This window comes from Xyrauchen texanus, chromosome 2, assembly GCF_025860055.1.
Source record: "Xyrauchen texanus isolate HMW12.3.18 chromosome 2, RBS_HiC_50CHRs, whole genome shotgun sequence".
In the NCBI taxonomy this organism is placed as follows: Eukaryota; Metazoa; Chordata; class Actinopteri; order Cypriniformes; family Catostomidae; genus Xyrauchen; species Xyrauchen texanus.
The window spans coordinates 48233469-48377647 of record NC_068277.1 but is presented as its reverse complement, the minus strand read 5'-3'; the positions used below and the strand labels follow the sequence as shown (position 1 = coordinate 48377647).

At 40.1% G+C, this 144179-nt stretch overlaps 2 protein-coding genes and 1 long non-coding RNA gene across 3 annotated transcripts; 2 read left to right on the top strand and 1 right to left on the bottom strand.

Annotated features, from left to right (window-relative positions):
- Positions 1 to 20639: 20639 nt before the first annotated feature.
- Positions 20640 to 21431, top strand: LOC127652530 (uncharacterized). The gene is made up of 3 exons (XR_007971737.1): positions 20640 to 20721; positions 21019 to 21096; positions 21246 to 21431. It is a non-coding gene; the product is annotated as an uncharacterized LOC127652530 (long non-coding RNA).
- Positions 21432 to 31639: 10208 nt separating this feature from the next.
- On the bottom strand, positions 31640 to 98447 carry LOC127653835 (leucine-rich repeat-containing protein 4C-like). Its single transcript, XM_052140618.1, has 2 exons — positions 97544 to 98447; positions 31640 to 36803 (listed from the first exon to the last, which is right to left on the bottom strand). Exon 2 carries the CDS (start codon positions 36751 to 36753, stop codon positions 34858 to 34860), a length of 1896 nt encoding a protein of 631 aa, XP_051996578.1. The 5' UTR covers positions 36754 to 36803; positions 97544 to 98447; the 3' UTR covers positions 31640 to 34857.
- Positions 50643 to 53594, top strand: LOC127655428 (uncharacterized protein K02A2.6-like). Its single transcript, XM_052143259.1, has one exon. The coding sequence runs from the start codon at positions 50643 to 50645 to the stop codon at positions 53592 to 53594; it is 2952 nt and encodes a 983-aa protein (XP_051999219.1).
- Positions 98448 to 144179: the final 45732 nt, after the last annotated feature.

The window sequence follows — 144179 nt, the reverse complement described above, 5'->3', positions numbered from 1 at the left end:
TGAAACAGATGTTTGAACAGATGTTTAAAGCATTTATATATATATATAAATGCTCTGGCTGCAAACCTATATTACTCATCCCAGTATCACATGTCCATCTCATCCAGGCTGAGAAATCAGACACCTCTATTTTAATTGAGTCCTAGTGCCGAGGTGGACCTGGCCCACTCCTCTCTTGTTCAAATTGGATTTGTTCCCCCACTTTGTTCCTATTTAAGGTACAGGAGTTGTTGTCAGATCTCAGGCCTACTGTTGAAATAAATTCCTTGTCAGAGGTGCATTAACATTCTGCCATTTACAAGGATTTACAGCTAACTGTTTTGTTGCATGATGCATACATCTCTGTTTTGTATGAGGGCACTCAGTGCTTAAGGAGATCTGTAATTCTGGCTTCTTGCATATTTTATGTTACGCATGTGTTTAGCTACTCATTTGCAAATGTCACATGGAGAGTGTTTTTTTTTTCACAGAACAGCAGCATAAATAAATGCACAGATAAAGAATTGCACGTCTAACAGAACTTCATGACATTATTTTTCTTCAAATAAATTAAAAACGTTAACGTTTGCCAGCAATATAACCACACTCAGGGTATTACTGGGATTTGATTATTACACAGTGTACAATCATATATCTGCCATGTCCTACTCAGCAGTGAGAAATATAATTTTACTAATGAGTTAGGATATATCTTATTTGGGATGCAGATATAAACAAAAAACAAACAAAAATAATCTCTATGTTAAGAAAAACTTCACAAGAAAATGTTTTTTACATTCCTGCCCTTCAAAGCCGAAATGCAGTAACTTTGCCAACATTGAAACTGAGAAAAATGGCAAGAGATTTTTGATATTTGACAGACATATTTGGATTATAAAATAGTATTATATATTATAAAATCAGTCAATCTGAATCTGAGCCTACTTGAACCAAACATATCTGTAACAAGACCATGATCATACAGGAAGTCGACATGTTGCTACTGAATGTTCCTGTACCCTGACATTAGTCACATTCTGCTGAGTTAACGACAATCGCCTTCTCCCATCAGACAGCTGTGCACCAGTTCAAGTGTCTTAAAGGGGCCATGTCATGAAGTATAAAATTTTCCTTGATCTTTTGACTATAGGAGTTTATTGTACTATTAAATACATACAGTAGGTTTCAGAACTCAAAACTTCCTTCCTAGTCCAAAAAGATAATTTATTGACAGCAAGCAGCAAACATGTCTTGTTCTCTACTTCCATGACTTCTTTATGTTACTTTACTAATGCATGACCACCTCCACAGCAAGAGATCAACGCCTCCTTTTATATCATTGCCACTTTTGTCTGCCGACTGGTGTGCAGTCAGAGTGAATGATGAGAGCCGGACAGGTACAGCCATTCTTACACACCTATAGGGACCATTGCTGTAGTTGTTATTTAACTAGTAAATGCATAGCGATGTTGGGCAAGATTCAGAAACATTGATGCTATTCCAGGCTGTGGAAAATCAGTGCCTCTGCTTAGCCTTCCGAAGCATGACAACATTAGGAAAAAGTGGCTGAAGTTGATTTTTTCCTGTTCCTGATCACGTCAATGTGGGATTATATGCTTTGTTTTGCACATTTCTCTAAGAGAACTATTATGATTCAGACTTTGCAAAAAAACTTAGAATGAAAGACAAAGCAGTGCCAACTATACTGGACATGACAGTATACTGGTGAGTAAGCAATTTAATACTACTTTTTCTGTCTGTTTTTGTTATGTAATGAAATGTATAGTCAGCTGTTTTTATCGCAGAACAAACCATGATCAGGACTCGCGGAGCATGCGGGCCCACTTTATATTAGGTGTCTTTTACTACTATGTACTTAAGCATTTAATACAATGTGATTATTATGTACATATGTCTTGTTGCATTGTACTAAAATGTAAAATACTTGCATTTAATTTAGGGGTGTCAGAATTAATGTGTTAACGCATGTAAATTAAAGTTTAACACGTACATTTTTCTTAATCCTATGAGAGCCGTGGAGGTTGTTATCTCAGTAAATACACTGCCTGACCAAAAAAAAAGTCTGAGTTTGGATTTAAATAAGCTGATACTTAAGAGCCTATGACTGGAACATTATTGCAGGGATGAATATGTTTACATTTTTTTAACTCTAACTGATGCAGTGTGTAGCTTCTCACTTCTCATTCTCATGTCGGAAGACTTATCCCGTGGTCATGGAAAGGATGTTACTGTGTTTCAGAAGACGCAAATTATTGTCCTGCATCAAGCAAAGAAAACAACTTAGGAGATTGCTGATATCACTGGAATTGGTTTAAGAACTGTCTAACACATTATTAAAACCTGGAAGAATACTGATGAACCATCAGCTTCGCAGAAGAAATGTGGTCGGAAATAAATCTTGAATGATCATGATCGGAGATCACTAAATGCTTGGTGAAGTCACATCATAAAAATCGGCAGTAGAACTCAAGGATATGTTTAATAGTGAAAGAGCATTTCCACATGAACAATGTGATGTGAATTTAAAGGATTGGGACTAAACAGCTGTGTGGCCACAAGAAAGCTACTTGTTAGTGAGGCTAATCGGAAAAAAAATGACTTAAATTTGCAAGGGAGCATAGAGATTGGATTGTGGAGCAATGGAAAAAGGTAATGGGGTCTGTTGAGTCCACAGTTATCCTATTCCAAAGCGATGGGCACAATTCGGTAAGAAGATAAGCACATGAAGAGATGTACCCGTCATACATAGTGCCCACTGTACAAGCCTCTGGAGGCAGTGTTATGATCTGGGGTTGCTTCAATTGGCCAGGTCTAAACTCAGAAATGTTATGTGGCAATAAAAGTCAGCTGACAACCCGAATGGACTTTTTCTTCCCTGACGGCATAGGCATATTCCAGAATGACAATGCCAAGATTCATCGGGCTCAGATTGTGAAAGAGTGGTTCAGGGAGCATGAGGAATCATTTTCACACATGAATTGGCCACCACAGAGTGGTGACCTTATCCCCACCGAAAGTCTTTGGGATGTGCTGGAGAAGACTTTGCACTGTACTGTACTGTACTGCACTCAGTGTACTGTTGCACTGCATTGAGATTGACCATGCACTGTTGATGGATAAAATTTATGTGATTTGACACATAAAAGTACATAATGCACAGACTAGCATATATTAGTAGTCTAGTGTGTATTTATACTGTATGAATTAGAGCACATCTGACAAGTAAATTAAAAGAATTCCAGGAGATTTAACAACTACATTTTAATTGTAGATCTTAATCAGAAGTATGGTTCATAATTAAAAACTAGAGTACACTACAACTTATGAGCCTGAAAATATGGGTCTTTTATGTACTATTAAACATAGAACAGGTCTATAGATTCAGCAATTCCCAATCACAGCCGAGTTTGCTTTCACTTTTAAACACATGCACGAGACAGACTGTTATGTCAGTAAATTCAGAATCTTATTTGTGTTCAACAATGGATGATACAAGACTGATTGTGGAGGTGGAAAAGTTTTATTTTCCTTTTTGATGCAAATGTGGTCCTCCTTTTCATGTAAATAAAATTTCACGATGATAAAGTTTGTAATACTTATCAATGACCCACTCATGATAACCCTTTTATAAGTTATGGTCATTATTAAGATAAATACTCACTGCAGTAACATAGAAATCACAGTATTTTTCTGTATAGAGCCGCTGTGATGCTATAAAAACACTTCCAGTGTGAAAGCCCTGCCGAGTCTGCAGCTGCAGTTATGCTGTAGTTAAGCTTATGCTATGCTCACGTCTCGCTCAAGCTTGCGATGTGAAATGGGAATAAGGTTGTCAAAACAATGCCACGATGAATGCGTGCCGTAATTAAATCTAAAGGCGGTCCAACTAAGTATTAGAGTATGCAACCTTTTTTGGCCAGGCAGTGTAAAATATCTCTGACAGCACTTCCCTCTCAGTGATAAAATGATGGAGAAAGCAGCTCTTAGCGCAATTTGATGTACAAAACAAGCCCAGATGTGATTTGTGATAGAAATCAATTATTTTTCAGCCTATGTAAAGCAAATTTTCATTACCACAGAAGCTCACCAAATCTTAACAATCATCACTGCAGAATTAGATGAGTCATGGTGAGTTCAAAGTGGTGAATCACGAATGCAGCTTCACAATTGCGGTGACAAAGCGGATAGCCACAGTTTACCAGCAGATAAATATGTGATTTAATCCCCATGAATATACAACCTATGTGGGGATTAGTTCATTCAATTAGTCAACCTCCCACTTGGGAAACGTTTAATGTTACTTAAAATGGTGATATTTTAGTGCATTTCTATCTTTATATTGTGGAATGCTTTGTTTGGAAAATGTTAATAAAGCATTATATTGCAACATATTTTTTCTTTCCTTCCTAAAATGGAAATAAATTAATTTTGACAAGAAAAGGAGTATCAAATTTCAGTACTTGTAAAATCTGCAATTAATAGCGATTATCTATATAAAAAAGAAATGCAATTAATTGTGATTAAATATTTTAATAGACTGACAGCACTAATTTAATAACATCTGTAGTAAAACTGTTTACCTTGCCCCTAATCCTAAACCTAACCCATAACCCTAAACCTACCCGTACCTCAACCTCCGTAGTAGCAAATGTGACTCTTGTGAGAGCTTTGCAGAACAACATGTAGTTACACAATAAATACATTGTATTGTATGTATTTTATTGTTAGTACATAGTAGTTGAAGATGCCTAATATACAGTGCTTAAATGATTACTTACCAGAGAAATACGTACTTGCTCATGAAATATCGATGCGAGATTAAATTATTTTATAATGTCAGAAGAAAGTATAGTGCGGAGTGCAATGATAGACAATGGTGTCGAATACACTAGTGGCTGCCTTCTCATCTGTCTCGTATTTGCCAGGATGTCCCATATTTTGGATGGAGTGAACACATTGGTATTCCCATTGTCCTGTTTGTAAGCATCAAAATAGTCTAGCTGATCCCCTCCCCCGGTTGACCACCAAAATGTGACTCCCACCAGCGAACATCCAGTATTTCTCATTACATGGTATGCCTATTGAATCTGCCACACTGCTGAGGCTAACACTCAGAGGGACCATCCATTACAGCTTGTTACAGATTTATTAGCCCTTCACGTGTCACTGTCTGACATTATTACCAATAAAAAAGTAACAAGAAAATTATTTTAACCTAGTGCATAAGTTTTCACTTCACTGTCTCTCACACATAATCCCACTGTGTCTGTCTGCCCACTGCATCTCTTTTGACCAATTATGGGATTTCGAGGAGGGGGTCCCTGATTTCATGACATTGATCATTAGGTCAGTGTGTTAATGCATTATAACAAGGAGCAAAAAAGTATAATTACAAATATAGCTGCAAGCAGCAATTACAGGGCCTAGCAACAGCATGGCAACCACTGCACAACGATCTCACAGATCATAGATAACATTACCCCCAGATGGATCTGAACCAACAACTTTCTATTCCACATTTTAGTGTGCTATCCACTGGACCACAGCCATAACATTTCCAGTCAACAAATGGACATACCAAGCTTAGCGGAATCACAGCCAAGCACAGCTTTTACCATGATCAACTTAATATTCATGTAACTTTTCAACAAATTTGCAAATCAACATTTGATTTTGAAAATCTCATCCTCCATTCAGTAAGCACAATACAAAAATCTCCATAAATACACACATTTATAATGCATGACTTGCTGAGGTGGGTATTGAACCAGGAACCTTCTGTTTGACATTTCATGGCTCTTAACACAGCTCCTGTGCTAACAGCCACCAAAAGGAACATGCAACGGTAAGAAGTTTTTATAGTGAAGCACAAAATCACCATGATCAACTTTGCATTGATGTAACTTTTCAACAGAGATTCAATTCAAAATTTGTTTCTGGAAAAGCCAGCAACTATTCAGTAAGCACAAAAATGTACATAACAACAAAAATTTTTAAAGATTGAATTGCAGAGGTGTGGATTCAAATCCACAACCCTTGAAACAATAAACCAGTGCTTTAACACACTGAGCCACTCAGTTTACATGTCCAAAGTGTGGCAAAGAGACTTCCTGAGGTTAGAGTCAACACATAAGTGTAGGTTATCTTTTGAACTATAGGTGGCACTATCTCTAAACTGCTCATGTATCATCAGGACATGATGTCAATGATGCATACCAATTTACTTTGAAATCCGATAATGTATTTAAAAAGGCCCTATTATGCTTTTTGGGATTTTACCTTTCCTTTAGCGTGTAACATATCTCTTTTTGCATATATAAGGTCTGGAAAGTTACAAAACACAAAGTCCACACAAAAGGGAGTTATTCTCTCCCACAGACAACACTGCTCAAGAACTACAAGCTTGATTGTAGTTCAGCCATTTCTTCCGTAAAGTATCTACGCCACTATGTAACACATTTGCATTATGCCCACCTACAGGCTACTTTGGCCCGCCCTCAAACAAACTTAGTTATAGCCGAGGCCAGGATGAGTTGGCCTAGTGTTGTCACCATGTCGAGGAGATGCTGTTTTCTTCACTGCAAAAGTAAAACCTCTTTGTTTGAACTTCCAAAGGCAGATGAATTGCAAATAATACACAAAAATAGAACATATCACAGAACAAGTATCACTGTAGGCCTCTCCACTGTAGTCTAAATGGTATTATATTGGATGAATGAACGTACCTCTGAATGTAGCCCAAGCATAAAATGTAAACAATGTGCAAGTTATCTCACTAACTCACATGAACAGCAGTACTAAACTTATCAAAACAAAAGACTCAATGTTTTGCGGTTATTGTAATCTAATACAAATCAATGCATCAACAACACCCAAAGCAATGGCATACACTTCACTGAAATGATCAGTGGTGTGGTTTAACTAATCCAACCAGCAACACATTAGAATAAAATTAGCTTTTAAAACTCACCAATTAGTTCACTACGCAGGTCTGCACTCAAGAGCGGTAACTTCCGAGGACCATGTAGGCTTGACATGCATATGATCAAAGCTTTTGATTGGCTAAGGGTCAAAGGCAAACATGCCCCTGCAGGCTAAATGAATGCTCGTTGCACATGCACATAATTTTCTCCAACTCTCCCTTTACACTGAGGACAACAGGCTAGCCACAAGCAGAGCGAATATCTACTGTTGGCTTGTATAATGGACATAAAAGTTTAAGATGCAGAAAATATATTATTTCTTAAAGTAAATGTATAATTATGCCACACATTTTGCACAATAACGCCAGATCTGGAGGGGATCAGCCCTACCTGCGCCTAATGTTGAGACGCCACTGGCAGTGCATACTTTTATTGAATGAAGTTTTCCTGCCACAACCCATGTATTTGTAGCTTAGATAAGTTTGCATTGTGATTCTCCTAACAAAAAGGACGAGGCAATCAGAGGCAGAAATGAAAGTTTAAATTACATTACATTAATACCTGACATTTACAAATGAATGCAATGGAGAAGTTCCTCTGTAATCTGAAGAGCACAGCAGGTGTTTCTATCTACACAGATGGCAAACTCCCACCGTTTTCTCTGTAGTAAGCCTGGAACAAAAAAACACTCACAAAGAATGCCAATTTCCGGAGGCAACACATCATCAAGAATGCTGAAAGACACCTCAATATATGTCATATATTCAAAGGAGAGTTCCAGCAGTGCAGCCACTCTTTGCATATTCAGAATTGTAGAATATTCTCTTTTTTTTTCTTCTCAATTCACCATCTTAAAGTGTCAAGCTAAAGACGGCACAGAGATATGCTCATCAGTCCATCCCATGTGATTTCTCTTTCAACCGTGAAGCGAGTCGCATATTCAGACTGAACCTCGGCTGTATGCTGATGTTTGCCATCTGTGTTCAAAAGTGATCGCACTTAGGTGCAATTAGAGGAGTGAAATGATGACTTAAGCAATGACACAGGCTCATGTAGAATACAAATTAGGTAAATAATACAACAGCTAAATAAACAGAGAAAGAGAATCCTATCATCCTTTAATGAGGTGAAGTCAATACTGTCTTACTCTTGGTCTGGCTGGTACGAGAGTGCATCAGGCCATGCACAGTTACACAATACTGATATCATAAAATTTGTGAATGAGAATAAATGTAGGTAATTTTGTAAATATGAATGAAGATTTTTTGTCTCTGGTCCTACAAAAAATTTTTTTGAAGCAAAAATAACAATAATATTAAAAAAAATTCAGTAAAACGTATTAATGTTCCCTTCGTTAAGGGTTTATAAATGGGTTAATCTAAGACTAATAATTCATTTGCAAATGCATTAAAAGTCATTCAGATGCATTTATAACAACACGAATAAAAGGATGGCTTCCATGCGATACTTGTCAAATAGTATGCATTACTTATAATACATATAATAAATGCTCAAAGTAAGAACTTCTTCGTACTTATATTATTCACATAAATGGCCTGATTCGTGATTTATGTAATAATGCTGTAAAAATATAATATTATAGTGAGATTAAAGGAAGGATTTTGCCATTTTGCTACAGTTTACTTTGTGTTTATGTTAATTTATGTCTCACAGTTGACCTTCTTGTGTTGTCACTATCCTTGTCACATCGATGTAAAAAGAATAGTCCTACTCTGAGTGATGTCCCAATTTACCTAATCCTGGTCACTTTAAGTCCTCTGCAAAACAGGTATTCATTATTATTTACAGAATATATCATATAATAAAGACTGATGATGGGGGGCCTCGTTAACTCAGCAAGTAAAGACATTGATGACCACCCCTGGAATCGTGAGTTCGAATCCAGAGCGTGCTGAGTGACTCTAGTCAGGCTTCCTAAGCAACTAACTGGCCCGGTTGCTAGGGTGGGTAGTCACATTGGGTTAACCTCCTAGTGGTCGCTATAATGTGGTTCTTGCTCTAGGTGGGGCACATAGTGAGTGGATGCCACGGAGAATAGTGTGAAGCCTCCACATGCGCTAGGTCTCCACGGTAACGCATTCAGAAAGCCACTTGTTAAAATGTGCGTATCGACGGTTTCAGACACGGAGGCATCTGAGATTCGTCCTCTGCCACCCCAATAGAGGCAAGTCGCTACGCCACCATGATGACTTAGAGCACATTGGGAATTGGGCATGCCAAATTGGGGAGAAAAGGGGAGAAAATATAAATAAATAAATAATAAATAAAAATAAATAAAGACTGATGACCATTAAACCATACAGAATGTTATGTGCACAGGCTTCTAATGTTGGCTACTTAATAAATTCTTCCTATGTGTCCACTTTATGATAGTCACCCTTTGATGCATGTTGTTATAACAACATATCAATGATTTATAATGCATTTGTAAATTATTTAGTAGTCATTAATGAACCCTTAACAAAGGGACCATTAATGTAAAGTGTTACCCATATTTCCAATTGAAACAGAAAGTTCAGTTACAAAAATTCACAGCTAGTATAAATCAGTGCAGTTGAAAGTAATTACTAGATGACTTAGGTGGTTTTTATGCATTTCCCCAAATTTTTAACAATTATTTTATCTATTTCAAACTAAAGCGCATATCCCTTCAGGATTCTAGCCATTGCCAGTGGCTTCAAGAATACTGAGCTTTGAAAAACTCAATGACACTACATAAGAAAGTCTTTTAGCTCTTCTACCATATATTTTATGCATCCTCTCTGACTAAATGGGTCCTTAAAAGTAAAAAACTTACAGTATAATAGTCTAAAGATATGATGCAATATATCAATGAGAAGAGTATAATTATAATTAAGTGGCACTTAATTCAGTCTGGATCAAAGCTGGTAAACAGCAAGTAAATCCCCCCTAAAATTCTTGGTGTTGAAATATTTTGCGTAAATCTTGAGAATGTAACGCCATCAAATTGAATGAAATGCTCTCATCTTACTTTTCAGACCGCTGTATGAGAAATGCTAATTGCTTTGAAAGCCCCCTTGGAGTAATGGGACTTGTAATTACAGTTTAGCACCAGACAGACTCATCGTGCTAGCTGTTAATTACTCTCTGCTAAAGATGAAGAGACTAAAGATAAGCATTATAATCACAGCCTCTGTTTGAAGAAGGATGTTGTGACTTCAGAGAGCAGGGAACATCATTTGCCCAAAATGCCTGCCCCCTGGGTCGAGGAGCAATCTCTGTGGATGTTCCAGGGTGACCCTGGCCTCAAAGAGCCAAGCACTCAATAAGATGCTGCTCAGCAAGGGACCTAAACACATTATTCACATCAAATAATGTGCAAATTGCCATGTCAGTTCCATAATCAAAGAGGTGGAAAACAGTCCTTGGAATTTATACAGCTGTAGCATTGCGAGTTGGGTTGGGTCTGTGACACTGAGACAGCTTTTACTACACACTGAATGCGCTGTCACCTACACCAAACTTATCAACATGGAGTTTTAAAAAAAGAAGGAAATATCAGGAAATAAATAAGCACACTGGTTTATTAACCATTAACCATTATCAGTGTTGAGGAAGCTACTTGGTTTTACCATGCTTTTACTAGAGAAACCATAGTCACTACAGTAATCGTTACTTCAATATTACTATAGTAATACCATGGATAATGTCCTAAGGGTTACACAATTAAACATTACATTTAACATAAAAGTATACTTAAAATATACACAAAATAAATAAACCAAAAGTTCATTTAGTTTACTTGTTCATTTGCATGAACCATTCTGAAAGAACTTATTAAGATCACTAAATAAGAGGTTATTTTAACCGGTTTATTTACATTAACTTTCCTAAAGAACTGATTCAATTCATTATTTGAGTACTCCCTCACAATACAATGTGACCTTGCTGGAAAATGTTGCTTGTTACTTGAAAAGCTACACTGTATTGAAAATAGCTGAGCTACTGTCATGCTACTGAAAATGTTAAGTTAATAGTGTAACACTGACTATTTCAATTAATGAGAAAATAATAACAACAACAGCAAAAAAAAATATTTCTAATTTTCACCCTATAACAGCGAACAGGCAAATTTTGTTTGTTTGTTGGATTTACTTAAAATATATACAGTATGTTGTATTTTTGCATCACACTTTTTAAATACATTCATCTTCTATCAGGAAGACTTGTAGACTTGAGTGAGATTTAAGATGACATTTATTTGATGAATATAAAACAGTCTGGCAGTCTGAAGAAGTTGTACTCAGAACCGTCATATCCTGCCGGAGATAGGAGACAGGGGCGAGGAGCCTACCCCCGTGCAGGACGGGACTCAACATGTGGTGGTGGGGTGGTGGAGGTTGCCGTGTTAGCACACTGAAATAGCAATGTGATAGATTGTGAGTAGACTTATAAGGCAACGGCTTACATGTGATTGGCTGGGAATTACCCAGCTAATTATGCGATGATGTACAGATGCTAGTCTTCCCCGCTAGAACTATGCTGTGTTTATGGTCTACATTTATGGTCATTTTACTACAAATAATTAGGCATAACTAGAAAACCTTTGTTAGATATACACAAATGTATCAGTTCATTCAACTTTATTTACTTAAAACCATGTCACACGAATACGATCTAACAACTAACAGAGCGTTGTTCCAACTTAACTTTAATATAATTTTTTCTAACAAATTTACTTGGCTAAAAAGAAAATAATGATGGAGGTCAGTTATCAAACAACTGATTCACATTCGCTATGCACATTCACATGCACAAGGACAAATGACATGGTTTGAACAGGATCCAACTTCACCAAAGGAAACACTTATCATCCTAATGGCGAATTTACCCAAAACCACTAATTACAGTAAAACAACATCAATAATACTAAAAGAGCTCAAATCTCCATGAATTCTTAATAACAACTAATTAAATGTCCCAAATATATTCCTTTTGACCAAACAAACATTCTTACATTATTCAAGCACTTGGGCTAATGTGTATTCCCCCAAACCTCAGTTTGTACTCGATAGTTTGAGTTAGTAATACTTAAAATATTAATTTGATAGATTTTTAAGCCAACAAATTTCAAGGAACTCACAGTTATTCTTTTACTTTATGAATCAGTACACATTAACATGAATACACATTATGTTATTCATGTTTTTGAGATGTTACAGACATTACAGCTGATTTTCTGTAAAGCTGAATAAATAATTATAGTATTATAGTAATATTCATCCAATCACTGCCAACCATGTTAAAATAAAATTATACATTTTAAATTCTGAATGTATGTACTGATTAACATTGTCCCATGTCTGCCAAACATGTTGACCCCAAACATCATCTGCAGCCTGAAACTGAACTTTTGACCAGATTTTAGCATTTAATGTATATAGCTGCATAGAAAGCTATAGGATGCTCCCATGCTCTCTTGCTCCCTATTTAGTGTATGACTTAACCACCAGTGTGCTGTCGGTCTTTACTTTTCTCAGAACAGTTTGAAATACACCTTCTTTTCATTCTAACTCCATATAAAGCCTCTGAAAGCAAACTTTTTCAGCTTTTGGATGAGTCCATTTATTCTCAATGTGAAAATGCACAGTACATATATAGGAATGCATTTACTAATGATAATTAATAGAATCATATTGTACAATGATAACAAAATAAAAAAAAATTATATTAAAATTAAGCAAAATGACCCACAGATGTTTTTTTGAGTAGGAAGTTATTCAAAATAAACATATTTGTTTCTACTTTTGAGGAAATGCAGTGCCAGTGTCCACATATGTAGGCTCATATTATCAGCGTGAAAAATGAACAGATTTTTTAAAGCGGCTTATCAAACGAATCCAGAGACTCTCCTCTTTACAACCAATCAGGTTTCAATGAAAAAACTTCTTCCCAGATTTCTTCCCAGAGGCAGAATGGCTGCGCCGTAGGAGCGCTTCAAGGAAATTGACGGCATGTGTTGAGTCACGTGATTCGGTGCGGCACAAGTTTAACCCTTTAAATGACAGTATAGAGTCTTGTGAACAGTATTCAGTTGTTTTTTCAGCAAAGCCAAAATACAATGTACACGCATGTGGACGTGGGATCCAGCATCCTAAGAGGAGGGCGTGAAGATTAATTAATATGACAACTAAACACTTGAGCCTAGAGAAGAGAGAGTGGACTTCCTGTATTTCAGGAAGCTCTCCTCTGCCAATCCAACAGAATAGATCATAACTGCAGATAACTCAGCACTATTTGAAAGATAAAGATGCCAAAGTCTGCACTGGTTTTTTTGTTTTTTGTCAAGGAACCAGTCATCTCTTAAATGAAATGTTGATGTAAATGGTCCCCTCCATATCACAGTAATTGCAGTGATGGTAGATTCTGCTATACCTGTAAATGTGACGAGGGCTGCTGACAGCTTGTGTGAATCTCTGAAGAGATTAATTATTAAAGACGATTCTGTGGGCTGGGACAGGCAGACAGTCAGACTGCACCTATATTCGGTTCCTCCGCACCTCCGCCCACTTCCATGTGTGGCTAATGGCATTGTCCAAGCAAAATTAATTAACTGATGTACTTCTGTCTGTCAGGGTGCCCTGCACAATTAATCACCTGCAGAATGAGACAATGCAGGGCACCTATAAATTCAATTCACAAGTTTCTAGTGCTGCGAAGACCTCAGTCTAAGCCCTATGGATTAGATGTCAAGTGAATCATAACTCAACAGAAGGTGTTGTAAAATCAAGTCCATCTTAAACCAAAATGTGCCTCTGGATGTCTAGAGGTCATACGTCTCTCAGTTTGAAGTCAGTGAAATGAAGTGTTCAAAGTGAACCTGTGGCTTGTATGGGATTACATTTGTGCCAATTGTTTTGAACGTAACTTTTCAAGAAACTAATACAAATATAAACTGAGAATTAATAAAAGCAAACTGAATCTGAAAAAAAAAAATACATTTGAAAGCAAAATGTACACTTAGTCTTCAACAGTGGCGGAGCTAGGACCCCATTGTCCACCCCACTCGCAATTGCCGTTTTTGAGTACAAGACTTAACATGTACTGCCTGAAAATTTCTGTCACCACAGACTGATCGCGGGCCCCTGCCTGGCCACCCCTGAGAAAAACTCCTGGCTCCGCCCCTGGTTTTCAAATAAACTGCCCACTTAATGAAATTATCTGATTGTGTTCACTTATCAGGACTTATGAATGTGCAAATTTTAAGTCACTATTCCAAAGTTTTCATTTACACTCCCGGAGTTTTCATTTACCCTCCTGCAGTTTTCATTCGCAGTTCTGGCACAATACTCTCATATGGGCGGGACTAACAAAGAGGAGTTCTCATTGGCTTTCGAGATTTTGAGGGACAGTTTTTTGACCTGGAAGTAGAATTAACCTTGAAAGGGCTCTGGTCAAAGTCTTTGAATGCATTCCACTTCACTTTTAAAGCTAGGGTGTGTAATCCAGAGAGGCTAGCATTTAGCAAGCTAGCTTTGAAAGCATAGAGCCAATGTCTCCGAAGTACACCTCCTCTATCACACATGAACACACACACAGAGTGCCAGGAGGAGAGACATGTTGGTGGAATCGATCGCAACGTTTTCAGATTACATCATGTCCCATTCACAGGTTAGATATTACAATAATAACGATCATAATTCTCATGCTGGCTCTGCACAGCGTCAAGGAACCCGCGTGATTGTCTGCGTGAACAAGTTGTGTGGCAGTATGCATATAGATTGGCAGACAGGAAGGACATCCTATCATTACATTCGGACCGAATCAAATGATCGGTCGATCATTTTTTAGTCCTGTCCCTTCCACAGAAGATTGTGATTCTTTACCTCATATTACGCTAAAAATAAATTTTCCCACATAGTATAGTTAATACGCTTTCTAGCATTAATTGACAGATGTCTGTATCTAAAAGGTGACTGGCTCTTTTAACTGTAGGTGGGCGTTCAGAGCTTCATTTATTTTAATAGAAGTGGCCCGTCTCTGCTAAATAATCTCTGCTCTGGTACAGGATTTGCTTGTAAAAGTGCGAGAATCTGTTAGCGGCTGCATAATTATTCAGTGTTTAGTGATATATTTATTTATAATAGAAACATTGTACACAACATACAGACAACATAATACAATATACATAAAATAATACACATATTGCTTTTTAATGCGTTACACCATTAAAAATTTAATGTTCACGAGGACACCAGTACATTCGAGCCTTGTTTCTTTTCATTTATTCAGTGTTCCTGTACTTATATTTCACTGCCTAGTACAATTTAATTAATCGAGACTAATCATATATCATTTGAAAGGTATTAACCTCAATCATCAGTAATAGACCTTTCCAAGTATGCATTCTACAAACCCCAATCCTCAATGTAATTAATTGTATTGAGTAGTGGAAAATTTAATTATTCAAATTAATTCAAATAAATGAATCTTGATGAGTTTTTAGAACTTTCTCTTTCTTTTGAGTTCACGAAATTGACACTGAACTGTTTAATTGTTTCGAGTTTAAGGAACTGAATTTTTTTTGTTTGTTAAACTAAAATTGGGCAGGGGATTTCTTGATCTCAGCATGCTTTGCATGGGACTCAATAGGGAAAGTAAATGTTCATATTAAGTGTTATTTTATGTGTTTTTTAAAAGGGGGAAACTTGTTAGTTTTTAATGTTTTGTTATGTTGCCATTTAGAAAAGTTTCTGTTATGTTGGAATTTTGGGGGTTACTTACCATTATGGCGAAGAGTGGAGTAACTGATTACCTCAAATTTTCTGTCAAAATTTCTGCTAACTTATTTGGGTTTACAATGCATTGGTATTGAGTGCAATATCAGGCATTAACATTTATTTGACGAAATGTTAGTCAGAGACTAGCGTATGTAAAGAGTCTGATATAGACTAACACAATTTAACTGCTTGTGTACTTGTGAATTGTGTTTGTTTGAATCTAGATCTCAAAACAAATTTAGTAAAACACAGTCTGCATAATATCACAGTATAATATTGTCTGGAGCTCCAGGCCTTTCAACTGTGATTTCAAGGGATTCATTAATCCATGCAGAATAGCACGATTCTAGTCTGATAAGGGGCAATGGATCTCTTGTACCACCACTCCATCCTCTGGGTCATCAGAATTTTGTTTGTGAAAAACTGAAAAGGGAAAGAGATTATAGTAAAACTTTACAAACTGCTTTGAACAATTTACTAAATGTGGATGTGGTTATTCTCAAAAATGGTTAAAGAAATGGTTTATCCCCAAAAATTTGATTTATGTCATTTCTTTTATCCACATTTAATTTCAAGCCCATATTTTTGACTTACTTCCTTTCATGTAACACAAAAGGAAATGTTAGGCAGAATGTTTGAGACTGACAGCCTCAGTCCACATTCACTTTCATTGTATGAAAGAAATGTACTGGAACTGAATTCTAACATTCTGCCTTTTGTGATTCATGGAAGACAGAAAGTCGTATAAGTAAATGATGACAGAACTCTCATTTCATCATTACATGCTCAAGCCATACAAATAAAATAACCTGGTTAAAATGATGTCTTGACATCTAATGAACAAGTAAACACAATGTAATCAAAGAATGTAATAGTAAGGATAACCAGGTCAAGTACTTGGCTAAACCAAGATCAAACTGTCTTATCCAGTGCTGCTCACTAAGGAGCCCATTATAAGAAAAAATATATTTGTCTAAAAATAGTTTTGTGTTAACTTGCAAAAACGTAACTATGGTTTTATAACAGTAACCACAGTCGAACTTTGGTATTTCAGTGTTTCCTCTATATGCACTTTGCAGCGATGCTTTAATATTCTTGATGCAACATAACGCTTGCCAGAACCAGTCAGCTGTGCATTTTGTACAGTGCGAAAGATACCTCACCACACGCACACATACACATGCACGCGCACTTACAGTGACGTCACTGCATAACAACACATGTCAAACTCGCTTAATTTCAAGTGGACCGAGCTCATTTCAGAAAGGTAGGATGGCAAGGGATCGCAACTTTTCACTGAACAATCAGTTGGCGCTTTACTCGTGAATATTAATGAGCCTTCCCCTGTCATCTGTCTGATTTGGAGCACATTTTGCTCACTTAAAAAGTGAAATAAAACAGCACTACACAGGTCAATTATCAACAAGGTTTAATCATAGCAGCATGAGCGCAGAGCAGGTGCGGTTATTTGTGGACTGGTCTCAACCGAACAAGAGACTATTTTAAATGTGCTTGTGAGCCAGTGAGATATGCGGTGGGGATCATGAAACCTGTTTGAATGCGGTACAGAATTGTCTGTTGTAAATCTCTTATGTCTCGATGATGAAACTAGTTTAAAACAAATAGCTGGAATAAGTATACATTCTCAGGAAAGTGAAAAACAAGAAATAAATTGCTCCGATTACAGAATACATCCCGAATGGCATTAGATTTATTAATTATGTCAGGGGTTCTCAACCTTTTGCAAGCTGGGCCCCCCCAAAGCTGGTTCATTGCAGTTGGGGCCCCAGTGCCCCCTGCCCCGCCCCATGCTTTATAGTTGTTATTATTATTATTATTATTATAATTGGCAGTAGAACCAGACTTCTAATGTGAGCTTGCAGGCATTATTATTATTATTATGAGTAGTAGTAGGCCTATCGTCATTACTAGGCTATTGCTATATAATTATATGAGGTTACATGCTTAATTGTTGTTATTATTATTATTATTATCATCATCAGTAGGCCTATTATCATTACTAGGCTATTGCTATAATTGGGAATTGGCACCAGACCTCTGATATTAATTTATGCTTTATTATTGATTATTACTAGGCCTAATAGTAGGCATCATCTGCATTTTTTACAGAAGCTTGCTGGTAGGTGATGTTAATGTGAGACCTGAGCCTGCTTTGCCTTGCAAAGATCCTCAATTCTTGGCTCAATGTTTGAAAGACATAGCCTCAAATCATCCTCGATTTGTGCACGATTGCGGTATTTCGTTTTGAGTGCAGTCATTTTTGAGAATCCTGCCTCACACAAATATGTCGACGCGAAAGGAAGGAGAATCTTCAAGGCGACGTCACAGAGTTCAGGGTATTCCTGCATCAATGCTGCCCAGAATGACGAAAGAGCGCAGGAGCTAAAGAGTTCATTCAGTCTACTGTCACTCTTCAGCTCAATAAGCTGTTCCTGTATATCAATTGATAGCTCGTTTGCTGTGCACACAAACGGATCTCGAACCCACGCAAAAGAGCGATAATCCTCTTTAAAGTACGTCGCAAATTGTTTTCTCATTGCTGACAGGTGCTCAGACGCAGATTGAAATAGGGAGGAGAAATCGTGTGACGTGCCTGCATCAGTGATAAAGTCTGCAAGGCTGGGGAACATGGCGCAGTTCCCTCGACTGATGCGGCCATGCCAGAGGTCTAGTTTTTGTGTGAAGGCGTGCACTTTGTCTGCAAGGAGCAAAATATGAGTTTCGCGGCCTTGCAAAGACAGGTTGAAATCCAACAAATGAGCGCCGTTTTCTAAAGTCTATCCCAGATAGCAAAAAATGTCCGCACGGCTTCTTTTTGCCACTGTCCCCAAGCTGTCGGCTATAGGTGCGTCCCACTGGCGGGGATGAAGCGTTTGCCACCGAATTCGTCACTCCCATTTCTTGCGAGATGCCGCCGGCGGTCAGACGGCGGGCTTCCCACTTCATTTTCTCTGGCGGTTGCCTCGCGGCAATCGACCGCGGCCGGCCGGCGGCAAGCCACTTTGAAATAGCCTACAAGGACAGCTTAGACTCTCAAAATCGACCAGCCATGTTGGCTATTATTATTTTTTGCTCCAAAGCCATTAGGGTTTATAACAGATTCTTGACTCTTGATTCCATGATAAGGTAAGGTTTAGGAAATGACATTTAAATTACTTTGAAACTCTGAAGCGATTATACAGTAATATATGTAAAATATATTGAATTATTTATGCACAGGTGAAAATTGTTTACATTTCTTTGATTGATGCACATTGAGACATGCAATAAACCAAAAATAATTCCTTTTTGTAAAACTTACTTGGCAATAAATATCTTTCTGATTCTGATTAGGTTTTAAAATAGATATTTAATACAGGGTATGAACAATTTAGCAGAATAAATTGATGAAGTTAGACTTTTCACCAATGCCTGTATCAGTGAACAGTGAAAGACATCTGCAACATGGCCAAAATATCGGGTATACTTTAATTATTTTTTATTAATTTGCAACCATGGTGATATCTGTCATAAACATGAAAAGCCCTGTTTTGACGTGAAGGATAAACTCAATGAAAAATCGAAATTATCCTCTGGTTTCACAGTTGCGCAGAAATTTCGTTTATGTCTACATTTTTTCCAACCTCGATTTTTTTTGTTATTTTACCTTTTACAGGTTTTGCAATTATGACCTGTACAAATGTTTAAGAAAGTGTTAAAGTCCCTGTAAAGGCAATAAAAAAATCTAAACGCATTATAAATGTTAAAAATGTATTGCTAAAACACATTACAAAGACTGAACTGTGAAGTTCCGCTGTCGCCATATCTGTTTCCGGTTTACTTGCGCGTCGCCCAAAATGTCTGTTTTTACTCGATGTCTCCAGAATCTTCCGAAAATATGCGTCAGCGATGTTCATCGCATTGTTGATGCCTGGTCCCCTGCTCCGACAAGCAAGAGGGAAAAGGGCTTTAAACTCTACATATCGAGTTATCTGCACAACTACAAGGGTAAGTATTTTAATCTAATGTGGTGTGCCGGCAGATAGCGGCTAAGCTAGTTCGCCACGTGTTCATTTTTAATGTAACGTTAGTATAGAAGCTTGTTTTTTCTTAGTTTTAAAGCAGACTGTTTGTTCATTTTTGTGATAATTGTGATATCAATTATATTAACTTGGTCTCCTCTCAGTTTCTAATAAAGATCAGGACACCGGTGAAGTCACTGTCAGGGCATTGTGTTACAGGTCCATGAGAAAATCAGAATCAGAATCAGCTTTATTGCCAAGTATGCTTACACATACAAGGAATTTGTCTAGGTGACAGGAGCTACCAGTCAACAACAATACAAACAATACCAAAAAACAGCAGCAAGACATAGGTAATTAAAAACAAAAAAGAACACAAAATAAATAATTATACATATACGTACATACACTCACCTTCATACATACCCACATACACACACGTAGTGCAAATCTAATACAATCTGTATATAAAGAACAAAAAAGTATATTATGTACAGAGCAATGTAAGTAAAAGCAGATAAACCTCACAGTTTGAGTGTATGGTGAAGCTAGAATTAATAAGACCGCAGTTATAGGCTTGTTACTTTAATAGCCCGATGTTCCTGGGCACTCGGCTAAGGTTATTCATGTTTAATGTAACTCAAATCAAATGAAAACAGTTATTGTAGGCAGGTAAGTTTCCCTAGCTGGTCCCCTCTGTGTAAAATGCGTTCTTATTCAAGTTTTCAACTCAGTCATTCGTTTAAGATGCAATCTTGTGTTATAAGTATTAGGCTATCATGATTATACAGTGAGCAAGCTATATAAATAAGTATTTAATATAATAAAAGTGTAGAGCAACAACCGAGGGTGTAAGGTAAAGGCTGAATATTGTAGATTTATTACAATATGTTGCATGTTTGAATTAAAATACATGTGGATATGCAACTTCCCACTAATGAAAGTTTTATTCAAAAGGAGCACACACTCTACAAAGGCCTGACTGGAGATTTGCCTGATCTATCCGTCCTTCAGGTGAGTAGGGATATAACAATAGCACATTTCACTGTACAGTATGATATATCAACCAAAATCTGTATACCAATATTTCATTATTTTCTTTTTCCTCCCCTTTTACAAACAAATATTCTGCTTCAAAGACAAAAAATGAAATTGATGTTATCATAAGGGTTCTTCATTATGAACTTGTATGCCATGCATAACATACTGTGGATAGAAATTACAGGGAAAGTTACTGGTATGATAATTGTGGTTATATTATATTACTATTATATTTAGTGTATTGCTAATCAATATATTGTTACTTCCCAGATGACAGCGGCTCGCTTCAAGAGCAGGTGAAGCAAGTTGGGACAATGTTGAAGACATTTGCTCGCACTGGGCAATCAGGTACAACTTGCAAACAACACCTGTGGTTGTTGATTTAATTCCCACTGGAGCCACCTGTACATGTAGTAGACTAGATATAAATGTCATAGTTTAGTAGTTGAAGGTCCAGGACTGACTACTTGATTCTTTTATTCTGGGAACCCCTGTAGGTGCAGATCAAACCCTAATGCTGCGACGTCTTGGAATTTGGCGATGTTGTGCGTAGCATGGACGACAAAATGCTATGCTGCAACGTTTCAGTGCCAATGTGTCTGTTGGAGAGTTATCCCTGCCAGGGGATCTGTTACTCCCCCCTAGACACCCAGGAAGATTTGGCGTTGCTTGACAACAGTTTGAGGCAGGATAAAAAGCTCCAGCAACGATTTGTAAGTGTGCCGATTTCGTTTATAACGGTATAGGGTAATCTAAAAAGTAAAATTAAGATTGTACACTGCATATTCTACAGTCTGAATCCACAGCCTGTCACATTTTAAATTTATGAGAAGCTTCAGAGAAATGTAATTTGTAACATGTTTTTTTTTGTATTTTCAGTTTCGGTTTTTGGCAATCAAATGTGGGAGGGACCTAAAGACAACCGTGTGGCGAATGCTTCAGAGTATCTTCTCTAATCACCTTTCCATCAATACAACCTGGACCAGTGTAGGTGGATAAAGCATGTTTTAGAGACATGTTCCTGAAGACCATTGTTCAAAGTAAGTTGGATATTTTTTTTACATTTAAGTAGATGTGTATGACCTTATGCCATTCAAATGGAATGAGAGATCTTTATTTTCTACAGGAGCTATCCGGAAGAACCCGGCAACACAGGATGCCACTGATGAGGCGATCCAGGTTAACGTTACCTGAAAGGAGCATCTGAACATGAAGGTGGAAAAAGGCGCCGCACAGCTGAGAGGGACCCACAGCCGACCCCTTAAACCTAGGCTGACTACTGACACCCCAGCATCACTGACAACTGGAACCCTTTCTTTATCCTGCAGTCAGTAACATCAAGACCCCTAAAAAGCCTGCTAAAAGTGTCAGACTACACTCACCCAATCCACACTGTTCACTGTGGAAATTGCTCTTTTTTTTTTTTTTTCTCGTGACCCTGCTTTGAGGGCAGCTCCTTGGATGAATATGGGATGGTTTGTCCTTTTATACAGGCATACGAGGAATCACTGAAGATATGCTAATTTGCACTGCCTCATTCTGGAGGTCGGGAAAACCGGTGATTCTTAGCCCACTACGCCACACAGTCCCCAACCTCTCCAGACATTCTGATTGGCTGTGTTCTCTACAGCCAGATTTTCTGCTGTTAATTATATTTATTCCCACTTGTTGTCATGTGTAAGTTGAATGTCAAAATGTATATTATACCTGTTATCCTGCACATTCCTTGATACCAAAGATCTCAATTATTTCATATACAATTTGCTGCTTATTTCATTGTTACTGTGCTTAACTATTCTATTTTTAAATATAGCTTGTAAATCCTTGTGCCACAGGTCAGCATTGCAGTTATAATGGTATATTCTACTCCAGAGCTTTACTCTAAATTATTACCACTTAACCTATTGTTAGAAATGACTTGTAAATATGATGTTATACCTCAATTTATTTGGTATCCTGCACTTTCTTTGGTACCAAATACCCTCATTGCTTGTGTTTACTGGTAATTCTTTTCATCCCAGAGCTGACCTCTTTATATTATTAACAATTATTGTAAGTGTTACAATAGTGTTTTTTAAAAAAAAGAAATTGGAAACCTGCATGTTCTTTTGTGTGTGTGTGTATATATAATGTTTGTATTTTTCTGTTATTTATATTTCAGTGATCTGACATCTTGTTTCAATGACAGTTACTGTACTTTGAAATGTGGAATTAAAACGCCAAATGGAAATTTGTCTGGTTTGATCAATCATTATTCTTGATAAACTGCATGCTATATAAATAAATATATATATATATATATATATATATATATATATATATATATATATATATATATATATATATATATATATATATACAATAAGCGGCGGCATTGTATATATGCGTTTGCCTCCGACGGTCCGCCTTCGATATAACGGCGGCGGAGCGGCGGCTGGCCTACCGCCTTCGTCCGTGTATCGAAGGCGGTAGGAAGGCGGCTGCTTTTAAAAAGCGGCTGCCGCCGGCGGACCGCCGTCAAATGTGTTTGCGATATCGCCATTCTGCCGCTTCTACTGCCGCCGGCGCACCGCCAGCGGACCGCCGACTTATTGCTATCTGGGATATGAGCACCATCCATCCATCCATCGTCAACCGGATGGATGGATGGATGGATATGAGCACATCACACACAAATAAACTAAATTGACATACTGCAGTTAAATTTCAAAATGTGGTGTTTTTATATTTATAACATCTGAATACAGTTCAGCAACATACATCACACGACCTGACGACCAAGAGAGCTGACAATTGACCATCACTTAATTTACCATCACCTCACGATTGAAAATGTGACACTGATTTCATATGACAGTTCAACAAACAAGTTAATAATATTAAGTCACTTACATTTTAGACGGAATAATGACTGTTTTGGTCTATTTTAGCAGCGAAAATAGATCCGATGAATCCAAACAAAGATCACAGCATAGCCATAGCGCATCTCACGGCAATACTCAATCGTGTTTTGAATGATTCAGTGTTGTGAACGAATCGGTTGAGTCAAAGATTCAATGACCCATTCGCAAACATCTGTCTCATTCTTGATGAATCGGCCGTTTGAACGAATCGTTTGAATGAACGACTCAATGACTCGCTTAATGAAACATGCTTATCACCTGCATTTGCGCTCACTATCGACAAACCAATCAAATTTGTTCAAAACGTTTTTTTTTTAAATCAGTCCAAACACATTTTTATTTTTATTCAGGAGTTATGTATATACAAAACTATAACTTTTTATGACAGTAGTTTAGTGATAAAAAAAATGTGCCCAAAAAATTTTTTTTCCAGTTTTTTTTCCCCTTCCATCGTAGCCTATCACGCCCCCCCGGGAGAGTGTCCGGGGGGCGTGCCCCACCGGTTGAGAACCACTGAATTATGTTATGTTGGTCTCCAGATTAAAGCAGCTGCTTCACGAAACACCTGCTGACAGAGCTGACATTTTTTTTGTTTTACAGAGAGCATCTGTACCTTATCTTGCAGCAATTTACATGCAAATCTCATCAATGCTCTCATTGTCACACAGACACAAATATGTTCAAGACACGTTTATTGACATGAGTATTTTGCCCTATGAATGTATATGTGTTTATGCGAAACTTTTACAGAGTCTTGTAGTGCGGCTAGTGTTCGCAATGTCTCATTCCCTTCATCTCAAGGAACCGAGGTTATGTACATAACCGAGATGTTCCCTTGCGACTCAGTACACTTGACATTGCATAGCTATGCATATGGAGAACAGAATGCCATCATGCCGGACTACATGACATAACTTCCCAGAGGGGAAACATGGTGCCGCAGTCTTGTGGGATGGTGACCGACATGAATATGCCGCAGTGAGTGATCCTAGTGTTGGCCAGGAGGAGAGCACTCATAACGAATATATGAACTATAGTCATATAGTATGAATTAACTCCTTATGAACCCAGTCGGGAAGGGTGTTTATTTAAAATGAAAGTGCTTGTGACATAATGGTCTTTATGACTTTTGAGAGAACCATCCTGCTGTAAAACATATGTCTTGTAAGGACACACCATTTGTCCAAGACCATGAGGAGGCCATGCCTCTAGTTGAGTGTCCTTTAACAACCACTTGGGCAAGTCTTACCCTGCGACTCATAAGCCAGGGTAACTGCATCGACAATCCAGTGAGAAAGCCTTTGCTTGGAGATGGACATTCCTTTTGTGCGTCATCCATAGCATATAAAGAGCTGATCAGACGGTCAATGTATGCATGTAGTGCCATTACAAGGCATAACAAATGCAGTGATTGTTCCTCATCCGAATTAAATGGAGGAGGGAAGATGGCCTGAAGGTGAACTACCTGCGCTTTGAAGGGCGTGGTTAGGAACTTGGGTGCATAGCCTTTCCTGGTTTTGACAGTGGCTCTTGAAAGTCCGGGGCCAATCTCTAGACACGAATTGTTGACTGATAGTTCATGCAGGTCACCTACCCGTTTTACTGAGGCCAGAGCCAGCAGTAGTGCGGTCTTATTGGAGAGCATGTGCAATTCAACAAAGTCCAAAGGCTCGAAGGGGAGCCCTGTGAGAGCATTTAGGACTAAAGTTAAGTCTAAAGTTGGGACTGAAGCCGGCCGAGGTGGGTTTTATCTTCTTGCTCCTTCATCTTGCTTTCCTATAGAGGCACCGGCTACATGTGTGTGATACGGAGATATAATTGCCATATACACTTTGAGCGTTGAGGGGGTGAGTCCTGTGTCTAAACGCTCTTGAAGAAATATTAGAATTTCATGTAAGAATTTCATGTACCTTGCCATGTAAGAGACACAAATCAGTGAACACCTTCCATTTTAGTGCATAGAAGCATCTCGTGGATGGTGCTCTGATCTGTAAAATGGTGTTTATGACTGAACGCATCAGTCCTGGTGCATGTAGTGCACCCCGTTCAGTGGCCACACATGCAGGTTCCACAGCAGGGTCTGGGGATGCCAGATTGTGGCTTGCACCTTAGAGAGAAGATCCCTCCACAGTGGTATTTCCCATGGTGAGCTATACAGCATCTCCATCATTTCTGGAAACCGTGGCTGGTTGGGCCATTTCGGCACAACTAATAGAACCGTTTCCTTGTCCTCTTGGACTTTGCATATGTGAATAAGGCATACCTTGGGAAAACGCATTTGCGTTTCGCCGGCCATTTGTGTGCCATTGCATCTGTTCCCAGTGGAGCTTGGGACTTTGAATACAGGAGGGGACAATGGGCATTCTCCACTGAGGCAAATAGATTGATTTCTGCTTGCCCAATATTTCCCAAATACTTAGTACAGTTTGAGGATGAAGTCACCATTTGCCTGGTATCACCCCTTGGCATTACAGAAGGTCTGCGGTGTAATTCAGGCTTCCTGGGACATATGTCACTCTCAGGGTGAGGAGATGATGCTCGATGAGGCGACACATCAGTCTCCACAGTGGCAGTGAATGAATTCTGCCATGGCATTTTATATATGCCACAACTGTCATGTTGTCTGAGCGAACCAGGACATAACAGCTCACTATTTCTGACTGAAAAGCCTTTAATGCTAGAATTACAGCCAATAGCTCTTGGCGGTTGATGTGCCACACCCTCTTCGCACCTGTCGAGGTGTTAAAAGTCGGTGTCCATCGCACACTGCCCCCCAAACTGTGTTTGAAGCATCCACTTTCACCACTTTCCACCTGACAACTTGGGATTTAGAGTACCAGAGGGGACAGTGGGTTTTGGACACTAAGGCAAACAGACAGATTTTTGCATAACCAAATATTTCCCAAATCCTCAATACAGTTTGACGAGGAAGTCTCCTGAATTTCACTTTGATGTTTTATATGTGCCACAACTGTCAAGTTGTCAGAGTGAACAGTTTGACATGACAGTTTGTTTATTCTGACTGAAAAGCCTTTAAGGCTAGAAATACAGCCGTTAGCTTCTGGCGCCGTATCACAACTTGCCCCAGTGCGACACCTCGCTGGTAAAATGCAGGAGCAGCGGCGGGACATAGTGATGCGCATGCACCTTGGCGCCAAGCACTTCATGGCATGGGGCACTTCAGCACTGAAGAGGTCTCATGTGTAAGAGACCTAATGGAATGAAGGCTGCCTTCGCAACAGTTTCTCCAAATTTGAACTGAGACAGACACTGTAGAATGGCTGAAGCAGTAAGTCTCTGTGCTGGCATAACAAAGCCTCTGATTGTTCCAGTAACTGTCAATCATAAAGGTAGTTCAAGATGGATATGCCACTGAGGGGCGATAACCGCATAAATGCACTTTGTGAATGTGCGAGGAGCCAGAGACAGTCCGAATGGCAGGACTTAGAAATGATACAATGTTCCCTCGAACTTGATTCTCAAAAACATCCAGTGATGTCATCAAATTTGTATTTGAAAGGATGTAGCCTTCAGATCTATCGACGCAAACCAATCGTGTGTGCATACATGCGATAAGATATATTTCATTTTGAATAGGCGCTTTATGAGTGCCCTATTTAAATGTTTCAGATCCAGGATCAGCCGAAGTCTGCCATCTTAGTTTGGAACAAGAAAATAATGGCTGTAAAATCCTTTTTGTTCTTGAAAATTTGGCACAATCTCATTTGCATTTTTCATGATAAAATTGTGTATTTCGGCGCGTAACACTGGCACGTCTTCGGACAAACCGTTGAAGACAGAACAGCATTAAAACAGGGTGGCCGGCATGCAAACTGGATCATATAACCATTTTAGATTGTTTTTTAAACCTATTCTGAAATACCCGTTAGGGCTCGCCACACATCTTTGTAATGGGACAGAGGGCGTTTTGGTTTGCTGACTGTATGATATGATGTGACACTCACTACAGGGAAGCAGTTGCGCATAATGTGAGCTTTGAATAGGAAAAGTGCTCTTTATTGAGAATGTGTGAGCATCTTGTGAATTTGTAATGAATTCTGTATTCTTTTTTGCACTTATTGCATTTTTTATTGCATTTATTTGAATGCAAGACACAGAATCAACATTTTGAACAATATTGTGGACAACAATATTCCTTTCCCGACAAACAGTAGTGGGAAGATGGAAAACAGTGTTTCATGTCTCCAATCAAGCCTTTTTTGGAGCAGACCCAGAGGGAACCGTGGGCTCTCCTTTCCGCTTCAAAGGGTTGTGCCCATCAGGAGCGCTTTTGCCACACGTGCTGATACGTAGGTGCCGGTCAGGCAGCAGATATAGTGCTTTTGGTCGGGCGCTGGCTCAAGTGAGGGCGAACCGGCTGTAATGTACACCGTTTGGGCATAAAGTGTTTCATAGCCTGTGACTGCTGCTGAGTTGCGATGTAACGCACAGCAAACTTATTCAAAGAGCCGCTAAAGAGGCCGGCTGGAAACACTGGAGCATCCAACAGAGTTGCTTTTTCCTTATCACTCATTTCTGTGAGGGTCACCCATATATGTCAACCCAGGACTCCCAGGTTGCCCATGGAATTGCCGACGGCCTGTGCACTGATTTCGTGGCATGCAATGCTAAGTCTGTAGCGGTGCGTAGCTCTTTGAATGTCTCTGGATTGAAGCCGTGCTTGTCCATTTGCTTGAGAAGCTTGGATTGAAACACCTGGAGCATCACCATTGCGTGGTACTCCATTGAACCACTCCGTGGTTCCTTAAACATTGCATTGTTAATTGGACATAACCGTTTTCTTCCCCACAATCCACATTAAATTTGATGGCGTCACTGTGTGAGCATGCCGAGAAGGGCGTGCGCGAGGACTTAAAACAGTTTGTTATGAACTTTGGAGAAGAATGGGGCAGATTTGCGAGATGATGCCGTTTGACGATGTCTGGACTGCAGGAACCATTCATCGAGGCAAGAGTGTTCAGATTCATCTGGGGGAGACCACTCAAGATGAAGCTCTTTAACCACCTTTGTAAGGACACGGAGCATCTCCCTGTCAGTGGTGGGGGGAGGGGCGGCAGCATCATTCACTGACTACTCACCTGATGTAGCGAGAGACATGACATCAACATTATTAACCCCAGCGTCAGAACCGTTGCATGAGATGAGGCCGCCTGCTCTTTCAGAAGGTCGAAGCTTGTCTCAATCATAGCATATCGGAAAACATGTGCTTTGTAGAGATTGAGGGACTCCTGGGGTGTGTGCCACCACAAGTTCCACCTCAAAGTCATCCTGATTCACATCGCGTCCCCGTCGTGCCTCCTTGTGTGAATCCTCGGGTATCACAGAAGAGGTGGGTTGGAGGGTGCGTGAGGCTGAATGGTCCCTCAGAACAAGGGTGATCCATGAGAGTAGTGGCTTGAGACTCATGCCCTCAGTGAGGACAGTCAGACTCCATGAGAGCTGACTCTGCGTGGGTGTGGCCCAGACAGTAAACGCAGCACTCATGCACAAGGAACACTTACAGAATGACATCTTTAAAAACATGTAAGTGATACGAACACGTAAGTGATTAGATATATAAAAATACAAATTAATATATATTTATATCACACAATATACAATACAAATAGTGTATTGTAAACCGGGAACCATGGTTTCCGGGGGTGGGGGGACATGGTTACTAAAGTCTACAGAATTATTATAGTAAAAGAGCATGCAAAACTATTTCAGAAAAAACATTCTTCAATGTCGTCTAAGGGACTCAGAAAATATTTTTTTTGTTTATTTATTAGCTTGACTTACCTCAGGCTCCTTTGATTGTCATGCTGATGATGATTAAGACATTTATCTGTGTTGCTCCTCAAAACTTATCGTAACAAAATAGTTGTAGGAAAAAATACTGATAAAATACTAAACCAAAAGCCTTAATATATCACTAAACACTAATAAATTATAAAGCCGTTAACAGATTCTCACGCGTTCAGCAAAACCTGAATCCGGGTAGGGTGGCAACAGCTCACATAAGTTGGGACGTAAAGTTCACACTAAGGGCTTAGTAAGTACTAGTTCCCCTTTAGTCACTCACTTGAAGTTGTGTCAATGTAGTGACACTAGCAGTCGCTCTTGTGAGCCCCACAACACCTCAGATCTTTGAGAAAAGACCAATGAAAATTGGTGAGTGGATTTGCATGCAACTCACCCGGACATACGGGTATAAAAGGGAGCTGGAATGCATGATTCTTTCAGATTTGTTCTTCGGAGCCGAGCAGTTGTGTGTCAGCAAGCTGAATCCCACAGCTGTTCCAATTCACCCCAACAGAAACGTTTGCTGTTGGATATACGACGCATTCCAGAGGCTTTCTCTCCATCTGCACGTCTAGTGCAGAGTATGCCCTTGGGAGCTTCGACAGCACTAAAAGAGTGTATTTCTGATCTAAAGGCTATATTTCCTCTATTAGAGCAAACACATTGATGTGACCGTCTTTTTAAAGACGCATCTTTTTAAACATGCCTCTCCGCGTCTGCCAGCCATGATCGCTGCCTTACGTGTCTGGACCGTAATCACGTTGAGGAAGCTTTCGTGGATGGTTCATGTTCATGGATGGCCATGCTCCCCCTGGTCCCTTTTTTCCCAGAGGTGCATGACGAGCTGACGAGTTCGTGGGGGACACCTTTCACTACCGCTTGCATATAGAGCCTTTCCCCTCCAGGAGATGAAGTCGTGCGCTCTTTTCTCCCATGCAAGTTCACGAACCATGAGCCCTGGATGACCTTCCTCCCTATACTGATAAAATACTAAACCAAAAGCCTTAATATATCACTAAACACTAATAAATTATGAAGCCGCTAACATATTCTCACACGTTCAGCAAAACCTGAACCAGGGTAGGGTTGCAACAGCTCATATAATTTGGGATGTAAAGTTCACACTAAGGGCTTAGTAAGTACTAGTTCCCCTTCAGTCACTCACTTGAAGTTGTGTCGATGTAGTGACACTTTTCACTACCGCTTGCATATTAGAGCCTTTCCCCTCCAGGAGGGGAAGTCGTGCACTCTTTTCTCCCATGCAAGTTCACGAACCATGAGCCCTGGATGTCCTTCCTCCATTCTTTCCCCCTGAAAGAATAGGAAAAGAAAAGAACACCTTCCCCGGTGCATTTAATGAGCGTTAAAAGGCCCCAGCCGAATCTAATTCTCTGTTGAGAGAAAAACTTAGAGAGAAAAGGCAGCAGCTGGCATGGGATGTGGGGAACTACAGAAGGCTTTTTGGAGCGTTGGGGGAGGCTACCTGCAGTCCGAGTGCATCTGTACTTACGCATGCAGTAGCCTGCTTACACCTGCATCGGCAGTTGTGGTGTTCCGTATAGGGACCCCTAGTGCCACTACATCGACACAACGTTGAGTGACAGAAGGGGAACGTCTCAGTTACTGTCGTAGACATTGTGTCCCTCTTGCCACAATGCTCTACTACCCGCTGAAATGTCCGGGACCTTGTTTCGGCTCCACTGCACAAAACCTGATTGAATTATGCATTCCAGCTATGTCTGGGGGAGTGGCATTCAAATTCCACGAGCCAATTTTCATTGGTCTTTTCTCAAAGATCTGAGGTGTTTTGGGCCTCCCAAGAGCGACCCCTAGTGTCACATTTACATCTAACAGAACCAGTGAATGCTTATGACATAAGTCAGAAATATTCCCTTTTATGCAAAATATTACTCTGCCTCTGAAAGAGCCGATTATATAGGGTATAAAATGTAGTTCAAGGCTGAGACGAGGTTAACGTCTACCCCTGAGACCTAATGCATTCTATGGTTTGGCTGATCTGAGTTATTCAGCTGTAATTCATCTAAAATGACAAGTTCTTTTTTCATAACAGTGGGAGAGATTTAAATGAAAATGTACAGGAATTATACATTTTGTTTAAAGAAGCATTCACCCCAGAAAATAACTGAAAATTCAGACAGTATATAGTTTAAAAGTCCTCACACTTTAGAAATTTTTTTTATTTACATTTACAGCATGTACTGTATGAACTACAATCTCTGGTATTTTTTTTTCCATAGTTCACACTTTGTTAGCTGTATTCCCATATCAATATGAACTGATCAGCAAATGTGTAGTTTGACAGAAATATTTCTGGTTATTTTCAATAACGGTTCTTGTAGAAATGTTAATAAAGAGACATTCCCTTGCCAAAAAACAAACAAATTAAAAGTATTATAGTAAATCACCAGTTCAGCATAGAAATCTAAAATGAGTTACCAATAACAAACAAATCACAAGAAGTAAAGAGAAATAAAGAGAATCAGTTAAGTCCAACATCAAAGATTTTCTATGTAGGCCATGATCAACGATCAATGATCTAGTCATAGGAGCTTCTGTAACTGATGCAGTGCTCAGGAACACTGAAGCAGATAGGAATAAGCTAGCATTCATGTACAGACCGCCTGAAAACAGACATTTTCATCTTTTTGTATTTTTTATAAATGGCTCAATGCTGTTTCTCTATTGTCCCAATTTATCCCATCTATTACTGTATGTACAATAAAACTTTTAGGAGCATATTTTTCTTGGATACAAAAACTAATAAAAAAGAAACACAGAAATACTGGGAAGCAACAGTTTACCGCTTTGTAATACATAACATGTTATCACAATGAATCTTCCATATATGAATAGCAATGAGGGTGAACGTGAAAGGCGGGGGTCAACAAAGAAATTAGCATGTAGAATAAAGGGATATGGAATGCATGATTCATTCAGATTTGTTCTTCGGAGCCGAGCAGTTGTGTGTCAGCAAGAAAAAATAACATTTGTTTACGTGACTGCAGAGGATCTGATGAACACCAGCCACATTCAGTGGATGATTATTTTAAATCAATGCTTAAATTGAAGATTGATAGAAATCTTCACACAAAATGTTGTCTGATGAATTTCCTGCTGGCAAACAGATCTTTTTCAAATGAAAATAGTCAGCATGTGACAAATTAGAGGTATATTCTTCATGTACCTTTCTTAAGCTCTTGATAAATGAACCTGTTAGGTTTATTTAAGGATTTGACTGGTGAGACCAGTATCACATCTCCTTATCATGCTGTCCAAAATGATTACAAGGGAAGGGTTATACTAAACCAGTGAAAACAGTGTGGTTTTATGTAGAGGGTTCTCAGACAGCATATAACATACCCTCGACACCCAGGCACACACACATGGTAAAGTAATTTTAGTTAATAATAATGGCACATGGTAGACACAGCTCACACACATACTGTACAGAGCACACATTCACAATAAAATCCTGTAGTTTAACAAATCACTTGTATTGAAAACAACGAAGCTCTCTAATAAACAATAAACATTTTAAAAGTATATTCCAATTTCAATATGCAAGTTAAGCTCAGTCGATAGCGTTTGTGTCATAATTATGAATACCACAAAAATTTGCTTTTTTCCTACAAAAATGTTCCCTACTTTTCTTTAAAATAAGCAAAAATCTGGTTTCCAGTGAGGCACTGAAATGGAAGTGAATGGGGGCCAATCTGTAAACATTAAAATACTCACTGTTTCATAAGTATAGCCACAAGACATAAACAATATGCGTGTTAACATGATTTTAGATTGATAAAATCACTTTCTAACTTTTGTTGCCATGATGACGTAAATTTAAAATTATGATAATTTAAACAACTTTACAGCTCAAATAATACAGTACACAAGTTTAACAGAAGGATTAATGTAAGTGCCTTTATAAAATTATAAGCTTCACATTTCTGCCTTTAAACAAACCAAAAATTGGCCCCATTCACTTCCATTGTAAGTGCCTCACTGTAACCTCACATTTTGCTCTTTTCAAAAGGAGGGACGAGTCAAAATAATTTTTTGTTGTAATTAACTTTAAGCCACAAATGCTGTCGACTGAGCTCAACTTATAATGAACCCATAATATTCCTTTAAGTACTGGGCTATATTCTGATGACATATTTTGTCCAGACAGTGTATTTCTTACTAGGTCATTGGTTTCCATAGTGACATTAACAGGCTACTTTATATTTCATTATTTATTTCCTCATGGCATTTTTGTCTGAAGCCCCCCAGCACACAACCTTAGAAATCATATTCCCATGTCCTCAGCCACTTAGTTTTGCATGCGATAAAATATGATTTTATCTCAGTATTTTTGCTTAATGTGACACGTGTGGCATAAGCCAATGATTGTACTATTCTGAGGTTTATAGTCACAGATTTTCAGCACTGACAATCTTGCAAAAAGATTTAAAGATGTATTGAAAAACACAAAATGGTGAATTTCAAAAGCCAAAATATTGGACTTGTAATAACTTAAGGACTTAAGGACCTTCTATGCAAAATCAAAAAAGATGTTTACGAGATCGTTAACCTCAGTCACCTTTCACTTTCATTGCATCTTTTGTTCCATTCCTCTGTAAAAGTGAATGGTGTCAGTCTCCTTTTGCATTCCACAGATGAGTCATATGGGTTTGGACCTAAAATGAGGATGGGTAAATGGCAAATTAATTGTAATTTTTTGGTACACTAAACATTTACGTTAACTAATGTATATGCAAAGATGCGGCCTCTACGAGAACTGCAAATATTTATTTTCTCACTAGCTGAAACTGCAGCACAATTCAAGCTGTGACAATAAAGGTTTTTTTCCTTATTTATTCAGTAACAGGATTTTTCACGGGGAAATGTAACCATTTATAAACCATCTTGCTGCATTCATCAAGCCAGCCTTTCAAATCTAATGGCTCCATGCAATTTTAAGTCTGCTGTTGTCAGTGGCCAGTTTTCATATTTAGGATTCAGTGTCCAAAAAACAAAAACATATTGGAGCAAAGGGATGTGATATGCCAAAACAGAAAAAAACTGTTGTATCATTGCACTCAGAAGCATGGCAGTTGACCTTAATTCTATCATCACATTAAACAAAACCATTCATTCCCCAGTTTAGAAAATGTAGAAGCAAAAAAGAGAAAATGAAATATTAAACTTTTTGGGATTTCATGATTCAGTCACTTCACATATCTTTAAATAAATAAGATTTGTAAAGACACTTGATAAAATAATACATACACCCTGGCTCTCAATGCCTTATATGTCTTAATCCACACTGCAATTTTCATTATGACAGCATGTCCACAATTCCAACATAATTAGTACTTTTCAGATCATCCTCAAAGCATGGTCATATTTGTGTCTCCTGTACATTATCCTTTGAGCTGGCTTGGATTAGTAAAGGTTCATGCACTGAACTATGGTAAGAGCTGAGAGCGGACATGTGGTTATAAGCAGTTTTGTAAGAGTTATAGTGGTTGTAATGCTCATGCTCCAGAGGCGGAAGAGTCAGGTGACTCTCCATGGCTGGAACCCTTGTTAGCTCCTCGTCTACGTTGATGACCTCGATGCTGCGGGTCGGCCCATCGTGATCCTGCTGGTGGTGCTGCTTTCTCATCTTATAGAATATTATAAGCATGACAGCCGCCATGAGTGTGATAGCCACAAAGCAGCCAATGATGATCTTGGTGGTTTTCATCACTTCCTCCAAACCATTGAGGGCCCCATCCATGTCTATGTCAGTCACAGGAATGGTGTTTGCTCTCTCGGTGGCAATCGGTGTTCCCCTTGTGGTTGAGGAGGATGCCCAACCAAAAGAAGGCTGTACTGGCGTCCGAATCTCACCATCATTAGAGGTTTCAATTGTCTCTACGGTGACCGTAGTGAAGTAACTGAAGCCACTGTTGTCAATGGATGTAACGTTGAGGACAGCAGAGGCTGAAATATTGCCCAACATGTTGCTTACAATACAAGTATAGGTTCCTGTGTCCTGGATGGTGACATTGGTGAAGTTTAGTGTTCCATCATTTTGGACAGAGATGCGCATCTTGAGTGCCCCATGTGTTATGATGGAGCCATTTGGTGTTAGCCAACTGACTGAGGTCACTGAATTTGTTCGACACTTGAGCTCTGCTGCCATTCCTTCAGTCAAATTGAGGTCAGCAGGAGGCTCGACAATAACAGGGGCATAGCAATGAAAGTAGCTCTGGTCTAGCTCACCAATGTAGCGTCCTTTGAGGCTGGACGGGGAATTACAGCGGGCGCAACAGCTGGTGTTCGTTGGTACAGTCTCTCTCAGCCACCAACTCAGCCAAAGTATGTCACAGTTACAGGTCCAAGGATTGTGGTGCAAATGCACCCTCTGCAGGTGGCGCAAAGGTGTGAAGAGATCGTGGGGCAAAAAGGTAAGGTTGTTGTGAGCCAGGTTGAGTTCTCGTAAAGACTGCAGGTCATCAAAGGAGTTTCGCTCTATGGTTTGGACTTGGGCGTGCATCATCCATAGCTTCTGAAGATGAAAGAGACCCTTAAAAGAACTGGGTTGGATCACGGTGAGCTGATTCCCGGACATCTCCAGCTCATCCAGGCGAATCAAGGGCTGGATGTTGGGGACCTCTTTGAGGTTACACATGCCCAAATTCAGGTAGCGAAGGTTGCTTAAGCCCTGAAATGCTCCACTCGAGATGTAGGACAGACGCTTCAGCTCCCCCAAGTCCAGCCTCCGCAGGGAGGGCAAGCGACTGAAGGCATCAGACGGTATGCTCTCAATAGGGTTATTCCTAAGCCACAGCTCTTTCAGCTTTGAAAGATACTCAAAGGCGCCATTTGGGATGGTTGTTAGGCGATTGTCAAAAAGCTCCAGAGTGTTAAGGCTGGTCAGCCCATTAAAGGCGCCAATTTCGATGCTGCGAATGTGGTTTCTGCTAAGTTGAAGTATCTCTAGCTGTCGTAGATGCTTGAAACTGTCTACTTTGATGACTTGGATTTGATTGTCCTGAAGGTTTAGATACCGTGTATTGGTGGAGATGCCATCAGGGACATCCTTTAGCCCTCTGCGTGTGCAAATGACTTTACTAAATTGGTTACTGCAGGAACAAACGGAGGGACAGGTTTGGGCTCGCACCAATCCAGCCACAGCAAGCAACTGCAGGGCTAAAAGCAGGAGAAACAAGGGGTCAAACCAAGCCCCTTTCCATCTAGAACCTCTCAACATCTGGAGCTGATGGTAAGAGGTCATCTTGTTCAACATTCATACTTTAATGCCCACAGATGTTCTCTCCCCAAACATTTATAGGCAATCTGAAAGAGAGACAGAGGGAAAGAAATCTGTTAGCAAAATTTGCCATGTTGAAGTGTCAAACAGCATGATGACGGTAAAGCAAGAAGCATGATGGCAGTCAAACAGAACATCAAATTCAGATGATCTTTTGAATGTAGAAAACCTCTAGAGCAGTGGTTCTCTACTAGTTTTGCTTCGGGACCCAGATTTTACATTGGACATCAAGTGGCAACACAACATATTAAAAAATGTAACCTGTATTTAATGTAGCCTGTGTAGCATTTTCTTTTGTCTCGCATAGTTTTTTTCATGGTATAAGGGCATGTATCAAGTGACATTATACTTGTTGTTGATGTCATAAGTCTTGGAGGTCCAGAATTGAAAGCCCTTTATGTACTTGCCCTTATATTTACAGCGCACTGCCATATAAGCAAATGCAAGACCATGGATGGCTCCTCATCACCCTGGTTAGGTCAGTGTTGTCAGTCTTTATAATAATAATAATAATAATAAATTATTGTATTTGTTATATAAAAAATAGTAGCCTAAACTAATAAAGAATTTAAACTGCCACAGTTGTAATAAAAATGATGTCTAATAGATTATATCTAATAGATTCAATATAAAACTATTTGTTTGGTCAAAATATCACAGTTACTGTTACATTTACATTTATGCATTTGGCAGACGCTTTTATCCAAAGCGACTTACAGAGACCTTTTTACAGGGACAATCCCCCCAGCGCAACCTGAAGTTAAGTGCCTTGCTCAAGGACACAATGGTGGTGGCTGTGGGGATCGTACCAGCGACCTTCTGTACTGTTACTACTGTAAAATTGTGAACAATTTTTATTAAGGATGATTATGTGTAATTTGTAAAAACCTTTATTTTTGGCACAATGCACAATGCTGTATCTTTTCCTCCTTAGTGCTGTTTAGTATTTTGGGGGCTGTCTACTGCTTAAGAGGTTTGAATTCCTTCAGAGCTTAAAACTAGAAAATTCTCACTAGAATCCAAATGGTTCGCATCATTTTTGTGATCTGTGCTGCGGCATTGTTCCAGAGAAACAGCAAGTTTAGAGCAAAGTAGATCATTGCCTCGAGTGGTTCTGTACAGGCTCACGCTAAAATGAGACTTCAATCGCACCGCAAAAATGTTTCGTTGTTGATGAGAAGCACATTTAGCATGTATAACGCACCAATAACATTTCTAGTGGAGGGATTGGATAACCCTGGCATTGTTCTTTCCCTGCAACCCTATCAGAAAAGACCTGCAACACAATTTTGGGTTGCCACCCACTAGTTGAGAAACAGTGCTCTAAAGTATCAGAAAGTAAGGGAGAATTATCAAAAAAAAAATCTTACAGTATGTCCAATGGGGGCTGCATGTACATTTCTTGAAAAATTATTGCCCCTCAGAGACATTTTGATACTTTTATCAATGTCAATCAAAAATAATTATTGCAGCTTAGAAAATGTACATGGAAATTGTGCATGCAAAATATAGTTTTACAATGTGGCTGATAAATTGAGCAGCATTACTGTCACAGTTGTTTAATGAGTTTGAACAGAGAAACACACATAAAAAGGATGCACAGAATAAATGACTGAAATATTTAATTTTCTTCATTGCTTTTGCTTTTTACAGCACTGTATGTAGAAAAATCGATCAAACTAAAATATGTGTCCCCAATTTCTTGAACTAATCCAGAGTGATTCTTTGATGTCAGCAATTATGGAATGGCTTGCTCTCCTGTAATTTTCAAAAGGAAAAAATATATAATGTTTAAAGCTTTTAAAGAAAATAATTAAATGTAAATTTATTAAAGGAACATCAGATTACATAGAAAAAAAAAAACTGCACTCAGTACAGAAAATTCATACTTCTATCCAACTTATTGGATTTAAGCTTCAAATGTCAAGTGCCTTGACATATAGTGCAAGTCCCAAACCACTCCTGGACATTTTGTGCTATGCACTACAGTACAATGAGACATATGGAAATCTTGTTCGCAGCAAGATGTCAGGGACATTGATTAAGTTGCAGACAAGCCAATCACTGGGCATATCCAGCAGACAAGGATGAGTATATGGCTTGTATATTCTATATTATATGCTTGCACATTGCTGCATAGCAATAAAATTGTCAAAATCCACGAAAATGTGGCACTGCGACACCACACACTATATTTAAAATCCATCGCTTTACCCCTTAAGTCTCTCACTGCTCAAGTGTTCTTATGTAACATAACATGTGTTATTGCCTTCCCTGTTTTCAAATAGGTTACTAAACTGAAAAATTTGAAATAGAAATAAAAACAAGATTTATTAGTTACATTGACATTGTCTAATTTTGTTGGGTTTACTTAATTCAACTAGGAAGTGTTTGTTTTGAGGGTTTAAGTCAAGAAAAATAATTTCAAACACTGTCCATGATTGAATCAAGTTCAGCAAAAGAGCTATTTTTTGGGGTGTATAATCAGCGTTCTCCAACATTATTCAAGACTTCTGACTCAAGTCTCTTTTACAAACTCTCTTTGACAAGAAAAATGATATTTCATTGTATTACTGCCTTCTGATATTGAAAGTCATATGACCAAAACAATTGAGTAAATAAAAACAAATGGAAACTGCTTCATTTACACATTTACAAGATTAAGCAAGCTTGCTCATAATTGCATAAACTTATTTCTAAATCTGTGAACACAATATGAAAGTAAATAAAGGTGTGTTTTTTAAAACGATACAGAGCTTTCCAATCAATATGGCAGCATGCGTAGTGAGGTTGAAGTTATGCAGAGTTTGCAGTTACATACACCATTAATACCCCCTTAGCAACTTCAGTATGCATGAGTGGGTTGCATGTTGGTTGATATACTATATTATAAGTACAGATAATGAATGTTACAGGTGATTGTAAACTAGATTAGTTTTAGACTTCATATCAATGAGTATTAGATTGCTGTCTATTGTTTGCAACAGCATGGATGCAGACTGGAAATGTCACATGCCTTGTCAATCAACTCTAAATAATTTTATCTTTCACATATCACAGTTTTCATACTGTAGAATAAAATGAATGATTAAATTTGAATAATGTCTTTCTTGTTGGTGAAATCCTATTATACTTTAAAATGTCTCAGAAAAATGGTCTCAATGTAGATCTGTGCTGATGCTGATTATCTCCTAAACTGTTAGAAGTGTGGACTTTACTGTAATTGATTTAGTCACAGTGAGACGTTAATCTCGCTGTTCAGCAAAGATTGTTAGTTAGCAGCAGTGTAACTGACAGCTTCCTGTGAGATGCTGAGAAAATGTCCAATGGACACACATTTAATGAGATGCATGAGGTAATCAGGCCATGGACTGGCAGGAGACTCTTTATCATTACAAAAAATATTAACCAAGGAATTTTAAATTATACATAATGTTCATGTGAGTGCTACAGTCTAGGCACATTCTTGATCAAAAGCACAACTGTGCACCCATGGGAAGATATGGAGGGCAGGTTTACAGGTGGTATGGCTACAATGTGTTCTCAATCACACTCTGCATTGTCCATCACAATCAATGTCTGATTACTCTTTCAAATGCATTCTAAGACATCAAAGAGGTGTCATTATGAAGAGGTAATATTATGGACTGGCATATGATTAAGGTCCCTCAGGGTACTGAAATAGTCTATACCATTTGTAATCTATTTTTCCAATCATCCATCTTCCATGGCCAAAACACTGTCATAAGAAAACATCAATATAGGCACTTTCATCCCACACCACCAAAACATCACTTTTTTTTATTGTTTTCAAAAGACATTAAAACGTCACTCTGGAGCCATATTCAACTCGTTTAAAAAGATTACATTACTTCACCCAAAGCTAAACTTTTAAGGTTAACATGTCATTAACGTTCAAACCCCCTATGATTTTCTGACCTCCGTGCAACCAAAGTCCCTGTCAAGGCAAGTCAGTCCACTCTGCGACCATCTTTGGAATGCTCCCAGGCAGCAAAAGTGCAGCTCCTGACTACTTGAATGGGGAAAAACCGAAACCTCTATATTGTGAAATAATGCATGCTTAAAACATTAAAGTCCCTGGATCCAGAAGCCAGGTATATGTGTATGGCAGGGCGGAGGGCGGGGCCGGGTTGTGATCCTACACACCCGGTCCCGTATTAGGCTAATTATGCCTCAGTGAGGGATAAAAGTCGACTGCAGGGTATCGTGCGAGTGAGAGAGATCGTTAACGGAGGCATAATTAGCCTAATACGGGACCGGGGGTGTAGGATCACGACCCGGCCCCGCCCTCCACCCTTCCACATTGTGGCATCATTTGAAAGCTTAGAATCTTTCAAGAAAATGCCACCACTTGTGCATTTATGCTATGTAAAATAAAGCCTTAAATATGTTGCATTGCAAATGAGCACTGCCTATAGGAGATGACGTAGAAATATGCATGTGAATATAAACGTTTTTCACATAGCACTTATACTGTAGACAAGTCATATATTAAATGAAAGCTCTCATTCAGCTCTCATACATTTTACAGTTTTGTCACCCTTACACTACAGTTCGAATGATTATCAAAAGAATCACAAGGTTAAATATGATCTCTGTAAGTCAACAAAGATAAATGTCTAATTTCTGCTCAAATCACTGCTTCTGTAGGCTCCAAAGTAGTAGTAGTAGTAGTAGTAGTAGTAAAAAAAACTTGCCTGTGAGATTGCTTGGTAAAATAATCCAGTTTTATATCTCGGATGTCCAGAAAAAATTCCAGTCCAGCACCAAAGGCATTATAAACAAAACCTTGGCAAAATATGTTATCAAGTATTGACAATAAAATCATCACAAAACTGATGATTCAGAAGCTGAGATTTATTATGAAACAGAGGGAATGTGCATGTCTATAGTGTGAGTGCTCAGCTGTGTTCGAGCGCCACCTACATTTCAGATCTGTATATTGTGATGGAAGGTGATAGATGAAATTTAGATTTTGAAGATTTAGATCAATTTTATGCAATTAGTCTACTCTATGAGTGTATGTTAAGCTTTTAAATTTGGAGTAAAATGCACCAGAGTTGAAGAGTTTAATTTAGATGATGCCACATTTCTTGGGTTAACATTTTTTTAATTCAATGTATCCCAAGTCCTCTGATGCCATGTGATAGCTTTGTGTGAGAAACAAATTGAAATCAAATATAATTCCCTAAAATGTTCCCCTCTGCTCTAGCTCTTTAAACTCCTTCAATCTCATACAAACATTCAAAATCTGCTGCCTCAAGATGTTCTGACAGGTTTGACGTCAGAGATGCCAAATGTTAGTGGCTCTCGTGCGTCTTGTAACCAGTTGCAACATGAATGTTTTTTTTCTGTATGAGATTTGAGAGCTGCTAACCCCTAACCCTAAGTGTGGGGAAGATGCTAAGCAAATAACAGTGAAGAACTTGTTATATTTGATACCAATCTGTCCTTTGAAAATCAAATTTCCAATGTTTGTAGAACAGCATTCTTCTACTACAGAAATACAGTATTGCTAAGTTACGACATATGCTTTCTGTTGCTGATTAAAAAAGAATGAATGCGTTCATGACCTCAAGACTAGATTATTGTAATGCGTTACGGGGAGGATGTTTAGCAAGTTCAATTAATAAACTTCAATTGGTTCAAAATGCAGCAGACATAGTGCTGATTAGAACAAAGAGATATGATCATATTAGCCCCATTACATTGTAATTACATTGGCTACTTCTTAAATTTTGTATTCATTTAAAATTTTTGTTAACTACATACAAAGCTTTGAATGGTCTAGCTCTGCAGTACTTAAGTGACTTTCTGTCATGCTATATTCCATCACGTTCATTATGATCACAAAATTCTGGCCTGTTAATAGTTCCTAGAATATCAAAATCCACAAAAGGAGGTAGATCATTTTCCTGTTGGGCTCCTGAACAATGGAATAATCTCCCTAACAATATTCGGGTCGCAGACCTCACTCAGTTTAAGTCTAGACTAAAGACTTCTGCACCTAATTTATCCATCAACCCACAATAAGGCCGCTTTAGTTAGGTCTGCCGGAACCAGAAACATTTATCATGATCTATATCTCTGCATAAATCTGAATGGCATCTACGTTAATATTATTCTATTTGTTTTCCCCGTCTCAACCTAGGGATTCTTATCCAGCTCCGTTCCTGCTTGGTGTCGGACTCCACTGCTACATGTCTCTGAGTGATGATGACTACATGCAGCCGTTGCAAGCCAGACATCACTTCAGTCTATTATGATGGACTTCAGAGGATGAACTGATGCCAACTCCAACCATAAGACATGGGATACTGCATATGCCACTGCCTGAACCTTGGACTTAGGATAGACCTCACCGAAATGACGCTGGTTGAACTGCGATGCACCTCATTGATCTCTGCCTGCATCACTTTTATCTACTGATGGACTACACTCTTAAAATGGAATACATAGACTATCAATTAATTGCCAACAAAAGCCTTCATCAGCCAACTAACAAAGGACAATTCATCTTTGTGAACTTAATCTAGGATGAACTTCAAAGACATTAGTAATTAATTTTAATGTTTAAACTGGAGTGGTGGTGGTGTAGTGGTCTAAAGCACATAACTAGTAATCTAGTAATCAGAAGGTTGCTGGTTCGATCCCCACAGCCATCACCATTGTGTCCTTGAGCAAGACACTTAACTCCAGGTTGCTCCGGGGGGATTGTCCCTGTAATAAGGGCTCTTTAAGTCGCTTTGGATAAAACGTCGACCAAATGCATAAATGTAAACGTAAACTAGGGATGTGCTGAACGACTGATTTCACTGAGGTTTAAACTGAATTTTTTTAGTCGACTAGTCTATAAAGAAACCAACCTTCAAAAGACAGTAAAAGAATGTTATGCTATCCATTTAAAATGCTTAATCTATTCCAAATCCAAAGCTAAATTCCACTGAAAAGGGGCATTTATCTGTGACGTGCTCACCTTGTATTATGATCATTGTACATTAAATATAGAACATGACACGCATTCAGTGAATCAACGTTAGCGAATATTTAACAGGCATACACAGTGCATCCGGAAAGTATTCACAGCACTTCACTTTTTCCACATTTTGTTATGTTACAACCTTATTCCAAAATTGATTAAATTCATTATTTTCCTCAAAATTCTACCAACAATACCCCATAATGACAACGTGAAAGAAGTTTGTTTGAAATCTTTGCAAATCTATTAAAAATAAAAAATGAAAAATATCACATGTACATAAGTATTCACAGCCTTTGCTCAATACTTTGTTGAAGCACCTTTGGCACCAATTACAGCATCAAGTATTTTTGAGTATGATGCTACAAGCTTGGCACGCCTATTTTTGGGAAGTTTCTCCCATTCTTCTTTGCAGGACCTCTCAAGCTCCATCAGGTTGGATGGGGAGCATCGATGCACAGCCATTACCAGATCTCTCCAGAGATGTTAAATCGGGTTCAAGTCTGGCTCTGGCTGGGCCACTCAAGGACATTCACAGAGTTGTCCCGTAGTCACTCCTTTGTTATCTTGGCTGTGTGTTTAGGGTCGTTGTCCTGTTGGAAGATGATCATCAGATGATCCTTCACCCAGAGGTCCAGAGCACTCTGGAGCAGGTTTTCATCAAGGATGTCTCTTTACATTGCTGCATTCATCTTTCCCTCTATCCTGACTAGTCTCCCAGTTCCTGCCGCTGAAAAACATCCCCACAGCATGATGCTGCCACCACCATGCTTCAATGTAGGGATGGTATTCGGCAGGTGATGAGGGGTGCCTGGTTTCCTCCAGACATGACGCTTGCCATTCAGGCCAAATAGTTAAATCTTGGTTTCATCAGACCAGAGAATTTTATTTCTCATGGTGTGCCCGCCTGGCAAACACCAGGCGGGCTGTCATGTGCCTTTTACTGAGGAGTGGCACTGTTAACTGTGGGACATTATATAGACAGGAGTGTGCCTTTCCAAATCAACTGAACATGTCCAATCAACTGAATTTACCACAGGTGGACTCCAAACAAGTTGTAGAAACATCTCAAGGATGATCAGTGGAAACAGGATGCACCTGAGCTCAATTTTGAGTGTCATAGGCAAAGGCTGTGAATACTTATGTACATGTGATTTTTATATTTTTAATAAATTTGCTAAGATTTCAAACAAACTTCTTTCATGTTGTCATTATGGGGTATTGTTTGTAGAATTTTGAGGAAAATAATGAATTTAATCAATTTTGGAATAAGGCTGTAACATAACAAAATGTGGAAAAAGTGAAGCGCTGTGAATACTTTCCGGATGCACTGAATATTGAAAGCAATTATATACGGATGCACCGAAATGAAAATTCTGGGCGAAACCGAAACTGAAAATCCAGGATGCACTTGGCCGAAAACCGAAACCGAAATTTTTACCTATTTAAAAAAAAAAAATGTTGTGTATAATTGTATTAATTTGATACTTTTTCATTAATTTCATGAATTTAATTAATCTGAATTGAAAAACTACAAACCAATAAAATAAATCACACTTTTATTGAAAGTAACACACCAAAATTAGACAAAAAATATATTAAAACTATATTAAATATTATTCTTCTTTCAGTTCTGTAAAAATCTAATTTTACAGATTTTATTAACAATTATCCAAATAATGTAAAGTTTTAGAAAACTATTATATGCACAACAACAGTCAAGTAATGAACTTAGCTAGCATCTTTCAAAAAGTTTAAATATGCAACAGTAATTTTAATTAAAACAACAGGCAGAACACAGAATGGCAGAGGACCTCTATTCCACTGATCTATATATAACTATAATATATAATTATATATATAGATCAGTGCTCTATTCTGTGTATGTAAACGTATGTACACTTTAAGTGAAAATGATTGTGCAAAACAGCAGTAATTGAACTAAATCCAACCTCAACTGTAAACGACAGATGTATCCTCAAGTGAAGAACAAGTGTAATGTAATTGCTATACACATCATATTTGACCGCTTTCTATTTAACTACAAGTGACAGGTTTCTCTTCAAGAACAAAAGTTGCTAAACTTTCTTGTGCTGGTGCTTGGGCAGATCTGTGCGCAATCCGCGCAAGCAAAGGAAAGCGGTGTTTGTTTATGCGCCTGTAGTCAAGGGGATTGTCGCTTCTGGCGTAGTTCAGCTAGATACACCTCAAGTTGTGGTGTAGCTGCGCTAGTTGTGACATTTTCCTGTAGAATCTCTTGCTGTATTCTGTATATATATATCTTGAAAGTTCTGCTGAATAAACACTGCAGATCGCAAATTTGATGTCCTTATCAGAAACTTTGAAGAATTTCCACACCGCTGACATGATCGGCCTTTGTTTGGTAGCGCCGTTGTGGAATTATCTAACAGCTGTGATAAGGGCTACATCGATCCAGATTGAAATCTGAGCACTGAGGGGCGGGGCGAGGAGGTATATATTTTCGGCTCATATTTTCGGCCTTTTTTCTCTTTCGGCCGAAAACCGAAAGTGCCGAAAATTTTCGGCGGCCGAAATTTCGGTGCATCCCTACAATTATATGAATATTGCAGGACGATAGAGCAACCAGCCTGTTCCAAATGGAATTCACCACAGTCAGGACATTGTCCAAAATAATGAACCAAATAAGAGAGAAACAAATGCTCTAAAAAGCATACATTTTTTGATGAGCAAAATTAACACGTCGGAATGGTCCAGTGAAAAACGGACTTGACTCACCTGAGGCTGCTATCCTGAGCTTAAAAAAACTTGCATAGCGGAAAAAAAATGTACAAGCATGCACAGATGTAAAGAAGACTCAAATGTAAAACATCCATAAGGACTTTGATTACCGCACCACAACCGAATTGATTTCATAAGTTTGCTTGGCTAGCGAGAGGACATTTTCCTGCACGTGCAGCAAGTGAGAGAGGGAAGAAACATGCACAGTGTGTAAAAATATAAAGTCCAACATAAATGTGTAAAAATGTTGATTAATGAGGGGAAATATTAACCGACTAGTAATTCCAGTGTCGACTAGCACCATCAGAACCGTTTAGTCGACTAGTCTCGCACATTTCTAGTTAAACACTGGCCCTTAACACTTATGTAGTTTATTCATTTTTTAACCAAGAAACAGTACATAAATAACTAATATTGGCATTATATTCATGATGTTAGCCAGAGGGGAACTGGCCCCCACATTGAGCTTGGTTTCTCCCCAAGTTATTTTTCTCTATTAACCAACAGCTTATGGAGTTTTGTGTTCCTTGCCACAGTTGCCTTCAGCTTGCTCACTGGGGTTTTAAATTCAATTATTATTTAATTATTTAATTTCTATACACATTTTACAATCATATTAATCCAACTACACAATGATCAGTGTAAGACATTATAGATATTACAGTTTCATTTATTTCTTTTTATTTCTGTTAAAGCATGATTTTCTGTAAACCTGCTTTGAAACGATGTGTGTTGTGAAAAGCGATATACAAATAAAAATGACTTGACTATGGATAAAATTATATAGGGTTCTTCAAAAAGTATTTTGTTTTTGTAATTATCATCAAGGTTATGCTCAGATTATAAAATAATATACAAGTAAAATAATATATACAATTATTTGGATGATTAACACAAGTTTTGTGGGAGGGGCATGTATTTGGTGGTAAATTAGGCCATTACTTTTTGCTAAATCTTATAATTTATCCTTGGAACCAATCCTTCAGAGCACTCTGTGTTCCTTTGTTTTTTTAGCTCAGTAAATCTTTATTTCCTACATGTAGTACATCAAGGGCCTCCACAAGGATAAGAATCGATTCAATGTTATGGAAGAAAACACAATCAAATACAGCCCAAAGTCACAATTTTCTTGTGAGTCCAAACCAGTAAACATCTCACACAGCGCCATGCAAACAAATACCTACTGTAATGCAAGTACTGTAAAATAGGTCTGAAATATTGCATGTTGCTAAAAAGGGCAAATAAAATAGTGTTTATACAAATGATATACCTACATTTGGCTTTGCATTTCCCTTCTGGGGTTAGAGGCAACATAACATTACATACACAGTTATTACAGTAACCAAATCTGTTAGCAAATCTGTTAAAACTCAAGTACACAATGCAATGCTCTGGAGTGTGCTCTGCTTATTTGCCCTAGAAGTACAAAAGGATAAACAACATCCTAAAGTGAATTCTCAGGAGACATGATGTTTGCTCCTCAGGACCTGGGATACTAAATGGCATACAGAGAGGATTCTGCTTTAAACAATAGATACCAGTAGGATATGGAAGTATTAATACAATTGGACAAATGTTATCAAATGTAATTTAGATTTTGAACATCAGTATTCTGAACAGAGTGATCACATCTTTCAAATTATCGAAATCCTACCAGTGTGTTTAAACAAGTAAAAATCAATAGCTTACTTGCCTCTTAGAAGGGCTTTTCAAGCAGTTTAGCCAGAGAAAATAGACACAAACCAAGAGCCTAATGCAAAATATTCCCACATAGATCTTCCTGTGCTCCTCTAGATCCCCTGCACATCCAGTAGGAGTCTTATGTCTGTAAACTAATTTCAACTGAAGCATACTTTAAGCATCTAAGGGCAGGTATAATCTCCATAATCACTGGATTGTGCCAAACTAACTTATGCTACCTCCATTAGCATAATGACACTGATGAATAATCAGATGAAATGACCCCCCACCCCCTTCCGTCTGTGTGGGTGGATCAGGCTGCGTGGGGATCTCGTCTGTGAATCTAATGTTCCAACCAAATACCTCCAATGCCCATGCTTACACTGTTTACTTAGGGAAAGCATTGGAATCTTTATAGAAGGTACAATTCCTACAAATCTATGTCTAGAATAACAAAGTAGCCCCTTTTCATGTAATTCATTTCAACTGATATTTGGTCATTATATTGAATTCCATTGGTTTTGCAGCTTTTAATATCATGAGTAACAGTAATTCTTTGTTGATCTTGTTAATGAGACTACCTATTGTCATTAGCTCAGCCCAGATTCTCTTGGGCATTCTGCTGAGAACAACTTTCAAGAATATGGAGATAACACAAGCCCAAACACAGAGAGAATCTCTTGCTATTTAATTGTTTTCCACTTGCCTATTAAATCAAGAAAATGAAATCGCAATCTTTACTTGTAAACGTGTTAGCAACCCTCGCTTGGGAAATTATGACCTTCCACGTTTCATTTAGTCATCTATTTATATTCACAGCCAAAGGAAAACTTTAATTCTCTAATGAACAACTTAGGAAAAGCAACATTTGCACTCAGCTTCGCAAAGGGAATCTCTGAGATATTGATTTAAATCAAATCCATTGTCTATATTTATGGCCAGTTGGTAAATCATTTTAGGATCTCATTACAATGGGCTTAAATATTGACTCTAATCATTTAACCATGAGATATGGCAAGTTTTGTCCTATAGAAAGCTATTTAGATTTGCTGGAGAATACAGCGGGCAGTAGGTTACTACAGGGCTAAAGGCACCTTAAAAGGATAGTTCACCCAAAAATAAAATTAAATCATTGTTTACTCACCCCTATGTTGTTATAAACCTATATGACTTTTTTCTTTTTCTAAACACAAAAGGAGAAATTGTGAAAAAAACATTGTACTCAGTGATGTATTGTGATGTCATACAATGGCAGTTTATAGTGGTCACCTCTCCAAGCTTCAAATAGACACAAAAATATAATTCGGAAGTCTAACAAATTATTCCTGTAGTATCAGGTTAACTACTGGGGTAGGAACCTTGTGTAGGTGGTTGTAAAATGGGGGAAGAATAAAGCCTTTGTTTCAAGGGACGTACTGTTGTTATCCTTGTGTCGAGCCTCCTTATAGTGTACTATAACCCACATAACATGGTGTCAGAAGCAAAAACGTAATATTAACGGATGTCGAACAAATAAGAGATAACACAGGACGCAGGCTAGTTGTTTATTTGTTTTCTCTCTGCCGATTACCGAAAGTTTGAGGCTAACGCTAATGCTAGCGATCTCACGGACGGCGAAATGAATCAGTTTCAAGTTTCCCCACCAGAGAAGTTCACATTTAAAGCCGAAGACTGGACTAAATGGATTAAACGCTTCGACAGATTCCGCATCGCATCTGGATTGGAGACACAAGCGGACGAAAATCAAGAGAATGCACTGATTTACACAATGGGGGAGGAGGCGGAGGATATACTGGTTTCCCTGCACCTCAGCCCAGAGGAAGCGAGTGAGTACGACACAGTTAAGAGAAAGCTGGATGCTCACTTTGTAACACGCAGAAATGTGATCTTCGAGAGGGCAAAGTTTAACCAGAGGCAGCAAGAAATGGGCGAGTCGGCTGACAGCTTTCACACAGCGCTGCACTGTCTAGCAGAGCACTGCGGATACGGGGCTCTGCATGACGAAATGGTGAGAGATAGACTTGTTGTGGGTCTGAGAGATAAACGCTTGTCAGAACAGCTACAACTCGATCCCGAACTGACTTTAGAGAAAGCAATTAACAGAGCTAGACAAAGCGAGCAATTGAAGAAGCAACAAGAAATGCTAAAAATGAACTTCAAAACAGATATGTCTAACGCTCAGCTTGACAGCGTGCACGCGCGACAGCGCAACGGCGCACGCGCAAAACAACCCATACCAAAACAACCCAAGCAACATTACAAGCAAACAGAAAAAAAACAGAAGGAATGACAAGCACAATGCAGCAGATGTGGTGATACAAGATGGCATAGCCAACAACAATGTCCAGCTAAAGAGGTAATATGCAATAACTGCAGAAAAAAAGGACATTACGCCAGAGTATGCAAAACCAAAAGAATGTGTGACATGCATGTAGCTACAGTGGTTGAGGACACTGGTGAGGAAGTTGCATTTCTGGGTTCACTGTCAGCGGACGCAAATGACAGCCCATGGATGACAGACATACATGTGGAGAATCTCAATGCACGCTTTAAAATTGACACTGGCGCAGACGTCACCGCTATATCGGAAATGCTGTATAACCAAGGCCAGTTCAGCAGGCTGGAGAAGTCAACGAGGGTTCTCCTGGGGCCAGGAGGGACTCGTCTGAATGTGAAGGGCAAGTTCACCGCCACTCTCAGAAAAAACAGTAAAAGTACTAAAGAGGAAATTTACGTTGTGGAGGGGCTGTGCACACCACTGCTAGGCGGGCTTGCTGCAGTGGCACTGCAGTTGGTCGCCAGAATAAATAATGTCAGCCTGGACTCCAAAGAGACAGTAAAAAGGGAGTTCCCAAAGCTTTTCTGTGGACTAGGTAAAATGGAGGGCGAGTACAACATAGTACTGAAACCAGGCGCTCAGCCTTTCTCCCTCTCAACTCCCAGGCGCATCTCCCTCCCACTCCTGCCAATGGTCAGAAAGGAGCTGGACCGTATGGAGCAGCAGGGAGTTATCTCAAAGGTGGAGGGGCCCAATGAATGGTGTGCGCCTATGGTGGTGGTGCCGAAACGCACAGGCAAGGTGAGAATATGCACCGATCTCACACAGCTGAACAAATCAGTTATGAGAGAGAAGAACCCCCTCCCCTCAGTTGAACACACTTTAGGACAGCTCGCTGGAGCCAAAGTGTTTTCAAAGCTAGATGCCAACACAGGCTTTTGGCAGATTCCACTGTCCAAGGAGTCAACTCTGCTAACCACTTTCATAACTCCGTTCGGGCGGTATTGTTACAATCGCCTGTGCTTTGGGATCTCGTCAGCACCAGAACATTTCCAAAAGCTCATGTCATGCATCTTGGAGGGCCTAGTGGGTGTTCTGTGTCAGATGGATGACGTGCTCATTTGGGGAGCCACACAGACGGAGCATGATGAGAGATTGTGGAGAGTACTGTCACGACTGCAGGAGGCGGGAGTGACGCTCAACGACAAGTGTGAGTTTTCTAAGAGCAGGATCAAATTCCTGGCGCAGGTCATCGAGGCATCAGGCATCAGTGCTGACCCTGATAAAGTGAGTGCTGTAAAAGCTATGCCAGCACCCAGTAACGTCAGTAAGGTGAGACGCTTCCTGGGAATGACAAACCACCTGGGGAAGTTCCTGCCTCACTTGGCTGAGAGAACACAACCACTCAGAGACCTGCTGAAAAAGTCCAGTATGTGGGCCTGGGGGCCGCAACAACAACAGGCTTTTGATAACATAAAAAAAGAACTGACGACACCCCCAGGGCTTGCATTGTATGACCCGAATGCTGAAACGCTTGTCTCCGCCGACTCTTCCTCATATGGGATGGGCGCCGTTCTTCTCCAGCGGCACACAGACACAGAGTGGAAACCTGTGGCGTATGCCTCGAGAGCCCTCAGCAGCACTGAGCAGCGTTACGCCCAGATCGAGAAAGAGGCGCTAACATCAACATGGGCCTGTGAGAGGTTTGCAGAGTTCCTCATTGGAAAGAGTTTTCATATTGAGACAGACCACAAGCCCCTAATTCCTCTACTAGGCTCAAAGAGCTTAGATGAACTTCCTCCACGCATACAGCGTCTGCGCATGCGACTAATGCGTTTTGCCTACACCATATCACATGTGGCCGGCAAAGACATTGCAACTGCGGATGTGCTGTCCCGAGCTCCCATCAGTCACACAGCAGAAGGATTGCAAGAGGAGGAAATCAACCTCTATGTTGACTCTGTTGTAGTGAATCTCCCAGCTACAGAAAAGAGGTTAAGAGAAATTCAGAGACACCAGGACGACGACTCCACACTCAAGCACTTGAAGAAATTCTGTGTCGAAGGATGGCCAGATAAATTTTCAATTAACAGAGTGTTTCAGCCATATCTGCAATTTTCAGGTGAGCTCACAATCCAAGATGGTCTACTGTTGTATGGCAGCAGGATAGTCATCCCAGCATCACTCAGAGCGGACATTCTGTCAAAGCTGCACGAGGGCCACCTGGGAATAACTAAATGCAGAGAGCGAGCTAAGTATTCAGTGTGGTGGCCAGGGCTCAGCAGAGAGCTGACAAACATGATAGAGAAATGTGATGTGTGTAGCCGTGAAAGAGTCAATTTCAAAGAAAAGATGATGTCTACTGAGTTTCCGCCAAGACCATGGTCCACTGTAGGAGCGGATTTATTCCAGATAGACAGCAGACAATACCTGGTCATCGTGGACTATTTCTCCAGATATTTTGAAGTAGCCAAACTGACGTCTACAACATCTGGAGCTGTGATTGATCACGTCAAGTCTATCTTTGCTCGTCATGGTATACCTGAAGTGGTCCGCTCAGACAATGGCCCACAGTTTGCATCAGAGATTTTCAGACAGTTCGCGCAGGATTGGGGTTTTAGTCATGTGACATCCAGTCCCCATTTCCCACAGAGCAACGGGGAGGCGGAGCGTGCTGTGAGGACAATCAAAAGTCTTCTCAAGAAATCCAGCGACCCTTATCTAGCCCTGATGGCTTATCGAGCTGCTCCCCTGGCGAATGGATTCAGTCCCTCTGAACTTCTGATGGGGAGGAAAATGAGAACGCCAGTTCCTGTCATTCCATCCAAGCTCAACCCAGGGTGCGCAGACATGGATAACCTGAAAAGGACAGAGCAAACGTACAGACAAAAACTGCGACAGAATTATGACCAAAGACACAGAGCACGCGACATGCCGTACCTTCAACCCGGTGATCATGTGTGGGTCAAAGATACATGGTGGTGTCTACTGCCGGCACGCCGAGGTCATACATCATTGAGACGCCTGGGGGCACTCTGCGAAGGAACAGATACCATCTTTCACCAACCCCTGTGGCTCCTGGAGAACCTGCTAACTTAATTGAACCAGCACCCGAGAGCACAGTTCCTGACACACACACTCCTGTCACACCCGGAGCACAGTGTGTAGCCAGTCAGCAGTCTCATGTGTGCGAAAGACGTTTCCCAGCCCGAATAAGGAATCCTCCATCTTACTTGAAAGACTTTGTTCGTTCTTAGGAATGGCACCCGAGAGGTGGGGGAGGGCAGGGAGTAGTTGATAGTCGCCAAATTATGTTGTTGATAAAGTGTTTACAGAAGCACATGTTCATAGTACTTCACAGCCAAACTTATGAAAAAAAAAGAACCATAAATGTGTGTTACGGCTGTACTGATCTTGATCATCATTTTAGTGATGATATGGGTTATATTTTCAGTATAAGTAATCGGAAGAGCCTTCTGTTAAAGTTTAGAAATGCTCTTAATGTTATTAATGTTTCTGCATCTGTACATAGTTTATCCTTTGCTTAGAAAGGGGGATGTAGTATCAGGTTAACTACTGGGGTAGGAACCTTGTGTAGGTGGTTGTAAAATGGGGGAAGAATAAAGCCGTGGGTTCAAGGGACATACTGTTGTTATCCTTGTGTCGAGCCTCCTTATAGTGTACTATAACCCACATAACAATTCCGTGAGACTCATGATTGTTATGAAAGCATACGGTTTGGTGTGAAACAAACTGAAATCGAATATATTATTTAATGAAAATGTTAACTGACCATTGATCACCTGTACGTGTTCATGATAGGGCCCGAGAGCATCAGTTCAAGCAGTGCCCACGCAACATTGGGGCATTGAAATGAAAATTAATTTTGTTTATCTATAAAGAGGTCCTCCACAGCGATAGTGACAACAGAACACAACACAGCTGCACACAAAACAGAGAACAGAACTTACTAAACATGTCTGAAGAGTTTGTAGTCAAAGAATGGAGGATTTCTATACACAGCCTTATTTGTTTGAAAGTTTTTGGACTGATATTGGCACACTTTTAAACTGTCAGGAATTCTGCCAAAACTGCATCCCACATCATTGCAGTGGGTGAGGAAAAAAAAATGTTGGTAAGTGAAACTTTTATCTCCATCTTGATCGTATTCTCATCCTGAATCTCTAATGCCAAAGGAAATTAAATGAAGCTAAAGCTTGTATATAGCACTGTTGCTAATAAAGTCGCTTTGGACAAATTGATGTCGCTGCGGCACGGAACATAGCTGCTCGTTAAAACGTCTGTCTAGCTATTCAGAGCACTCTACATGGGACACAGCAGGACTTCATCAGATTTGCCAATATAATAACATTAGTCATCTTCATTACAATAAACTATTTTAGCAGATAATGTTTCTGATGGGATGTGTTCATATCACTCAAACGCTGCTTTCTAACCACATGCCTGGGAGAAAATCCATATTGTAATGGGCTAAAGTGTTGAGTAAGAATACAATTACAAGATAAAGAGAGTCTTGGCAGGAGCCTGCCTCGCAGGAAATACACAGCTGGAGGGATGAGGAGGATCTTGAACACTTCCTCATTGTGCTCTGGCAGAATTTTTAGAAAATCTAGAGCGTAATAAGAGTGGTGAGAAGTAAAAAATCTTTATCAGTATTTGTTTTCCAGTAAAAATATATCTTACCATGCTTAAAACAAGATATATTTACTTGGAAATCAAAATGACATACAGGAAGATATCAAGTCTTGTTTTCAGAATAATCTATCAAAATATATAGTGATATTCATGCTTAAAAAAAAAAAAAAGAAACTATTTGGAAGTGGGGTTAAAAATGAGATTGCTTTCACTTTGAATTAAGTTCTTTTACCCCGTTAGCAAATATTTTTTCTTCTTGTAAGCATTGTAAGCCAAACTCACTAAATTTAGTTAGATTTCTGTTAAAGCAAAGACTTAATATACTATATTATGCCATTTTGCTTCTAAGTTAAATATATCTTGTCCTAAGGATATTTGGTAACACTTTATAATAACTACACAGTATAAAGTATTTGTAAAGCATTAGTTTATAGTCAGTTGATCATTTATAAACTATTGTTCCTACATTAATAAGCTGCATAAAAATTGTTTGTTATTTCTTTATAATCACTGTAGCAAACAAGATATTATTGTTAATAAGTTCATTTATAGGCAGTTTGATAAAAACAATTTTAACATGAACAAGGCATGAAATCATAGTAAATAAAGAAATGATATATGTAATTAATTGGATTTACATTTAAAAGTAATTACTGTATTTATGTATGTTTTGAAATGTATGTTTTAGTAACACTTACGATTTAAGCAATTATTTCTTAATATATAGGTTGTAATAAAGCATTGACTAATTGCTATCTAAGTATTTCGCATGACCTAATCTCAAGTGAGAATTATATTACTAAACATTTATTAACGATCTATTACTCTTAAAACTTGGCCCTGAAATAACCATCTTGACAGCAATCAATCACAAAGGCTCAAAATAGACACTAAAGCTTAACAAACAACAAAACAAAAAACAGACAACAAAAAAGTACAGGAATAACAGTGAGAGTGGAAAATCCACAGTTTATTAAAAGAGAACCTCAAATTGCTCAAACGCCACTTTAACATGTTCCATCTTATTAAGCTTTATGAGTGGACTTGTTCTCATTATTGCCAATTAAAATGACTGTTTAATTCAGTTTCACCAGTGGACCTACTATAAATATTTCATTAAATTGAATCCGATTCCAGAAGAAAAGTTCAAAACTCCCACTACAGTCTGTGCGCATACTCTTGACATGACAGTGATAAAATGGCAAAAAAAAAAAAAAATTGAAATAGGAAAGAGCGTGTAAAACTATATTATTGACTATGATATTTTGCCAATTCAGTGCATCTTAAACATCATTAGTGAAAATTTCCTTACTATAATACTGAAGTATACAAGCGACACTGTCACGCCGTACATGTTGTTTTTCTCAGCGCTGAGCCAGATGGAACAATAACAGTAGCTTGTGGTTACTGAAAAGGGCATTTTATGTAATAATTTATTATTATCTAGAGATTGCAGGGGTGGATTTGTATCTCAGGTACCAATCCTTGTAGTAAAAAGATATAAGCACAGTATTTAATGTACAAATGTCTGCAGCATGACAAAAACGTCCAAAGATTTGAATCCTGATCAACGAAGAATTCAGGTTTCAGGATTCAGGCCGGGAGATGTGTTCAGGAACACACATTCGTCACACAAGTATTAATGAGCAAAATTAGATATTCAATACATCAACAACTTTTATTACTTCAAAGAAAATTGAAATGTTTAAGTTTGCAAGGCATAAAGAATAGGACCCGATTAAATATTTTTTTCTCAAATTCTGTTCTCTTACGAGAGGTTCTCTCGTATTGCGTAAGCTAGCTTACGCTACGGGAAAGATTCATCTTTTCTGAGATATTGAAGCCAAAAAATTATCCTTAATTTTTGTATCCATTGTCAACGCAGTGCGGCAGCTGCAGACCTTGAGCGGGCTAGCTAGCGAGCTCATAGGTTGCTCTGCGGCAACTGCTGCAGCCTATAGATGAGCTTGGGCGAACTCGCATCCAATGAGAGGCGTCCGCGCGCTCACTGCAACAAAGCCCGCCAAAATGGGCGTGACTAGAGTGCATATAAGCGTAGTTCGTAGGCTGGAACCCTGATTTTCATCTCTTCAGCGAAGCTCTTCGCATCTCTGAACTGGAAGCCGCGTCGCCGTTCGAGGGGCATCAAGCAAGCGTGGACAGCGCTCGAAGAAGCCGGCCGTCTCAGCCACCTTCAGCCATACTGCGAGCTACGCCATCCGGCGACGTATCCTTTTTAAAGCAAGCTAGTTCTTATGAACTTCACAAAAGAGTACGAGCGTCTTTTTAAAGATGCCTCGCTCCACTTGCGCCTCATGCCGCGCCCCTCTCGGCACCGGAGACCGCCACGTCATCTGCGCTCTCTGCCTGGGACTGGGGCATGCAGAGCTCCCCCTCGCTGAAGGCGGATGCGATCTCTGCGAGGAGCTTCCGATGTCGACCCTGCGGGCTTGACTCGAAGCGCTCAGGACCGAAGCCGCCGCGCCGCCTTCCATTCAGCCGCGCAGTAAAAAGCGCCGCTCTCAAAGGCTGCCGGAACCAATGGTAGAAGCGATTGCCTCGCCGGAGCCCCTCCCTCGAGCATCGCCTTCACCCTCCCCGCCCACTCGGGACGCGCAGTTGCCGCCGAGCGGCTGCTCTGCTGCCATCTCGGACGAAGAAGCGGAGGATAAGGGCTGTTCCATCATGGCTTCGGACAGCGAGGAGTGGTCAGGCTCACACGCCTCCTCCTCGGCCCAGGAATCCAGCAGGACCCGCGCCGGAGTCGAAGGGGAACTAACGCGCCTCCTCACACAGGTTGTCGACCGCCTCGGGCTCGAGTGGTCACCACCCCCTGAACAGGCTCCCAACAGACTCCACGCCGCACCTTTGCCCGCCCTCCGCGAGATGGCGGTCTAAGCTGGTGCTCCCGTCTAAGGCCTGCAGAACTACTTCCGCCTGTGTTGGCCGCGCCTATACCGCCGCCGGCCAAGCCGCATCTGCTCTGCATTCCATGGCCGTCTTACAGACAGAGGCTGTTTCAGATCTGACTAGCCGACTTGGGAGAAGCTGAACGCACTACGCGCCGCTCTCTCTGTCCGGTCTCTTCGGTTCCGCGGTGAGTGGCATTGCTGACCGTTTCTCGAAGCCCAAGCCATGAATCTCTTTCTGCCTCTTCGCGCTAGCTCCTCTGCAGGCCGCCCACGTGACCAGCCTCCTGCACGAGCCTCTTCACAGCGCCCAGCTCAACAAGCCAGACTTCTCAGCGTCGACAGGGCGGCCGCCCTCGATCGCGCTCAGACAGCCGCCCCTGCGGGCCTCGGCCTAAGATTGTACTGAAACCTGAGCAACCGAAGTCCTCCTAGCGTTGTTGAGAAAACGACGGCTCAGTCCCGCCACGGCCGGACCACCGTCAAAGCTTCGCCCCCTGTCAGTCCCCTTCTCTCAGGCTACTGCAGTGGTGGATTCAGCAGCCAACAAGCCGGTGATACTACCCGTTTGCCTGCACTCAAACGCCGTTTTCACGGCGACCCAAAGAAATCTTGTAAAGAGTAAACATGCCTTATGTGTAGAAATTGTGCCCACAATCCAGTGCTCACCCCTACACACAAGCATTACACATCCCGTGTCCCTATCAGAGCACACTCACATAAGCGGTTACGACCCGCTCGAGTGTTAGAGTTAATAAACGCGCCCACGAGCCCGTGCGCGCGCCCCTCCTCTGCCCGCTCTGTCACACGGCCAGCTGTATGTAAGTCCCGTACGCCCCTGTCAGTCCCCTTCTCTCAGGCTACTGCAGTGGTGGATTCAGCAGCCAACAAGCCGGTGATATTACCCGCTTGCCTGCACTCAAACGGCGTTTCCACGGCGACCCAAAATAAAGCCTTATGTGTAGAAAATGTGCCCACGATTCAGTGTTCACCCCTACACACAAGCATTACACGTCCCGTGTCCCTATCAGAGCACACTCACATAAAGCGGTTACGACCCACTCGAGTGTTAGGGTTAATAAACGCACCCACGAATCCGTGCGCGCGCCCATTCTCTGGCCGCTCTGTCACACGACCAGCCTTATGTGTAGAAAATGTGCCCACAATCTAGTGTTCACCTCTACACACAAGCATTACACGTTCCGTGTCCCCATCAGAGCACACTCAAAAGCGGTTACGAACCACTCGAATGTTAGAGTCAATAAATGCGTTCACGAATACGTGCGCGCGCCCATTCTCTGCCCGCTCTGTCACACGGCCAGCAAACACTTCTCTGTATGTAAGTCCTGTGCCCGTGGCTATGCTTGCGCATCACTTAACAGACGTGACTCTTTCCCCATTCACCTCAATCGGGAAGTCACTCACAGAACAGCCTGTCCATGCTGTCTGCGAGCAGTCCAGCATAAGCACAGTAAGCGCGCTCACACATTCTGTTCAGCGCGCTGTGTGCGGCAATCAGAGCAATTTGGCCATTCACCCTCTAACATTACGCTTCAAAGCGTGGGAAGATATTCCAGGGATATCCGAATGGGTGTTAAGCACAATAAAACAGGGCTATTTGCTACAGTTCGATCGCCGTCCTCCTTGCTTCAGAGCGCGGCTCGAAACTACTTTGAACACGGAAGCAGCGTGCATGCTTCGTTCAGAAATAGCAAACCTTCTGTGCAAAAGGGCCATAGAGAGAGTGCCGCCTCCCTGAGCGAGTCGGGGTTTTACAGCCGTTATTTTCTTGTCCCCAAGAAAGACGGCGGCCTCAGACCAATATTAGATCTCAGGGTTTTGAACAAAGCGCTTGCAAAAAGACCGTTCAAAATGCTTACAACCAGCAAACTCCTCGCGCATGTGCGCCAGGGGACTGGTTTATTTCTCTCGATCTGAAAAATGCATACTTTCAGATTCAGATAAATCCCCGTCACAGGCCATTCTTGAGATTCGCCTTCGACGGCCAGGTTTATCAATACACCGTCCTTCCGTTCAGCCTGTCCTTAGCACCCCGTACTTTCACGAAGTGCATGGACGCGGCGCTCGCACCCCTGCGGAGTCAGGGTTTGCGAATTCTGAACTATTTGGACGATTGGCTGATTTTGGCACAATCACATACGGAGCTTCTGTCTCACAGGACAGTTCTCCTCAGTCATCTGAACAGTTTGGGCCTTGCAGTCAATTGGACCAAGAGCTCACTACAGCCCAGTCAGGCAATTTCCTTCCTTGGAATAGAACTAGACTCAGTGGCAATGACGGCTCGCTTATATACACAGCGCGCGCGCCGTGTGCAGCGACTAGCCGCGTCATTTCAGATGAACAGCCTCACACCTCTGAAGAAATTTCAGAGAGTGCTAGGCTACATGGCCTCAGCCGCAGCAGTACTTCAGCTGGGTTTACTGCACATGCGCCCGCTTCAGCATTGGCTAAACACCTGCGCGTCTCGCCCATCAAGGTGACTCAGACCTGTATTTCAGCTCTGCAGCCCTGGACAGTGGCCGAATGGTATCAGCGGGGAGTGACAATGGGAGCTGTATCTCGCCGAAAAGTCATCTCGACAGACGCGTCCAACACGGGTTGGGGCGTGGTCTGCGAGGGCTCTCCGGTTTTCGGCCTATGGTCAGTTCAGGAAAAGCTCCTTCACATAAATTGTCTGGAAATGATAGCGGTCGAGTACACGCTCGTGCGCTTTCTCCCGGTCATTCAGGGTCACCACGTCCTGGTCCGTTCGGACAACAGATCTGTGGTATCCTACCTAAACCGTCAGGGCGGTGTCAGATCCAGGAACCTCTTCCATCTGACGAAACGCATACTGAGTTGGTCCCAGTGCCACCTGCGCTCGCTGAGGGCGACGCACGTGCCAGGCCACCTGAACGACGGCCCGGACAGACTGTCCAGAGACAATATTCCCCCAGGGGAATGGTCCCTGCACGCTCAAACAGTCCAGACGTTATGGCACCTATTCGGCAGAGCGGAGATAGACCTCTTTGCGTCCAAAGAGAACTCTCACTGCCCAATATTTTTCTCGAAAGCGAGGACGCGCTGGCCCAGGACTGGCCCAGACGCCCGCTTTACGCCTTCCCTCCCATCTCGCTATTGCCACAGGTAATGCAGAGGATCAGGGAAACGCGTCACTCGGTGCTCCTCATAGCCCCGCGTTGGGAGAATCAGACATGGTTCCCGGAGCTTACGCAGCTGTCACTGACAGCGCCGTGGCCCATCCCAGTGAGAGCAGATTTCCTCTCTCAAGCTCGCGGCACAATTTGGCATCCCCACCCAGAGCGCTGGGCGCTGCATGCGTGGGTGATCAACGACTACCCGTCGCTCTGCCAGAAGGAGTAATAAACACCATCATACACGCTAGAGCCCCTTCCACGAGAAGACTCTATGCGTCAAAATGGTCTGTGTTCTCAAAATGGTGCAACGACCGAGACCTGGACCCGCGGACATGTGGGGTGTCGTCGCTGCTCAGTATTTCTACAAGAGCTGCTGGATAAGGGCAGATCCCCATCCACGCTCAAAGTGTATGTGGCGGCCGTTGCGGCGCTCGCTGAACCCCTGCACGGCCAGTCATGGGGTAAAACGAGCTGGTCATCCGCTTCCTCAGGGGAGCTAGAAGGATGAACCCCCCGTGCCCCCATCGGTTCCTATCTGGGATCTTTCTATAGTTCTCGAAACTATGAAAGCCCCCTTTCGAACCACTTCAATCCGTGGATTTGAAATACCTTTCACTCAAAACCGTTTTTCTGACTGCCCTGTCATAAGTCAAACGTGTGGGAGACCTTCACGCGCTGTCTGTCAGCGCTGCGTGTCTTGAGTTTGGACCAAGTGACTCCAAGATCATTTTAAAGCCTAGACACGGCTATTTTCCCAAGGTGATCGGTACTCCTTTCAGAGCACAGGTCATTTCCCTATCGGCGCTGCCAGCACCCGTTAGCGAACGCGACGCCAATCTCCTTTGCCCGGTCAGAGCACTGAGATTGTATACTGCGCGCTCCGCCGCTTTCAGACGCTCTGAGCAGCTTTTCGTTTCGCTCGGAGGGCGCACCAAAGGTCTCGCCGCTCGAAACAGACACTATCTAGATGGATAGTGGACGCTATTGCTGCTGCATACGCATCAAAAGACCTGCCATGCCCGTTGGGCATTAGGGCTCACTCCACTAGAGGCATGGCATCCTCGTGGGCATGGTCCAGCGGGATTTCCATTCACGACATATGTGTGGCAGCGGGATGGACTTCCCCCTCCACCTTTGTCAGATTTTACAATATGGAAGTGCCCGCTCTGCAGGCAAAACTACTAGCGGTTTGATACGCTACAGCTCCCCTGGTGAGCTGCACTGATGGGACACATTCCACACAGACCGGCACCGCCGCTCTGTCGTTCCCTTCCCACTATGTGCTTATGTAATACACAATCAATGACCCGCATTCTTGCCGGCCAAATATTATTTCCCCACTCATAAGGGCTCCCACGGGTCCCCCCTTAATTCCCTGGGGCTCATACAGTGGATGCTTGGTGCGCACGGCGTTGACAATGGGTTCCCGTAGCATAAGCTAGCTTACGCAATACGAGAGAACCTCTCGTAAGAGAACGTATCGGTTACCTAACGTAACCTCGGTTCTCTCTAGATGAGGGAACGAGTATTGCGTAGCCGGCCGTGCTCGCGCCACGAGCGACTTTTCGCTTCAGTCAATGAAAACCAGGGTTCCAGCCTACGAACTACGCTTATATGCACTCTAGTCACGCCCATTTTGGCGGGCTTTGTTGCAGTGAGCGCGCGGACGCCTCTCATTGGATGCGAGTTCGCCCAAGCTCGTCTATAGGCTGCAGCAGTTGCCGCAGAGCAACCTATGAGCTCGCTAGCTAGCCCGCTCAAGGTCTGCAGCTGCTGCACTGCGTTGACAATGGATACAAAAATTAAGGATAATTTTTTGGCTTCAATATCTCAGAAAAGATGAATCTTTCCCGTAGCGTAAGCTAGCTTACGCAATACTCGTTCCCTCATCTAGAGAGAACCGAGGTTACGTTAGGTAACCGATACGTTTTCCATTAAAAAAAAATCTGAATTCCATGTTTAAAAGATTTATATATTTTATAAAAAATATGACTAATCAAATGAATTCATAAATAGTTCAACAAATTAAATTATTTGATCAAATAAAGTGCTTCAATAACATCTTCACAGCAGAATCTAAAACAGTTTTTATTTGTCAAATAATGTGAGCACAACAGAGAATCACTGTACAAATTAAAAACTTACTGTACATTCAGTACAACAGCACACTTGCTTGTGAAATGTGCTAAAATATAATTATTCTTTATATACCGGTAATAGTAATAATAATACTAATTATTATTATTAAAATTTCTATGAAATTTTTACTATACAGTAGAAATATTTTATTTTGTCATAATTTATTCAATTTTACACATACATTTAAACTTAGCTTTTATTTTGATGGATCACTGTGTCAGTTTCCATGTCTGTTTGATGGAAGTTTCACACTTCTGGAAAAGCAGTTCGCTACATTGTCATTTGATTGTTACAACGTAAGAGGCTGCAATTTCATTAAATATATAGTCTGGAATGTGTTGCACGCTTCACATTAAATGAGCGTTTCGCTCTCTGTAATCTTATACACAGTTGGTCAACGTCTTCACACATCACTGAAGTGTGAAACACAAGAGAACTGGATTTTTCTTAAATGAAATCAAAGGCTGCTGTGGTTTAATAATCAGACTAGGACACATGTACAACACATTTAAAAGCTCAATGGAAGATTTAGTGACAGTGCAGTACTGGCCCAAAAGAGCGAAACTCTCACACTGGCCCCGGGCCAGCTGGCCATACTTACTGTTGAACCATGTTAATAAATGTTTAATTAGGCATATATAGTTCTCACTTTAGATTAAGTCATGCAAAATGCTTAGCTAGCCATTAGTAAGTGCTTTATTATGACCTTTATTAAGCTCTGATTGATTTAATAGTAAATGTTCCTAAAATATTAATATACACATTAATTAAGCAGAAATATGTATCCAATTCATTACATATTTAATATTATTAACTATGAATGAATGAATGCTTTCTTAATGTTCTCATAAACACTTCTTTACCACTGGTTTGCATCAACTAAACTACATCAGTTAGGTATGATTAACAAGTTGTTTACTAAGGATAAAAAAAACATTCTCAAAGTGCTTATATATATATATATATATATATATATATATATATATATATATATATATATATATATATATATGAATGTATTAAACAATAATAAATAATTTGCTAAAGTGAATAGAAACAAATAAAACTATTTATATGTAGCTTATTAATGTATTAATAATGTAGGAACAATAAAAACATCCTCAAAGTGCTTATATGGGTTTCTGCAGAGTTTTTAAAATCAAATGTAAGACATTAGAACTACATTTGAATTAATATTGTATAACCACAATCTCAAAATAAATCATGTATCACAGATTACTTTTCTTAAACAATCTGGGGCACATATTCAACATTGCTTTAAAATTTGTAACACTGCTTATCAGGAAAATGGGTTTTCTGCAACTCCTTAAATTAGTTTGTGGAAGATTTTTATTTAATCATATTAATATTTGTGTGTGTACCCATGTATAATTGTATATGAATTACAACATATGTTTCGATTTATATTAGAATAACCTGACACAGTACATATAACCAGTGTTAAAAGAAAGACGATAACTGATTAATCAGCCAAAAGTTTTTAAAATCTATATATTGCATGTAAAAGCTGTTTGAAGTCTTCCCTTACTGTGACAGAGCAGCCTATACATACAGTAGAGGCTACAAGAGTCCAACATTTTATAAAACCCCAGTTGCAGTTTATTGTGTAACCAAAATACCGATACTAACCTGAAAAAAGTTTTAGTGCTTAACGCTGGCCTTTAACTGGTGAGGTTCATGCACCACCCCCATTGTTTCATCGAGTTTTTGCTTGGGGCATTCAAGCAAAAAAAAATGTGTTTATCTAAAAAAGTACCTCCACAGCGATAGAGAAAATGGAACACAACACAGCTGCACACAAAACAGAGAACAGAACTTACTAAACATGTCTGAAGAGTTTGTAATCGAAGAATTTATGCATTTCTATGCACAGCCTTGTTTATTAAATGTTTCTGGACAGTGCCAGTTCACAGCAGACAAAGCGCAATCCCAAAAATAGAAAAGAAGCAATTAATAGAATGTACCGTAGCTCGTCACAGCTGGTAAGGATGAAAACTCTGATTACCATAGAAAATATATCTTTAATAACATGTTGTTTAGACATGGTGTAATTGTGGCTGCCTGTAGCCTCCTCTATGTTTCTGTTTGATTTCCGAGTACAAGGCTGGGAATAGAAATGCATCAATTCTTCAACTACAAAATCTTCATACATGTCTAGTAAGTTCTGTTAATTTCTTTTTGTTTTGTGTGCAGCTGTGTTGTGTTCTTTTGTAACTATCACTGTGGAGGTTTTTGCTTGAATGCCCCAAAATCAGGGCGCTGCGTGAACTGTTGCTCTTGTGCCCTATCGTGAACGTGCGCAGGAAATCAATGGTACATTAGATTTTGGTTTGTTTCACACCAAATCTTATCGTATGCTTTTATAACGATAATGAGTCTTGTGGAATAATTTATTAGACTTCTGAATTATACTTTTGTGACCATTTGAAGCTTGAAGAGGTGGTCACCATAAACTACCATTGTATGACTATGATTGTATCGCTATGAACACCATTTTTTCAAATTTCTCTTTTTGTGTTAAGAAAAAGAAAGAAAGTGATATAGATTTATAATAACACAGGGTTGAGTAAACAATGATTTTGGGTGAACTAATCCTTTAATTTAAGACATTTTAAAACTTTTTAAGGACCCATGGGAATCCTGTTTTTGCTGTGCAGTGCAAGAAAAAATTTAAGAAAAATATGTTGCACTAACACTCAGTTACAACCTTTATTGTGCCACCCCCAAACAAAACAGCTGTCAAAATAAATTAATCTAATTTCTTTAAAAGTGACAGCACGAGACACACTTCATCCAGACATTCTGAGTAGAGTGATCTCTCATGGGCATGGCCCCTTCAGTTCACTTCAGTGTTCAAACTGAAAATCAGGGAGGCAGAATGCTGACCATGCTAAAACACAGACGAGAGCAATCTTTAAAAGCGCACTGCAGTGACCCCTGATTGTCCCCATTCACTTCTATTGTAAGTGCCTCACTGTAACCCAGATTGTTTTATTTATTTTTTTTTATTTAAAAGGAGGGACAAGTCCAAATGATTTTTTTGGTAATCAACAATATACTACAAGTGCTGTTGATTGAGTTTAACTTGCTTTGAACCTGGAATATGTCTTTAATGGTAAGGCAGGACTCCCACTTCGTCAGTCATCTTTAAAATAAGTATTCCTTGTAACAATTAACGTCATTGTTCTCATCAACCAGATCCATAACAAGCTGAAAATCTAAAAATGCCTGAAATTGGGGCTGAAATGGCCAGGTCTGCCATGCCCTGTTTGAAGGTAGTGTGATTTAAGAACAATGGCCCTGGCAAAGTGGAAAAACAGAAAACAATATGGTTATTCAGAGACCTGTGCCATGTTATTTTCTGAAGTGAATGTAGGCTTTCCTCTTTCAAGTCGCTGTGATTATAATGCAATGACTGGACCCCACATTGTGTCCATTCTGTTGCACAGCAGTTGTGAGTCAGAGCTTTATATACACTCAAAGCTCTCTCTTTCGCACACACGCACGCACGCACGCACGCACACACACACACACGAACGCGCGCACGCACAGGTAGCTTGCTTAGGAATAATTCTTGGGTTTACATTAGAGCAGCTACAGTCACTACAAAACAATTGCAAAAGCAAATTGATAAAGTTGTTTACAATTTTAAGGTCTTTATCTTCAAACTGAGTATTCTTAATAATGGCTAAGATGAACCAATTTCAATTCCATTTTGAAGTGCTTGTCAGTGTTTTCTATTACATCTACTGCACAGCCAGTCCATAAAGTGTTGCTCTGGCAACCAGAAATATTATGAGTATAAAGTATGAGTGTTTTCATCTCACATCAAGAGCAGTGGGAATTTACAATGCAGCACGGCACACTTTGTCATGTGCACACCTGAGTTCCTTTTCACCATTAACATAAGTCATCTCTCATATTCAGTGTCTGAGAGAGATGGAACATACATTTAGATGGATATGTAGACAGATAGACAGCCCATTAAAGTGATGAAAATTAGCTGTCATTTGGGGCTAAACTTAGTAGCATTCAAGATTACTATGTGACCTAAAATAAATTTTTTTTTGAAAAAAATGTACCTCATGTGGTATCATTTAAATAAACTGCCACAGTTCAATGATTTTCAAAATAATCACAAAGTGAAATGTTATATTTGTAAGACATCAAATACAGACGTCTCTTTTATGCACCAATCACTGCTGCTGTAAGCCCCAAAAAAGCTACAAACTTTATCTGCTTTTACCTTAGGCAGTTTTCTTTTAAATTTTTTACTTGTCTGTGAGCTTGCTTGAGTGAACAACCCAATGATATTTCTTAAATGCCCAGAACAAAATATGCAGTCCAGCAGGAAAAGCATATTAAAAACATTATTGGAAATATATGCTATAGACTATTGATGATAAAATATTATACATCAAAGGGGATGATCTCAGCTTTCTAATGACACCTAGATTCAGCCTCTGGTCAACTCAGAGGTCGAGGTATTCCATGAAACAATGGGGGTGGTGCATGAACTGAAAATTAGACTGAATGTCAATGGATGAGCACACCTGTGAGGGCTAAAATGAATTTCAGATCGACCTACATGTCAGATCGCCATTTTGTGACAGAAGGTGATAGTGGATTTTTTTTATTGCTTTATATGAACAATGTATATGTCCTGACATGGCTTGAGTCTACCAAAGCAATTCTGTAATTAGCTTTTTTTTTTTTTACAATTAGTTAACTACGGCAGCTGTAATTGTAATCTTAATTATCTTTTCTATTAATTGTGTAACCCAAAGATCTACTATAATCTGCATTTTCCTGAGATGTTGACGGGAAGATATGTCCATTCTTTACATTTTTTAATTTTCTGTTTAGCTCTGTCTAACTCAAGAGACAGAGAAAGATGGAGCAGAATAGAGAGAAAGTCAGAGGCAAAGAGTGATAGAGGTGCATTAAAAGTCAGCGCACATACAGTGCAGAGCCACATTCATTATTCACTAGCTAAGTAACCATGTGTTGTAATTAAAACACAAAATCTTTGTCTTAAACAGAAATTACTTTGGTAGCTGCTTCCATTGTGAACTCCAAAAGTAATTTCTTGCATCAGATTCATAGCAAGGATGTCTGAATTAATTATCAAGATTTTATTGCACTGAAAAGAACCATTTGACAGTAATGTGCTCCACTGTACAGATACTAATGTTGGTAGACGGAGCAGATTCGATGTTGCCATGAGAACTTGGTGTTTCATGTTCTGTTTAAATTAAACATCACAATTGTAGAAGGCAAGAATAGAACAGCCAAGGAGAGAGACAGAATCAGACGACGGCTTGACCCTCCTGGTTGGACACAAATGAAGGCGCCACAGCTAGGATGGCGCTCATCCCATGCATACAGATTGCATTACACAGCCAATCCACTCAAAGAGCCTTTACTCCTCTAATGCACTGACATGCCTTAGTGTGTGGAAGTGGCAATTCTCAATCAGTTTATTGGCCCCCCCATGGTCAATTAATACAAGAAAGACTGTTTTACTCATCAACCACCCAGCTCATTATCGATAAAGGCTCCTTTCATTGTCATAATCACACCTTCCAACATTCCACATAGCGAGCTCTCTGAAAAGAAGGACACATAGCGGCTGACACTTTGCATATTGACTCTCTGTGGATGTACAGAGGCCTGTGTTTAAGTCTTCAAAACAGATGGGCTGTTGGTGCTGAAAATCTGCTTGATTAATTTGGCCATGTATGGAATGCCCTCATTTGTTTGCGCTCCTTTCAACAGAGGGATTATCCAGCCGGACACTTGGCATCCATTTGCGGAGATGAGATGTGGCTGAAGTGCCGTCTCAGCCAAGGTATCTATCACACCAACACGGTGCTGTCACATACAAAAAACATGAATTACAATGTGAGCGTGCATGCTGGTGCTGCAATGCTCATTCCACCGGTGTTTACACTGAAGTGAAGGACTTCCCTTGTCTGTTTGGGGTACGGTGGAGGAACACTGTGTGAAAACACTGTGACACGAAGTCTCTGCACTGTTCCTTTCGGCACACCTACATTTTCCCATGAGCTGTGTTTTTCACAGTTCAAAACTAATACATCTGCCTAGTCATTAACCTTAATGACTGCACAACACAGACAATGTAGAAGAGAACAGGGGAGGCAAACAGTGGTAACCATTACTTTCACTGCTTGATATGACAATAGGAGCAGCTGAGGGCCTCCAAGCTATAATCTCACTGTGGCCGTTTGGTCTCCACCATCATTAGTATTGACTCTGCATGAAGCCATGCCAATGGAAGCACTCAGCAGCAAGCATGCCGGTACACATAAATCCAGTTTGTTTCAAGCCCTGAGTGGCTCTCCAAGGAGCCCTGTACATTACCTCAATTCATATTGTTTTTCTATTTCTTATTCTATAAAAACAACTGGATTATTTTTGGATAATGTATCCAGTTTAGGATGAAGCTCTTCTGATGCAAGAAATGCATCTGATCTTTTCAGGAATATTTTTAGGAACAATTATTAAACAGTTTGTGTGAAGCTGTTATGCAATAGTAGAAACATACAGACCTATGACCGCACATCAGTTAATTCTATTTTAATGTGCTAACATACCTACAATATCACCAATGGCCATAAAAAAAAATGACCATATGTAACAGGATCTTTGGTTCAGGGAATGAGGAAGCGGGAGATGGCGATTTACAACAAAGGAATGTCTTCTTTGTTTAAACAAAACACGTTTGCTCAATAGCGACAACGAAGAAGCTCACACTCAAGGAAATTAAAGTATTATATATAAATATATAAGGGAACAGCAAGGGCCAACACACGAGCAGCTTGTCAGCTGGGTCATTCACTACTCATCCTATGCTTCCTTCTCCACAGCATGGCGCTCTGCCGCGCCCCAGCCTCCACACCATAAAAACAACAATTTTAACAGCTCAAATAATACACAAGTTTTAACAAAAGAATTAATGTAAGTGCTTTTATAAAATCATAAGTGTCACATTTCTGCCTTTAAACCCCCAAATTGGCCCCATTCACTTTCAATTATAAGTACATCAGTGTGACCTTGATTTTTGCTTTTTTTAAAGAAAAGGAGGGACGAGTTGAAATAATTTTTTGTTGTAACAAATATTATACCACAAATTCTATCGATTACGCTTAACTTGTATTGAAACCTGAATATTCCTTTAGTCTGATTAATTTTTTTATTTTTATTTGTTAAATCAAGTACAAATAGATTTTTACAGCACTTATTACTCTTGGTTATTGTTAATTTCTAAACATTATACAAAGTTAATTCATGTTAGTTAAAAATACATTAGTATATGTTGAAATGAACATTAACCATGACATTAGGTGTCTTCAACAACTATGTATTTAAGCATTTGACAGAGTGTACTTATGTGTTGTTGTATTGTACATTTATTGTACCTGCATTTATTTTCAGCTGTTGTTGCACTGTTAACCTTGCCCCAATCCTAAACCTAAACCTACCCCAACCCTTTCCCTAATCTAAGGCCTACCCCAACCATTACCCTAACCCTAATCTGAACCCTAACCCTAATGCTTAACCAACCTTTATCTCAACCTCAAAAGCAGCAAATGGGAATCAAAATATTTAATTTGAGTTTTTCAGACAAATGCACTTTGAATGAATAGTAAATTAATATTAAAAGAAGATCTGTTGGTTTTGAAGCTAAAAGAGCTGTCCAATATTTGAGTTTGAGTCCATCTGTTCAGACACTATATTTTTATATTTAGATAATGAATGGGACATACAAGAGGCCTTGTGGCTGAGGAAAGATTCTATATCGGGTGTACCTGGAAAGGAAAAATTAGAAAATGTAAGTCTAATTGAACCATTTTTACATTTTCCTTAATGTATGGATGTATCAACAACAAACAAAAGCAAAAATTTGATCACAACAGCGTAGCATATAGTTAAATAGTCTGACTGTTAAATAACGAACGTAACCAGCAATATCCCCTGAGAGGAATGGAATGAGACATTGCGTAGCTACGCCTATGGGAGTGCCTTCATACATGACCTAGTTGATACCTCTCTACAATAACTGCAATATTCTAATATTGGCTATAGTGCTCAGACACTGGCTATGGTGCTCAGACACCATTTTTCTCAGAATTTCTGACCAAGGAGCGCATCGCTCGTGCCTCAAGAACTCTGAGTCTTGTAGTGCGGCTAGCGTTCACAATGTCTCGTTCCCTTTGTCTCAGGGAACCAAGATTATGTGCGTAACCGAGACGTACCTTACAACTCAGTACACTTGACATTGCATAGCTACGCATTTGGGGAACAGAATCCCATCACGCCGCACTACAAGACATAACTTCCCAGAGAGGAAACATGGTGCCGCAGTCTTGTGGGATGGCAACCAACATGAGTATGCCACAATGAGTGATCCTCGTGTTGGCCAGGAGGAGAGCACTCATAACGAATATATGAACTATAGTCATATGAATTAACTCCTTATGAACCCAGTCAGGGAGTTTATGTATAATGAAAGTGCTTGCAAATTTATGGTAAATTATAATGGCATGACTGCAGATGGTTGTGCAAATGATGGGGAGCCCATACTTAAAGAGAAGGGTATAAGTATATATATAAACCTGAGGTGAGGTGGGTTTAATCGTCTTGCTCCTTTATTTTTTATTTAACCTTTATTTAACCAGGAAGTCCCTTGAGACTAAAATCTCTTTTCCGAGGGAGACCTGGCCAAGACAGCACACCAGTTACAAATTAAATACAAATACAGCATACAAATACAAATAGCAAATACAAACAAACAAGCATCACACATAAAAGAAAGGAGCAGGTCACATATGGCAGTTACATTTTTGAGTTATATGGCATTTTAACATAGCCTTAAATTCATTTAATGGGACTAGATAATTTAGTATGTAGCGAATTTTGCAAATTATTCCAACACCATGGCGCAAAGTAAGCGAAGGCTTTTTTCCCCAGCTCAGTAAAAACCCTTGGAACCTGGTAAGAGAGCCACCTGGTGGAGCAAAGATGAAAACTGGGGGAATTCTTCTTGAGGAGATTACATAAATATGCCGGCAATTTACCCAACATGGCCTTGTATAGAAAAATATGCAAATGTAGTTGTCTACGTAGACTTAGTGACGGCCAGCCTATCAGTTCATACAGCGTACAATGATGAGTACGGGAACCAGAGTTAGTTAAAAAGCGTAGAGCACTATGATACACAGAATCTGAAAGGTGAAGAGTACTAGAGGCAGCATGCATGTAGACAACATCACCATAGTCCAAAACACTTAAAAAAGTGGCTTGAAAAAGTTTTTTAGCTAACATATTAAAACAAGCCTTATTCCTAAAGTAAAATCCCAGCCTTAGTTTCAGCTTTTTTACAAGCTTTTCAAAATGAATTTTGAAAGAAAGTTTGTTGTCAAGCCAAAAACCTAAATACTTATATGTTTCAACATATTCAATTAAGTCCCCATTTAGTGTGTTAATAGTTATATTATCTGGGGATTGGGAACGAGCCCTTGAGAACGTCATAGATTTGGTTTTCTTAGTATTTAGCACTAACTTGAGGTCATGTAATGAGACTTGAAGCTGTTGGAAGGCTAACTGAAGGTAATTTATGGCTTGGTTCAATGAAGGGGCATTTTAAGGAACTTTATGATTAAATCACAGATATAGTTGCCACTTTGAACATTGACGGGGTGAGTCCTGTGTCTAATCGGTCTTGAAGAAATATTAGAATTTCATGTATGGGGCAGTTTACTGGGTCCTTCCCATGTAAGAGACACCAATCAGTGAACACCTTCCATTTTAGTGAGTAGAGGCATCTCATGGATGGTGCTCTGGCAGGTAAAATGGTGTTCATGACTGAACACTTCAGTTCTGGTGCGTGTAGTGCAACGCATTCAGGGGCCACACATGCAGGTTCCACAGCTGGGGCTGCGGATGCCAGATTGTGCCTTGCACCTGAGAGGAGATCCCTCCTCAGTGGTATTTCCCATGGTGAGCAAGCTGTAAAGCATCTCCATCATTTCCGGAAACCATGGCTGGTTGGGCCATTTCGGAGTCCTCTCTGACTTTACATATGACTAAGTGAATAAGGCATACCGAGGGAAAACTATTTTTGCATTTCGCTGGCCATTTGTGTGCCATTGTATCTGTTCCCAGTGGGGCTTTGGACTTCGAATAACAGAGGGGACTTAACTGAAAAGCCCTTATATCTAGAAATACAGCCGAAAGTATTAAGCACTGCGTGACAACTTGCCCCAGTGTGACAGCTCGCTGGATGCCGCCGCCACAAATCCCAATTCTTTCTGAAATGGCTTCAGTGGAAATGTTCTCCCGTTTGAACTGAGACGGACACTGTAGAATGGCTGAAGCAGTAAGTCTGTGCTGGCATAACAAAGCCTCTGATTGCGGCAGTAACAACCAATTGTCTAGGTAGTTCAAAATGTGTATGCCGCTCAGTCTCAGAGGGGTGAGAGCTGCATCAATGCACAATGCATCAATGAGCAAGGAGCCAGAGACAGTCCAAAGGGCAGGACTTTGAATTGACACACTGTTCCCTCGAATGTGAATCTCAAATACATCCTCTGATGTTGTATAATTTGCATATGAAAGTACACATCCTTCAGAGCTATCGACACAAACTAATCGTGTAGGTGTAGATGCAATAAGATCCGTTTCTGAGTAATCATTCTGAATGGGCGATTTATAAGTGTGCGATTTAAATGTCTCAGATCCAGTATTGGCTGTAGCCCACCGTCTTTCTTTGGCATAATCTCTAACGCATTTTTCACGATGAGACTGTGTATTCTGGCTCGTAACACTGGCGCATCTTCGGATGAAGCCATGTCAGACAGAACGCCAATGATACAGGGTGGCCGTATCTTGGATTCGTGTGTAAACTTGGATTGTATAACCATGTTCGATCATTTTTGCTCCCATTCTGAAATACCCGTTAGGGCTCGTCACGCATCCGCATAATGGGACAGAGGGCAATTTGGTTTGCTCACTGTACGATATGATGCAACGCTCACTATAGGGAAGCGGTTGAACATAATGTGTGTGCTTTGAAGAGGAAAAACTGGTTCTTTATTGAGAATGTGTGAGCATCCCGTGCATTTGCATCAAATGCTGAATTCTTTTTTGCACTTATTGCATTTTTTATTGCATTTATTTGAGTGCAAGACACAGAAACAACATTTTTAACAATATTGTGAATGACAATATTCCTTTCCCAACAAACAATAGTGGGGAGATGGGGAACAGCGTTGTGTCTCCAATCGAGCCTTTTTTGGAGCAGACCCGGAGGGAACCATGGGCTCTGCTTTCCGATTCAAAGGGTTGTGTCTGTCAGGAGCGCTTTTGCTACGCGTGCTGATATGCAGGTACCGGTGAGACAGCAGGTATGGGCTTTTAGACGGGCTCCGGCTCAAAACAGAGCAAGGGCGAACTGACTGTGATATCCTCCGTTTAGGCAAGTGTCTCATAGCCTGTGACTGCTGCTGAATCGCGACGTAACATCTTTAAAAAGACAAGTACACGTAAGTTACTATTTTAGACAGATAAATATATAATTTTTTTTATATCTGCCAAAACTAAAACGTACTGTACCTTTTCAACAAAAAAGTATGTGTACCCTTTCAATAAATCAAAATTCAATTAAATATAAATAAACACAACCCCAAAACAACTATAACTTAAACCATAAGTCAGGCTAGGGGAACCTTCTTTCTTATTCAGTAATCTAATGATCAGCCGGATAATCACAGCACTTTTACGCTCACTGAAATCTTATTCAAGTAGGAAAAACTATTTGGAGGCATCGCATTCACAATATAAAGCTGAACCCCTCCTCTTTAAAACTTAAAATATACAACTCTTCATTTCAATTTGGTGTTTGACTTTACCAAAAGTTAAGTAGTACACTACATATAATATTGGCTGTGTTATTACCTTCATCTGGGCATGAATCTCTGAATGGTGATCCCTCAGGTGCTGGAACATATTATATGTGTTCACCGCTTTTGCTGGCACTTTTCGTCTGCATGTTTTGCATATTGGATACCTGTCCTCAACAACTCTGGTGTAATTTTTTAGATAGCCAAAATGCTCCCAAATAGCTGATTTAATTTGCTTCTTCGGCGGATACAGCCATGTTTTCATTTTGACAATTTCACGTGCACTGAGAGTTCACGTTCTGCACGCACCCCGACTTACATAGACAATCACCTTGTGAACTCTGTTACCATAGTAACAGCCTCACAGACCAGCCAGGTAGAGGGCAGGACACACGCACGTTGCAAGTAGTTAGACCCACACTGAAAGACTAATTTCCAGTAATTAAAAAAAAAATAGATGACATGGTTGTTTTTTCTGGTTTTTAACCATAGGTTCCAAATTCTAATGGTAACAGTGACCATTTTAATCGCGGTTAACTGTAAAATCGGGTAATCACGACATCCCTCGTCTTGTCATAAACCTTGCTTTCCAGGCTAAGCTGAACTGTCAGAGTCAGACTGGCTTCCAGACACGTGTGATACTTTCACTTTGCTTCATTTACGTTCTCTACAGTGTGTTTTAGCAAAAGATACTGGCATCCATCTATACTTCTGCTTGTTGTGTCTCCGCAATGGTCTATTGTCATTGAAATAACTGCATCACCAACTCCCTACTCACATTGATATGAGATTATGTGAGAATTTTCATCTTTGGGTGAACTATCCCATTAATACATTTACAGTGATCATACTTGCTTGAATTAAGCAACACCCATTATTCATTAAAATCACTGTTATGCATGGTATCCCATGACTTATTGCTTTATTTTTATATAAATTCTAAAAAGGGTATAAATTTAGCATGCATTTGCTGCTGTATTTCCAACTGGGCCGCTCTGTTCTGATCCTGGCTCATGGAAACTATTAAAATCACAATGTATGCCCTGATAGGATATGTCTGCTGAGAAGTCAAGATATTTCGATATATATTAAAAGTCAAAAAAGCAGCAAAAAAAGCAGCATGTTTTCTAGGAAGTCTGAAATTTATCAGCGTCTAAGACATGGATCTCTTTGACACACTTCTGTTTGCAAAACCAGGCCAACTGAACTGAGAGGCTTGAAAAGCCAAAGGCCTTCATGTTCCTCTTCCATATCAGAAATATGCTGAGAGTGGGAGAAGACATCCTCCAGGGGAGGGGTGCTTGTTTGAAAAGGGGTTTCAATATAATGAGCAACCCAGATTTGTATTGTGCCTTCCACGCCTGTGATGACAAACATACAGAGCAATCAAGTCAAAGTGATATTTATAAGCTGAGCTGAGCTAAGAACACCTCCCTCTCTGTCTCCACTGACTAATCTCAGTGAACAGTACAATTTATGCCATTTGGATTGTATATTGGAAGCAGTGTTGACATAGGATTTTTGAATTAACTTTCAACACAGAGGCTGTTGCTTTTGTGTGACAGCACAATCTCTATGGCAGGTTTGAGTGAACCGCAAAGGCAGAGTATTTCAAATGCACAGACATTTATAACAGTTACTGAGGCCTGAGAGCATGGAAATCAATTTTAATTTTCGCTGAAATGAAAGGTTTGGTTAATAAGCTGCTCAGAGGCCCTATCTCCATAGATTGACGCCTTTTAAAATGCTTGAACCTTTCTGCACCTATGCATCTGTGAAACACACTGGTTTTCCACAGTGCACCAAATGTCCCACAGAAAGTTTTTTTCAGAGTGTTCTTATATGGCATTAGACATCTGCTGCAGAACTAAAACCAGTGAAGCATGTTTGCCCTCTCATTCATCTGCCATTCTGGCTCCATCCTTTCCTCCAAGACACTGACTGATTTGTGTAAGTCACCTTTGCTAATGTAATTCGCAATATGGCGATCTGCTCCTTGTAATGGCTACAAGCATACAAATGACATGAATTGATTAAATGCATTATCAGAGAATAAGAGAGACTGCAATAGAATATGTGTTATAGAAAAAAAAACTCAACAATATGGTGATGGAAAGACAGATATCTTGAAGAATCTAGTTGTTAGTGTGTGTCATTCTTTAGCATATTAAATTACATATTGATGATTTTTGTTTGGCTCCAAGTGAGGTTTGAACCCATGACCCCAATGTTGCTAGGCTGATGAGTAGGCAATGAGCAAGGAATCAGGTTAGGATGCTCTAGCAGCACATTTATTCCAGTGCAGTCTAAATTGTTAAGGAAGATCTACTGTGACAACCTACATTCTGCAGGTAATAAACCACAGTGAAAATTCACAAAAGAGTAATGTGAACAGGCATCCACAGAGGCCACATGACCTAGCAACAGCCTTCGGTGATTCCAGAATTACCATCAGATGGTATCTGCCATGGGAGACCATATTAAACAAAAGAATAAAGCTGGAATAAAACACTCATACACCAGACGGTGTGTGCTATTGTGACTACTAACTTTGTAAGTTTAATCTTTCTGGCACTAGATCAGATTCAGTATGATAATTGTTGAAAGTTACAGGATAAACTAAGCTCTTCCAGCATGTATCTTGTATAAACGTTTGTATTTTTTGTTTTTATGTTTTTACTAGTTTACTAGCACTGAGAAAATTTTTAGCAACACTATGGTCCTAATAAAGTGCCCAACAAGGTGGTAGTATGCTGATGTAGCCCATCCGCCTCAAGATTTGAATATGCTGTGCATTTTGAGATGCTATTCTGCTCACTACAATTGTACATTGCTTATCTGAGTTACTGTAGCATTTCTGTCAACTTGAACCGGTATGGCCATTCTCTGTAGACCTCTCTCATCAACAAGGTGTTTCCATCCGCAGAACTGCTGCTCATAGGTTGTTTTTGGCACCATTCTGAGTAAACTCTTGAGACTGTTGTGTGTGAAAATCTCAGGAAATCAGCAGTTACAGAAATACACAAACCAGCCCATCTGGCACAAACAATCGTGCAATGGTCAAAATCACTTTCCCCATTCTGATGGTTGATGTGAACATTAATTGAAGCTCCTGACCTGTATCTACATGATTTTATGCATTGCACTGCTGCCACACAAATCATAATATGATAAGATAATCGCATTCATAAGTAGGTGTACAGGTTTTAATAAAGTGCTCAGTGAGTGTATACAGTATTTTCATGTTTTTGGTTGTGAAAAAACATCAACCCCAGCTCAATGATTTTTGGTCAAACATTTTAGCTATATAGGTATTGTTTGCTTTGAATTATGCAGTAATAAAGCAGTTTGGGCACCGCAAGATTGATAAAAGGCCATTTTTAAGTGAAGACTCTAGTGTCACCTAACGAAATTGCAAAAATGATTGTTTTCAAACAGGTTCTCAATCACATACCCCCATCTGCCATTGGTCAAAAAAATTATATCCCCACTCCAAACTCACACCATTAGTTGAGCCAGTGTTACAACTGTAAGTGTGTTTGGCTGGTTTGGGCCTCAAATAAACAATGTTTCGAGGCAAAGTGTTTACGCTTTCTGGGGAAGTCAAACTACCTATAGTTCCCTTATGGCTCAGTACACTTGACATTGCGTCATTACGCTGAGGGATATGAGTGTCCTTCTACACAACCTTGTTGAAACCTCTCTACAACAAGGCCTAATCTAATATGCATGCAAACACCATTCCTATGAATTTTCTTCTTTCACGACAGCGATTCATCTCTCTTCTAGAAGCCCTCTACTACTTCGCCATTGACATACACGAGCCAGTGGGCAGGATCTTCATGGCAATGAAAACATTTACTCCACCTTGACGCTTCGCTGATGAACGGAGCTCTTCAGCTTCCTGATTCCCCACAGAGCTTCAGCAGGAGTTTTGTATCCTTATAAGCTATAGTGTTATTGTGTGTATATATATATTGTGGCGAGCAAGGTGGGGCCGAGTGGAGCGAGACTGGAATGGACAACTGGAGCGAATTATATCGCCCTGCTCTTAGTGATTGCGGTGTTGGCAGGAGAGGGATAAAGCCTCAACCAAAGCTGCAGTCGGGAGAGACACAAAGAGAGAGAGAGAGACGCAAGGAAGCTGTGTGTGTCTGTGTGGAGCTGAAGAGCACTCCGTTTATGTACGTTCATATGTAGCTGGCTGAAAAGCAGTGCATGTTTAATGTTTTTTTACACTGAAAAGTGTTGACAATAAAGTGTCTTACGTTGGATGTTTTCCCTGCTCCCACTTTCTTCAGAGAGTTAAAGAACTTTGTCACACACACACACACACACACACACACACACACACACACACACACACACACACATATATATGGTCATAGATGCTCAAGACAGTGCCTAGTATGGCTGCTGCGTTGCGAGCTCCGACCCAATGTTGCAGTTTTTTGTTTGTTTTGTCTACAATTTTAGTTTTTTGTCTTGGATGTTGTCTGCCTTATTGTCTCAAAATACATTTGGACATTGGTTCTACAATATCACACCAAAAACCAGACTTTAAATATCTCAATGCCGACCTGCTGTTTACAAACCCAACAGCGGAGCCCTTTGTCTGGGCAGAGCCGGCGTTCTCGTCAGACTAAGACGTTGTGCAAATCGACCCATGCTACCCAGCATTCTACTGGCAAATGTTCAGTCTCTGGAAAACAAGCTCTGTGAGCTGAGAGCGCGGATCTCTTTCCAACAAGAGACGAGGGACTGCTGCATTATCTGCCTTACAGAAACTTGGATGTCTGCGGAGATTCCAGACTCTGATTCCAGGTTCTCTGTGCACCGAGCGGACAGAGTGAAAGACCTCTAAGGTAAAAGCAGAGGTGGTGGTGTATCAACAAATCCTGGTGCGATCAGAGGAAAGTACGTTCTGGAATTTCTCATGCTTCTGTGTCAACCATTCTGTCTACCGAGGGAATTCACATCGGTTATTATCACAGACCGGTCACTCAAGGAACTGTATAAGAGTATAAGCAAGCAGGAAACCGGTCACCCTGAGGCCGTGTTCATTGTGACTGGGGAATTTAAAAAGCCAACTTCAAGTCAATATCACTGAAATACAACCAACACATCAGTTTCAACACAGGGGACTCTACTATCCCTTCCAGGATGGCTACAAATCCCTCCCCTCCTACCATTTGGCAAATCAGACCACTCTTCCATTCTCCTTCTGCCGGCTTACAGGCAGAAACTGAAACAGGAAGCACCTGCCCTCAGAACGATCCAGTGCTGGTCAGCCCAATCAGATTCTATGAGCAGCCAAATGCCAGTACATGGACAAGATTGAAGGACAGTTCAACACCACCAACTCTAGAAGCATGTGGCAGGGAATTAATATAATCATGGACTTTAAAGGGAAAAATAACTATGCTGTGAAAACCGCTGCCTCTCTCCCGGATGAGCGAAATATTTGTTATGCTCGTTTCGAGGTAAATAACACCGCCCTCGTGGAGAGAGCTCTCGTGGCCGAAGCTACAGAGGTTAGTTCATTCTCAGTCTCTGTAGCGCATGTAACCCGATCCTTCCGACGGATGAATATCCGTAAAGCCGTGGGTCCAGACGGAATTCCTGGCTACGTCAACAGAGCAGGCACGAACCAACTGGCTGTTCACATTTTCAACCTTTCCCTCTCCATGTCTACGGTTGCCACATGCTAAAAAATGTCCACCATTGTGCCTGTACCAAAGCCAAATCAAAAATCACTTGCTTAAATGACTGGCGTCCTGTTGCTCTGACCCCCATCATCAGTAAATGCTTTGAGAGACTAATCAGATATTATATCTGCTCTGTGCTGCCTGCTTCACTGGACTCACTGGGCTCTGGGCTTAAACAGATCGCTGTGCAGCTGGATCCTGGACTTCCTGTCAAGCAGACGCCAGGTGGTTAGATTGGGCAGCAACATCTCCTCATCAATGACCCTCAACAGTGGAACCCCGCAGGGCTATGTTCTCAGCCCACTCCTGTATTATCTGTACACACATGACTGTGTGGCAACACACAGCTCCAATGCCATCATTAAGTTTGCTGATGATATGACGGTGGTTTCATCACTGACAATGATGACACAGCCTACAGAGAGGAGGTGCACACTCTGACATGCTGGTGTCAGGAGCACAACTTCTCCCTCAAAGTCAGTCAATCAATGCAGCTCCAATGGAGAGAGTCCACATCACTGAGGATCTCACATGGTCCATCCACACTGAGGCCATTTTGAAGAAGGCTCACCAACACCTCTTCTTCCTGAGACGGCTGAGGAAGTTTGGAATGAACTACCACATCCTCACACGGTTTTACTCCAGCAATGTAGAGAGCATCTTGACTTGCTGCATCACCGCCTGGTATATCAACAGCACCACCCTGAACCGCAATTATCCTCAGACTGGACTCACATTTTATACTTCTCTTAATAACACACTGGCAACTAATTATGAACGGACAGCTGAATGTCAACACAACACTTCATTTGTATTTCCACTGATTACATAGGGGGAACAGTGTATTTTTATTCTATACAGTCTTCTTTTGTGTATACTGTATATTGTATATTATTAGGTGTATATTGTGTTGTGTAATAGATGTGAAAACGGTGTTATGTGTAAATCAGATATTTATTGTAATTGTCATACTGCTATGTTGCTAGGAACCACACTTTCATCCACTGTTGCACTTGTGTATATGGTCGAGTGACAATAAAGAGATTTTATTTAATTTTATATATTAGGGCTGCCCCCGACCAAAGATTTTCCTAGTCGACTAGTAGCCGCTAGTTTAAGCCATTAGTCGACTAGTTGTCGCACGTTTATGATATTAATTTAATTACTTAAATATATAGGCTATGTTGGGGGGGCATCAGAAAATGGTTCCAGGGCAAAAGAAAGTTATAAGTAACATTGCTAACACTGTCCTACATTACAGAGAAATACCTCAATAAACCTTAATAATTAAAATAATTTATTTTACAAGCGCACGCACGAAGCGAGCCACAGCAACATCGGCAAAAGTGGTAATGATTCTGAATGTGCTGGAAAAACCAGCAAGGAGACAGCCAGAAAAATTTTTTAATTTATAGAGGGAAATGCGTATTAGGGTTGTGCCGACAGACGATGATCTCGGGGATCGATGATGGTCAGAGTGATCGCCAATAGCTGATGACACAAGATGATATTTGGCTTGTTTTCACCTGTATTCAATTATTATTATTATTAGGCTATTATTATTATCAGAATAATATTACAAATAATTTGCCCATAGACACACAGACACATGCTTGAAGAAACACACTTATTATATTATTAAGAACAGATGACAGAAAAGCCATCTATGCGCAAGTATGATACGCTGTTTGTACAGAGTTGTGCAGTCTCGGCACATGTAAAAGTTTCTCACTTTTCTTTGTTTCTGTCTTTTTTTTGCAAGAACATTATCGTCTATAAATGCTGCAAATGACCTCAGACATCTCAGCTCAGGAGGTGCTTTGCATTCAGTTTGCTTTATTTCCACAGAGCAGCTCATTGTGACCACAACTATGCAGCCTATACATCTGTGATTAAGTCATAAAATAATACAAAAACACGTTCACCTCGAACCATGCTAAGATATATTTCAGGGATTATTATCATCATTATAATTATTATTTTTACATTTATAATTGTTTGTAAAAGACATTTATAATGTCTTCAATTGTAAGTAATTTTCAGCCTGTATGTTTAGACGGATACTTGCCTGATGGTAAATAGAAAAGTGTTTACAAATATTTATATTCTTTTTTTGATCACTTCATTATTTAATTTTTTTTCATTTTGTTTGGAGTGCAATTTGAATTTAGAATATGTATTTCATTTTCATTTCATTCAGTTTTTTATTTAATTTAATTTTTAATGCAAAATCACTAAAGCAAGAATATTGACCAATCCCTCAGCCCGGGTGTTACCCATGTAATTGGATATTATGATATATATATATATATCCCCACAGAGCTTCGGCAGGAGTTTTGTATCCCTATAAGCTATCGTGTTATTGTGTGTATATATAACAATTTTAATTGTACTTCATTTTTTTACAGTTACATTAAAATGTTTGGTTAAAATAAATAAAAAAATGAAGTTCAAAATTTTAAATCAAGGTGTCTTGCTTTATTGTGTAGGCTTAACCCTAACCCTGCTTAACGAAAATTATCCCATAGAACCACTTAGCATCCAACCAGCGGTTATATCGTTGTTCGTCAGTTTCCTGTGGAGTTTTTGTTTTTCTGCGACCAACCAACCAATCAAAACTTGGTCGACCAAGACTCTTCTTTTCGACTAACGTTTGGTCAACTATTAGGGGCAGCCCTAAAAAAAAAAAAAAAGAAAGAAAGAAATAATAATAATAATAATATATATATATATATATATATATATATATATATATATATATATATATATATATATATATATATACACACACACTGGCGGCCAAAAGTTTGGAATTATGTACAGATTTTGCTCTAATGGAAAGAAATTGTTACTTTTATTCACCACAGTGGAATTCAACTAATCACAATGTATAGTTAAAACATGAAACATTCTGTGCCAAAAAAGAGCAGTACTTCATCACAACCGGCTCGCTCCTGCTCTGTCACGGGCCAGCACCCGGCGAAAACCCCCATATCAGCTGCCTCAGTGCCACCAAATGTCAAAGTCGTGCCACAGGTAAAGCCACGCAAGCCATGGCCCAAATGAATGCAGCCACGAAATACACAATCTTCTTGCAAAGAATGTGATATAGGTTGTTTCATATTCAATTAATAAGCCTGCTGTCCCATCGCACAAATTCTAAATGTTATCTCAGAAACATATTTTATCACGCATCTGTCCTCAAGACTGATTTGCATCAATAGATCTGAAGGATGTGTACTTTATGTACCAATTGCATCGCGTTACAGGTAGCTTTTAAGATTCAAGTTCGAGGGAACTGCGTATCAGTTAAAATTCCTTCATTTCAGTCTGTCCCTGCTCGTTCCCCATTGAAAATGAACAGTGTACATGTTTGAATGAACTCAAACTCAAATTAACTCAAATTAACTTAGCAATTGGTTATTACTAGCCAAACAGAGGCACTACTGAGCAAACACATAGTTCCCCTTCTGTTGCTCTCTCCACGTTGTGTCGGAGAAGCGACACTAGGGGTCTCTCTTGAGCGCAGATATTCACCTCTGATCTATTGAAAAGGGCCACTGGGAGTTGGCAGTCAGTATTTGCATACCCCGCCCCCGGACATACAGGTATTTAAGCGGGGCAAATACGGGAGTTCATTCAGAAAATTTCTTCGGAGCCGATGGTCTGTCTGCAGTTGCTGCGAGTTTACACACCACTATAAAACGTTCCTGTTTCCTCTGACGATCTGCATGCTGTTGGATCTTGACGGCGCACAACAGCGGCTTTCTCCTTCACTTTGCACGGCGTGCATTGTTGCCCCTGAGCGCTTCGACAGCGCAGACACACATACACACTGTGTATATTAAAAGAGTTATTTTCCTTAAAAGAGTAAATTTCTCTAAAAGAGCAAACACAGCGGCGTTGAACGTCCTTTTCAGGACGCGTCTTTCTGAAGATGCCTTTCCGCCCCTGTGTAGTTTCTGGAGGCAGTGATTTCTCCCCACCTCTGACGGTCATAAAAACTGCCTGGCGTACCTGGGTTGCGAAACACGCAGGCAGCGTTTTTTATGAATGGTCTATGTTTTCAGAACGAAAACATAGCCATGACAGCATTGCGGTCGTAGGCTTTCTCTTGTAGTGAGAGAGAGCCGCTTCAGCCGCCCCCCGCTTCGCCTCCTTCCCACGGGATTGAGGCAGGCGCCGCGGGCGATGAAAACGATCTGGGGTCAATGACGGGCTGCGTTTCGCCGGGTGAACCCCCTTGAAACCCCCTGCCTCCCCGGCACGCTTGCTGTTTTCCGTCCAGGCTCGGGATGAGCATGCCCTCCAATGGGTTATGTTTTCAGCGTGAGAACATAGCTGCAGCAGCGTTGCGATCTCTGCTTTCTTGTGAGGAAGAAAGCCACTTCAGCCGCCCTCCGCTCCTCGCCTCCTTCCTACGGGATTGACGCAGGCGCCGCGAGCGATGAAGATGATCCCGGGATAATGGCGGGCTGCGTTTTGCTGGGTAAAAACCGCTCGAAACCCCCCGCCCCCCCTGCACGCTTGCTTGCTCCCCTCACAAGCTCGGGATAAGCGCGGTCCGCCTAACGGCCGGTCCCTGGAGCTCCCAGACATTGTATGACGACATCACCGCTGCATCGGAGAGCGTCACAGCGGCATCGGATGCGGATAACTCGCCTGGGCCGCCACCTACGGGTCTGCTTGCCCAGTCTGAGCCTGACGCACGGAGATCCGCTATGCTTCCCCGGGCTTGATGATTCACGGGCTGGTGCGCCACCCACAGCCGTGCCCCCCCCCCGTTCCTTCCCGGACGTGCACGACGAGCTGAGCGAGCCAAGCTTCCTTGCTCCTCTGCTCTCACTACCCTCGGCGGTAGAACGGTCCCAGACCGCTCCCCCCCTGCATGCCATGGCCCCTCCCTGCAAGTCCACCGGGCCAAGGCACTTCAAGATTTGCACTTGGGTAGTCCTGTTCTTGACGTGCTGCAGGAACTGCACTCGGACAGGCGATGTCCACCCTCGTGGTCCAGAAACATAACAAATGGACTGGATCTGGTCGTAGTACAGGAGGTAGACAAAGCACGCTTTCTCAAAACTCTCCAGTCTCCCAGCTCCATTCGGCGACACCACCTGACGACTCCACCCAGCAGTCCTCAGTGGTGAAGAAACAGACGGAGGCCAGGTCACACGTCCTGCCCGCCGCAAAACCTGCCGCCAGGGGCCATGCCCTGTCTGCTCGCCGAGGGCGTCCTCCTGCGGCTTTCAAGGAAGAAAGGAAGTGGTGCTCCGCCTCAACGAACGAGAGTGGGCCTAGCTCTCAGCCCCGCGTTGAGCTCCCCGCAGAAAGAGGACGCCCCCTCGTCTCACGGACCCCCTTCGAGGACCCGGAAGGCTCCCAGGCGCTCCTGAGACGACCGACCCAGAGACCGAGACGTTAGCTCCGGAGGTGGTAAGACCTCTCCGTTCCCCGGTGGAGGGCCGGGAGGAGAATCCTTTGTTTTTACATTTTCCACATTCTCAATAATAGAGCTATTTCCTTTGCCTCTGGGTCACCTTGCCCGCAAATGGCGTTCTCACGGCAATCTGCTTTCAGATTACGACAGTCCCGGTACACCGGACGCGGCGATCCCGCCTTCCGCCTGCCCACGACTGTCCCCCGGCCAGCCGGTTCAGACGAGTCCAGAGGACGCCAGCATCAGACCTCCTCCTTAGTCACGAACCTGCCCCCTGCCGGGAGCGTGGAGCAAGGCAAGTGCTTTGAGTCTATTCTCAGCACCTCAGCCTCAGGCCGCAACGAAGCCGCCCGAGGCTGCATTACCTGTTCCGCCCCGCTGCGAGGCCCCGCCGGGTATGTCCAAAATACTCGTCCCTTTGGTGCCCCTAGCGTAGAGCTGGGAAGCATGGCTTTCACTTCCGGCTGCACCGGACCATTCGACTCGGTTACGCAATTCAGTTTGCCCGGCTCCCGCCCCCCTTCAGGGGCGTCCGCGGAAATCACGACCCTCTTAGCCAAGGGCGCGGTAGAGCCCGTCCCTCCAACCGAAATGAGGAAGGGTTTCTACAGCCCTTACTTCATTGTACCCAAGAAAGGCGGCGGCTTACGACCAATCTTGGACTTGCAAGTTTTCAATCGGGCCTTGTTAAAACTCCCGTTCAAAATGCTCACGCAGAGAAATATTCTGGCTGGCGTTCAGCATCTAGATTGGTTCGCAGCGGTAGACCTGAAGGACACGTACTTCCACGTCTCAATTCTGCCACAACACTGACCCTTCTTACGGTTCGCGTTCGACAGCCAGGCGTTCCAGTACAAAGTCCTCCCCTTCGGCCTGTCTCTGTCCCCTCGCGTTTTTACGAAAGTCGCAGAGGCGGCCCTTGCCCCGCTACAAGTAGCCGGCATCCGCATTTCTCAACTACCTCGACGACTGGCTCATCCTAGCACACTCTCGAGAGTTACTATGCACACACAGAGACCAGGTGCTCCGGCACCTCAGCCGCTTGGGGCTTCAGGTCAACTGGGAAAAGAGCAAGCTCACTCCGGTTCAGAGCATCTCTTTTCTTGGGTTGGAGTTAGACTCAGTCTCAATGACAGCACGTCTCACGAGCGAGCGTGCTCAGTCGGTGCTGGACTGCCTCGCTTCCTTCAAGCCAGGCACAGTGGTCCCTCTAAAACTTTTCCAGAGGCTCCTGGGGCATATGGCGTCCTCCGCGGTGGTCGCGCCGCTGGGGTTGATGCATGTGAGACCACTCCAGCACTGGCTCCAGACTCGAGTCCCGAGACAAGCATGGCACCACGGCACGCATCGGGTAAGGATCACCCCCGCCTGCCTCAAAACACTCCGACCCTGGACAGACCTCTGCTTTCTACGGGCAGGAGTGCCCCTGCAGCAGGTGTCCCGACGCGTTGGAAAGGGGCCCCGCTGCGTTGGCACATCAATTGCCTGGAGTTGTTGACCGTCCTTCTTTCTCTCAGGAAGTTCCTCCCGTTAGTTTGGGACAAACATGTCCTCGTGAGATCGGACAGCACCACAGTGGGGACGTACATAAATCGCCAAGGCGGCGTACGCTCCCACCACATGTCACAACTCACCCGCCGTCTCCTCCTATGTAGCCAGCAGCGACTCAAGTCGCTGCGCGCCACTCACATCCCCGGCAAGCTCAACGTCGTAGTGGACGCGCTATCACGCCAACGCCTGCCCGGCGGGGAGTGGAGGCTTCACCCCCAGTCGGTCCAGCTGATTTGGGAACGGTTCGGCAAGGCCCAGGTAGACCTGTTTGCCTCCCAGGAAACCTCCCACTGCCCGCTCTGGTATGCCCTAACAGAGGCTCCCCTCAGGACAGACACGCTGGCACACAGCTGGCCCTCGGGGCTGCGCAAGTACGCATTTCCCCCAGTGAGCCTTCTTGCACCAGTGCTGTGCAAGGTCAGGGAGGACGAGGAGCAAGTCATGTTAGTGGCCCCCTACTGGCCCACTCGGACTTGGTTCTCGGAACTCAGGCTTCTCGCGACAGCTCCTCCCTGGCGAATTCCCCTGAGAAAGGACCTCCTCTCTCAGGGACGGGGCACGCTCTGGCACCCGCACCCAGACCTCTGGAACCTCCACGTCTGGTCCCTGGACGGGACGCGGAAGAGCTAGCCTGCTTACCGGCGACCGTTGTGAATACAATCAACCAAGCCAGAGCCCCTTCTACCAGGCACCTTCACACCCTAAAGTGGCGCTTGTTCGCAGATTGGTGTTCTTCCCGAACTGAAGACCCGCAGAGATGCGCTATCAAGTCAGTGCTCCTGTTCCTACAGGAGAGGCTGGACAGGAGGCTGTCCCCGTCCACCCTCAAGGTGTATGTTGCCGCCATTGCCGCCCATCACGATCCTGTAGACGGCAAGTCTTTGGGCAAGCACGACCTGATCCTCAGGTTCCTGAGAGGCGCCCAGAGGTTGAATCCCTCCCGGCCAGGCCTAGTTCCCTCCTGGGATCTCTCGGTAGTCTTGGCAGGACTCCAAAGACCTCCCTTCGAGCTACTTGAATCAATTGGACTCAGGGCCCTCTCTCTTAAGACGGCCCTGCTGATCGCGCTCACCTCCATCAAGAGGGTCGGGGACCTGCAAGCGTTCTCTGTCAGCGACACTTGCCTGGAGTTCGGTCCGCAGATACGTCTGTGATCCTAAGACCGCGACCGGGCTATGTGCCCACGGTTCCTACCACACCATTCCGAGATCAGGTAGTGAACCTGCAAGCGCTGCCCCGGGAGGAGGCAGACCCAGCCCTTTCGTTGCTGTGTCCAGTGCGCGCCCTGCACATTTACCTGGACCGCACACAGAGCACCAGATGCTCTGAGCAGCTCTTTGTCTGCTTTGGGGGATGGCAGAAAGGGAATGCCATCTCCAAACAGAGGCTCGCCCACTGGGTTGTCGATGCCATCACACTGGCTTATCACACCCAGGCCGTGCCCCTACCCTTGCGGGTCCGAGCTCACTCAACAAGGGGTGTTGCGTCCTCGTGGGCACTGGCAAGGGCACCTCCCTAGCAGACATCTGTAGAGCCGCGGGTTGGGCAACACCCAACACCTTCGCGAGGTTTTACAACCTCCGCGTTGAGTCGGTTGCGTCTCGTGTTTTCTCAGGTCCGAGCCCGTAGAACTCAGTAACACGTAGACCGACCGGCCGGGTGGATCGCTTGCGCCAGCGCCCTTTCCTGACGTCAAGGTAAAGTAGTGCGCCTTCTTCCCAGGGCGCCCCACTCTGAGTCGGGCCCCTGGTCGATTCCTCCCTAGCCCTCCGGGTCCGCGGTTCAGCGGAGGAACTTGCCGACCCAAGCCACTGCGGGTACCCTGATGGCTACCCTGTACTGGTATAGGTGCTCCACAGGTAAGGCCTCCTGCTCGGACTCCCCCTGTGTGTAATTCCACGGTTCTGTCCCCTTACGAGCGGACCCCCGTGTCTCCCTTAGGCAGTTACAGCTGTCCCGGTCGCCGTGCTGTAGCAACTCCCCCCTTTCGAGGCTGGATCTACCACCGCACCATACTTTCCACACGAGCCCTAAGGCGGCCGTGTGACGTGTCTACCACTTTTCCTCCCCAAGAAAAAGGGCAGGTGTGGTCTCCGCAGGGTCTGGGTAAGACCCCCTTCCCTATATGTGTGTAAGGGCACCGGCCATGACTGCTATATGCGAGAAACATAGAGAGAAAAGAGGCCCAGCCAGGCTGGCCCGTTCCCATGTTGGCAAACATCGCCTTGTTCCCCTTCCAGGGTAACTAGAAGGATTCCGATGTTCTTATGGGGCATTGGTGAAGGGTATGTGCAGCCAGGTACAGACGATGCGCGGCACTGGATGAAATCCCTGCCCGCCTCTGTATCGGCGGTTCACGTACACGGTTCAGCGCATGGCAAGATTGGAATGGGTCACCTAGTGTCGCTTCTCCGACACAACGTGGAGAGAGCGACAGAAGGGGAACGTTTGGTTACGTATGTAACCTCCGTTCCCTGAGGGAGGGAACGACACGTTGTGTCTTTCCTCCACCATGTCGCTGAACCGAGCCACTGTTGTGGCCGGACCATTTCGGCTCCTCAGAAAAATCCTGAATGAACTCCCGTTATTTGCCCCGCTTAAATACCCGTATGTCTGGGGGCGGGGTATGCAAATACTGACTGCCAACTCCCATTGGCCCTTTTCAATATATCAGAGGTGAATATCGGCGCTCAAGAGAGACCCCTAGTGTCGCTTCTCCGACACAACGTGTCGTTCCCTCCCTCGGGGAACGGAGGTTACATACGTAACCAAACGACTTGCTGCTTTGCCATATGGAAAATCTGGTCTAATGTCAACTGGGCAAAACCCCACTTTTCGCAAGCCAGTAAATCTTCTTTTTAGGAGTTTATGTGTGCACACCTCATGAACGAGCATGTACAGATCATTCTTCAGTGTCTGTTTCAGTTTAAACTGAAAAAAATTACCACTGAAGTCATTTCATTTGCATGCATCGCTGTGACTTGCCACTGTCTGGCTGCTCTAGCACCATGGACAGCGCCAGACTTCTACCAACAGGGTATTATGCTGGGTCAAGTTTTCATAAGGAAAGTACTGACCACAAATGCAACCAACACAGGTTGGGGCATGATGTGTAATGGACGTCCTGACTTTTGACACTTGCACAGGTGCAAAACGGTTGTGACATGTCAACCGCCTAGAGCTAATGGCTGTCTTTCTAACTTGGAGAGCTTTTCATTTCAATATTGTGAATCACCAAATTCTGATTAGTTCGGACAACACAACAGTAGTGGCATATATGTTGCCATGGCACGCTGGCCCACGTATGGCCGGCAAAAAATAAGTATGTATTTCACCCGGTACTGCATTCAGCGATGTCTGAGTGGACATGGAAACAGTTATTTGGCCCAATCAGTCCTGGTTTCTGGAGATGGTAGAAAAACTGGATGGGCCTCCATGGGAAATACAGCTGAAGAAAGATCTTCTCTCTCAAACACAAGGGATGGTTTGGCATGTTGAATTGGCTCGGTCGTTTATGAACACCATATTACAGGCTAGACATGAGACAACTTTATGCACTTAAATGGAATGTGTTCAAAAATTGGTGCTTTTCACAGGGCAAAGACCAGTGAACTGCCCCATACCTGAAATTTGTAAATTTCTTAAGAGCGATCTGACGCAGGGCTCACTCTGTCTATATTCGAAGTTTATGTGGTGATTATATCTGTGTATCATGCACCTGAAACCTGCTCCTCTTTAGAAAAACATGATTTAATCATAATTCCTAAAGGGCGGGGCAGCTAAATCCCCCTCACCCAGCTGACTTGACTTGGGACTTGATCCTAAAAGTGGACTATGTTAGTGTGCTTTCTCTTAAGACTGCATCACTGCTGGCTTTGGCCTCAGTAATATGGGTATGTGATTTGCAAACACTGTCAGTTAACAATTCATGTCGGGAGTTTAGTCCGGGTCTTTCAAAACCACTGTCAAATCAAGAAAAGGCTATGTGCCTCTGGTTATAACCACACCCTTCAGAGTGCAGGTGGTTGACCTTCAATAATTTTTACCTCCTCCATTTAATTCGGATGAGGAACAGTCCTTGCATTTGTTATGCCTTTTGCGAGTGCTACACACATATGTTGAGCACATACGCTAGTTCAGACTGTCTGACCAACTCTTTGTGTGCTCGAAAGGAATGTCCGTCTCCAAGTTAATTCTGTCTCATTGGATCGTTGATATGTTCACCCTGGCTTACGAGTTGCAGGATGCGAATTGCCCATTTGGTGTTAAAGTACACTCAACTAGACCTGGCCTCTTCCTGGTCATGGACAAACAGTGTGTCCTTACAAGACATATGTTTTGAAGCAGGGTGGTTATCTCAAAACACATTCGCAAGGTTTTACAACGTAGACATAACATCTCTCTCTAAACAAGTCCTCTCTGTCTAGAGTGCTTGCTATTTTATTGGCCAAATATATATGCCCCTCTATTTAACTATGATCTCCCTGTCGCTTTACACAATCTTCAGCATTCAGACAGTTGTGTTCCCAAAGTTACAGGCACTTCATTATAAAATAAACTTCCTTTCTGACTAGGTTCGTGAAGGGGTTAATCCATGCTATAGGATGCTAGTTCATATATATATTCTGAGTGTTCCCCTTCTAGCTGACAATGACGGTCATTCAATTGCGGCATACTCAAGTCGGTCGCCATCCCGCGGGACAGTGGCATCATGTTTCTGCTCTGAAGGCTATGTCGTGTAGTACGGCGTAATGGGACTCTGTACCCCATATGCATCAGCTTAGTGACGCAATGTCAAGTGTCGTAAGGGAACGTCTCGGTTATGTACATAACCTCGGTTCCCTGAGATGAGGGGAAAGCTCTCCTTGCAGGCAGCCCTGCATGTGCAATTAGACTCCTGCAAATGATCCAGAATGCAGCACCACGTCTGGTCTTTAATCAACCAAAGAGAGCGCATGTTACACCACTCCATGTCTCTCTTCACTAGCTGCTGGTTGATGGACGTATCAAGTTCAAGGCTCAGATGCTGGCATACAGAACAGTCACTGTGTCTGCTCCAGCATACCTAAAATAATTTCTTCAGAGTTACGTGCCAACTAGAAGCCTGCGGTCGGCTAAGGAACGTCACCTTGTTGTACCAACACAAAGAGGCACCAAAACACTTTCCCTGACTTTCAGCTTCATCATACCACATTGGTGGAAATACCTTCCCAACTCCATCTGTGAAGCTGACTCACTTTCTGTCTTCAAAAAACAGCTAAAAACACATCTTATCCAATCAACTAGTAACTAAAAAAAAAAAAATTGTTCTTGCACATTAATCTGATTTGAATACTATTCTGAAGCTAGCGAAACTTTGTAATATGGCACTTTGCATACCACTGTCTCCTTAAGATGATTCGCTTAATAAATGGAAATGGAAGTGGTGTGGTGGTGGTGGTGTAGTGGGCTAAAGCACATAACTGTTAATCAGAAGGTTGCTGGTTTGAAGGCACTTAACTCCAGGTTGCTGCGGGTGGATTGTCCCTGTAATAAGTGCACTGTAAGTTGCTTTGGATAAAAGTGTCTGCCAAATGCATAAATGTAAATGGAACGAGACACTGCAAAAGCTGGATGCACTACAAGATTCAGAGTTCTTTGAGGTGCGAGCGATGCACTCGTTGTCCCTCAGTCAGAAAATTCTGAGGAATGGTGTTTGCCCGCCCACTTTTATTGCAGACTGATTTGTGCCTAAAAGGGCAAGTCTCAAACCCCATAGCCAATATTAGAATTGCCATTATTGTAGAGAGGTTACAACTAGGTTGTGTAGAAGAAGGACATTCCCCATATGCCTCAGCTTAGTGACACATTGTCTCGTTCCCCTCGTCTCAGGGAACTTTGGTTACGTACATAACCGAGACGTTTATACTTACAATTTACTTAGAGGCTTACTCTCTGTATATGAAGGTGGGATAAAATAAAGTACTATTTTAACAATGTATAAAAGATACACAAGTGAAAACCAGTGCAACTGTGTGTTTGGCAGTTTGGCTCATTGCTGGTTGTATTATAAATTGTCTAACAGTGCTTCCTTTTACCTGAGGGCTGTACACCAGCAGTGCAGTCATACATTTTGAATCACTGCATTTCCACTCCAGCACTAAGAGGTAATTGCAATTACAAATTTGCTAAATCCCAATCTTCCCAATTTCCAGTGCATCTTTTTGCATTTTTTTTATTACATGCAATCCATTCAGTCTCTGTCGTAAATCTTTTACATTTTGCACAGGATGGGATGATCTTTAAGCCTGACCCACATTATAGATGGTCTTTATGAAGGATCATGTTGAGCAGAAGCATTTCAACTGCTACATTTTTCTCTAAATGGCAGAGATTACTAAGGTTAATGGGTGCAATATTGGCTAAATGCTCTCGTTTACAGGCTCTTCCTCCTTGCCTTGGGGGAATTGAATGGTATCTGGCATCTTTTTGGCTCAGTTGATAAATTTGATATATTAACACTCATTCCATGACAGCACAGCAGTGCCTGCGTTACAAACTGAACCTTGTTTCTTTGAACTGTTTGTGATGTATTTTCAGTCATATAGCTTGGAGTAAAGGAAAGTCTGCCTAAGAATTAATTTCAGGTCAAAAGTATTACAAAACAAAGTTTCACTATATAATGTTTTCATTATTTTTTATAGATATCAGGTGATAGAAATTTTAAGGCATGACTTCCAATGACATTTTTCCAGTGAAACTGCTCAATGGGGACATTACAACATGATTTTCTGTAAAGCTGCTTTGAAATTATGTGTATTGTGAAAAGCACTAAATAAAAATGGCATAACTTGACGTGATACTTTGGAAAATTTGTACCACTCAGATCTTGCATATTACAAATTAATTTACACAAATGAATAAGAGCAGTGAACCCAATGGATGTATGATTTTAATCACACATTTAATTTGAGGAAATTAATTTGTTCATACTTTAATTGAGCTATTTGATGCTTTCATTTAAGCTGGATAAGATGATTATAGTCCACAGAGGACTGAATTGCCCAGAACATCTGTCATGGATTATATGCAATGAAAGGCCAAGTTAAAGTCCATCTATATGTTTAGCTAACACACAGAAAAATCTATGTATGGGGTCTTTTACATCTGCAAGCACTATTTTGTCAACTGTTGCTAATACTTATTCTTGTTGTTCACTTATGTTCGCTTTCTCCTATCCGTGCTTAATATGCAGAGACAACTAGAAATAGCCTAAGCCATTCATAGGTTCATTTTCTTTAAGACTCTAAACACTGTGTCTCTCTGGCACTATGAAATTCCCTCAAGCGAGACAATAACATTGACTTGACCAATGGTGTAAATTGGGGTGGGATTATTTCTTTGTTTGATCAAAGGAAGACAGGGAGAAGGATATAGGGTTTTAAACTTGGTCACTTCATGAGTTTTTACTGATCGTATTGCTATTCCATTGAATAAGCACACTCCATTTCGCTTGGCCACAATAATGTTGCCACCAAACGGATATAAATAAGATTTGCGCAACATGCAATTAAAACCCAATTCACTTCCGTGATTATGCTAATGCCAGGCAGCAAATTTAAAAGATGATTCATGTGATTTATTGTTTGATTCCAAGTGACTTTGTCCCGTGCCTGTCTTTGTGTGTGTGCTCTGTGTATTTTACCCTCAGGGGTTCTTGTAGGTAAGACGCATCATGCGTAACAGCAGTGTTTAGTTTCAGTTTCGTCAGTGTCAAATAAATGAAGAGAAACATTCTGTCTCTCCTACAACGTGCATCCGTATTTATATTTGTTATTACGTATTGGCAACGCGAGCCCTATGCAAAAACACAGTAGCAGCTGCAATGTTTCACTTTTTCCCTATGGTGAAGTAGCACTGTCAGGATGAGTAAAGTTTACATATGTGGCCTGAACAGCCAGATGCATTTACACTTGACCGAGTTCTGTTTGGAATGCGTCTACGGAGGTGGTTTGAGTGATCTGATTTATCTCCATCTCGTATCCATCTTGGAGGGCATTTACACTTGGTCTTTTCATGATCAAATAGAAATACAAAATTTAAAACATGAAGTGACCAAATGTAAGTACCTCTATACCTGCAGGCCAAGCTCCAAAAAGGGGCTGGAGCACCAAACCACAAGCAAAGATATACAAAGCCCATAACCTAACCCTTTCCGTAACCCTAACCATGTTTGAAAGTTTTCCCCCATTTTGGAGTTGGAGCAACCCCATTTTGGAGTAACCCTGCCCACTTCTGGATTTATGAGTCTCAGGTGCCCCCCCCCCCCACGCTCAGCCCCGCACTCGGTTTGTTCCCTCTATCCCCGCTGGGGTCTGCCCACTTTTCCAGCATTTTCAAATATTTCTAGTGGGTGGAGTCAGACTCTGAGCAGGTGTTTAGTTACCCTTTAAAACAAATAATATCATAAAAAAATGCTTTTTCTATATCTTTAAAACTATACTAAAATTAACTCATTTGATTAAGACGCTTGATTGCAACTGTGATTTTTCTTCTTTAAAACACTAAATTAGCCAGTATTTCTGGATAAATGATTTATAAGTACCAACTGATCTTACTGCAATAATCTGATTTACCCAAATGCAGCCCTATGCAATAAGATGCGATTGTTCTCTTCTACCAAAATCAGCAAAGGATTTCAGCACCTTCCCAAAAAAGACAGCTCCTCAATCTTCAACCCCACTGGTAAAGCAACAACCCACAAACCCATGAAACATGCACATACAATTACGTAAGCTCTCTCAATAACCAATACATGGCTCAGAAGCTTTTCCTATGAATCAGACTTGACTAGTGTCTATTACAGCAACCATGCACAGAGAAATTCTGATGCCTTTTGAGGGTTGAATGTAAAATGCGAGCTGCAGTGTGAGCTGCCAGCTTTCCCAGAAACAAGCTGCCTGTGTGTTTTTTTTTTTTCTTCCCAATTACAAATTATAAAATGGATTATAAAGGTTTATGAAACATGGTGCAGTTGCAATGTTAACTAATAATCCTTACTTATGCATATTACTATTCAGGGAGTCTCTGGGGTCTATTAGAAGGAATGAGGAATAGTTGTGTCAACCATCATGGATACACTGCCACTTTCCCCTGGTCTCTTTAGAGCATAGCAATGCACATGTGAACAGAATACGAATGACCCAACGCCATATTCTAGAAAAAAGTAATGGTAAGTAGAGCAACAGAAAGTGATAAGAGAGCTGAATAAAGATTCCACAATCTACCAGATCAGTGCCACAGAAATAATGCAAATCATAAACCCCCTGCAGCATAAACAGATAGATAGATAGATAGATAGATAGATAGATAGATAGATAGATAGATAGATAGATAGATAGATAGATAGATAGATAGATAGATAGATAGATAGATAGATAGATAGATAGATGAGGGGGGAATATGAAAATGCATAAATTCAATATCAACTTCGGAGAGAATAAAACAATTTGTACGCTTTTAGATAGATTGGCACTGAACGGTTAGATTGAGCTACGGTTCCTTACCCATTTTTCTGAAGCAATGTGAGATGTAAAGCGATATTACTAAACTGGAGCATCACTGCAGCCCTCACAAAATCCCAGTTCATGTAGAATCCATGCACGGTTTTAGAAGATGGAAGTAAGGGCAGGCGGCTTTCTAAAACGCACGGCGATCTTTGACAAAGCAAAGCAGGTGCAAAAAGGGGGTGGGATAGAAGAAGAAAAAATCTTCAAAATCTGTAAAGAAAAAAAAAAGAGGATAAATCAACCAACGTTGATCTATTTAGCTGGAAACGTAAAATAGCCTAGTATCCACATCCAGGGAGGAAATGTCTGAACCACATGGGTTTCAGCAGCCTTTTTAGTCTAGTCCAATATTCCCATTGGGTAAAATCCAGAAGAGTTAGTACTTGGTATATTTTGGGTCCAGATCTATCTCGACATGCATCCGTTTTTCAACATATACTGGCCCCATGCTCATCATGTCCACATCTACAACCGCAGTCCATAGATTAAACATAACGCGCTGACTCCGCTGAATGCTGTTTAAGTGTGATACAGCAGCATCACCCCAGAGCATCCGTTCACTCTGACACCCTCCTCTCGCCTGGATATTTGAGCATTTCTCTAGAGCGATGCCCACTCCACAGCCCTCCTCAAAGTTGAACCATTGGCTCTATTCAATACTTGAGTCTCAAAATGCAATATATGTTTCTAGGAGTGTTGCTAATGTTATTCTGAATTCGGTCGTTTAATATCGGCGTCATACACTTGAAAACACGACATCAACTTCATACGTTCCACTCATGAAACTCATCAGATCATCTTCAAAACTTGGCATATTTTTGCTAAAACGCTGTTGAGCTGGACAGCTCCAGTTTTCGTCAGAAAATGTAGACCAAAAAAAAGTGTCCTCGGAAAGAGCCCAGAAAAGGTGGCTAAGGAGAAGAAATTATGTGCAGGAGCTCCTGAAGCGACCAACGGGCGATACCTTCGTAAGTCACACGAGACACTGCGTGTCTTTGAAAAAAAAAAAAAGAAAAGGCATCTGTTGCTAAATGGCGCGCATTTACTTTTGCGCGTGCACAGTCTTATTGACCACTCATATGGACTAAAACACGAGAGGCAACGTAAAATCTTTTTAAAATAATTTTATCTGTGAGCATACATGTATAGATTTGGTCCGTAGTCGTTTTTCCCGGCACATATTGGTGTGGGATTGCCACCTACCGGCATCCATCGCCCTCTCGATATTTCTGTTCTCTGCCAACTATCTACCAAAATGTAATCTGCAGGAAAGTACTGAAGACATTTTGGAACATTATTCCTTTCCTTTTTTTTTTCACTAATACAAAACTAATGTCGAGATGCTTTTTATCTTTATACGTGTAGGTAAAACAAATTATGTTAAACAGTAACAACTATCAGCCCATTGTGCTGAACGGGTCCATACCGTTCCAGTTTAACTATTTTCTGCTGTTATGTGATGTTCCAATTAAAGGAGAGATCCTGATATGGTGTTCTTTATTACCAGTATACGTTTGAGCAAGGCACACAAGTGTGTGTGTGTGTGGGCATTTTTATGTGGTTTATGAGGAATTTTTTTTAGGTTTCAAACTGGTAATTACAAGGGTATTATGCTATAAATGTGGTTTATGAGGACATTTCTAGTGTCCCCATAATTTAAATAGCTTAAAAAACACATTAAACAATGTTTTATTGAAAATGGAAAATGCAGAATGTTTTCTGTGAGGGTTAGGTTTAGGGGTTGTGATTGGTTTAGGGGATAGCATCTATAGTTTGTACAGTAAAAAATCATTATGTCTATGGAAAGTCCTCATAATGATAGGTAGAACAACATGTGTGAATGTGCATGTGTGTGTGTGTTTGCGTATATTACCCTACTAACTCGCAGATCATGTATTCCAGCATACTTTTGATTGATAATGTATCTTTTACTTTTGATTCATGTAAGATCACATTTAACCCTGAAATGCATGGGAATTTCACCAAACACTTGGGTCTTTAGACACCCGGCACATATATCTATCAATAATGGATCTACTAAATGCCCAGACAGTTTAAACGTTTCTAAATATTTTCAAGACCATAATCAAATAAAATTTATTTTAAATTGTTATTTTTCATAAGAGATAATGCAACAAATCAGGACAAATCTAGAACAGGATTCATTACTTTCACACTGAATTTCATGAGATGCAACTGGAAGTCAAACACATACTTACACATAACACATAATCTACAAATAAGATACACATACGTATTTTCTCAGGCACTTACTGAATCAAAATAGATGCCCAACTTGACAATAGTCATATCATACTGTTCATAGCCTACTTGCTATAGTTTACTTCCAAGTTGTTTCTTCATCAAATAGCAATGTCAAATGTACATTGATGTGCCAAAACATTATGACATGATGTTTAATATGATGTTGGTCCTCTGCGTGCTACCAAAACAGCACCGACCCGTCGAGTAATCGACTCCACAAGACCCCTGAAGTTGTCCTGTGGTATCTGGCACTAAAACATTAGCAGCAGATCCTTCAAGTCCTTTAAGTTGCAAGGTTGAGCCGCTGTGGATCAGATATGTATGTCCAGCATATACCATAGATGCTCAATCGGATTGAGATCTGGGGAATTTGGAGGCCAGGGCAATACCTTGAACTCTTCATCACGTCCCTCAAACCATTCCCAAATAATGTGTGCAGTATGGCAGGGTGCATTATCCTGTGAAAGAGGCCACTGCCATCAGGCAAAAGGGGTGTACCTGGTCTGCAACGATGTTTAAGTAGGTGGCCAGTGTCACATTGACGTCCACATGAATGGACGGACCCAGGGTTTCCCAGGAGAACATTGCCCAGAGCATCACACTCCCTCCACTGACTTGTCGTCTTCCCACAGTGCATCCTGGTGCCATCACTTCCACAGGTAAATGGCGCACATGTATATGTCCATCCAAGTCATGTAAAAGAAAAGGGGACACATTGGACCAGATGACCTTCTTCCACTGCTCCAAGGTCAAGTTCCAACGCATGGGTGCCGATTGAAGGCACTTTCGATGGTGGACAAGGGTCATCATGGGCAATGTGACTGCTCTGGCGGATACGCAGCCCCATACGCAGCAGGGTGCGATGCACTGTGTGTTGCAACACATTCCTCCTGTAATCATCATTAACATTTTCTGTGACTTGTGCCACAGTAGACCTTCTATCGGTTCGGACCAGACAGGATAGCCTTCGTTGCCCTTGCGCATTGATGAGCCTTGGGCGCCCAACACCCTGGCACCGGTTTGTGGTTTGTCCCTCCTCGGACCATTGTCGGCAGGGACTAACCACTGCTGACTGGTAGCACCCTACAAGGCTTGCAATTTCAGGGATACTCCAACCCAGTAAAAGTCACTCAGGTCTTTACTCCTGCCCATTTCACCTGCATTCAACACGTTGACTACGAGAACTAATTGTTTGCTTACCATCTAATCGACCCAATGTGGCCTTGTTAGGAGATTATCAACATTATTTGCTTCACCTGTCAGTGGCATAATATTTTGGCTCATCGGTGTAAATCAAGTCAATAACTGAAACAACAGCTTGACCACTGAGTATGAAATAACATATATTACACTGCCTGGCCAAAAAAAATTAAAAATTGCATATTCTAATATTTAGTTGGACAGCTTTTAGCTTTGATTACGGTGTGCATTCATCGTGGCATAATTTTGACAACCTTATGCAACATCACAACATTTATTTCCATCCAGAGTTGCAATAATTTTTGCCTGAGATCTTGTACTGATGACGGGAGAGTCAAACTACTCCATAAAGTCTTCTCCAGCACATCCCAAAGACTTTCAATAGGTATAAGGTCGACTCTGTGGTGGCCAATTCATATGTGAAAATTATTCCTCATGATCCCTGAACCACTCTTTCACAATTTGAACCCAATGAATCTTGGCATTGTCGTTCTGGAATATGCCCGTGCATAGGGAAGAAAAAATCCATTGATGGGATAACCTGGTCATTCAGTACATTCAGGTAGTCAGCTGACTTCAATTTAGTACTGCATAATGTTGCTGAGCCTAGACCTGACCAATTGAAGCAACCCCAGATCATAACACTGCCTCCAGAGGCTTGTGCAGTGGGCACTATGTATGACGGTTACATTGCTTCATGCACTCCCCTTCTTACCTTGATGTGCCCGTTGCTTTATTATAGGTTAAATCTGGACTCATCAGATCACATTACCCTTTTCCATTGCTCCACAGTCCAATCTTTGTGCTCCCTAGCAAATTTTTGTCATTTTTTCTGATTAGCCTCACTAACAATTGGCTGTCTTGTGGCCACACAGCTGTTTAGTCCCAGTCCTATAAGTTCTTGTTTCATTGTGCATGTGGAAAGGCTCTTACCTTAACTATTAAACAAAGCCATGAATTCTACTGTCGATTTTTTGCGATGTGAATTCACCAAGCGTTTTAGTGATCTCGATCATTCAAGATTTTTTAAGACCACATTTCTTCCGTAAATCTGGTGGTTCACCACTATCCTTCCAGGTTTTAACAATGCATTGAACAGTTCTTAACTCAATTCCAGTGATATCAGCAATCTCCTTAGTTGTTTCTTTGCTTGATGCAGGCCAATAATTTGGCCCTTCTGAAACACAGTAACATCTTTTCCACGACCACGGTATACATTGTCTTCTGACATGGCTGCTTAAGAATTGAGAAGCTACATACTGCATCAGTTAGGGTTAAAAGAATTGTTGCCAGCTGAAACATATTCATCAATGCAATAATGATCCAATAATAGGCTCTTAAGTATCTGCTTATTTAAATGGTGATTATTATTATTATTATTATTATTATTATATTTTGGCCAGGCAGTGTATTTCTCTGTACACACATTGAATTGTTGTTATTTCATTGTTGCACAGATAATCAACCTGAAAAATATTTATATGTATGACACTTTACACTACACTTTTGATAATTTTTATACAAGATATTTTTTGTGTACAATTTTGGCTTTTTTTCACTGTTTATGAGAGAGATTGAGGAATACTACAGAGGTGTGGGCACAACTCCCCCCCCAAAAATGGATGAGGTACAGGGGTGAAATGAGGTACCAGTCTCTAAAGACTCGAGGTATGCATTTAAGGGTTAACAGAGCTGGTTAGCTGTGACCTCAATTTGTAGACGAACACAGAATTCTAATTTGCCATGGGTTCCCTTGGGATTTTCCTATTGGTTTTTATATTGGGGGTTTTGAATTTATGAGTAAAATAAGGTTTGTGTTATACATTACTTAACGATACGTGGACATTTTGTTCTACAATATAAATTACACAGCTCTCAATACATCAAGCCTTATGCACAAGTTGCTTAATCTTTTGTTGATTATTATGCTGTAGATACAAATATAACAGTGGAACGCAACCTTTTTGACTCCAAGGCGCTCCATTGTCCAAGACCCCCACAATAAGGCTGATGGTTATGTACTTATGTACTGATAACACTGATTACATTTAAAAACATTTTTTTTACATGGTTTAGTTACAAAATTCAGCTGTTAACAGTGTGTTAACAGAATTAATTACTTAAAATAATTAAGTAATTAAAAATATGAACAGTGGGATATGTTATAGTGGATATATTATGATTTTACATTTTACATGGTGCAATGCAGCTTGGTAAAAATGTGGGTGAACTGCTACATGAACGGATGGATGGGTTGTAAAATCTGTGATTTTCTATTGCCTGTTTGTCTATGGGTTGTAGGCAAGTGTGGCTGCTTGTTTGATAGTGACTCTCTAGTATTCTTGCACCTCAAGCATTAATTCTAAAGTCCTTTTGTTACTTCACACATCTGCAGTGTGGAGCCAGCTAGCTTGGCTTCATATAACTGCCAGCTTTCTGGGACAGGCTTCAAGATATAGAAAGCAAAGACAGAGGATCATTTTTAAAGCAACTAAGGCTGTATTTTAAAAAAATTATTCTGCTGTCCCACTGCTCATTTTTTTAAATTTTATATTAAATTACTTTTAATGACCCAAACGTAAAATATGATAAGGACCATGCAGAGAGCAAAGGCAAGTATGCCTCCTCTGAAACATGGGATTTATACCATTGACAACATCTTGCATTTCAATTTCACATTTTGAAGCATGACTTTGTGAGGAGCACATCTCCCATGAACCAACTAAATGCAGATAAAAAGACAATAGAGGATGTGAACATTAAAGGATGATGTGTTTGTTTTTATTGTTAATCTTACTCCATAAAATTAACATTACACTAAAAATACTTTCAGTTGTAGAAGGAGATGTTTCTCCTAAATACTATGGGAAATCCCAAGAATTAATCAAATGCTTAAACACACTAAGCATTTATGGCAAAGAGCCAAAAAGGCAAAATAATGAGCACATTAAAATGCTAAAATGCTTATGTATCCAACATATACATGCTATATGTATTCAGAAACAAAAAGTTAGTGTTAGTGGAAAAAATGCCATAGGGTTAACCAAAAGGGTGTATTGAAAAAACAAGTAAACAAATAAACAAAAACAGACAGGTAGTTAAAATCCCATGGGGTACTTAAAAATGGGTACAGATTATTAGGAACTTGTATTTTAATGATACCTTCATTGATTTCACCATAATTTTAACCATGCTTCATGCAATAAAAGGTAACAAAACATGACAAGAAAAAGTAAATGAAACTAATTTCCCTATCTGTCACTCACTCGACGTTGTGTCGATGTAGTGACACTAGGGGTTGCTCTTGGGAGCCCCAAACACCTCTGATCTTTGAGAAAAGGCCAATGGGAATTGGCGAGTGGAATTTGCATGCCACTCCCCCAGACAAATGGGTATAAAAGGAGCTGGCTCACAACCACTCATTCAGATTTTTTCTTTGTGTTCAACGAGCTGAATTCCTCTGCCGATCCATTCACCTCTCTACAAGCTGATGGATTTATGACGCTGTGGCAGGGTGGAGGACAGGGCCGGGTCATGATTATACACACCCGGTCCCTTATCAGGCTAATCAAGCCTCCGAGAGGGATAAAGGCCGACGGCGGAGGATTGTGCGGGAGAGAGAGATTTACGGACATGTCCATCATGTGTGTATGTGTTTGTGTCTTTTGTTTCATTTTTATCATTAAAATATTATTTATATCGACAAGCCGGTTCTCGCCTCCTCCTTTCCATTTACACTTCTTTACACTCCTCCGCAGTTGGCCTTTATCCCTCTCGGAGGCTTGATTAACCTGATAAGGGACCAGGTGTGTATAATCAAAACCCGGCCCCGTCCTCTGCCCTGCCACAGGTGCATTACAGCAGTTTTTCCCCCTTGTGTACCGGTGGAGTGCAGAGAACACCCCTGGCCGCTTCAGCAGCTAAAAGAGTATATTCTTCCTAATAAAAGAATACATTTCCTACTAAAAGAGTGTGTAATACAGTTGAAGGATGGGCAAGGAGGAGGCGAGAACCGGCTTGTCCACATAAATTATATTTTAATGAGAAACTGAAAAACACATAAACAAACACACATGACGGACATGTCCGTAATTCTCTCTCTCTCGAACAATCGTCACCGGCCACCTTTATCCCTCGCGTGCCTCATCAGGCTGATTGGGGACCGGGCGCGCGATATTCCGACCGGCCCCGCCCCCCTCCGCTCCACAGAGTGGCACTGACAGAGCATATTTTTTCCATTTGTGTGTATTTCCTGGTTACGTTCATTACCTCTCCACTTCCAACGGCCACAATCTCTGTCTCATGTACTTGGGCACCGCCCATGAAGAGACGGCGTTCGAGGATGGGTCATGTCCTCACTGCGAGAACATGACCACGGCAACATTGCTGTCGCGGCTTTCTTTCCTCCATGAGGACCAACCACGGGGACACAATTTCTTCCCCTTCAGGTAGGGTGTAGTCTACGCAGTGTCTTCCCCTAGGGAAGGGATACCTCCCTGAGGCAAACACTTATGGCCCCCAGCTGAATGATTTCCATTAATTTTGGGGGGAGAAAAAAAGAGAAGAGGCCACGGCTGGGCCAGTCTGTCCTCATTTTTTGGGCAGTCAATTTGTCCTCAAGTGCTACGAGGCATGCAACAGCTTGCTTGTCTCGAACTGCCAGTTCACGTAACACAGTTCAGATAGTTGTGGCATTTTGTATAGGGACAGCTAGTGTCACTACATCGACACAATGTTGAGTGAGTGACAGATAGGGAACGTCCTGGTTACTTTCGTAACCTCCGTTCCCTGATGGAGGGAATCAGACGTAGTGTCACTCCTGCCACAACACTGAACTACCCACTGAAGTTAGTTTAATTTACTTTTTCTTGTCATGTTTTGTTACCTTTTCTCGGCTCCTCAGCACAAAAGGTGAATGAGTGGTTGCAAGCCAGCTTCTTTTATACCCAATGTCCGGGAGAGTGTCATGCAAATTCCACTCGCCAATTCCCACTGGCCTTTTCTCAAAGATCAGAGGTGTTTGGACCCCTAGTGTCACACATCGACACAACATCTCGTTCCCTCCATCAGGGAATGGGGGTTACAATGTTATCAGTTAATGCTGATTAAGAGTTTTAGCTGTAGGCTTGTTTCAAAAGATGGAAATTCTGACGTGATGCCTTATAGTAATTATTTTCGAAATTATCTTAGGCCCTTGTTCAGCTGAGCAACAGTTATTTTGAGTTGAAGGACAGCCCTAAAATAAATAATTTAATACGATTTGGTTGACCTTTCGGTGGTGAATAAAACCCACTTTCCTTTTTACATATTTCTATAGTCATTAACTTTTCAGATTGGCTTTTATGATTAGCCGTTAAGAAAAATGTGTTACTTTGTCATCCATTTTTTAGTGTTAGTGTTATGAAAAAAAAAAAAAAACACTCTCTAAAAGACCTTTAAAATTACATAAGTGACAGGATGATGGCCAGGAAAGCAAAAGCACAAATCTCAGCACTGGACTGCATTGAAAAAGCACCCATATTCAGCATATTAGCACAGAGCGGTGCAGTAAATCAGAAGAAGCAAACAGTTCATCTATAATTCATTTACAGACTAGGTACATCCTTCTCAAAAAGAATCAGGTTAAATCTAGGCTGGGGTGGAAAATGAATGCCAATGGTGTGTTGTGGCTTTATAATAACATTGCAAATATTTAGCAACCTGATTAAAAACCAAAAAAACTTTCAAAATAAAACCAGTCTGGAATATTAACTACAGAGCGTTTTGCTCTAAACTTAGTGGTATACTGGATCAAACACACTGTGGACCCTAGAGGGTCTTTCTGTTCATTTTGCTGAACCACTGTCTTTAAATGTTTGCAAATTCACTGCATTGCATAATTAACTTTGAAGTTATATATATACATCTGATACAGCACCCTTCACAGGTTTTGAGAACTTTATTTGTTAGATTTGTTGGTAATGAAAATGGAAACAAAATGTTTCCATATTCACTGCATTGCATAATATAGCTCCCTTTCCAGTTTTTGAGAACTATTTTGTTTGTTAGATATGCTGTTAAAACAGGAAATGCTTGCATTACATTAAGTTCAACTTGATGTCCAAACTTAATGGGGCACACCAGTTTCCAGCGCAATGGCAAAAGAATGATACCAAAATGTGTGCTTGCAGTCTGAAATGAATATGATGAGACAGTGTGTGCCATGAAATAATGCAAAACAACATGTTTGCATCAGGACCCTTTTGCATTGTGCAGTACTGAACTGTCCATCAAAATAAAATAAAAATCAACATATTATTCACATTTCTATACAATTCTGTATATTACAATGACATAATATTCAAGTTGACTGGGTTCCAAAAATAATGAGGGAAAAGTGGGACCCATCACAAAGTGCACTGTCTGATCAGTGTTGTTCAATGTTCATTTGACAGCATCTAGCTATAGATGAACCTTTGCGATACATTTTATGTAATTAACTAAATTTAACCATTAAAATGTTAATAATATATATTATAAATATAATAAAAAATAAGCAATGTAAAATATCATATAATAACATAATATAGTTACCAATTGTCTATAATAATTCCAGTATATTATATTGGGGCATTTCCCCTCATCCAGGCTCCCCTGTGGAGCCGGGCCTGCTGCTAAAGCCAACGTTTCACTAGCCAATTTTTCCAATGATTTTCAGATGTTAGCTTCATTAACATAATCATCGGCCAGGCAGAGTGATACAGAGCACGCATTAAGGCCTAAATATACTTACGGAGAAGTTCTTATTCGTTCTTTGTTAAGGGGTAAAAAAAAGACGAGCAACAGTATACTGCTTGTGAACATTCAGATCCCTGCCACACCACTGTGGGAGGCATTTAGAAGTATATTTAAATATGAGGACCCTACAGGTAAAACTAATGTAACATTAATATTACTTTATGCCTCATTCTATGAGTAGAATTCACATGAGATCAGTAAAATAAATTGTTTTAACCACTCTATGATGATTTAAAGTAATATATTTGCAGTAGAAATGTTTTTTATTTGTCTTGTTTACATTTTGAATTAATTGCACTAATGCGCAAACACGCTAATGTGCATCGGTTACACTCTGTAATTGTAAATTATGATGACACTCATACTGTTACAAAGATCATTGTATAAAAGTGTTAATGTGCAGAATAAAGATAAAAGATGGATGATAGGCATATCTTATTTTGGGCAGACTTGTAAATGGCATTCACTGCAGATGGCACATGAGTGTATGGGCACTAGAAAGTATTTAGTAGATTTGATTCCTTTTGTAGACTAATTAAACAAACAAAACACAAAATCATATGACATGGTCTTGGAAAATTTCTTAACATTAATCCATCATACAGATCTCTGCATATCATAAAATTTGCACCAGGACGGTAATAATTCTACACGCCGGTGTGTTCTTGTTGAGTGATTTTGACTGATTGAACAACATAAACAGAAATAGCTGTCGGCCTCAAGGTAGGTGGAGCTCCAGGTTACACCTACCGATGACATGGACCAATTGCTGTATGAAGATGTTTAGCAGTCGGTTAGAAGTTTTCCTAAATGATCGCCCAGGCGAGCTGTTACGAACCACCCAAACGAACACAAAAACACGTCTTTTTGGACAGAATTTGTTCTTAATGTCATTACACCTGTTCGTTCTTCAATTTCTTATGAAGTATATTTGGGCCTTTAGCATCTCTGAGAGGGAGGTTTTAATCACTTGAGCGTCGGGACACCCTGCTGAGATAATGGCTTGAAGTACTGAAAAAACATATCCAGCTTACTTTAAATTATCACTGGCTGTTGGTGGGGCGGGTACACATCACTAAGGCGGTGACCAATGACTGCAGTTAATGTATAAAAGAGTGTTTTTTGCCAGAGGATGGAAGCGTTTTGTTTTCTGCAGAAAAAGCATGGCGTCTGGAAAGCGTTTGTGGACAGTGCATTTGGAGAAGCTTATTGCTCTTTGAAGTCAACAAGTATGTTGTGGCAGGGCGGAGGGAGGGGCCGGGTCGTGATCCTACACACCCGGTCCTGCCCTCCACCCTGCCACATATGTTTGTATGACATTTCTAATATGTCATATCGTGACAGACCATTAAAGGGGACCTATTATGCCAAATTCACTTTTACATGATGTGTGTTGACAGTGTGTGTACACAACCACCCTATAAGGATAAAAATCCACCCAGTCCTTTTTTCTTTTTTTTAATTCCCATTAATAACAAGTACTGTCTCAGAACAAGCCATTTGCAGCCCTGTCCACGACTGTTGATAGACACTGCCGACAGACATGTTTGTTTGTGTGTGTTGTTTCGTTATGGCGCTGTAGCGAACGTTGTAACAGTGTGTGCGCGTTGCTCATCCTTCATTGCAAAACTGCTGAAAAACTCTACAAAAAATCAATACATTTATCAAATAACCATTCGGAAACTTCCTGGTTCATTCTCAGAGTTGTTACAGAGTTGTTACTTCTGACGGAGCCTCTTCCTCATCAGTGTCTGACTCCGGTTCAAACATATAGGGCTGAACACCACTATTTTCACTGTCAGTCATATTGCTGTCAAAACTCCGCCCTATTCTGGATACGGGGCGGGGAGCACCAACTTATTTGCATTTAAAGACACACAAAAACAAAAACAGCTCATTTTTATTCCCACCCAAATATTGAATATTCAACATGATCTGCAAGGTATTTTGAGCTGACACTTCACAGACACATTCTGGGGACACCTGGATGGTAGAGGCAGGCTGAATACATACAAATTGTGACATTGTGATTTAATGTGCCGAGTAGCGTAATTTCGTGTCCGATATTAAAACCAGTGCGACACGCTTTGCAAAAGGCTTGGGCATTGCCGATATGGCTTCGAGATATGAAATTAAATTCTTCCGTCCAGCTGTTGTTAAATTCACATGTATATATATATATATTTTTTTTTGCCGGAGCACCACCTGAGTCTTCTCCTACCATCTACCAGTGATGCTTGATTCAATTTCCCAAGTCTACTACCTGTGCAGATATCAACAGCGCAGCTGGGTTGTAGGTTGCCAGGTTGAGGTCACAAAATGGGTTGAAATTTGTATGATGTGTCGATTGTGTGAGTGGGATGCGTTTCATACAAGATCTGGCAACTGGGCAAACTTGGAATAATATATTGATGTGATTATTCATATAACGAGGTGTGGGCCATACAAATGATGGGAGTTTCCTGGGAGAAATAACAAAACAGGAGGGGGCGGGAGATGGGTGTGAAATCCGGAAGACTCCTGGGAAAAAAGGCAGTGTTGACGGTTATGCCGACTATGAGGAAAGCTCAGCAACAACAGTCACTAAATGTGACACCCCCACCCAAATCGAGTTGTTCTGAGTCTGCTAGTGAGCCTGTTAGTGGTCCATCATTTGATAATTCTTATCAGTTCTTCTGAATTACTGTACAGCAGCTCAGGAACATGACTTCTCCACTGGAGCAAGGAGGCAAACATGGCTTGCCTTCCCCAGACACCATCATGATATTAAAGCAACTTTAAAAACAAAACCAAACCTTCCATTCTCAATATGTGATTCATTCTGTTTGCTTTGAGAAGTAATGTATTTTACAATCAGCTTTCCAGTTCAAAATGGTACCTAATCTATTACAGAACAAGTGGGGTGTGAAACTGATTTCTCACTCATGGGAAAATCTCTCTGGTCATGATCTGGAATGATTCCAGTCTGTCTCGATATTTCATGTGAAATTCAGGAAGAATGACTTTGGTCTTAACCCACAGTGTCTTTTCGAATCTCTGGACTATTTATGCTTAAGTGCTGGTCCTATTAAGCTTTGGAGCCTATTCAAACTGCATAATGTCTTAGCACCTTTAAGGGAATGAGTTCATTAGCTTGATTAATGCATTCATTTTCTGTGAAGATAAAAATAATTGAGTGTATTGAGCTTTCGAGACATTAAAAGCATCTTGAAAATGAGATAGCAGAAATGAAGGAGGCCCTAATTATGACAGTCAATATGGATGGATACTGTAATTTTGTACACCATATCCTAAGAGTCTACTTTTAAAAGAGATCATTTTATTTTGAGTATGTCTTGTCAGGTTCGTGCTAAAATAATAATAAAATAATAATAATAACAAAACAAAAAACGAGCCACCAGTTAAAAGAGTAGTTCACCTAAAAGTGGATGTAACTTTTACTCACTGAGTTACTCACCCTAATGTGTTCAAAACCCATATGCTGGGTTTTTTTCTTGGAACATAAAAATAGATATTTTAAGCAGCTTTATTCTATAAAATAGCAGTTTATAGTGAGCAGAAGCTGTCAAGCTTCAAAATGGACAAATACTACAAAGCACTATTAAAGTTTCAGCATAAAGACATCAAAACAGTAGTCCATATGACAAGTGCACTATATTCCAAGCTTTCTGGGACCATACAACAGCTATGTGTTGTATGGGCTACTTTTACGGTATTTTTACAATTATTTAATTTTTTCTTTTCTCTTTGGAGCTTGTAGTGGTCAATATGAACTATTTATGTATGGAAAAGTGCAGCATTAGGATTCTTGAAGAAAATATTTTGTTAAGATTCTACTGGGAGGAAAAAACAATGAGGGACAACTTGAGGGCAGTAATTCGTTTTGTGCATTGTCTTTTTGCTAGCCAGCTGATACAGTCATGTTTAACAGATACATGAATGATGAAAAGAAATTCAAATTACATTAATCTTTTCTTTAAGACAACACAAAAAAGATGACCGAAACAGGCAAATTGCTATCAATGCAGACACAGTGTTTGTCTTGTACTGTGTGAACTTTAAAAATACATGTACTGTATCTTTTAAAACCCCAAATTATAAAATTATGTCTTTTCAATTTCAAGCCTTTATTCAGAAAATGATTGCATTGAACACATCATAAAACACTGTTAATTGCATTTAAAGTTTTTCCATAAATGTTTTCAAACTAAAGCATCAATGTTTTTTAGATATTTTTGCCAAATTAAAAAAATAAATCATAATGATATCTTAAAATAATAAAATTAAACTAAACTAGTCATTTTTCTGTATCTTCTCAACAGAGTTACAAGTGTTTTCAAATCAAAGGTTTATCTGGTCAAAACAGAGGTTTATCAGAGCAGAACATGTTGGTTTCCCTCACATAGAATGTTTCATCAGGAAAGGACATAGAATGGAATATCACAACAAAACCCTTAAAGAAATCCACTTGGCTACTACAGCCCACTAAAATAGACTGGCAAAATAAATAATTTAAATCCTTACCTCGGGGCATGAATCATTCTCTGGCCTCACCTCTCTTTCTTTCTCTGTCTCACCCATCCAGGTACAGTAGCACATGAAACTTTCATCTGGAATGGTGCCTTTTATCAGTTGTATCCTCAGGCTACGAAGGCATACTATATGGTGACTAGAATTACAGAACTCTTCCCCCCAAAAAGCAGTCTTCTGGTGACACTGCCTTCAACTCAAGATAACAAGAACTGATGCCATTACGAATGCTACTTCTCCCAAGATATTCCCATTCGAGCCAGTCTGGTCTCACAGTGAATTCAGTTACCATAGGTTGACTTTTTTCTAAAGTTGGTTTGTGCTTTCCGAAATGTAAAGTACTTCCCCCAGTACCTGAAGCAGGAAGTGTTTTGCATATAAGGGCACAGGAGAAATGACCACAGAGGGGTGCTGAGTTGTTTTTCTTTTAAGCTGTAAAGAATCTAATACACTGGAGAGGAATGCATATTTAATGAACCCTACCACCAAACCGCAATCCTAACCATCAGTAGAGTAAAAATTTATTTAATTTACCTTTGCACAGCGAAATTCTGCTGGTGAAGAAGGCATGGGTGGATGTTGAGCATGTGTGAAATTAGACAAAAGCTGAATCCCAAGCAGCCACTTTTTAAAGGGTTAGTTCACTCAAAAATGAAAATTCTCTCATAATTTACTCACCCTCATTCCATCCCAGGTGTGAATGACTTTCTTTATTCAGCAGAACACATTTGAAGAAAAATAGAAAATATATCTTAGACAGTCAGCATAAACGTCATCCACCTGACTCCGCTGGATTAATGTATTCTAAAGCGAAACGAGCGCTTTTTGGTGTGAAAAATATAAATATTTAAGTACTTTTTAACTACAAATCATTAATTCTAGTCATCAGCAGTACACGTGTGTGATATAATCGCACTGGCACATTCACGTGAGATGAGATGCATGTGCGACACACGCGGAAGAGCGGCACAATTTACAACTGAGTAGGAGGAATGCTGTTAAGAAGCATGAGATTTAATCCATAGCATGCTAACGTGAATTCGTCACATGACAGACCGTGTGAACTTATCTTCACGTTATAATAGTGTGGTTAAAAAAAAGACATGATTATAAATTGTGCCTTAAAAAGGGTTAAAGGAGAAAAATAACCTTGGGGGAAACCAGGCTCACTACGGGGGCCAGTTCCCCTCTGGCTGAACAGCATGAATATAATGCCAATATTAGCTATTTATGTATAGCACAAGTCAATTATTTAAATTAGTAAACTAAGTTATAGAGGCCAATGTTTAAACAAAAACATACTGTATTAATTGTAAGATTAATGACTAAAGTCTTAATTTACATTCTTAATTAACTGCAAAAAAGATACATTGTCTATTGTTATTTGGCTGATGAAGGCTGCAATTAATTTATTATCTATGCACTCCATTTTAAGAGTGTAGTCCATTCTTCAACCAAGGTGATGCAGGCAGAGGTCAGTAAGGTGCACTTCAGTTCAACTCAAAGCTTGTGGCAGATTAATTTCCAGTGGAATCCATCTTAAGTCAAAGTTTCAGGCAGTGTCCAGTGAAGAATCCTATGTCTGATGGTTGGTGCTGATCAGTTCATCCTCTGTGAAGTCCATCTTAGTAGACTGAAGTGATATCTGGCTGGTACAGGCTGCAGTTAGTCGTCATCACTCAGCAACAGGTAGTTGTGGGAGTCGGACATCAGGCAGGACTGGAGTCGGACATCATGCAGGAACAGAGTTGGAATGGCAGGCTCTGGTAACCTCAGAATATATATCCCAAGGTTAAGACAGGGAAACAAATAGAATAATATTAGTGTAGATACCTTAAAACAGGATTATAGAATGTGAGATGTGTTTCCGGTTCCAGCAGATCTAACTAATGCAGACTAGCTATGAGTTCATAGATAGGTGTATGCATGGCTGAAAAGATAAGTCTTTAGACTTATACTGAGAAAATGTGTCTGAGTTCCGAACCATCTTCAGAAGAATATTCCATAGTTTAGGAGCAAAATAGGAAAAGGGCCTACCTCCTTTTGTGGAATTTGATATTATATAATTTGATTATTATTATAACTAGGTATTATTAACAGGTCAGAATTTTGAAATCTTAGTGAACATGATGGAATATAGCTTGACAGCAGATCACATATGTACTGTGAAGCTAGACCATTCAAGGCTTAGTAAGTAGTTAGAAGTATTTTAAAATGAATATGAAATTTATCAGTAGACAATGTAGCGACGCTATGATTGGGCTGATATGATACGTTTTCTTGGTTCTAGTTAGCACTCTAGCTGCTGCATTTTGAACTAACTGAAGTTTATTTATGGAACCTGCAGGACATCCTCCCAGTAATGCATTACAATAATCTAGTCTTAAGGTCATGAATGCATAAATTAGTTTTTCGGCATTAGAAACAGAGAGTACGCATCATATAAATTATCAGTACATCTGAGATCGAAGAATGCTGTTCTACAAACATTCAGAATGTGGTTTTCAAAGGACAGAGTGCTATCAAATATAACACATAAGTTATTTGCTGTAGAAGACGATGTGATGGTACATCCATCAAGAGTCAAATTATATTTGATAAATTATGGTCCAATAATTAGTACCTCTGTTTTGTTGGAATTGAGTAGAAGGAAATTTCTAGCCATCCAACCTTTTATATCATTGATACACTCTGCTAACTTGGAGAATTGTGAAAATTCATTGTGTTTCGACGAAATTTAAAGTTGGGATTGTCTGCATAACAGTGAAAACTAATTCCACGGTTCCTGATAATGTCTCCCAGAGGAAGCATACATAAGGAGAAACAGAGATGCACAAAAACTGATACTTGTGGAGCTCCAATCTTAACTTTAGTTTGATCTGACAATTCCTCATTTACACAGACAAAGTGGTATCGGTTGGATAAATAGGACCTAAACCATGCTAATGCCTGTCCACAAATGCCAACATAATTCTCAAGCCTATCAAAGAGAATTTTGTGATCTATCGTGTCGAATTCAGCACTAAGATGTAAAAGCACTTAAAGAGAACTGCAGCCACGATCAGATGATAAGAGCAAGTCATTTGTAACTCTGATAAGTGCAGTCTCTGTACTATGATGGTGCCTAAATCCTGACTGAAATTCTTCATATATACCTTTTTTTAAATGAACATTGGGAAGACACTACATTTTCTAGTATTTGTGACATTAATGGGAGATTTGAGATCGGTTTATAATTAGCCAACTTTCAAGGATCAAGCAGTGGTTTCTTGAAAAGTGGTTTAATAACTGTTGTCTTAAATTTTCTTGGAACATGCCCTAAGGATATTGAGGAGAAAATAACATTAAGAAGAGGTTCTGAGAATACAGGAAACACATCTTTTAATAGCTTGGTCTGTATTGAATCTATCATACATGTTGTTGATTTTGATGTTTTGATAAGTTTGTTTAGCTCTTCCTGTCCTATGACAGCAAAGGATTGAAGTTGGTCTTGGGGAATCATTTGAGACACTGTCTTTAGAGATGCTACAGTTGCAGACAGTTGCATAATTCCAGTTGCATAATTAAATTTTATCAGTAAAGAAATTCCTAAAGACATTACTACTGTACTGCGATGGAATATCTGGTTCAGTCAAAGCTTTATTCCTTACTAATTTATCCTCAGTACTGAATAAACACATAGGATTATTGTGGCTATTTTATGTGTTTGCTAAAATATGCAGACTTGGCAGCAAACTTCATAAAAATGTATCAAACATCATTTGATTAAATAAATGCATGCACTGCGTCCTTGAGAGTGAAACTGCGGCACTGTTGTATTTTCTTCAAGCATGTGGAGGCTTGTGAGTGTTTCCAGCTGTTGTAAAGCAGTCCGCAATCATTAAGCCTTATAAAAAAATTCTGACAATCGATCACTAATGATCAGCTGTTGGTGATGATGTTATAGTGTTGATGAAATATGACAATGTTTGCTTTTAATTGTTTATATTGTAATACGTTGTAGATTATTGTAGGAGTACACATATAATTTCTCTTATGTTTGAATGAGCAACTAGAAGCAGTGAAGGGCATGCATTAAAAAAAAAGAGTGTGTATTTCAGTCTTAAAATTGAAAAGTTCAGCTCTATGAATCAAATCTTTTTTATTAATTTGTTTATTATTTTATGATTTTTTTTCTTGGTTATTGGTATTTTAGTTGCACAATTAACTATATCTGGAATTTAATTTAATTCGATTTGGACTCTGTAGCCTCTGTCTAGCCCTCCCCATCACAGGAAGGAAATACTAAGAACATTTAATATAGACAAACAATTTTAAAAACTTTTGGCTTTTGACATTATCATATCATCAAATTAAATATTGGTCGACCTATAATTTGTATTTATTTATATAATGTTAAATAAACCCATTTTAATGTGTGGAAAAATTTAATTTCACCATGCAAATGTAAATGGGATCATCCTTTAGGGGGAAAATTTTAATTGTCAGTGATTCTGCAAACACGATTACTTCCTAGTTTCAATGCGATATGAGAACCTGACTCTCTAATGTAGCTGACGCAACACACTTTGGACACGCTACAAGAGAAACATGGAAAACATATTTGAACTGATGCAGACATGTCATATGGGAGATGGCACTTGTCATTCGACATAATGGGGCCAATGTCAGAGTACCACAACATTCAGAAACAACATTCCGACAACTGTGTGATTATGTTGTCTGAGTATGTAAAAAAAGATGTAAAAGAAATGAAACACTGAAATCCCCAAATGTGTCATGTTGTGTGAACTGTGGTATAGACAGGGATGGGGGACAATATTTCATCCCCGGCCCAAGCTGTGGAACCTTCATGTTTGGCCCCTGAAGGGTACCAACTGAGGGACACTGGGTTTTCACCTGAAGTTATCGAGACCATTCTAAGTGCTAGGGCTCCCTCTACTAGAAGAAGTTGCGCCAATAAATGAGGTGTCTTTGAAAGATGGTGCAGTGCACCAGACTTTCTGCAGGAACAATTGTCAGCAGGCACATGCCTCGCCACTCTGAGGGTTTACGGGCCGCTCTATCGGCTTGCCACGCCTTGATTGATGGGGTGCCGTTGGGGAGACATCCTCTGCTCACTCGCTTCGTTCGTGGATCCATGCGACTGAGACCTCCTGCTAGGACCAGGATCCCTTCATGGGACTTAGCAATAGTCCTTGAGGTTCTGGTTAAGACCCCCTTCGAACATCTAGAGTCAGTGTCTGATAAACTTCTCTCAAGATGGTTTTTCTTATGGCAATTACTTCTCTAAAAAGAATTGGGGTTCTACAGGCTCTGTCTGTCCTGCCAGCCTGCTTAGATTTTGCCCCAGGAATGGCTAAAGCAATTTTGCACCCTCATCCTGACTACTTGCCTAAGGTTTCTTTCTCGACTGTACATCCGGTCACTCTCGAAGCCTTCTGCTCCCTGCTGTTTACAACGCCGGAGCAGGAAAAACTTCACAGACTTTGTCCAGTCTGTGCCCTTCAGACTTATGTCCACCGCACTAGCCAGTGGCGGAAGTCAGAGCAAATATTCGTTTGCCATGGGGACCACAACAGGGGGGCGACAGCCACAAAGCAGACTATGTCGCATTTGGTGAGGGATGCTATTGCCCTGGCCTACGAGGTGTGCGGTCAAGCTTCGCCAGTAGGTATCAGGGCTCACTCTACCAGAGGGGTTGCGTCCTCTAAAGCCTTGGCTAGAGGTGTCCCTCTGCAGCATGTTTGTGATGCGGCAGGCTGGTCCTCTCCGCACATATTCATAAGATTTTATAGTTTGGATGTTCATGCCACTCAGGGCTCTTATGTCCTTGAGTCAACATCACAAGCTGATGTCTGAGACCTCTCACGCTCTTGTGAGCACAACTACACAACCGTAAGGGGTCTGGACATCCACAGTGCGGTGGCGTAGGTATTCTCATTCCCAAAGCGCTAAATCAGTGCAGCATCAAAGTACAGATTTTTGACAGGGAACGTCTCAGGTTACTTAACTGTAAACCTTGTTCCCTGATAAAAGCGGAACGAGATGATGTGCTTCATTGCCGCACTGGGATGCCCCAGGACTGCTCTTCAGACAAAATACCTGACGATGCACCTGTGACGCATCTATTTATAGCCCTGCTACAGGTGCATCCAATGATGTCACCAGCAAAGGCTATAAATTCTGGTCAATTTCATTGATGTGTTTCACACATATTCACAGCTGGTCACACACTCGTTTCGCTTTTATCAGGGAACAAGTGTAACTGTCAAGTAACCCGAGATGTTGTTTCTAAAACAAGATTAATCTAATTGATCTTGTTTTAAGGATTTTTAGATATTTAGGAAAACAATACAAAAATTATTATCAAGAATACGATTTTTTCCTAATATGAAAGGTTTTACTAGAAATAAAGAAATTATGATACAACTTGAATTGTCTTTATAAAAAAATATGATCTTGCCTTTTAAAAGAGTGTAAAAATGTAAAATGGCTAGAAATAGCATTTTAGCGTAGCATAAAGCCGACAATTTACACAAGATATTTATATTTCTTCTGCTCCAAACTTACTTCTCTGTCTGCTCGTATGAATGTAACACATCATAAGAAAGTGTTTCACCGCTGTTCAAATGTACTTTGGATCGCATCATTTATATGTATAAATGTTTTACATCTGAAAGGACTGAATATTATATGAAACAAATGACAATAAAATGCAAAGTAATCTCTTCAGTAATCAAAATACTTTAGAATGTAATTTTATTCTAATTACCAATTATTTAAATTGTAACTGTAGTGGAATACAGTTACTTATATTTTGTATTTAAAATACGTAATCCCGTTAAATGTATTCCGTTACCCCCCAACCCTGGGTATAGACCAATCTTTGGGATAATATACCTGAGTACTGTAGCTCTACAAAATGATATTGCTCCCTGAGTATCGCTTTCTTCATAGATAAATTACATTGTACTGCACTGCATTCTGCCCCAAATCCCCATCTCCCCCTTTCTCTCTCTAACTCGCTTGCACTGTCCCTCTGACTCAAGAACATGTGAGGACACAAGGGGAGAGTCTAGACTACAAATCAGATCCCTGGCCCATACGTCTCAAAGACAACTAAGGCTTTCACACTCTTGGCCATATATTATCAATGAAAACCTAGATTGCTATTCTTTATATACATCTTATTTTTTCTTCTTTTTCTAAATGCACAGAATATAAAGTGCATAATTTAGGGCATGCTTATATGAATACCAGATAATTGCTAATAAGTCTGTATGGCTTCTGGACGGGGAGCTTCCAATGACTAATTTCAAATGTACACATACATTTGTTGTTTGGGGAGACTGATAACTGTGAATTTTTGACATTAGGCTGAAAGGTCTTCAGCTAAACTTGATCTGTGCTTATAGAAATTGAAACCAGTGCCCCCAGTGGCCGAAGCGGGAAGTGGTTTTAAAAGAATGGGGGCGTGTGAGCTCCAGTTTCAGAGTGATGCTAAAAGCGAATTGTTTTTAATTGTAAACGATGTAATACCATCAATAGGAATGCACAGATATAAACTCTACCACTAAACCCCAACCCTAAACCTAATTGTCAGTGAAGTAAAAATGGAACCTTCGTATCGTGGTCGTCATTGTTTAAATGCTATTGCTAGCTGATTTCCACGCAGGAACACGTGTCTGAGGCTGCCTCCACAGGAAAAGGTAAACACAGTTTAAATTATGCTAACACGTTTGATTGGAGATGAAGATTGCAGAATGGGGTGGGTGTTAGGTAGTGTTGTTATGGTTAACAAAAACTAAAGAAATGCCAACATTATACCTTTGAAGAAAGCTTAGGATGTCTTCTATCATAGTCAAAAGCAAAAATTAAGAAATATTCAATACTGGGAAGTAGAACCTTTAAAAGCCCTCTATTGACCAAATCCCAGATTTTGTTAAGCAGTACTGGTGAAGTGGGACAGAAGAATAATTATTCTCTAGAAAATATCTATATAGTATTTGTGATTAAATAGTATATTTTCTTATATACTTTCACATTTTAACATTAAGTTAACTTTTACTTTTTTATAACATTAACATATTTACCTAAAATATCTGTCTTTCTTTACCATTGCTTTTCCCACCAGTGGTCATGAAATGAGTTCTCCCACACATCCCAAAGTAAAATCATTAATTTAAAACCTCAAATAGATAAAGGGATAGTTGACTCAAACATTTAAAGTCTCATCTCTTTATAACCCTCATGATGTGTATGACTTTCTTTCTTCTGCAGAACACTAACAAAGATATTTTAAAGGATATATGATGTGTTTTGTCCATAAGTCAACAGGGTCCAAAACTGTGGAGATATAAAAAACACATAAAGGCAGCATAAAAGTAATCAATAAGTGGTTTAATGGTTATTTAAGAGAACAGACCAACATGTTTTTCTCCTTTTTCACTGTACATATTGCAATTGCAGTGTACAGGAATGATCCATCCATCCATCGTCAACCGCTTATCCTGTGTACAGGGTCGCGGGGACAGGAATGATCATGATTTCAAAATGGATTATACTTACTATTAGAATGTCAACACTACTGGTGTCAAGATTTACTGTAAAAAAGGACTAGAATATTGATCGGTTTCTCACCCACACCTACTGTATCACATTTATTCTAAAGACATGGATTAAACCACTCTTGGAAGTCTTATGGATTAATTTTATGCTGCCTTTATCTGCCTATTTATTTCAATGTTTTGCCCCCTGTTGACTTGCATTGAATGCACCTACAGATAGTTCATAGTGTTATTATTTCAAGCATACAAGTATGTGATTTCTTATATTCAAACCCATTTCATGGAATGTTCAATATATAATACACTGCCATTGTGACAATGGTGTTTTGGTTTATGAAGCAAGAGGCTCTTGTACACAGAGAAGCTTTGAGAGCATTGCCACATGCCTGAAAATGTTCATCCTCCCTGAGGAATTCCTCTTAGCACAGAATATCTGTCCTCAACCAACTACCACTTCAAGAATGTGTAAGTGGCCCATAAATGGATTAGGCTCTGAGATAAAACTCTGATCCACCATTGTGACTGATTGCTCAGTATTTGAACTCCCTGGCCCTTTCCTTTGGCCTCTTTTGAAATAATAAGAATCCAATGTGATATGCTCATCCATCATAGGGTGGAGTGGCTGAAGGAGAGACTCCCTGGCTGATCTCAGCACTAGATGATGGATGTCCTCCTCCTTGGCCTCTTGAAAGCCCAGAGACTCAGTCTGGTGCTCCTACTGCCATCATGCCTAAATCAAGATGCAGGCACCCATTCTTTCACAATTTCCCCTGAGTCTGGACAGGGAAGGATGGACTGGTGACAGAAGACACTTTCATCAGATTGATCAGACCCTGTGGTGACACAGTTCCAGATAAATGACATAGGCAAAAACTGACAGCAGAATTCAAATTCAGGTTGGAAAGCGACAGATACAGGAACTGTAAGATCTGTAACAGTGAACTTACTGTGCAAATTCCATTTACTTTTATGACAAGTTTTGAATTCCAAATGACAAAATATTATTATATTTTAGTTTGTAGTGTGGAGAGCTTAAAAGTTGCATGTTGATCACTGTAAGATCTGTTTATCATTAAATGAGTAGTTAACCCAAACATTCTAATTCTGTCATAACGTACTCACCCTCATGTCGTTCCAAACCTGTATGGATATCACAGTCTGTCTTTTCAGTTCAAAGGCAGTGGATAGCGCCTCACTTTAAAGCTCAAAAAAGATCCAATAACATAATAAATTTGTAAAATTGACTCATGCATGCATCATATTCCAAGTCTTTTGAAGACATAAAATAGATTTTGTTGCGAGTTGCATGCAAGAACTTGTGTTGCTTTTATCACGTGAAAAGGCATCTTTCATAGTGCTCATGATGCCCAACAGACATCAAACTATTCAATGAAAAATGACTTACATTTCCATTTGTTTACCACATGAGATAGAAAGTCTTTCAGGTTTGGAAGAACATGAAGGTGTGTAAATTACGACAGATTTTCCATTTATGGGTGAACTATTCATTTAATGTACTGAAATACAACAAGGTACTGTGCAAATGCAACCTTAAATATGTTTCAACTTATATGATGCAATACTGTGGCCTATATTAGAGCAAGTAAATACAATTTCTTAAGTAATTCATTTTAGGTTGTGGAAATGCACCATTTTATTGCAGCTGTTAAGTGAGCAGCACAAAGCTACAGTTTTAAGGAAAATGTCCACAGAACAATGTCGAAAAGTTATGAGAAATTCATAGACCATTTAGCTAAGCAATCTCTGCCTCACCATTGACATAAACACCCAGCCTATTCCAGTATCTTTTAGCATTTCACAGAATCACAGCATGGTGCTAAATAGTTGCTTAACTTGGATGCAATCCTATTAACGACCCTTATGTCAAACGGCTCTAGAAGTCATTTTTAGTTTTGCAAAATAAGGTGAAATTAACTGACAAGTCTTAAAGACCTGCCCTCATTTTCTCATCCTTTTTTGACAGCAATAGAGCTGTTCAGGTTGTAATCCAAAATGCTGGGAGTGAATTAGAATTTTCAAGCCATGGGTTCCCTCAGGAATTTCTATGGGTTTTTTAAATGGCAGTTTTAAATCAAGTCTACATTTTTAGAGTAAGATTAGAGTATACACTGGTGGCCAAAAGTTTAGAATAATGTACAGATTTTGCTCTTATGGAAAGGAATTGGTACTTTCACCAAAGTGGCATTCAACTGCTCACAATGTATAGTCAGGACATTAATAAAGTGAAAAATTACTATTACAATTAGATTTTTTTTTTTCAGAATTCTTAAACTACTTCAAAGAGTTCTCATCAAAAAATCCTCCATGTACAGCAATGACAGTTTGCAGATCCTTGACATTCTAGCTGTCAGTTTGTCCTGCACCTTACAGTCTAGCTGATCTCACAAAAGCTCAATGGAGTTAAGATCCATAACACTCTTTTCCAATTATCTGTTGTCCAATGTCTGTTTCTTTGCCCACTCTAATCTTTTCTTTTTGTTTTTCTGTTTCAAAAGTGTCTTTTCTTTGCAATTCTTCTGGGCCTGAACCCCTGAGTCTTCTCTTTACTGTTGTACATGAAACTGGTGTTAAGTGGGTAGAATTCAATGAAGCTGTCAGCTGAGGACATGTGAGGCGTCTATTTCTCAAACTAGAGACTCTGATGTACTTATCATCTTGTTTAGTTTTACATCTGAACTTCCACATCTCTTTCTGTCCTTCTTAGAGCCAGTTGTTCTTTGTCTTTGAAGACTGTAGTGTACACCTTTGTATGAAATCTTCAGTTTTTGGGGGAAATTTCAAGCATTGTATAGCCTTCATTCCTCAAAACAATGATTGACTAACGAGTTTCTAGAGAAAGCAGTTTCTTTCTCTTTTTTGTTGTTGTTGCCATTTGTGACCTAATATTGACCTTAAGACATGCCAGTCTATTTCATACTGTGGCAACTCAAAAAAAAAACACAAAAACAATATTAAGCTTCATTTAATGAACCAAATAGCTTTCAGCTGTGTTTGATATAAAGGCAAGTGATTTTCTAGTACCAAATTAGTAATTTAACATGATTACTCAAGGATAAGGTGTTGGAGTGATGCTGCTGGAAATGTGGCCTGTCTAGATTTGATCAAAAATTACTTTTTTGAATGCCACTTGGTGAATTAAGATCCCAATTTCCTTCCGAAACAACAAAATCTGTACATTATTCCAAACTTTTTGCTGCCAGTGTGATAGGCCAGTGGTTAAAATTACTTAGAGAATTTCATGTTTTGTTCTAGAACAAAAATTATCATACTTTTTATTCAAATTATTCATACCTCAAACACATGTTGCTAGCATTTAAACATACATTTAGTCATTTGGTAGACGCTTTTATCCAAAGTGAGGAAAATAAGGAAATCCACACACAACTGAGGTATGACTTTATGTAATTTATGTCCTAGAACAAAAAGGGTCTCTTATTTTGCTTGTAATATGAAAATTCCTATTTTTAAAACCCATAGGAGATTCCTGTGGGAACCCATGGTGAATTTGCTTTCCGGTTTGCCTTCAAACTGACATCACGGCTTAACAGCTCTATAACACATCATTTCAGCATTGGGTTTGGGTCACAAGAGGTGATGATTTCAAATCGTCATAACTGGATTCTTAGGTGCCAACTAGTTCCACCTGGTACATAGCATCGGATTAATTGCAGAATCAAACAAAGACAACTGTTTGGGACAGATACCTTTTCAAACACGTTTTATCCATTATTTGCTTTACCTAAGTGAAATAAGCAAGTGTTGCCCTGGAATGTAAATATCTCCATGAGGTCTCGTTAAAAAAATTCTTGATCTGGAAATTAGCCTGCGGAATTATAATCTCAGAGGCTTTCTATGCCTTTGGGATTTTCAATCACTCATCACTTAAATTATATGCGGTGCTATCTCATTTCCATTATTTCTTATTATTGTGGATTCTGGGAGCATCTGCTACCCAGAGACAGAAATGGTCCCCACAGAGCAAAAACACCTTCCGAAGCTAATTGACAAACACTTTGTTCTCGGCAAGAGGGAACAGACCCCAGACTGAATGAGGGTAGAATGGAAATGATTGTTACACATCAAGCTCTCCGGCACATGAGTTGACATCACTGTCTCTTATCAACAGGCCATTAAAATTTTTGCAATCACTGTCTTTGAGATTAAATTTCTTACTTTGCAGAGTGTTGTCACGCAGTCAGGAAGAACGGAAAAACTAAATTGTGTCTCAGTGATGAATGGAATGTACTACTATCTTGATCAGAACTCTACAAGGGATTTGGGTGAATTTAGAACAGTGTTGGGGAAACTACATTGAAATTATAGCTGGCCAAGCTACTAGATACTTCTAATTTAAAGTGGTGTGAAACCCCTCTAGTTCAGCACCAGTCAAGGTCTAAAAATATAGTTCACCCAAAAATGATAATCCTCATCATTAACAAATGAAGACAGTTTCTTGTAGATACAATTTTTGTTGGTTCATAAAATTCAAGTGAATAGCGACCACATTTTCAAGCTCCAAAAAGGACTTAGAGTCAGCATAAAGGTAATACATAAGACTCCAGTGCTTTAATCCATGTCTTCTGAAGTGATCCAACTCCTTTTTCATAATAAAACCTGACATCAGCAGTCTCCTTGGCGATCATGATTTTAAGCTCAATTACACATCCTAGCGCCATCTAACATAAGTTTATACATAGCCTAATTTATATTAATAAATGACTAGAAAGCTATTTTATAAAACTGAATTGAAATATAGTCATAAACAGCAGCAATAAACAAAATATAAAAAAAAAAAAAAAAAAAAAAGAAGGCAAAGGCTGCACAAGGGAATTAGTGAATAATTTATGTAAACTAGTTCATTTACATGAACCCTCAAAAAGCAGTTCACTAAAATGAACTGGAGATCCCAATGCTTAATATAAGTGATTTTTCAGGCTCATATACATGAAATTATCACAGAAATTATTTTTGTTTACCCAGTGCTACAGAAAGAAAGAGAGAGAACGGTTTTGGCAACATTGTTGCTTTCGCAATACAATCTGACGAATGTACTATAGGCTAGAGTTTTGTTGCGCTACTCATTGGAAAATATATATAGTTTCTGGAAGTGACACTCTTATGAAAATAGCATGGCTACTTTCACACTCCTGAAAAATTTTGTTAAAGGAATAGTTTGACTTTCTTTCTTATGCAGAACACAAATTAAGATTTTTATAAGAAAGTTTCAGCTCTGTAGTTCAGTACAATGCAAGTGAATGGGTGCCAAAAGTTTGACGCTCCTAAAAGCACATAAATGCAACATAAAATAAATCCATATAACTCCAGTGGTTAAATCCACATCTTCAGATGTGATATGATAGGTGTGGGTGTCAGTGGCGAAGCTAGGGGATGACCAGGCCACCCCATTGGTGTCCACACTCACAAATGCCATTTTGGTAATTTGTTGTCTTGGGCACAAATCGTTTTTTAAAGGTGGAACTGTCTCTGTACAACTGCAACACACAGGAGACTTGACATCTTCTCCCTGCCAAATAGAGAGCATATGCATGAAGAATGTGAATCACCAAAAACAGAAGAAGAATGTGAAAGTTAAAGTGGAGATTGACTGAGCAGGGAGGAGAATTTATAGTAAAACATTGACTTAAATATTGATCTGTTTCTCAGTCACACATATCCTATCACTTTTGAAGACATCAATTTAACCACTGAAGTCATATGGATTACTTTAATGCTGGCTTATGTGATTTTCGGAGCTTAAAGATTTTGGCAAACATTCACATGGATTGTATGGACCCACAGAGTTGAAATATTCTTCTAAAAATCTTAATTTGTGTTCTGCTAAAAAAAGAAAGTCATACACATCTGGGATGGCATAAAGGTGAGTAAATGATGAGATCATTTTAGTTTTTGAGTGAACTATCTGTTTAAGATAGCAGTGTCCAAGTGTTCTACTCCACAACACTGATTCAGAACACATTACACATCGCACAAATTTTATTTACAGCATACATGTTTTGTTTGTAAGGTATACAGAGTTATTCGTTATTAGATTCAGCAGCTTTTGAAACGAAAACATAGAGATATCTCTGGTAAGATCTTATTAATTTAATCATGGATTCAATTACAATATCTTCACAAAATGTATACAATCATAATGTTTAGGAGACTGACTCAACCTGACATCTGTAAACTTTTATAAATCTTTTTAGTGTCTTGTCTGCAGTGAACAATATCTGTCTGTCATTGGATCTCTCTTCTACCATTTGCCTGGGGAGCGAACGGCCTTTATTCTTTTTTTTTCATCCACACAAATTCACAGACAGGTTGCAATAAATCTAGCAAAAATGTGCGTGCAACACAGTACAAGCACAGATGGGCAAGTAGCAGAATGTGAGCACACCAGACAGATCTCCCTGTCAAGGGTAAAGCTGCAGTTCCTGATTCACATGCTGAAAGTGATGGTGCAAAGAGACAAGCAAATTTGGGTATTTATCATTTGCTTTCTTCTGATCAATATTCATTATGACAGACTGCAGGAGGCGACAGCCATAACGATGATTGGTGAGTGTCAATGCTTAGAGGCAGAATGTGTCACCATAGCATCAACATGTGTGCGCATCACTATGATTCTAGTATATGCATACCGTCCTCCTTTGTTTTTTAATGATTTATTAGGTAAAGTATGGTAAAGATGAGCTAGTTCAAAGATTTATTTCAAACTGCTGAAACTCAATATTAGCAATTATGTTAACGTGACATGATTTTATGTTAGAGATATTCTTAAATGTACTCTTTTTGTTTTTGTCATCTTGGACTTACACTGATATCAAGGAGCATGGATGCAGCATCATTCAAATGCAATAGTTTTCAGTTGAGTCCGACTGATATGGGTTTTTTGACTGATACCATGCCGATTTTAGAAGGAGAAAAGTAACAGATTACCGATATGGTGGTCAATATAGTTCATTTTGAGCTGAAATAAAACCAACCTTTTCTATGTGGATTGTGCACCGATTATGCACCGATATGACTATGCAAAGGTACTCAGAAGGCTGCTTTCCTAAACAAATATTTGTATCAAAGAATATTTGACATTATTATTATACATAGTCAACAATGCGTCAGCGGCCACTCCTCCACCCTCTAGCGGATGACAGCTGCACCTCCCCGGAGGGAGTTCTCCGGCCCCTGGTGGATGGAACGGCCTGCCACATTCCGGTGGATGGAAGAGGTCTCCCCTGCCCCTGGCAGCAGTCCTCCCACTCCAGGCGGTCGGCCAGGAGCCCCTCCTCCCCTCACTGTCGGCAGCTGTTCCTCCGCTCTCAGATGGCCGGGCTCCTCCGACCCCCGGCGGGGGGATGTAGTGGTGAGGACTCTACTATGAAGCATCCCTCCTCCTTCCCAGGTTGCGGCACCAGTGAAACATAGTTCAATGGAAAGGAGGACGCGAGAACCTGCTTAATAATATAAATAATATTTTAATAACCAAAAATACAAACACACATACTGGTGTAGGACAGATGCCCATAACTCTCTCTCTGCCGTCTTCGGTAATTTTTTATTAACTTTCTAGTATGTATTCCACAAACTAGTTAGCAACTTACCGAGAACACACAGCTTAACTCCGCACTGTCTGCAGAACCATTATAAGTTCTGAAGAAAAAAAAAACTTTTCATATCTGCGCATATCGGAAAACATATATGCAGATAAGGTATATCTGTGAAAGGCTAATATTGGCCGATAATGTTGTTTGACCGATTAACTGATCGGGCACTAGTTTTCAGTTACCGATTGCATTGTAAAAATTCCCTATTGAATCACTGTCAGTCATAATTAACTTAAAATAATTAATGAGTTAAAGTGTCCAATAACAGGGTGATTACTGACATTAAGCGAGTAGTCTTTGGCTGGTCATGTGATAACATGGCAGCCCCTATGAGGGGACCCTCTCCGTGTAGAATAAAAGTTTTCATAAGGTTATTGATATGACTGGATCGAGTCTTCATCCCATGTGAGTAGTCATGATTTTTATATATGTTTTAAATTTACTATTAATTTCTATATAAGTAAAACCTTTTTAATTAAGATAAATTTACTGTGTGCACCTTTAACAAAAGTCTAAATATATTTGGATTAGGGGCCCCATGAGTTCATTCATTAATGTAACTAATTACACAAAGTAAAAATATTTTAATGGAATATGGAAAACTAGTGTCTAAAGAGTTTTATTTATTATTTTATTTAGTATTAAGTACAGCTATGTAATAAATTGATTGCCTGGGATAACAGTCCAATATACAGTTAATTAATTACAGAGCTGTTCAGCAGTGACAAATGTATATGTGATACTGGAAGGAAAATCTCGAGGGAACCCATGGCAAATTAGCCTTCTGCAGGGGTTTTCAAACTTTTCTCACACAGGGGGTCCCTCGCATGGAGATCACCATATTTTGGGGTCCTTGGCATCAAAAAGTTTAAAAACCCCTGCGGAAGGCTAAATCACAATGGGTTCTCTCTAGATTTTCATATGGATTATTATAATGGGGTTTTTCAATTTATGAGTAAGATAAAGTCTGTGGTACACATTACTTGATGATACATGGACGTTTTGTTCTACAACATAAATTACACATTTGAATACCTCAAACATGAATTTTGAAGCCTTATTTATTTGCATACTTAAAAATAAAAACACATGGCGGCTTCAAAATTCATGTTTGAGATATGATTGTGTGTAATTTATGTTGGAGAACAAAACGTCCAGGCATTAAGTCATTTTTACCGCAGACATTATTTTACTCATAAGTTTAAAAATAAACCTTTAGAAAAACTTGTATTGTATACAAATATTATATGTATATATATCATATACAGATATAATTATATAATTGATTAATATTTGGCCTACTACAACATACAACACTGTATGGTTGTTCTGTAAGCGAGCACCAATGCCTTGAACTTGATGCAAGCAACCGCTAGCAACCAGTGCAGATTGATGAAGAGAGGTGTGACGTGTGCTCTCTTGGGTTTGTTGTAGACTAATCGTGCCTCCATGTACTGAATGTACATGCAGGATGTTCTGCTAGAAGAGCACTGCAGTAGTCCAGTCTAGATATAACAAAAGCCTGAGGAATCTGATCCTCTCAAATCAAATCCCTTTATTGTCACTCAATCATATACACAAGTGCAACAGTGGGTGAAAGTCTTGGGTGCGGTTCCAAGCAACATAGCAGTATGACAATTACAATAAACATCTGATTTACACATAACACAATTTACACATCATGTTACACAACACAATGTACAATATTCACCTAATAATATACAATATACAGTATACACAAAATAAGAAGACTGTATACAATAAAAATGCAGTGTTGAGGGTCAGTGATGAGGAGATGGTGCTGCCCATTCTAACCACCTGGTGTCTGCTTGACAGGAAGTCCAGGATCCAACTGCACAGCGAGCTGTTTAAGCCCAGAGTTTCTCATTAAGTTTGGAGGGTACAATGGTGTTGAATGCTGAGCTGTAGTCTACAAACAGCATTCTACGTGTTCCTTTTTCCAGGTGGGAGTGAGCAGTGTGTAGTGTAAGTGCCATGGCATCATCAGTTGAGCGGTTGTAGTGTTAGGCAAACTGCAGTGAGTCCAGTGAGGCAGGCAGCAAAGAGCAGATGTAATCTCTGATTAGCCTCTCAAAGCATTTGCTGATGATGGGGGTCAGAGCAACAGGACGCCAGTCATTTAAGCAAGTTATTTTGGAACTTTGGTACAGGCACAGTGGTGGACGTTTTAAAGCATGTGGGGACCATAGACAAGGAGAGGGAAAGGTTGAAAATGTCCGTAAAATCACCAGCCAGTTGGTTCGAACACATTCTGATGACGCGGAATGCCATCTGGACCCGCGGCTTTATGGATATTCACCTGTCGGACGGATTGGGTTACATCCACTACAGAGACGGAGAGTGAACTAACCTCTGTAGCTTCGGCCACGAGAGCTCTCTCAATGAGGGTGGTGTTATTTCCCTCGAAACGAGCATAAAAAGTATTATGCTCATCCGGGAGAGAGGCAGCGGTGTTCACGGTGGAGTTTTTATTCCCTTTGAAGTCTGTGATGATATTAATTCCCTGTCACATGCTTCTAGTGTCAGTGGTGTTGACTGCTCTGATAGTTTTGTGGAGGGCATAACTGGCTTGTTTATGCTCCTCCGCGTTCCCAGAATTAAATGGATGCCTGTGCATTAAGTGCCCCTCGAACATTGCTATTAATCCACGGTTTCTGGTTAGGGTATACCCGTATTGTTTTGGTCAGCACTATATCACCTATGCACTTCCCGATGAAACACGTTACGGTATCAGAATTGACCTTGATGTCGTCATCAGAGGCGGACCAGAACATTTCCCAGTCCGCGTGATCAAAAGAGTCTTGTAGCATAGAATCTGATTGATCCGACCAGCACTGGGTCATTCTGAGGGCAGGAGCTTCCGCTTAATGTTACACAGAGCAAATCTTTAGTATAATGACAATATAAAAGCCAATTATTTACATTTGCAAACAAGACGTCATTATAAAATCATGTTTACTTTTTCCTCACACAGGGGGTCCCCCGCATGGGGATCGTCCAGTTTTGGGTTCAATAAGTTTGAAAACCCCTGTTTTAAACAGACTTACTAAAACCCGTAATACCCCTTACTAATACGTATACACGTTTACTATATTTAATATACAAGTAAACACATTTAATTATATGATTTAATTATTTTAATGTGTGAAGTAGGCTAGTAAAAAGCACAGCCTCTAGGGTGAGGCTCTTGGAATGGCATCTCTTAGAAAACCATATGGCCATCATATGGTGCAGGCAGAAGATAACTGCACTGTAAACCAGGTCAATTCACAGGCATCTGAGCATCACACCCATTGCTCAGCAGCTACGTCTATTTATGCAGCTGCTCTGAACCCCCATAGAAATTTGGAAAGACTATTTGTGTTTTGTAGTAAAGCTTGAAAGGAAGTTATTGTTGTGAGGTGATCTTAATGAACTCAGCAGAGGCTCTATTTATTTAACTTTCTCATTATGGAGAGGAAAACTGGAACATTTTCAAGAAGGCTTTTACCTGTATTTTGGCATACTTCATTCTAAACGCTGAATGTTTGCCAATAATTATCTGTCATGAGATTACATCCTATGCTTTGCATACAAATGAATGTGTATACCTGGGTGATAAAAAAAAAAAAAAATACAAGGTGAAAATTGAATTTCAAGTTAAGCAAGTTATCTCAACAAATGTCTTCTTCATGTTCACCACAGACCAGCAGAAACATGTTATTTTGTGTTTAATTTAAGTGTTATTTTTACATTATTACATTTGATATATAAATATATTATATATACATGTATGTGAGGAGGACAGGGGAGTAACGGAATACAAGTAACGGGATTACATATTTTAAATACAAAATATAAGTAACTGTATTCCACTAAAGTTACAATTTAAATAATTGGTAATTGATTAAATCATATTTAAAAAGTATTTTGAGATCGCACCTCCCTCTGTTTACCTTGGGCACCGGCTAATGAATTTCTCCTTAATAGAATAAGAATGATCCATTAAATAATTGGATTTTGTGAAATTCTGCATCATCTTTGGAGCTTCCTACTGTATTATTAACACAAAGAAGTCACAAAGTCATGAATTTTATTTACAAAAAGATAGACAAGAATAACTAATAACAACTACAACATGGCATTAATTTGTTAAGGAATACTAAATCAACTGTAGGCTGATTTAGAATTTAAAAAATATATATTTTTAAAAAGAAGAACAGTTTACTGCCATTGCCTGAATGTTATTTATCCATCCATCCATTTTCTATAGCCGCTTATCCTAGATAGGGTCACGGGTAGTGCTCGAGCCTATCCCAGCTGTCTCGGGCTGAACGCGGGGAAACACCCTAGACAGGTGTCTAGTCCATCACAGGGCCCAGATTATAATGTAATCATGTAATCCATTTAAAAGTACCTGTAATTTGATTATGAGAATTTTAAGTACTTGATTATTGTAATCTGATTACGTAATCCATCATGTAACCTACCGAGCACTGAAAATGTTGCCTACAATGATTATATAAAACACATTTTACTTGCTTGGAGAATAAATTGAGAATTTGTATTTTTTTTTTTCAAAATTACAGCAATTCTGCTGATTAATAACAGCTACGTTTAAATGCGTAACCTTGTCATCATGTCATTGAGTAATAAGTGTCCCAATTTACAGTGGACAAACTCCTTGCCAGTGCTTAAATTCACGACATACTGATTCATGACATAAGGAGCTATAGAGTGAGATGAGATGCACCCAAAGTGTCATGCATTTATTTGTTATCCAAAAATAAGAGATAAGATAATTTGAGCCATTTAATGTATAACCTGGTGTATTTTTGTGTTACATACTGTGTATTTATTTTACAGAATAGTGCAAATCGTCCCTCCGTTGACATTTGTGTTTTCAGCATATTTTGTAAAATAATTATGAATCATTAAAAAATAATCAAATCGGACCATGAACAGATTTCAGATTTCATCAAAAAAAATGTAAGCCTAATATTTGGATAGGCCTACATTAACAGGCCTCCCTAATCCATTAATCAAAGGCCATTATTTTTTTAAGTCATTATAACAAAATTTATGGCTAAAAAAAAAACAAACAAAAAAGAAATTAATTAATGCAATTGTGGTCAAAAATTCACAAAGCACCTTCACTTTATTGTGCTTCAGTTCTTGCGTACCTTGTTTTTTCTTGGGACACCCAGAGCCTCGTTTCATAGCTATGACTGGCTCAAAAACTTTTTTCCCAGAACTAAGTATCCATGAGCAAAGATGGTTCTGCAATTGAGATGAATATGAATGCTAGCAGATACATATAGCTTTCTCAAGTTGTTACAGACCTCCTTGGTATGTGATCACATCACTAAAAAAATTGAAAAAGGAAGACTTTTGTGTGAATAAATCTTGCATCAGCACAGAATGTTTTACATTTTGATGTCCTCTACCATCCTTTTTCTCAACAAGTGCATGCTGAGCACAAAAAAAAAATAATCATGCAATGGCAAAAAATATGCAGCTGCAGTAGTTAATTCCAAACAAGAAATTTAGCAGAGTGATTCACTGTGCCACTCGTCAGTGACAGACAGACCCATGAGGCAATGCATGACACAGTGAGTGGCAAAATTTATTAACAGCTTATCCATGCTGTGTATCCCTCCTTTCTTAATAGCTGAGGGAATATGCTCCAAAATTACAAAACTAACTGGTGGCATGCAACCAGAAGTTAGTGTACTCAGGTGTGACTTAGTATTTGATTGATGTATGAAAATAAAAAATGTTGTAGATTTGTAGATAGATTAGTGATTATTTTAAAGGAACAGATGGTTGGGACATGAGCGGATGTAAGATCACAGGGAGCACAGTGTGTTGTGTTATAGCTGTAATTTGTCACAAAATTGGATGCTCCGTGTCTTTTTCCAGAACAGTGGGGAGCTTATTTTGTTGCTTCACAGTAGCTGTCTTAAACTGGTACAGAAAGAATAGATATACATACATAGGCACTACAATTGTACATTGGTTATCTGAGTTACTATAGCCTTTCTGTCAGTTCGAACTATTCTGGCCATTCTCCACTGACCTCATTAACTGCTGATCTCCTGGGATTTTCACGCAAAACAGTCTCTAGAATTTACTCAGAATGGTGCCAAAAACAAAAAACATCCAGTGAGCGGCAGTTCTGTGGACGGAAATGCCTTGTTGATGAGAGAGATCAATGGAGAATGGCCAGACTGGTTTGAACTGACAAAGTCTACAGCATCTCAGATAACCACTCTGTACAATTGTGTTGAAAAGAATATCATCTCTGAATGCTGTACTGAGATGCGGGTTGGTGCTGTTTTGGCGGCACGAGGGGGACCTACACAATATTAGGCAGGTAATTTTAATGTTATGGCTGATCGGTGAACATATATATATACTGTACTGTATATTAGAGCTTTAAGAATTAATGCTTTTACCCATGCGATTAATTAAAAAAGTTTAACGTGTAATAATTTTGTTAATACAGCATAAACCAGCATAAACATTTGTTAGAATGGTGGAACCTTTGCGATATGTCTGCCCAGAGTCATTACACTGACACACACTTCAAACACAAAGGACCTCTAACCGCTATTTGATGTACAAAACAAGCCTAGATGGGACTTGTGATAGAAATCAAGTATTCTTTGGCACATTTGACTCTGGCAATGTCGCCCTGACATGAATCATGAATGCGCCTTCATGATTCATGATGAAGGAAAGCAGAGAGACACAGTCTACCTGCATATTAATACTGGGGAAGAGTTTAAGAGATGTAACGCCATTGCAATGAAAATGCAACCTATATGGTACTAGTTCTTTCAATTAGTCATACTCCTACTTAGACTTCAGGAAATATTTAATGTTACTTGAATTGGTGATGTTTTAGTGCATTTCTATCTTTCTACTGTGTATATATATATATATATATATATATATATATATATATATATATATATATATATATATATTCATAATAAAATATGAACTTGACACCGAAGCACTGTTAGCCCACATTTGACATCACTACAAGGTGATAAAAATATTCAGGGCTTTTCTGAAAAAATTCATGAATTAGGACCCAGTAGACCACCCCTGGCGCCGCTAAAACTAAACTGCGCAGCCTTCATGTCTATAAAAATGTATAGCCACTGACCTTTGAGCAAAAGGTCAAACTGAGTATCTGAATTTTGAATTAAGGACTATTTCCTGTTCATAGCTACAGTTCCTTTGGCCATTGTTCAGAGACTCACAATAGTGTGAAAGTGGCCAAACGGAGGTCTGCCTGTGTGTCACAGATGGATAACATTAGCCTTTCATAGCCACTCATATTCTGTTTCTTCACATGCAAACCTGTCAAAGAGAGTCCCCTTTGTCCTGTCCTGTTTGCTCAGCCTCTTGTGAACACATTTGCTCGTTTGACCTTGGCTCCACCTTGACTGATGGATCATGCTTTTGACAGCATGCAATCGACAGCATGACACAGAGCTTACACATCATCAAATCTGCCACAATGCACGGCATCTTTACTATACCCCAGACAACAGTCAGCCTCACAATAGCACTTAGGAACCTGTTACATTTAACCAATTGGATTTTCATTGCTTTTAGGGAAATTAAATGCAAAATCAAACATTAGCGGGAGATCATCTCTGAGACAATATGCTGCAATATATGTCTGCTTCATAAGATATATGGAATATGTTTGTTCTGTCTAAGCTCATGTCCCATTACCAGCCCCGAGTATAAAGCATAAATGGGCTTAGCTTAGTGCTTACAGCCCTGCTTGCACTACTATAAATGCAGACATTTCCTGTTTTATACCAACATTTGCTCATTGTGCTTATTCTTAGTAGCACCATTCTTCAAGTAAAAATAATTAACACTAAAACAAAAGGAGACTCAGACACTCTGTCAAGTGGAACATTACTACTGATATATCTCTGAAGTATCTGAAAAATACAGCCTCATAGTTGTGGCTAGAAAACAGACCACATGTAATATATAACTTATTTTAAAAAATCAGAACAATAAAAGCATGCAATGTAGGATTAAACGATGAATTAAAACATCTTTTTATGAGACAAGAGATGCAATCAGCCACCACTAGCACTCATCACAAATGTTAATGAACACTGCAATATTTAAATGTATTCAAAAATCTACCAAACCATTCACCAAATATGTACATGGAATTCATAATGACCTGGTTTGTCCAAATTAAGCAGACTCAAACTCAAGTAGGTATAGCAGCAGGAGGGAGATATCCAAATGGGGTTGGAATCTCCAAAAGAGGGTGGAGTTTTATCAGAAGGGGCATGGTTACTCAAAAAGACGGTTGCGCCAACTCCAAAAGGGGGCGTTACTTCCACTCACGGTTAAGGTTAGGTTAGGGAAAGGGGTTAGGTTAGGGGCTCCCTATATCTTTGCTGGTGGTTTGGAGCTCCTGCCCCTTTTTGGAGCTCTGCCTGCAGCTATATATTTATCCTCAAACTGCATCTCTATCGGAGCACCACAGCTGAACCACATGTGCTACTGTTGCTCCATGACTTCTTCCAGCCTTGTCGATTTTATGCCTGATATACACCTTTTTCCTGATTGCAGAAGTGTTCCACTCACATTAGCTTATGTTCATAGTGTAAATGCTTTGTTTATTAAATTTGTAAAACTTGTCAAAAAAGCATGTGACTGAATAGTGCTTTAGAGATTCGTGTTGAGCGTCTTTTGGCCTCTTGCCAAAGTTTAAGGAGTGGGTGGATGATGTGAAGCCAAGGTTAGTTAAGTTGATTTGATTAACACTACTTTGAGTTGTTATGACTGCCAACAACTGCACAAGTTGAGTCTGAACTTCAATTAACGCTTAAAATGGTTGTTGTCCTCTGTCTTGAACATTCATAATGGTAGTTTCTTATGGAGACTGGAATTAGAATCATCACTGCAAATAAAACAAACAAATAACAAATAAAATAGAACAAATGGTAGATTCTGCACTTCAGATCTGCTTCTAAATCTTTTTATGCCATAAATAAATGAAAATAAAAACTCTTTTGATAATCTATTGCAAGAAAACCTCCTTGAGGAATTACAATGCATGTGGCTGAGTAAAACAGACATTTGCCTGAAAGACAACATATCCCTGTGGTGGGGACACAGAGATGTATCTTTCTCCCTCTGTTTCTATCTGTTTTCGGTCTCTTTTCCCCTGAAGCAGTGCTAAAACTTCAGTCTAAATAAGACGATGCAAGAGCGTTCACCTGAGAGTTGAATCAAGATTCAAACGGAAAGACGAATTTACTGTTAAGCTTGAGCCGAACCAGACTGCTGATAACAGACAGCTATCAGATGATTGTCAGCACACTTCAGAGAAATTCTGAATATCATGTAATTTAGCGTTTTATAATTCTTAGTGTGATTTTGCCTCATTTGCTCTAACTCTTTGCTTAAACCTAAAAAGTAAGGTTGTTTGCATTTACAATGAATTAAAAGCCTTGATTTAATTCGGGACAAAGCTGTAACAAAAATGCAAGAGCAATTTTTGAGATCCCAATGGGATCTGAGTTCATATCAGAAATTCAGATATAATATGATGCAATAACACTTTTAACTAACTCTCTTACTTCACCAAACTGGAAATACTTAGGTTGATGTGGAATAGTTCCAGTGGCTAAATTTGATCTAAAGTAGGTCCAATTGCATTTTTTCTTGTGATTTTTTATTTTTGGCAATACATCTGATAGAAAAAAGTGTACCATATAGATTTATAATTTGTCTAATAATAAGATTACAGCCAGTTGGGTAAAATCATAAAAATGAAGAATAGAGCAACAATGATAGTAAATTGCATTTGCTAATGCATATGGGGAGTGCCCTTCCACATGACCTAAATGAAACCTCCCTGCAATAATGGCAATATTCTAATATTGGCTATGGTGTTAGAGCCCTGCCCTTTTAGGCGCGAAACTGTCCGCTATAAAAGCGGAGTGATGGTGGCGTAGTGGGCTAAAGCACTAAACTGTTAAGCAGAAAGTTGGTCTTGAATAGGAGGAGAGACAAAGAGAGCTTAGAAAGAGTGCACATCCGCCTCTCAAGGATGCAAATTGTCTAAAGCACAGATCAGGATGTGGATGCAACTGTGCCTCTGTGACTGAATTACGATGTGACTGCGTCTCATGGCTCTGACAAGACCCTTTTGTCTTAGAGACAACAATTGTGTTAAGAGCTGGGTTGAAGTCATAGCTGTGGCAGACTGGATATTTTACAGTTCCAAAATGGCAAGAGAAGGATTTACAATAAATCCTGCAGTGCATTGACAGCGATGAAGACAACAGAGATATGTTCCTTTCCTGGCAAAAGCCATGGACTGACGGTCATTTATTTTGTGTGCTGCCTCTAATTCCACATTACAGTTATAGTTCCAGTTTCCAGTTTGACCATTTGTACCAGGATGTCTTGAAACTGTTTTCGTCAAGCAGTGTTGCTGTCACTTGAAGAAACATTTAATTTCTTTTGTCAGATTAATTTTATTTCACAACAGTGTCTGGAGATCAGCAGAAGAACATAAACTTGTCTCATGTCTGTTGTCTACATACATCAGTGTTGGAGAAGTTACTTAAAGGTGCAATATGTAACAATTGTTATGTAATATTCACCTTTTTTATTGCCAATGTGTGAAGGGCTTGTAATGCAACAAAAAAATTTGCCCTTCCCGAACTTCCTAGGTTGTCTATTAAAGCCTGTAGACTGATTTTCATGCAAAGGGAGCGGGTCGGTTTTGCCGGGAAAAACCATAGGATGTGATGTTTTTGCACACTCCCGAGAGCCTTGCCTCAGTGCTTCTCTTCTGCTGTTCAACAGTGACAAAAAACAGATACAAAGAAAAGTGATTACTTCAAACTACAGTCTTGCAAAGTCCAGCAATGGAGAGTCAAACACAGTCTCAAATTTTGTAGTAAAACAATCTTAAGTGTGTCATTTTACTTATGCTACTGTAGTACTCCTGAAAAGAAGTATAATATAATTAAAGGAAGACTGCTGATGTGATGTCTTCTCATCACTGTATTTACTATGAAGGAAGCACATCACAGGCGCACACCCAACTGAAGCGTGCGATGATGTCATAATGCAGGTATGTCAAATTAAAATAATGAATTCACTAAATGCACTTAACACCCTTTTTTTTTTAACATAAAGCACAAATAGGTTGTATTCACTATATAACACTACCTCATCTGTCAGCATGATGTCTCTCGTTCAAACTCTTTGTACGTTACAGCATTGTTTTGGTCAACGCACGCGTCCCTATGGCGTGTGTGCACAAGCACGAGCACGAGCAACAGGTATCTGACTGCAGTTCACTTAACTGCCACAGGTGTCATTAATGACAAGGGTTTCTGAATCTTACATTCTGCACCTTTGGAAAATTAATCACTTTAAAGATATTTTCAAAAACACTTTTTTTCAACAAATTACAATAATTCATGTGTTCTACATAAACAAAATATTAGAAATAAGCATAATACTATAATGTACTTAAAAGTAATTAAATTAACTGAAAGTCTCTGTACTGTGATTACAAGAATTTAAAATGTAATACATTACACTACCTTTTTTTTTTTTTTACTAAAAAGTAATTAGGTTACAGTAACTAATTACACTGTAATTGGATTACACCCAACACTAACATACATTAAAGGAATAATTCACCCAAAAATTATAATTCTCTCATGATTTACTCACCTTTTAGTCATCCCTGATGTGTATGTCTTTCCTTCTTCAGCAGAAGCAAAATTAAGATTTTATAAGCACATTTCAGCTCTTTTTGTCCATAAAATGAAAGCAAATTGGTGCCATGATACTGCTGGCTGTTTGATGGTCCAAAAGGTATATTTAGGCAGCATAAAAGTAATCCACACAACTCCAGTCAATACATTAATGTCTTCTGAAGCAAATTGATAGGTTTGTGTAAAAAATAAATCGAAAATAAAACTTCAATAACTTTTAAAAAATGCTTCCTGCTATCAGTCCTGCAATGGTGCGAGAAGTCGGAAGAGCGCCCTTTGTATACAGAGGAACGAACATCACTGGAGGGTTAGGTTTCAAACAGCAAAACAGATTTGATTTAAAGTCAGGACACCCCCTATAATATCATTAAAATATGTGTATTGTAAATAATATAATGATAAATTCTTCAAATAATTGTTTAAGAAATAAAATAATACAAATGCAAACGGGGCAACAACAAAAAACCCCTTGGTGTCCCCTTCAAAAATTGCTCTTGAGAATTATTATGTTTATTGTCCCCCCCCCCCCCCCAAACATATTGATGAAATTTTCGCCCCTGTACACAAACCTATCGATTTGCTTCAAAATACATTAATTGATTGACTGGAGTCAATATAATTAATAATTATAAAAAATGCTTTGCTTTCATTCTTACAAGATAAAGTAGTACATTATTCAGAAATAAGAATCAATTAAAGTGTATCATTATCCACATGGAGTCCAATGTTCAGGGTTTACATAGATAGTTAGAGCACTGTGTAAACTCTTCATGATAAACATCCAATTCAACCTATTTGTCCAAAGGCTGACAGACTGGACAGAGAGCTAATTTTAGGAGCTTGTCCATGTAATCCATTCAGTAAGCCAACAGAGAGGAGCACAGCCTGTCTGTATTAAAGGGCTAAGCAGGTGTCTTGCAGTCTGGGATGGTCACTTGTACACTATGCCCATGTCATGATTTGATCCCAAGTACATCTGTCAAAGCATTTGTCTCATTAACTGGTAATTGAAAGAGAGGGCCAGTGGAGAGAATAATGAAGACTAATGCTCTGATGTACGTATGTCTGCGAGTGACAAGCTTTCACAGCAGAGTGTAATGAGAGTAACATTCCCCAGCTGGGATCTTTTATGATGACATCATTGGCTTTGATTAAGACTTTTGAAGTGTGCTAATGTAATTTGCTGTATGGGCAATGTGACTATGATTGATTATTTTTTATTAAAAAGAACATAACAAGAACCCCCTTTTTTTCTCATATTTTGTTAATTGTGAGATGAGCATTGAAAGTGTCATCCGTGTGGATGAAAGACTTTCAAAACCTAAGGCAAGGCCAGACTAGGGACCCCTATTCAATCGCACTCTCATCTTGATGACATGGGAGTATTGTAATTGCTGATGGCAAATCTAAATTCCCAAAAGAGGCAGTTATTCTGACTGGTCAAGCCTGTAGGTTTGGATAAAGCTTGAATTATCTTTGTCCTGGTATGTACAGTGCAGTGGGCCTGAACTGGCAAAACTTTGCAATAAGGTTCCAGTTGATAACATTAGTTACTGTAACAACATTAGTTAACATGAACTAATAATGAACAATACTTTTACAGCATTCATTAATCTTGGTTAATGTTAATTTTAACATATTGTATCATTAACAAAGATTAATAAATGCTGTAAAAAAATATATATGCTTTCATATGTTAACGAATGGAACCTTATTATAAAGTGTTACCTCTGAACAAAATTTTGATGGAAGAACATAATGTAGCGGCTTGGAGCAGTATAAATTGGTTTCTTGTTTGATATATCATCACTGAATTTAAGGACATCCAGCTATTGTTCCTGGATTCCCTTTTTTCCTTTCTCTTAAAAGCAGGTCTACCAGCATCTTCCTCAACAAACATAGAGTCTGGCTGAAAAATGAATTTGTGATTTTGGATTAACATGAATACGTATTTAACCATTTGGCCTGTCAAGATGCTTTTAGCCAGCCTAATGATGCTAACATATATAGTTATTCATCAGTGCTCTGGTAAATAAAACCCCCCAAGGACAACTGGCTTTCATATGTTGTCCTTTGTTGTGGTTGTTAAATGTGTAGTTATTACAAAGAATGGACACTCTACCTGTCAGATATACTGAGTGAATTAATCTGAATAGAGGTTTCTCCTAAGAAAGATTGTTAAAATTCAATCCATAATAAACTGTGAGTGTGAGTTCATAAAAAGCACTGCTGGTGAAACTGAAAAGTTTATTTGTGATTTTTGATAATGGCTTAATCATAACAGGTGAATAACTCACTTGAATAAATGATACATTTGGAAAGGAGACAGAGGGTGAACAAAAAGAGGCCAGACATTCTTTGCAAGAATATTTGTGTCTCAGCAAGGCCTTTTAAACACTCCAAAGATACAGCTTTGATGGAACACTGTTATTTCCTAGTCTCGCGGTGTCCCATGTCAGACACTGTTGCTGTAAATCTAGTACAGCTGAGTGGATGCTGCACTGCAGAAATTGCGTTAGCATGGCAACTGTATAGACGCTGAAGCTGTTACTTTTTTCTTTTTTTACCCTTTTCTTAGCCAACAAAATATTTTGAAATGTAATTTTATGTATACTGTGCATGTGTTTTTTGTTATTTCAGAGCACTTTTTTACACAATGTGCCCCACCATTAGAGTTAACATGATGTTGCATTTATGCTTTACATTTACATTTATGAAATACTCCCTCTGACATTATGCATAATTACTTTTTGGTTAGGGTCATATGAATATTCATGAGGGACCTCACTTTCAGTTTTGTTCATGTCAGTCAGATGTGAAGCACAATGAGTCACCACTCAGAGAATGATAATATCACAGGAATGAATATTCATGAGGGAGGAGTGTGTGATGAGCACGCATGTGTATTAAGAGTGGAGGAACCATGTCAGCTATAATTAGAAAGCCTGAGCTTCTTTTATGCAGGTAGCTCTAATCCTAAACCATTAATACCAAACCAGGTCCTTCATGTTCTTGAATATTGTGCAAAAAGAATTTGCATGGTTTGTCTCCTGCTTGTCATGCTAAGTCCACTGCCCCTTCATCTACAAATGACACTAATTCAAATCTACAAGTGTAACTAAGCACATACTACTAGAGACATTCTTCTTTTCCTTTTAAAAGTTCTTCCACCGCAAAGGATTTTCTTAGTGAAAACTTCACTCAGCTAGCCAGTCAACTATGTTATGCACCTGTGGTTCCTATGAGGCTAGACTAACCAGAGTAACATATCTGAGATGGAGTTACAATGGAAAGGAAGCTCTATGACTATGATGATGTTGCATCATTCGGGTTCTGGAAGTAAAAATCCAATTAATATTCAATGATAACTTATGAACCTAAATACAGATCACATGAGCTCCTAGGCTGTTAATTAATGGTATATGCTATTGCTGTTGAAGCCATCAGTCTGGATTATTTAACTTCTTTAAAAAAATAATTGTTTAATAGCATAATTCCTGGTGAAGAACTATGCTACCGGTGAATCCTAATGAGAAAGATCCACCAATCAGAGAGTTGTGTAAACAAACCATGGCAAAAAAAGCTCAGCTGGAACCACCCACTCCCATGATGCACTGCGAGTAATGCAATATAGACCAATACTTTGGCAAGTCACCACCTATTTCACAGATGGAAGTGCTGTGGCAAAAATGCAAACAGTAATTACAGGAATCAAGTTATCTGATCCAACAGTTCCCAAAAAGTTAGTTATTACCTTTAAATTATCGGGTTTATCTAAATTAAATATTGTGCTGGCTGTTGGCCGTCAAAATCGCAATGACAAAAACCAAGGGCTTCACTTTTATGTTAACAGAGCTGACTG

Bases quoted from the DNA above. Each gene is read 5' to 3' on its own strand.
- LOC127653835 (XM_052140618.1), bottom strand. From the start codon at position 36,753: ATGTTGAACAAGATGACCTCTTACCATCAGCTCCAGATGTTGAGAGGT.
- LOC127655428 (XM_052143259.1), top strand. From the start codon at position 50,643: ATGCATGTAGCTACAGTGGTTGAGGACACTGGTGAGGAAGTTGCATTT.